Source organism: Phyllobates terribilis, unplaced genomic scaffold, assembly GCF_046119375.1.
Source record: "Phyllobates terribilis strain yellow unplaced genomic scaffold, ASM4611937v1 Scaffold_171__1_contigs__length_4068163, whole genome shotgun sequence".
Lineage (NCBI taxonomy): Eukaryota > Metazoa > Chordata > Amphibia > Anura > Dendrobatidae > Phyllobates > Phyllobates terribilis.
Window position 1 is genome coordinate 317,661 of NW_027362931.1, and position 144,179 is coordinate 461,839.

At 48.3% G+C, this 144,179-nt stretch overlaps 1 protein-coding gene across 1 annotated transcript; it reads right to left on the reverse strand.

The window, feature by feature from the left end:
• Positions 1-17,070: 17,070 nt before the first annotated feature.
• Positions 17,071-93,179, reverse strand: LOC141212379 (uncharacterized). The gene is made up of 3 exons (XM_073664929.1): positions 93,074-93,179; positions 82,736-84,357; positions 17,071-18,672 (listed from the first exon to the last, which is right to left on the reverse strand). Exons 1-3 carry the CDS (start codon positions 93,138-93,140, stop codon positions 17,071-17,073), a joined length of 3,291 nt encoding a protein of 1,096 aa, XP_073521030.1. The 5' UTR covers positions 93,141-93,179.
• Positions 93,180-144,179: the final 51,000 nt, after the last annotated feature.

Here is a 144,179-nt window from a genome sequence, read left to right on the forward strand (position 1 = left end):
TACTTTTCTCACTCAAATTGACATGAACAAATACCTCAAAAAAACAACAAGCTAAATCTACTACATCTAAACCTAAGTCCTAGCAACCTTCAGATTTGCATTCTCAATAGGACTCTGATTCTGAACTGGAAAGTGACGCAGATGACTGCGGATCTACAAATGATCATCCAGTATCTCGCTCCTTCATTAAAAGTATACTTGGTAAATCATTAGAACCTATTGTGAAGGACCTCACCGACATAAAACAAGAAATCACACAAATAGGTCAGAGAGTAGATTCTCTAGAAACTACCCATTCTACTGTAATACAACAATCTAATGCTTCATTAACCTGCATTCAAAATCAAGAAGGCCAAATTAATCAAATATATTCCATCCTAGAAGATCACGAAAATAGAGAAAGACGAAACAATCTTCGCATAAAGGTCCTCCCTGAATCGGTAGCAACTGAAGCAATAAATCCAACACTCATAGAAAAATTTCTCAAGATTTTGAATTCTGACAATCCTCCTAACATTGAAATAGTGAGAGCGCATAGAGCCCTGAGGCCCAGACCCAAGCCAGGAGATCCACCACGTGACGTCATTTGTCGATTCTTGGACTTTCGCATCAAAGATCTATTATTAAGGACAAGCGAATCCCAGCTAGGACCTCGACTGAGATCCAAGATGCTTGTAAAGAACTCGGAATCACTCTTGAAAAATACCCGGATCTGGAAGCATCCAATTCTGCATCTTCCTTGAATCCCCTATTTCTACCCACACCTTGGAGTGTCTTCTCGCCTACCAAGTCGCAACGATCCAAACGTAAACTAACAAAGCACTCTTCTATCTCTAAGGACAGCGAAGCCGGCTGAACCAAAGTTCTTCTTGCCAGACTTAATTAGTCCTAAGTCATTATAACTTCTGTTTTTGATTACTATAATTTGATGACTGTTCAAACTTATGAACCTTTTACTTATTTAGCCATTAATCTAATGCTGAATAGGGTGCAATTTGTTGATGTTTCCCTGCACCCTGGCATTACGAGTCAAAAGACTGTTATACTAATTCTCAGTAATGAACTGTTTGTTTAAGTCCAAGGACTATTCTTTTTTATTTTCTCTATTTTTCTGCTTCCCTGTTGAGTGAGGAGCAATTGGTGAGGTTTTCTTTGCCAACTGACATCTTAGGCTAAAAGAACCGCCTTACTTGTTCCTTAAGCTCTGTGTGTTAGCTCCAACTGGAGTCCTCTGCAACAGGTCTGTCCCTGCATCTTTAATGTTACCCTTAACTTTAGTTGCAGCGACGGGTTCGCCTTTACAAGATCACGTGTAAATGATCATACCCAGAGCTTATTGCACTGACACCATCACACCCCCCTTCCTACTGTTTGTAATACAATGCTATATTTTATAGTACTGTTATTTGTATTTACAAATACTTTTTGTACCTCTCTTGATACTGTTCCTACGGTTCTAATGACACTATATCTCTACAATTTTCCATCTCTCCTATCCCTTCTCTTCCCTCTAATACTTCTAAGGATAAACTTCCACGTTCCAACACCGCCCCCCCCCATGGATTCCAGACAAGGTAATATCAAACTAGCAAACTTTAATTCCCATGGCCTCAATTCACCTATACCAAGATCCCAAACATTAGACAGATTTAGAAAGTAAAACTTCAATATTCTTTTCATACAAGAAACACATTTTCAATCAGAGAAACTCCCCACCTTTGAAAAAGCTTATTATAACCAATGGTATCACGCCACTACACCTCAAAAGAGATCTCGAGGAGTGTCAATAGCGTTTGCCAAGGACACACCTTTCTTCTGAACGATTCTCTAATCGATTCAGAGGGGCGATTTATTTTTGTGAAAGGCCTTTTGGCAGGCACCCTGGTAACAATCGGTAACTTATACGCTCCAAATTAAAAACAAATCAAATGGATTATTTCCAAACTGAATAAATTCTGCTCTTTTATGGAGGGTATTCCAATCATCGGAGGAGACCTTAATATACCCATGGATCCCTCTTTAGATTCTTCCTCAAAACAATGCCAAGTTTCCTACCGAGCTCTAGCCAGAATAAAAAAATCACTCCATACCTCATCACTTATAGATATTTGGCGATACCTCCACCCTTCTGATTTAGACTATACATACTTTTCTCATTCTCACAATTCCTACCATAGGATTGACTATGTCTTCCTTCCAAGGCCCTTACTACCAAGAGCTTTAAAGGCAGAAATACTTCCATCGGTTCACTCGGACCACTCAATAGTCTCAGTTTGTTTTTCAATCTCCAAACCCCATTCTATTTATCGCACATGGAGATTAAATGAATCAATCCTGTCTTCAGATTCCAATAAACAACGTATTCACACTACACTAACCAACTTCTTTGAAACTAATGCCACACCAGAAATAAGTTATCCAATCCTTTGGGAAACCCATAAATCCGTGGTCAGAGGTGAGCTGATTTCCATATCTTCCTTTCTAAATAAACAGAGAAAAAAAAATTCACAAGACCTTTATGAAGAATTAGCCAAACTAGAGCATAAAAGAACTCTTCTACATCAAAGTTTGGAGGCTTTAACAGCCAAACGCCCACAATTAAAAGACCTGCTAAACAAGCAGTCTGCAAAAATATACCTTAACTGGAAAAATCGCGTGTTTGTGCATGGCGATAAGACTTGTAAACTTATGATGTCGTTAATCAAATCAAGACAAGCTAAAACCTATATCCACTCTTTAAAAACCCCTAATGGCCAAAGTACAACAGACTACAATAAGATTTCCTCAGAAATCTTAAAATATTACTCTAACCTGTACAATCTCCACCCAGACGAACCTCTTCCAAACATAGAGAAAAAACGCTCAGACATTCAATCCTTTTTAGCTACAATTAATTTGCCTAAACTATCCCCAGAACAACAGGCATTTCTATCCAAACCATTCGACATTAAAGAAGTCCGCTCCGTTCTGTCAAATAGCTCTAAGGGAAAAGCTCCTGGCCCAGATGGTCTTCCTATCTTGTACTACAAAACCTTCTCCAAGATCTTAGAACCTCATTTCACGAAAATGTGTAACAAGGTACTCCAGGCCGAACCTTTCCCTCCCCAATCTTTGGAAGCTCATATATCCCTTCTTCATAAGGAAGGCAAGGATCCAGAACTCTAGCAATTACAGACCGATTTCTCTACTAAACGTAGATCTTAAAACTTATGCAACCATGCTTGCAAAACGCATTGCAGAATTCCTACCTAACTTAATCTCATCTCGGATCAGGCAGGCTTCATTAAAGGTAGGGAGGGTAAGGACAATGCTTGGCGGATCCTTCACCTGACACAATACTCTATTTACCACAAGCTTCCCTTGGTACTTTTAGGTACTGATGCAGAGAAAGCTTTTGACAGAGTGGATTGGAACTTCCTACAAGAAACTCTTAATTGCTTTAATTTCCCTCCATTAGTAACATCAGCCATTCTCCAAATGTATTCTCACCCCTCGGCCAAAATTAAACTAAATAACTCCCTGACTAAACCATTTACTATACATAATGGAACAAGGCAAGGCTGCCCTCTTTCACCATTGTTATTCATTATGGTAATGGAACCCTTGATCAAATCCATTAATCTCTGTGATGACATAATTGGTGTTAAACTTCAGGGATTACATCACAAAACCATGGCCTTTACAGACGATCTTCTAATCACCATGACGCAGCCACACAAAGGCATACCAGCCCTTATGCAGATCCTAGAGAGATATGGCTCCCTGTCTAATTTTAAAATAAATGTAACCAAATCTGAGGCCTTAGGAATAAACATACCCATATACTCTAACTCACCTGAAATCACGATACCCCTTCCGCTGGCCAGACAAATACATTTCCTATTTGGGCATTAAGATAAGTGCATCCCAAAAAAAACTCTACAATCTAAATTATAAACCACTTCTCTCATTAATAACAGAACATACCAAAAAATGGAAAGCCCCCTACCTCTCCTGGATGGGCAGAAAAAAAATAATAAAAAACATCCTCTTACCCACATTCATCTACCTTTTCCAAATGCTACCCATTACGCTTTCAATAACACTTCTAACTGAAACTAACTCTTCCTTCTTTAACTACATTTGGAATAAACACCGTTCGAGACTTAACTCACATACTCTTTCAATGCCTAAAACTTTAGGTGGCATGGGAGCCCCCAACATCCATAACTACTACTTAGCGGCCGTGCTTTCTAGAACTATTGAGTGGATCAGGAACCCAAAAGAGAAACCCTGGCTCTCTGTAGAGGAACACATGTCCCCCATACCTCTATGCTCAGTTATTTTTTCACCCTCTACTTTAATACATGAAAACACTTTTCACAACCTCCTCACTCGTACGGTGGTTAAATGTTGGAAATCAGTAGTAGACTTCTACTTTATTCCTTATACATTATGACACTAGTTTATGAATCTAAGAAAAAATTCTTCTTTTTGGAATCATATATTTTATTCTTAAAGTTTATATCTGACACTTCCCCTCTTCTTGTGATGTAACAAGAATAATTCACTTGAATGTATAAATATCTATATTTTATGTTTCCTTGTTATACACCTGCAAAGATTCTTCATGAAATCATCTGTTTGTCCCTACTTTATATTAGATTCTCAAGAAATAAAACATTGAAAATAAAATAAATATTGTTTCTTCTCTTTTCTCCTTTTCTGTCTGATGTTTCCTCACAGACTGTAATGATTCTATAAACTATAAAGTTATTATAATGGTGAAGGAGCTGTGATGAGGCTGTGGTCATGTGACAGTGATGACGTCACCGCAGCTCCTCCCCCTCAGGGGTCATTGCCCCGCCCAGATCTGCAGATGATCCCGGCGCAGTCGCTCCTCCGGCTCCTCCTCCCTCTGACGTCACATAGTGGCCGCTTTCTCCAGTGATGAGGATTTCTCCGCTCCCGCAGGTTCTGTAAGTCCAGTAGTCTCATCAGGTCCACATCTATAGTAAGTTCATCTGTTTCCCCAGTCAGGGCTCGCTCACACTTCAATCCGATAAAACACCAGACTGCGTCCGGACCCAGTAATCCTCGGATTCTCTGCTCAGCGGCGTTTTATTTTCCAGCTCCGATTGGATCGCACGCACCCATATAATCTACAGGTGCGTGTGAAACATCGCGCTGCACTCAGATACCACCCGAGTGCAGTGTGATTCCCGCCAATGCCAGCACCAGAGGAGATGGAGATAGTGCTTTCCCCGTCCCCTCCGCAGCCGTGCGAGAGGATCAGAGCATGGAGCACTGACATTCGGCTCCCGCTCACAGCAGAGCAGCAGCGAGTGTCATTAGCATATCGCATCGGGGGGTCTCGCATCGCACACCGTACGCTAGTGGGACCCCGGCCTAAGAGATACGTCTGTGTCTTGTATAGCAGAGCGGAGTTGTACAGATACCTGTCTTTACGTAGGCTCAGGTTCTCCCGGGGACGACTCAGCTTCAGCATCCTCCCGCGCCATCTCCTCCTCTCCATGTTGTTGTGCAGAGTTCTCGGCGCCATCTTGTGATCAGGGTCTGGAGAATTTTTAATATTTTAATTATTCTTTTTTTCTCCTATTTTTTTTATTAAAATGTTCTAATGCTGATAATTTAGTCGTCCGTTCAGATATTAAAATATTCACCCAATGATGAATGAAAGCAATTCTAAATCCATAACCCTTCTATGACCTGATCACTGTCTACATACTGAAAAACAATGAGTATACCGACATTATCACAACATAAGAGCCGAAGCCACAAATAGTAATGTGAAAGCTTCTTCCCCGGAATCCAATGTTGCTCTATCCATAAAAAACCTTCATCCAATCTCAACTTCATTCCTGACCCCGATCATTTCTATAACCATAGATGTGTTAGTGCACAATGCGGTATCTGCGCTCCAGCGAGACCACCGTGTCTGTACTGTCTGCAAGAAGAAAGAAGAGAAAGGGGACATTTGTCCCCCAGCTCTACTGACGGACTCACATTATACTCTAGATTCAGGCCTTTAGGAGACAGACGATTTACAGTCAATATCCAGAAGGCTTCCCTCCTTAATAACCTTCTCTTAATACCGCCTCCTCTCCTAGGAGCACTCACTTGTTCTATCACTTGGTATTTTGTCTCAGACAACGATATCTTCGGACTTTCTCAAAATATCCACAAGTGAATTCAGGAGACGTGACTGGGAAAAGAATCCAAAAGGTGAGTCTCCTATGAACTTCATGCTGCAACTGTAATGGAATACTGTGGAGAAAAACGCCTATCGCGAGGACTGCGAGTCCATCTGCGCCCCACTCTGTTTTCAGAGGATGGGACTTTCTGCGATCAATTCGAGCAGATTAATAAGTGTTCCCTGGATTTAATCTTGTTGACTGCTGATAGACTGCAGGCGGCAGATACAGATTTAAAAGTGGAGATTGCGAAAAATGTAAAATAAATAATATATAAATTAGGTCAATAATTTTTCCTTCCCATTTATGATATACAGAGGAGAATTAGAATGTGTTGTGGGTGAATTATGATATATGTTTTTTAGACTTTGGTGCGTATAGTTAAATGGTACGATGATTATTATCTTACTTGTTTTAACTTCTGCTTTCTCACATCTCGTCCGCCCTTTAACACATTCCCCCAACCCTGGGCCTCCCTCCACTAGCATACACCACTCTCCTCCAGCTCCATATAGAAACCCAGCTAATCTTATTAACATTCACTGCATGCCCTCTCTTATTGCTTTCTATTGTGCCCTCTGGAACGCACGGTCTGTGTGTAACAAACTAACTTACACTCACGATTTTTTCCTCTCTAATTCCCTTAACCTTCTGGCTATTACAGAAACCTGGATCCAGCATTCAGACACCACCGCAGCTGCTGCTCTCTCATTTGGTGGGCTGAAATTTTCACATACAACCAGACCTGAGAATACACAAGGTGGAGGTGTTGGTTTGCTCCTTTCACCACAATGTGCTTTCCAGGTCATCCTCCCGGTTCCCTAACTTATGTTTCCTTCCTTTGAAGTCCACATCGTCAGACTCTTCAAACCCTTCTCCCTGTGAGTGGCAGTTGTGTATCGCCCTCCAGGCTCCTGCCGCCAGTTCCTGGATCACATTGCCAACTGGCTTCCTCACTTTCTATCCTGTGACATCCCCACCCTCATCATGGCAGACTTTAACATCCCCATCAATGATCTCCTCTCCCAATCTGCCTCTCATCTACTTTCTCTAACCCCCTCATTCGGCCTCTCACAGGTTACTAATAGTGTTGAGCGAGTATGTTCTGTTAACCCTTTCGGCGAGTATGCTCGGGCCGAGCTCCGAGTATTTACAGCTGCTCGGTGATATGTTTGAATCGCTCCCGTGTGCATGATTTGCAACTGTTTGACAGCTTTATTATATGTAAGGAATGTCTATTTCTAACACATTCCTCACATGTAATAAAGCTGTCAAACAGTTGCAAATCATGCATACTCGGAAGAGAACATATTCGCTCAACACTAGATAATGTATGTAAAGCGCTGCGGAATATGTTAGCGCTATATAAAAATAAAGATTATTATTATATTATAGTTACTAATTCTCCTACACATGAAGACGGGAATACTCTGGACCTGGTTTTCTCCCGTCTATGCTCGCTGCATGACTTTACTAACTCCCCTCTCCTGCTCTCGGACCACAACCTTCTTTCCTTCTCTGTCAAGAATTGTCTCCTCACCCGGGACACCCCCACTTACCACACTTCTAGGAATACACATGCCATTAATACCCAGCAGCTTATGGACAATCTCCACACATCTTTAGCCCTCATCTCCTCCCTCTCCTGTCCAGACTTGGCATTGTCACACTACAATAATACACTGAAGAGCGCCCTAGATGAAGCGGCTACTTCTACTCGCAGAAAGATCCGACACAGACAACGGCAGCCCTGGCACACGATGCAAACACGTTTTCTTCAGCGTTGCTCTAGGTGCGCTGAGTGTCAGTGGAGAAAATCTCTTTTAGCAGAGGATTTCATCCACTATAAATTCATGCTCAAAACCTAGAACTCTGCCCTTCATCTGGCCAAACAATCCTACTTCACCCCCCTCATCACTTCACTGCCCAACAATCCAAAACGACTTTTTGAAACCTTAAACTCCCTCCTGAAACCTAATGCACAGGCCCCCATCACCAACCTCAGCGGTGAGGATCTGGCCACTTATTTCCTAGAAAAAATCAACCACATCCATCAGGACATCTCAGCCCAATCTCCTCAGTGCCTGGATCCCCTTCCCTGCCGCACTTCAAGCTCACTAGCCATCTTTGAGCCTGTTACAGAAGAAGAAGTTACCCAGCTCCTCACTTCTTCTCGACCTACAACCTTCACATCTCCGGCAGTCTCTCTCACCGGTGGTCACCACTCACCTGACTAAAATATTTAACCTCTCTCTTTCTTCGGGTATCTTTCCCTCCTCATTTAAACATGCCATCATAACCCCTTTACTTAAAAAGCCATCCCTGGACCAGAACTGCACTGCTAACTACAGACCTGTCTCTAATCTTCCTTTCATCTCTAAACTCCTGGAACGCTTGGTCGACTCCCGTCTAATCCGCTATCTCCCAGATAACTCTCTCCTCGACCCTCTACAATCTGGTTTCCGCTCCTTACACTCCACTGAAACTGCCCTCACTAAAGTCTCTAATGATCTACTAACAGCTAAATCCAAAGGTCACTGCTCCCTGCTGATCTGCTGGATCTCTCTGCTGCATTTGACACTGTGGATCACCAGCTCCTCCTCACTATGCTCCTCTCTATCGCCTTCAATTACACTGTTCTCTCCTGGTTCTCCTCCTACCTCTCTGACCACTCCTTCACTGTATCTTTTTCCGGCTCCTCTTCCTCTTCTCGTCCCCTACTATCGGGGTCCCGCAGGGCTCAGTCCTAGGCCCCCTCCTCTTCTCTCTATACACGGCCCCTATTGGACAAACAATCAGCAGATTTGGGTTCCAGCATCATCTCTATGCTGAAGACACCCAACTATACACTTCTTCACCTGACATCACCCCTACCCTAATACAAAATACCAAGGACTGTCTGTCTGCTGTCTCTAACATCATGTCCTCCCTCTATCTTAAACTGAATCTCTCCAAAACTGAACTTCTCGTGTTTCTCCCCTCTACTAACCTAACTCTACCTAACATCGAAATTACCTTGGAGGGTTCAACCATAACCCCCAAGCAGCACGGCCGCAGCCTTGGGGTCATATTCGACACTAACCTTTCCTTTACTCCCTATATCCGATCACTCACCCGCTCTTGTCACCTGCATCTTAAAAACATCTCCAGAATCCGACCTTTTCTCACCTTTGAAACTGCTAAAACTCTGACTGTCGCTCTTATTCACTCTCGTCCGGACTACTGCAACTCTCTTCTGATCGGTCTCCCTCTTACCAAACTTTCTCCTCTCCAATCCGTCCTGAATGCGGCAGCCAGGGTCGTATTTCTGTCCAGCCGCTTCACGGATGCCTCCATCTTGTGCCAGTCATTGCACTGGTTGCCCATTTGCTACAGGGTCCAATATAAACTCATCGCACTCACCCACAAAGCTCTCCACAGTTCTGCACCGCCTTATATCTCCTCTCTCTTCTCTATCGCCCTACACGTGCCCTCCGTTCTACAAATGACCTAAGACTAACATCCCTCATAATCTGAACCTTGCACCTCCGTCTCCAAGACTTCTCTAGTGCTGCGCCAGTTCTCTGGAATGCTCTACCCCAGGCGATCTGACTGATGCCTAGCCCCCATGTCTTCAAACGCGCTTTAAAAACCCATCTCTTTAAACAAGCCGACCACCTCAACTACTCAGTAAATTAACTTTCCCCTGTTCCCTCCTTCTAAATATTATTCAGAATCTGTTCCCTACTCTTCATCTGTCTCCACACCCTCCATGCACAAGATAACTGCACTCGATACTTGATTATTGCACTTATACATACAGGCTGATGACCGGATCATACAGCTTTATATGAAAATCCCTATTTATTATAATTGTCAGACCTGAAATAACAAGCACTTTGCACCTACTGTGTCCCCCCATTCCCTTATAGATTGTAAGCGTGCGGGCGGCCGGACCCTCGCTCCTAATGTAACTGTTAAACTGTCTTACCTTGTATTGAATTTATTGTCTGTACATGTCCCCGCTTAATTGTAAAGTGCTGCGGAATATGTTTATATAGCGCAAATAAAACTTATTATGTTTTTTTTGCATTTCCTATATACGCCTATATATATATTTGTGGCGATGTGTATTGGTGTAAAATTACATATTTTATTTGATAGTTATTATACTTTGTTATGGACGTTTTTTCATCTTTGTGTATATACACTGCTCAAAAAAATAAAGGGAACACTGAAATAACCCATCCTAGATCTGAATGGATGAAATCTTCTCATTGAATACTTTGTTCTGTAGAAAGTTGAATGTGCTGACAACAAAATCACACAAAAATCATCAATGGAAATCACATTTATTAACCAATGGAGGCCTGGATTTGGAGTCACCTACAAAATTAAAGTGGAAAAACACACTACAGGCTGATCCAACTTTGATGTAATGTCCTTAAAACAAGTCACAATGGGGGTCAGTATTATGCGTGGCCTCCACGTGCCTGTATGACCTCCCTACAACACCTGGGCATGCTCCTGATGAGGCTGAGTATTGTATGTGGCCTCCACGTGCCTGTATGACCTCCCTACAACGCCTGGGCATGCTCCTGATGAGGCTGAGTATTGTGTGTGGCCTCCATGTGCCTGTATGACCTCCCTACAACGCCTGGGCATGCTCCTGATGAGGCTGAGTATTGTGTGTGGCCTTCACGTGCCTGTATGACCTCCCTACAACGCCTGGGCATGCTCCTGATGAGGCTGAGTATTGTGTGTGGCCTCCACGTGCCTGTATGACCTCCCTACAACGCCTGGGCATGCTCCTGATGAGGTTGCGGATGGTCTCCTGTGGGATCTCCTCCCAGACCTGGACTAAAGCATCCGCCAACTCCTGGACAGTCTGTTGTGTAACGTGACGTTGGTGGATGGCGCGAGTTATGATGTCCCAGATGTGCTCAATCGGATTCAGGTCTGGGGAACGGGCGGCCAGTCCATAGCTTCAATGCCTTCATCTTGCAGGAACTGCTGACACACTCCAGCCACATGAGGTCTGGCATTGGCCTGCATTAGGAGGAACCCAGGGCCAAACACACCAGCATATGGTCTCACACGGGGTCTGAGGATCTCATCTCTGTACCTAATGGCAGTCAGGCTACCTCTGGCGAGCACATGGAGGATTGTGCGGCCCTCCAAAGAAATGCCACCCCACCCCATTACTGACCCACTGCCAAACCGGTCATGCTGAAGGATGTTGCAGGCAGCAGATCGCTCTCCACGGCGTCTCCAGACTCTGTCACATGTGCTCAGTGTTAACCTGCTTTCATCTGTGAAGAGCACAGGGCGCCAGTGGCGACTTTGCCAATCCTGGTGTTCTGTGGCAAATGCCAAGCGTCCTGCACGGTGTTGGGCTGTGAGCACAACCCCCATCTGTGGACGTCGGGCCCTCATGGAGTCGGTTTCTAACCTTTTGTGCAGACACATGCACATTTGTGTCCTGCTGGAGGTCATTTTGCAGGGCTCTGGCAGTGCTCCTCCTGTTCCTACTTGCACAAACGAGGAGATAGCGGTCCTGCTGCTGGGTTGTTGCCCTCCTATGGCCCCCTCCACGTCTCCTGGTGTACTGGCCTGTCTCCTGGTAGCGCCTCCAGCCTCTGGACACTAAGCTGACAGACACAGCAAACCTTCTTGCCACAGCTCGCATTGATGTGCCATCCTGGATGAGCTGCATTACCTGAGCAACTTCTGTGGGTTGTAGAGTCCGTCTCATGCTACCACGAGTGTGAAAGCACAACCAACATTCAAAAGTGACCAAAACATCAGCCAGAAAGCATTGGTACTGAGATATGGTTTGTGGTCCCCAACTGCAGAACCACTCCTTTATTGAGGGTGTCTTGATAATTGCCAATAATTTCCATCTATTGTCTATTCCATTTGCACAACAGCATGTGAAATTGATTGTCAATCAGTGTTGCTTCCTAAGTGGACAGTTTGATTTCACAGAAGTTTGATTGACTTGGAGTTATATTCTGTTGTTTAAGTGCTCTCTTTATTTTTTTGAGCAGTGTATACTGTATTTTTCAGACCATAAGACGCACCCAGGTTTTAGAGGAGGAAAATAAAAAAAATAAAAATTTAAGCAAAAAATGTGGTCATGATGCACTTTAAAGGGGGAGGGGGTCTTCTGCTGACACTGGTATAGGGGTAATGTCCCCCAATTCTGCCAATATCCCCCATCCTGGTATATATGCCATCCCGCTTCCTTTTATATGTGGTCTCCATCCCCATCCTGGTATGCATGGCACCCTTCATACCTATCCTGATATGCATGGCTCCCTCATCCTTATCCTGATATGCATGGCACCACTCATCCCCAATCATAGTATGCATGGCACCCCTAATCCCTATCCTGGTATGCATGGCACCCCTAGTCCCTGTCCTGGTATGCATGGCACCCCTCATCCCTATCCTGGTATGCATGGCACCCCTCATCCCTGTCCTGGTATGCATGGCACCTCTCATCCCTGTCCTGGTATACATGGCACCCCTCATCCCTGTCCTGGTATGCATGGCACCCCTCATCCCTGTCCTGGTATGCATGGCACCCCTCATCCCTGTCCTGGTATGCATGGCACCCCTAATCCCTATCCTGGTATGCATGGCACCCCTAATCCCTGTCCTGGTATGCATGGCACCCCTCATCCCTGTCCTGGTATGCAAGGCACCCCTCATCCCTGTCCTGGTATGCAACGCACCCCTCATCCCTGTCCTGGTATGCATGGCACCCCTCATCCCTGTCCTGGTATGCAGGCACCCCTAATCCCTATCCTGGTACGCATGGCACCCCTCATCCCTGTCCTGGTACGCATGGCACCCCTCATCCCTGTCCTGGTATGCATGGCACCCCTCATCCCTGTCCTGGTATGCATGGCACCCCTAATCCCTATCCTGGTATGCATGGCACCCCTAATCCCTGTCCTGGTATGCATGGCACCCCTCATCCCTGTCCTGGTATGCATGGCACCCCTAATTCTTGTCCTGGTATGCATGGCACCCCTCATCCCTGTTCTGGTATGATTGGCACCCCTAATCTCTGTCCTAGTATGCATGGTCCCCCTAATCCCCATCAGGCTGCACATAAAAAATAAACACTCCTACTCACCTCTCTTCTCTCTCTTCCAGCGCTGCGTCCTGTCTGCCTGCACTGATCTCTCCATGTGAGCCGAGCATGACGTCACTGCCATGCGCGGCTCACAAGGAGAGATCAGCTACCGGAAGTCACTGCTCCCCATGCCGGGTTTGTGTGCGCGAGGAGCAGTGACTTCACTCTCCTTCATAGCCGGCACACAGCGGAGCCGTGATGCTCATTAAAGGGCATGAATATTCACCCCCTCCCCACGCCCATGGGCATGGAGAGAGGTTGAATATTCATGCCCTTTAACAGCGGGCACAGGAGATAGCCGGCAGCAGCCGCAGCGCGGCTACACTGTATACCGCTATTAAGGAGCATGAATATTCAGTGCTCCCCACGCCTCATGGTCGTGGGGAGCAGTGAATATTCATTTTCTTTAGCAGCGGGGACAGTGTAGGCTGCAGCGGGCGGCCGCTGCCTCCTGTGCCCACTCCTCCACCGATACCGCTCCCCCACACCCCACATAAATATACACACACCCCAACATTCGGACTATAAGACGCACCCCCCATTTTCCTCCAAAATTTTGGAGGAAAAAAGTGCGTCTTATGGTCCGAAAAATACGGTATTTTATATAATGAGACTAATATGATTATATGAATGTTTGTGGTTTTCTTCATTTTTTATTTCATTGTGATGTCATTTCCTTGTTTTTTTTTCTATATAAATGTTGTATTTCTATGTGATTGGCCACAATTGAGAAAAGCTCTGGAGGAGCTGAAACGTTTTGCAGATTTGTGGATGTGGAATAAATGATTGACTACAGGTGAGTGCCGGGATCTCTTTCCTTTCCCTCTCCATTACTAACCTGAGGGCTTGAAGACAGCTGTGTTTTTTGACAAATCACAGCTGTCATCAACCCTAACCACCATTACCCCGATCGCCACCGCACCAGGGCAATCGTGAAGAGCTGTGCAAAGCACCTGAATTGGTGCGCCATTTCTGAGGCGGCTGAGGGCTGGTATTTTTAGGCTGGGAAGGGCCCAATAACCGAGGACCTTCCCACCCTGATAATATCCGCTCACAGCTGTCTGCTTTACCTTTGCTGGTTATCAAAAATAGGGAGGATTCCACATCGCTTTTTTCATTTATTAGCTAAACACAAGTACAGTAAACTCCACACACAGGGCAGTAATTATATATCTCACGGATATCTATCATCTATCTCGATCTTTGCACATCTAACACCTAAATATCTGTCATTTCTATTCTGCACTCTCTTCCGGCACGTGTCACACAGACGTGTGTGCGGATGTCACACTTTATATCATCTGTGTGCAGGACGTACTGACGTCCGAGCTGCCGGCAAAAAACGGACATGTCCGGTCCGTGTGACCATGTACGCAGCCTATAGATTATAATTGGTGTACGTGTGTGTCTCCGGTACGTGTGAAAGGGGCCTAAAGGGTATGAACACTTCTAGTATGAATTACCAGTAGGGGGCGTGATCACTTAAAGTGCCTAGGGCAGCATGAATGCCAGATACGGCCCTGAGCACAGCCCTAATAAAGTCATTAGAGCTGCAGATAAAGGGGGCTCGATCACAGCTCTGGATAGTGGGTTGTATGAGCCGGAGGTTATGAACATGGGTGACGATACTAATATATGCCGCACTCTAGATGGAGATCCTACTAATTCATACAATACCCCCTTACATTGTCTTTTGGAGGAGGGTTTGGTATCGGCTGTACTTAATGCCAAACAGAACGATTAAAGGAAAATCACCCAAAATGTCCAATATTTCATACATTACCGAAAACTCACAAAGAAGGAAACATCCATCAGTCTAGAGATACATTCAATACTGGCTGCAGAGAAGATTCCTATAATATAGTGAATATTACCAGAAAACATTTACCTATGTTATACACTGACAAGGATCCAGCAACAAGAAACCCAACTGACACGTGGAGGACAAACACCAAAGGTTTCATTGAATGTGGGAGAAATAAATGTGGTTTGTGCAAGTCTGTGCACAAAGCAAAAATGTCTGCATCTACTAACCATAATAAACCCTATAATATCCGACATCTCATTAGTTGTAGCTCCACACGTCATTGACACCATACAATGTGAAGCTTGTCTGCTGCAATATGTGGGGGGCACGGTCAGACCCTTACGTCACCGCATTGGGGGACACGTTAGGGACGTTCTTGGCCCCACAACACGTAATACATCTGCAGCATCACAACATCTCATACAACACAATAGGGATTAATCACTTTACAGTTGTGGGTATTGAATATGTCACCAGACCAGCTAAGGGGGGAGATTGGTATAAAAAGTACACCCCAGAGAAGCCTTGTGGATTCTGGAATTGGACTCCAGATTCCCCAGTGATATGAAGCTTCCTTCAGACCTTGTATCCATTTACTGAATTGTGTTTTTTCCTCTTTTATAGTAATTATACATAATATACACATTATAGATGCAGACACTTCATTCTTCTATTGCACGGATGCTTTTTGTTGTGGACATATGATCGTCCATAGGGGTAATGTAGACATACTTGCACATGTCCATTTGGGGCTGGGGGTCTCCGCTGTGCATTAGACCCTATGATGTGTAGAAGAAGCCGGTTACTGGTTATTTATTATGTCATGAAGAAGAACTGAACACAAATACCAGGTAGAAACGCAGAGATGTTTTGCTCCTATCTGTTTTTTTAATGTTTCTATGATTTTAATTTGGATTTTTCAATAAAAGTTTTTGGTTTTATTCACACTGGAAAACAAGTGCTGGATTATCAGTAACTTTCTTTGTCCCGTCCATTCCTTCCCAACTGTGATTTTTCATCCAAGCATTGAGAGATGAGCTGAAAGCAGACAATGTTTTCTATAGAGGAATGGCAGACATGGGTGTTGTCCACATAGAAAGCCTCTCCTAAATCCCATGCACAAAAAAGCCGCCCTACAATCTGCCAGGACACATGCGGAAACATATGAAGCCTCCTGGGACTTTATACTCTGGAGTGATGAGACCAAGATAAATGTTTTTTTTTGGAACTGATGGCTTCAAAACTGTATGACATTGAAGAGGTGAGGAATACAATGAGAATGCATGGTGTCTACAGTGAGACCTGGTGGTGGCCGTGTCCTGCATGAGGAGCTACATTTCATTGATGGTATCTTGAATTCACAGATGTTCTGCTCTATAGTGACAGAAAAGATGCTGCTATCACTCTGTTCCCTTGGTAGGCCACTGTTACATTTCTGAAGAACAGGGTGACAGTGATTCAGTGGCCAAGTGTCTCCTGATCTGAACCCAACCAAACACCTATGGGGAATTCTGAAGAGACAAGTTGTCATCGCTACATCCAGCATCCAGGCTCTAAGAGCTCGTTATCGAAAGATAGAAAACAGATAGATGTAGTATTGTCACTAATTAGTTCATTCCAGGCCTAGAAAATTTAGTGCCGTCCTTTAAAATTATGGAGGCCATACAAAATAATAGATGTAGTAGCTTTTGATGTGGGGTGTACTCATTTTTGCATCAACTATTTTGAGTAAAACTGAAGATTTTGTAATGATAGTTATATTATTACCCTTACTTTCATGTTTTGATTACAAAAAAATGTTCTATGAAACTTAGTGTTGGCAAAATTGTAGAAATTGATCTTGTGTTCAGTGAGCTATTAAATAAAATCTTACTCATCAAAGGGGGTGTACTCATTTATGCTGAACAATGTTTATTAAACTTTATAAAACACAGTGAACATAATTACACTTTCTTTCCCATATGACTTCTCTCATGTTTTACAAGGTGTGATTTTTGTATAAAAGATTTCCCACATTCTGAACATGAATACGGCTTCTCTCCTGTATGAATTCTTTGATGTATAACAAGCTGTGATTTATTTGCAAAGCATCTTCCACATGCTAAACACAAAAAAAGTTTTTCTCCTGTGTGAATTCTTTGATGTTTAACAAGATCTGATTTATATATAAAACATTTCCCACATTCTGAACAAGAAAATGGCTTTTCTCCTGTATGAATTCTGTTATGAGCAGAAAGAATTGATTTACACATAAAAGATTTCCCACATTCTGAACATGAATACGGCTTCTCTCCTGTGTGAGTTCTCTGATGTCTAACAAGCTGTGATTTACCTGTAAAGCATTTTCCACATTGTAAACATGAAAACGGTTTCTCCCCGGTGTGAATTCTTTGATGTAAAACCAGCCCTGATTTACTTTTAAAACATTTCCCACATTCTGAACAAGAAAATGGTGTTTCTCCTGTATGAATTCTCTTATGAGCAGAAAGATTAGATTTACGCATAAAAGATTTCCCACATTCTGAACATGAATACGGCTTCTCTCCTGTGTGAATTTTCTCGTGTATCACAAGTTTTGATTTCTCTGTAAAGCATTTCCCACATTCTGGACATGAATACGGCTTTTCTCCTGTGTGAATTCTGTGATGTTTAACAAGATCTGATTTATAACTAAAACACTTCCCACATTCTGAACATGAATATGGCGACTTTCCAGTATGAATGTTTTGATGTCTACTAAGATGCCCTTTAACTGTGAAGGTCTTCCCACATAGTGAACACAAAAATGGTTTTTCTCCTGTGTGAATTCTCTGATGTGTTATAAGACTCCCTTTATTTGTGAAGGACTTCTCACATTCCGAACATGAAAATGTTTTTTCTCCTGTATGATTTCTCTGATGTGTAAAAAGATTCCCTTTATTTGTAAAGCACTTACCACATTCTGAACATGAATATGGCTTCTCTCCTGTGTGAATTCGCTGATGTGGAATAAGACTGCTTTTAAATGTAAAGCATTTCCCACATTCTAAACATGAATATGGCTTCTCTCCTGTGTGAATTCTCTGATGTATAATAAGACTTCCTTTACCTGTGAAGGACTTTCCACATTTTGAACATGAATACGGCTTTTCTCCTGTGTGAATTCTGTTATGAGCAGAAAGAATTGATTTACACATAAAAGATTTCCCACATTCTGAACATGAATACGGCTTCTCTCCTGTGTGAGTTCTCTGATGTATAACAAGCTGTGATTTATCTGTAAAGCACCTTCTACATTGTAAACATGAAAAAGGTTTTTCCCCTGTGTGAATTCTTTGATGTTTAACAAAGTCTGATTTACTTCTACAACATTTCCCACATTCTGAACATGAATATGGCTTCTCTCCTGTATGAATTCTCTGATGTGTAATAAGATCCCCTTTATGTTTAAAGGACTTCCCACATTCCGAACATGAAAATGTTTTTTCTCCTGTGTGAATTCTCTCATGTATAACAAATTGTGATTTATATGTAAAACATTTCTCACATTCTGAACAGGAGTATGGCTTTTTACCTTTGTGTTTTCTGTGTGTTAAAAAATCTGAGCTTTTTGTAAATTGCTTGTCACACTGAAATCTTGAATCCACTTTGCCACTTCGACTTTTGGTAATAATGTGAGATTGCTCAGGAGATGATTCCTTATGATTAGGAGGATTATAAGAAAGTGAAGTGCTGTGAAGTCCAGGAGGTGCAGGAAGAGTGATGAGGTTTTCTCCATTAGAGTGCTCCCAGATATCTTCTTTTTTACAATTTAGTGATGAACCGTTATTCTCACAAGGATTTCCTATTAGGATGAAAGATAAATTAGATGTGAGGTTTTTCTTCAACACAAAAGAGATTTCTGAATGTATTTTCTGGATCTCACAATGAAGACCCTCGTCAGTGAAAGTACCGGTAATAAGGAGGACAACTACATGCCATAACATTAACACAATGACGGGTAAAGTGAATGACACTTATAAACTGGTGACATTGGCACAAGTCAGGGGTGGCAGAGACTAGACAGCAAATAGTTCTTTAAGTGGTAATTACTGATGACAGGTTCCCTTAATGTACCTCCAGTGCCATTTCACTCTCTCAAGCTTCGTATCTTGCCCTTAGTATAGAAAAGTGTCCACGCAATTGAAGAAGATGTCAACTACTATTGAAAATTCCCCCAATGTAATTAACCCATTGAGAGATTTCTTTTAATTACCTTGCTTTGTCTTTATTGCCTGTGAGCGGCGCTATCGCTGGCCACTCACAGGCATCACGCGACCCCCGGCCTCAGCCGGCTCTTGCTTCCCCTGATGTCACGTCAAGTGAGGCGTGACTCGGTGATGCGATCCCCGCGGTGGACACCGGGCTGTGGGTGGGGTTTCACCGAGCGTCACACCCAGCATCCACCGCGCACTTTCCCAATGAATGCAAGGTAATTGTGATTCACAAAATGTTATACAATTGAACGGTGAAGAAAAAAAAAATTACATTTTTACCACTATAATATTATTTTAGCCCCAGATTTTACATTTTCACAAGGGAAAATGGGTAAAAATGACCACATAATTTTATACAATTTCTGCTGAACGGGGCAATACCCCATATGTGTCTGTACTTTACTGCTTAGCCATATGGCGAGACTCGGGAGGGAAGGAGCGCTATTTGACTCTTGGAGAACAAACTTTAGTAGAACAGTTTGCAGACTCCATATACAGAGCCCCAAAGTGGCAAAAGAGCAGAATCCCCCCTCAAGTGACACCAGTTTGGAAATTACACCCCTATGGAAATGTATCTACAGGTGTAGTGATGAATTTGACCCCATGGGTGCTTTCCAGAAACGAGCAGTAATGGATGTTGCGAAGTGAAAATGCAAATATTCCCTTATAGTGGCCAGTACATTGTAGTGTCCGGTACATTGTAGTGCCCTTACGTTGTAGCGCCGAGTACATGATTCCCAGCTAGTGCTTTCTGGAGAAATAAATTGGCTCTCCCCGCTACAGTAATGCCAAACATGTGGATGCTAACTGCATACGGTGGGGCCCAGGAGGAGGGGGCATTTGGATTTAGGAGCGCAGATGTCACTGGATTTCTTTAAGTGGGAGCCAAGTCACTTTTCCAGAGCCTTTGTGCTACTAGTAATATGGACACCCCCTATATTACTGTTTACAGATGATGAACCTGAGTGGGGACTTGTTTTTTGTGGGTTGAGTAGAAGCTCTTAATGGTGGCATTTTGGGGTACAGAACATTTTGGATCATATTTATCCTGTGCTGTACGCTGAACACTTACAGTGGGTACGGGAAGTATTCAGACCCCTTTAAATTTTTCACTCTTTGTTTCATTGCAGCCATTTGGTAAATTCTAAAAAGTTCATTTATTTTTCTCATTAAAGTACACTCTGCACCCCATCTTCACTGAAAAAAAGGAGAAATGCAGACAATTTTGCAGATTTATTAAAAAAGAAAAACTGAAATATCACATGGGCATAAGTATTCAAATCCTTCGCTCAGACACTGATATTTAATTCACATGCTGTCCATTTCCTTGTGATCCTCCTTGAGATGGTTCTACTCCTTCATTGGAGTCCAGCTGTGTTTAATTAAACTGATAGGACTTGATTTGGAAAGGCACACACCTGTCTATATAAGACCTCATGGCTCACAGTGCATGTCAGACCAAATGAGAATCATGAGCTCTAAGGAACTGCCCAAGGAGCTCAGAGACAGAATTGTGGCAAGGCACAGATCTGGCCAAGATTACAAAAGAATTTCTGCATTACTCAAGGTTCCTAAGAGCACAGTGGCCTTCATAATCCTTAAATGGAAGAAGTTTGGGACCACCAGAAGTCTTCCTAGACCTGGCCGTCCAGCCAAACTGAGCAATCGTGGGAGAAGAGCCTTGGTGAGAGAGGTAAAGAAGAGCCCCAAGATCACTGTGGCTCAGCTCCAGAGATGAAGTAGGGAGATTGGAGAAAGCTCCACAAAGTCAACGATCACTGGAGCTCTCCAACAGTTGGGCCTTTATGGCAGAGTGGCCAGATGGAAGCCTCTCCTCAATGCAAGACACATGAAAGCCTGCATAGAGTTTGCTCAAAAACACATGAAGGACTCACAGACTGTGAGAAATAAGATTCTCTGGTCTGATGAGACGAAGATAGAACTTTTTGGTGATAATTCTAAGCGGTATGTGTGGAGAAAACCTGGCACTGCTCATGACCTGCCCAATACAATCCCTACAGTGAAACATGGTGGTGGCAGCATCATGCTATGGGGGTATTTTTCAGCTGCAGGGACAGGATGTCTAGTTGCAATTGAAGGAAACATGAATACAGCCAAGTACAGAGATATCCTGGATGAAAACCTCTTCCAGAGTGCTCTGGACCTCAGACTTGGCCGAAGGTTCATCTTCCAACAAGACAACGACCCTAACCACACAGCTAAAATGACAAAGGAGTGGCTTCAGAACAACTCTGTGACCATTCTTGACTGGCCCAACCAGAGCCCTGACCTAAACCCAATTGAGCATCTCTGGAGAGACCTGAAAATGGCTGTCCACCAACGTTCACCATCCAACCTGACGGAACTGGAGAGGATCTGCAAGAATGGCCGAGGATCCCCAAATCCAGGTGTGAAAAACTTGTTGCATCATTCCCAAGAAGACTCATGGCTCTACTAGCTCAAAAGGTGCATCTACTCAATACTGAGCAAAGGGTCTGAAGACTTATGACCATGTGAGATTTCAGTTTTTCTTTTTTAATAAATTTGCATATTTTTTATTAAAAAACACAATTAGGAAAATTAAAAATGTGCTTATTAAATCATTAAGAAGAGGTGTGAAGGCGGCCCAGCTATTCATCGGTGCGCAACCGGACTCTGTACAAGAGCAGCCGCTCCATCACCGGACGCTTCTGCTGTGATGTGAACAGCGGATAAAGCTTCACTGCACCGGAGACTTCATACAATATCACATGCCGGTCATCGTCAGGCGCTGCTAATCATAGTCACATGCCAATCATCATCGTCATACGCCGGTCATCATCATCACACACCGCTAATCATAGTCACATGCCAATTGCCAATCATCATCATCATACGCCAGTCATCATCATCACACGCCGCTAATCATAGTCACATGCCAATCATCATAGTAACATGCCAATCATCATCATCACACGCTGGTCATCATCATAACCATCACACGCCAGTCATTATTACACACCTGTGGAAACATCTACAGGAATCTCCTCCTTCCCGTCACTCACACACGGCTGATCCCCCCTCGTCATCGCTTCTTCTTCTGTCTCGTCCTTCACTTTATTCTTAGTCGGATCTTCCTCCTGATATATCAGATGTAACAATCAGCACAATACAAGAAACCACCAAAATCTGTGACATCTATGACCTCGATCAGAAATGTCCCCCCATACACAGATCCGGTACAGGGCTCAGCGCCGTCTACCTGATGATCCTCCGGGATGTTGGGATTCTCCTCTGGACAGTCCTGGGAATACAGAGGACGGGGACATCTCTCTGGTGGATTTCTTTCCATGAGTCCATCTGTAGGAGACACATAGTGACAGAATACAGTGACATGTAAAAGTTTGGGCACCAATGGTCAAAATTACTGTTATTGTGAACAGTTAAGTTGAAGATGAAATAATCTCTAAACGGCCTAAAGTTAAAGATGACATTTCCTTTGTATTTTAGGCAAAACAATAAATAATAAATTATATATATTTTCCAAAATGCATCAGACCTTCTTAGATGTACTTTTGCATACTTCTGACGCTGAATTTCATGGTGAGGTCGCAGGAGAGGTTTTCTTCTGATGACTCTTCCATGAAGGCCATATTTGTGCAGGTGTCTCTGAAGAGTATAATAATGTACCACAACTCCAGAGTCTGCTAAATCTTTCTGAAGGTCTTTTGCAGTCAGGCGGGGGTTCTGATTTTCCTCCCTAGCAATCCTACTGAAAATTTGCTTGGTCTTCCAGACCTTATCTTGACCTCCTCTGTTTCTGTTAACTGCCATTTCTTTATTACATTTTGAACCGAGGAAAGGGCAACTTGAAAACGCTTTGCTCATAGCCTTCTCCTGCTTTGTGGGCCTCCACCATTTTCACAGTGCTAGACAGCGGATACCTTGGTTGATGAAATCCGTCTTTTGGTTCTTGTGTAATCTTCACTTTCAGTTTGGAGATAATGATATGCTCGTGCTCCGGGGCAGCCTATGGGGGGCGCTCTATCTGGGTTTCTGCTGACATATTCATCTGTATGCTCTTATGACAGCTCACTTATCGTTCACTGACCTGCCTCCTATTTTACATAATGCATCTAGTAGTGCGTGGCTAGGTAAAATAGGAGGCAGGTCAGTGAAGGCACAGTGAGCTGCCATAAGAGCATACAGGTGAATATGCAATCAGAGCACCAGATAGAGCGCCCCCCACAGGTCGCCCTGGAGCACGGGCATATCATTATCTCCAAACTGAAAGTAAAGATTACACAAGAACTACAGGACAGATTTCATCAAAAAAGGTATCATTTTAATCAGTGTAATGTCGCCTACCTGACAAGTCTATGTAGTTTACTAAGCACAATCCTGCTGACAGGTGCGCTTTAAGTACATAATGTGGAATATCTCCTGAAAAAAATTAATAAAGTGAAACAGTTTTTTTGTATAGAGACTCATGTTAAATACAAAAGAGCAAATGATAATTTAAAACAAAAAACAATGGGAGGGAAAAATAGAAAAATCTAAAGCTTTCTGTGTCACTGGTATTTCCACCTTTACCTTAATTTAGTATGGAAACACATTTTGACTCGCCTGTGGTAAATCACAAAAGAGATTCACCTGTGATTGTCAGTGCCCATGTGACAAGAATTAGCCAATGAATGATGATTTCAGTGTTTTAAAAAGCCACATGGTAGGCCCCGTTCCTTTGTCACAATGGATTAGACAAAGGAGCTGCCTGAGGACATCAGAACTGCTATTAGCAAACACAAGACTTCCAAAGGGTAGAAGGCCATCTCCAAAAACCTTGGTATCCCAGTTTCAACAGTGCGCAATGTCATTAATAAGTTTGCCAAGCATGGAACCATCAAGAACCTCCCTGGAAAGAGGAAAATTGGCAAAAGAGGTCTTCGAAGATTGGTGGAAATAGTGGAAAAAAAACATCACGTCAAACATCCAAAGACCTGAAGGCCAACCTGGAATAGTCTGGGATCATGGTTTCAACAAGTACCATACGCCGCACACTAAACCAAGCAGAGCTTTATTGGCGAAGGCCAAGGAAGAAACCATTGCTGAATAAAAGACATAAAAAGGAACGACTGATCTTTGCCAAAGAGTACCTTGACAAGCCTCAATCCTTCTGGGAAAATGTTCTGTGGACAGATGAAACAAAAATAGAGCTTTTTGGCAATGCAAAGCAACAGTTTGTTTACAGACGACGCAATGAAGGTTATATAAGGAAAGAAAACCTTACCAACACTTAAGCATGGTCGAGTATCCACAACGCGAAATGTCCTACCCAGTGAAAGAAAATGTAGTTTGAGTCCAAGATCATGGGTCCTCCAGCAAGACAATGACCCAAAGCACACATCCAAAAGTACACAGGAATGGTTGAAAAAGAAAAACATGGACTGTTTTATAATGGCCAGCAATGAGTCCAGACCTCAATCCCACTGAAAATCTTTGGGGTGAGCTGAAATCTGCCGTTGGGAAAAAGAACCTGCAAACATTCAAGAGCTCGAACAAACTGCAAAGGAAGAGTGGGAGAAAATCCCAGCTGAGAAGAGCAAGAAGCTTATAGATGGCTACAAGAAATGTTTGGAGGCCGTCAGCAATGCCAAAGGGTGGGCAACCAAGTATTAATTACTTGAAGAACAGAGGGGAATGGGGTAAAGGAATAGTCCGCTCACCCAACGTTGATTAGCAGTCTTCATCTGTAAGGCAGCGTGCGGAGCCGTCCCAGTCTCAGACGTGGAGACAAACAGCAGAAAATAGAATAGAATATCTATGGATCTCTTTTGGTGACTTGCTACTACAGTTTCTAATGTGATCAATAAACTTTGCTTTTTATATTTTTGGCTACCGCTGGAGGAGGTTCTTGTTTTTCTGCCAAGTATTAATTAGGGGTTTAGGGGAGCCTTTATTGCTGCACATGCTGTTTATTCGGTTTCTTCTTTGAAATTGCCACAAGGAGGTTAAACAATGTTCTATTGTTGTATTACTTTGGACCACCAATTAAAAAAATCCTAAGGATATACTGTAACTTTCATTATTTCTGAAGATATTGTACAGGCCATGAAAAAAATGAAGGGATGCCAATAATGGTGATCAGCAGTGCACAGAAGCCCAGTCACTGAGCAGCGGGAGAAACAGGTCCTCCGAGCCGTCACCACATGGATTATAGGAGGACTCCCAACACAGATTTATGTCATAGTCACAGGATAATGAATAAGGGACACATGCCGATTCCCCATGGGGGGTCGTCTGAGGAGTTTTTTTCCTTCTGAGAACTAGAAATAAGTAAACCTCCGGCTATTTAACCTCTTTATTGTTGAAAATAATAGCACTCGAGGAGTCTATGTGAGGGGGTCCCAGTATGAGCCCATCGGGGTCTTCACTTTATAGTTATTTTCAGATGGGATGACTGAAAAACATCTGTTCTAATAAAATATACATTTTCCTATAAAGTATTTAGTCCCTTCCCAATATCCAGCATCTACCTGTACCTGCAGCGATCGGTGCTTAAACTCTGACCTTTACGATTAACCCCATGAATACATAGTTATATGGGTTTAAATAAGACTCAGGTCCATCAAGTCCAACCGGTCTCCACAAGTTCTACATTCTTTTTCAATTATTTTAACCTACAATGACATTCACTGTGAGACAATCATCCGGCCCTTCTATAAATGCCATTTCTCTTGATTTAACAAATCTAATCGTCTGGAATAACTAAGAAGAAAAGCTGTATTGTCACAGGTGATACATTGGGATCACAGGTTTTTATCTCTGTATTACAGTCGTGAGGCAGTGAGGGGAATTATATGCGGGGGACGGTATGTATCCCCCAGGATGCTCATAGAGACACATTGAACCCGCTGGAGTGCACTGGAGTCACAGAAACACCTGTGGCTGCAGAGCAAAATAAAAGGAAAGTTTGGACTTGGTGAAACTATTTGACCAAGTTGGATTCAAGAAAACCCAGCGTGGGCTTTTATTTTGGGAGTGATCTGCAGGTGGCAGTGGGGCGGTCCACTCCCTCCTGCCGAGTCTTACAAGTGGCTCATGGCCAAAGAATCCATTAGAAAACCTTCAGCAAAGGTTTGGGTGTGTCAGTGGTTTGTTTGCTAAGCTGCAGAGCAGGAGGCTCTGTACAATGCAAGCCTGGGTGAAGGCGCAACAAAGGTTTGTGAAGGCAACATAACTGGCGCTCCCGAGTGAAACGGCGGCAGGTTTACACGTTCAAAAGTGACCAAAACATCAGCCAGAAAGCATTGGTACTGAGATGTGGTCTGTGGTCCCCACCTGCAGAACCACTCCTTTATTGAGGGTGTCTTGATAATTGACAATAATTTCCATCTATTGTCTATTCCATTTGCACAACAGCATGTGAAATTGATTGTCAATCAGTGTTGCTTCCTAAGTGGACAGTTTGATTTCACAGAAGTTTGATTCACTTGGAGTTATATTCTGTTGTGTAAGTGTTCCCTTTATTTTTTTGAGCAGTGTATATACCAGTGATTAGCTGCAGAGCATTGCAAGTAACATGGAGATACAATGCAGATTTCAGAAGAGATAACACGTAGCAGGAGTGAGATATTAATATCACGGGGGGGAGGAAATGTGTAAGAGGGTGACCAGGACGGTCATGCGCCTCTTCCCTCTTTCTGCACATATTGTTGTACCCTGTGTTTATATATGAGTATGTATGTGACCTAATGTCTGATGTGTTAGTTATAGGGTGAGTATATATAGATAGAGTATTAGATTAGGTGCAGCATGTTAGCAGACATTTCAATTCATATACATTCAGCTCTGGCTCAGGATAGCACGCATGTTGGGTCACGCGTGCAACAGACTAAGTGCAATAGCTTAAAGTGCTTTTAATAAGCAGTTATACAATGGCAGTTGGACAGGGCAGGAGACAGGTAAGGTGCATAAGATATTCATACAAACATCCTGCTTCTTAGTCAGTTGTATTGCATTATGCATTAGTAATAGCAATCTGCCTCTTACTTGTTTTAACTTCTGCTTTCTCACATCTCGCCCGCCCTTTAACACAATCTATGCACTCTCTCCATATCCACCACTCCCTTCTCCCCTCTCTCATGTATAACTCTGAGGCTCTACTGACATTTCTCACCGACTCCAAACCATCCACTACCTCCATACAGCACTCAAAACATTCATACAAATCATTGCACCACCTGCACTTTCTCTTTTTTCTCCTTCTCCTAGTCGCTGGCGACAGCTCCCCCAACCCTGGGCCTCCCTGCACTAGCATATACTCTCCTCCAGCTGCATATAGAAACCCTGCTAATCTTAGTAACATTCAGTGCTTGCCCTCTCCTATTGCTTTCATTGTGCTCTCTGGAACGGATGGTCTGTGTGTAACAAACTAACTTACATTCATAATTTTTTCCTCAGCAATTCCTTTCATTTTCTGGCTATTACAAAAATCTGGACCCAGCATTCAGACACCACCGCAGCTGCTGCTCTCTTATTTGGTGGGCTGAAATTTTCACATACGGCCAGACCTGAGAATAGACAGGGTGAAGGTGTTGGTTTGCTCCTTTCACCAAAATGTGCTTTTCAGGTCACCCCCCACCCCGGTTCTCTCACTTATGTTTCCTTCCTTTGAAGTCCACACCATCAGACTCTTCAAACCCTTCTCCCTGTGAGTGGTGGTTGTGTATCGCCCTCCAGGCCCCTCCCGCCAGTTCCTGGATCACTTTGCCACCTGGCTTCCTCACTTTCTATCCTGTGACATCCCCACCCTCATCATGGGAGACTTTAACATCCCCATCAATGATCTCCTCTCCCAATCTGCCTCTCATCTACTTTCTCTAACCTCCTCATTCCGTCTCTCACAGGTTGCTAACTCTCCTACACAAAAAGACGGGAATACTCTGGACCTGGTTTTCTCCCGTCTATGCTTGCTGCATGACTTTACTAACTCCCCTCTCCTGCTCTCGGACCACAACCTTCTTTCCTTCTCTGTCAAGAACTGTCTCCTCACCCGGGACACCCCCACTTACCACACTTCTAGGAATACACATGCCATTAATACCCAGCAGCTTATGGACAATCTCCACACATCTTTAGCCCTCATCTCCTCCCTCTCCTGTCCAAACTTGGCATTGTCACACTACAATAATACACTGAAGAGCGCCCTAGATGAAGCAGCACCTTCTACACGCAGAAAGACCCGACGCAAACAACGGCAGCCCTGGCACACAATGCAAACACGTTTTCTTCAGCGTTGCTCAAGGTGTGCTGAGCGTCAGTGGAGAAAATCTCTTTTAGCAGAAGACTTCATCCACTATAAATTCATGCTCAAAACCTAGAACTCTGCCCTTCATCTGGCCAAACAATCCTACTTCACCCCCCTCATCACTTCAGTGTCCAACAATCCAAAACGACTTTTTGAAACCTTAAACTCCCTCCTGAAACCTAAAGCACAGGCCCCCACCACCAACCTCAGCGGGGAGGATCTGGCCACATATTTCCTACAAAAAATCAACCACATCCATCAGGACATCTCAGCCCAATCTCCTCAGTGCCTGGATCCCCTTCCCTGCCGCACTTCAAGCTCACTAGCCATCTTTGAGCCTGTTACAGAAGAAGAAGTTACCCAGCTCCTCACTACTTCTCAACCTACAACCTGTAACAGTGACCCCATTCCTTCACATCTCCTGCAGTCTCTCTCACCGGTGGTCACCACTCACCTGACTAAAATATTTAACCTCTCTCTTTCTTCAGGTATCTTTCCCTCCTCATTTAAAAATGCCATTATAACCCCTTTACTTAAAAAGCCATCCCTGGTCCAGAACTGCACTGCTAACTACAGACCTGTCTCTAATCTTCCTTTCATCTCTAAACTCCTGGAACGCTTGGTCCACTCTCGTCTACTCTGCTATCTCTCAGATAACTCTCTTCTTGACCCTCCACAATCTGGTTTCCGCTCCTTACACTCCACTGAAACTGCCCTCACTAAAGTCTCTAATGATCTATGAACAGCTAAATCCAAAGGTCACTGCTCCCTGCTGATTCTCCTGGATCTCTCTGCTGCATTTGACACTGTGGATCACCAGCTCCTCCTCACTATGCTCCGCTCTATCGGCTTCAAGGACACTGTTCTCTCCTGGTTATCCTACATCTCTGACCGCTCCTTCACTGTATCTTTTGCCGGCTCCTCTTCCTCTCCTCGTCCCCTTATAGTCGGGGTTCCGCAGGGCTCAGTCCTAGGCCCCCTCCTCTTCTCTCTATACATTGCCCCTATTGGACAAACAATCAGCAGATTTGGGTTTCAGTATCATCTCTATGCTGAAGACACCCAATTATACAGTTCTTACCCTTACATGACCCCTACCCTAATACAAAATACCAAGGACTGTCTGTCCGCTGTCTCTAACATCATGTCCTCCCTCTGTCTTAAACTGAATCTCTCCAAAACTGAACTTCTTGTGTTTCTCCCCTCTACTAACCCAACTCTACCTAACATCGAAATTACCTTGAATGGTTCAACCATAACTCCCAGCAGCACGGCCGCTGCCTTGGGGTCATATTCGACATCCTTTACTCCCTATATCCGATCACTCGCTCACTCTTGTCACCTGCATCTTAAAAACACTTTTCTCACCTTTGAAACTGCTAAAACTCTTACTGTTGCTTTTATTCACTCTCGTCTGGACTACTGCAACTCTCTTCTGATTGGTCTCCCTCTTACCAAACTTTCTCCTCTCCAATCCATCCTGAATGCGGCAGCCAGGGTCGTATTTCTGTCCAGCCGCTTCACCGATGCCTCCATCGTGTGCCAGTCATTACACTGGTTGCCCATTCGCTACAGGGTCCAATATAAACTCATTGCTTTCACCCACAAAGCTCTCCACAGTTCTGTACCGCCTTATATCTCCTCTCTCATCTCTGTCTATCGCCCTACACGTGCCCTCCGTTCTACAAATGACCCAAGACTAACATCCCTCATAATCTGAACCTCGCACCTCCATCTCCAAGACTTCTCTCGTGCTGCGCCAGTTCTCTGGAATGCTCTACCCCAGACGATCTGACTGATGCCTAGCCCCCATGTCTTCAAGCGCGCTTTAAAAACCAATCTCTTTAAACAAGCCGACCACCTCAACTACTCAGTAAACCAACTTTCCCCTGTTCCCTCCTTCTAAATATTATTCAGAATCTGCTCCCTACTCTTCATCTGTCTCCACACCCTCCATGTACAAGATAACTGCACTCGATACTTGATTATTGCACTTATACATATGGGCTGATGACCGGATCATGCAGCTTTATGTGAAAATCTCTATTTATTATAATTGTCAGACCTGAAATAACAAGCACTTTTCACCTACTGTGTCCCCCCCATTCCCTTGTAGATTATAAGCGGCCGGACCCTCGCTCCTAATGTAACTGTTTAAACTGTCTTACCTTGTATTGAATTTATTGTCTGTACATGTCCCCGCTTAATTGTAAACTGCTGCGGAATATGTTGGCGCTAAATAATTAAAAAATATTATTATTACTAGGAATTGGGTACAGTGTAGTGGTGAACGCAATAGTTTAGGATAGAAACCATTAATGTGTTTAGCAATAGCTGCAGAGCAGGAGGAGCCGGGGTAGTTACCAGGAGGTTTAGTGACTGCAGCAGGGGAGTAACGGGGAAGTCTGCCCAGCAACCGAAGGAGGATTGGTGATTGGCCCAGTCAAAAGGGGAGGAGATTAGGCCAGGGCGGAGTAACGTTTTTTCCTGTCAGTTAGTTCTGAGGGAGGGATGTGACAGAGCAGTAGCTGGAGGTCCAGGGGGCACAGAAACCCGGTCCGACCAGCAGCAGAGGGACGTTAGTCAGGAACTCTAAAACGACTTTCCCTTAATGTTCGGGGCCTACGGTCCACAGGAGTCAGCAGAGTAACTTGTCTCAAAATCTTCCCAGAAGGGGAAGTCGGACGGGAAATAGTACAGAGGAAATGGAAGGGGACTTTAAAAACTGTGAGGGTCTCAGTGGCCAAAGAGGTCGACTATGGAAGGGACATCTCAGGAGAAACAGACGGTGAATATTAACATATGCTGTGCAATGAACTGTGAACCTGGAAAAGGATGTGTCCAATACTGCGTGTTCCCTCATGGTGAAGTTGGACTGTTAAGTAAAGTTCTTTTTTATAAAGCGGAGTGGAAGTCCCCTATCGTGTGTGCGGCGGTTACTGAAGAGGAAAACCCGAAGACGGCAGAGATCTGCGACCAAAACGTGAGTGTTCTGCACCACACGCACAGCACAGGAGAATGGGGACATTTGTCTTTGTCAGGGAGCCAGGGTGTAGGAACACAACAGTCCCTCGCCACTACTACCACCCTCACAAAAAATGCATAGGCCTGATGTAATCCCAAGGAATCAAGAAGGTGTAGCTACAGTCACCACTGGCAGCACTGTGAGCGACAGCTGTAACTGCACCCCGACACTGAGTGACGGTCGCTCTGTACTGATGCACTGCTGAGCCGGCTGCCAGTCTCAGTCCCGGGCGCAGTTACAGACGCCGCTCAGTGCTGCGTACGGTGACAGTAGCTGCGTTGGTGCCTGCATGACAGAAAGCCGGCGGCTTCCGGGTGCCGCACACTCAGTACAGCGGCCGGGCACCTCCCTAATGCTATTAACCAGCAGATTAACCCCATATGTGCATGTTACTGGCGATATCCAACCAGACAGGTTCCCTGTAAGGAACAATACACAATAAATGTAAATCACTACAAATCTGAGACCTCAGAGACGTGTAACATCTTATTCTGGTCGTGTCCGATACGAAACTCCTTCTATTCCCCTCTAACATGTAGACTGTGAGCAGGGCCGTCCCTTATATTGTACCATACTGATACCGGGGGGGACATCACCGGAGTAATCGCCTAGTGTGGGACGTCGGATCAGGGGACAGAGGACCCCATCAGTCACCAGAACAAGTCCTGAGACCCCAAAAAGCTCAGGAGGAACGACCCTTCATAGCCCTCATTACTGATTACTGATGTCATGAAGCGATGAATCTTCCTAATATTTCTTCTGCTGTCGCCTTATGAGGCTTCATTGTCCTCCAAACACAATCGGAAATCTGCTGATTTATCCACAGAATCTAAAATCAAAAGCTGCTGACAATCACTTTCCTGTGTGAGCGATGGGGGAGGGGAGCGGAGAAGACGAGACAGGGAGGGAGCGAGAACAGCAGCACAAGAGTCACATGTACAAGGCAAAAAAAGAGGAGAAAAGCCGAAAATGGGAGATTCATCATTACACGTCATCTACAGCGAACCTGGTGTAAGAGGCCGGAGCTCCTCCATCATCACCTCCTGGTACCGATCCTGGTGTCCTTCTAGATACTCCCACTCCTCCATGGAGAGATAGACAGCGACGTCCTGACACCTTATAGGAACCTGACAACAACGACACCGTCATCAACCAGAATCCTACAGTGCTGTCCTGTATAATGTCCCAGCAGTCACCTCTCCGGTCATCACCCAGAATCCTCCAGTGCCGTCCTGTATAATGTACCAGCAGTCACCTCTCCAGTCATCACCCAGAATCCTCCAGTGCCGTCCTGTATAATGTCCCAGCAGTCACCTCTCCGGTCATCACCCAGAATCCTCCAGTGCCGTCCTGTATAATGTCCCTGTAGTCACCTCTCCAGTCATCACCCAGAATCCTCCAGTGCTGTACTGTATAATGTCCCAGCAGTCACCTCTCCGGTCATCACCCAGAATCCTCCAGTGCCGTCCTGTATAATGTCCCAGCAGTCACCTCTCCGGTCATCACCCAAAATCCTCCAGTGCTGTCCTGTATAATGTCCCAGCAGTCACCTCTCCAGTCATCACCCAGAATTCTCCAGTGCCGTCCTGTATAATGTCCCAGAAGTCACCTCTCCGCTCATCACCCAGAATCCTCCAGTGCCGTCCTGTATAATGTCCCAGCATTCACCTCTGCGCTCATCACCCAGAATCCTCCAGTGCTGTCCTGCATAATGTCCCAGCAGTCACCTCTCCGGTCATCACCCAGAATCCTCCAGTGCCGTTCTGTATAATGTCCCAGCAGTCACCTCTCCGGTCATCACCCAGAATCCTCCAGTGCCGACCTGTATAATGTCCCAGCAGTCACCTCTGCGCTCATAACCCAGAATCCAACAGTGCCGTCCTGTATAATGTCCCAGAAGTCACCTCTCCAGTCATCACCCAGAATCCTCCAGTGCCGTCCTGTATAATGTCCCAGCAGTCACCTCTGCGCTCATCACCCAGAATCCTCCAGTGCTGCTCTGTATAATGTCCCAGCAGTCATCTCTGCGCTCATCACCCAGAATCCTCCAGTGCCGTCCTGTATAATGTCCCAGCAGTCACCTCTCCGGTCATTACCCAGAATCCTCCAGTGCCGTCCTGTATAATGTCCCAGCAGTCACCTCTGCGCTCATCACCCAGAATCCTCCAGTGCCGTCCTGTATAATGTCCCAGCAGTCAACTCTGCGCTCATCACCCAGAATCCTCCAGTGCTGTCCAGTATAATCTCCCAGCAGTCACCTCTCCGGTCATCACCCAGAATCCTCCAGTGCCGTCCTGTATAATGTCCCAGCAGTCACCTCTCCGGTCATCACCTAGAATCCTCCAGTGCCGTCCTGTATAATGTCCCAGCAGTCACCTCTCCGGTCATCACCCAGAATCATCCAGTGCTGTCCTGTATAATGTCCCAGCAGTCACCTCTCCGGTCATCACCCAGAATCCTCCAGTGCCGTCCTGTATAATGTCCCAGCAGTCACCTCTCCGGTCATCACCTAGAATCCTCCAGTGCCGTTCTGTATAATGTCCCAGCAGTCACCTCTCCGGTCATCACCCAGAATCCTCCAGTGCTGTCCTGTATAATGTCCCAGCAGTCACCTCTCCACTCATCACCCAGAATCCTCCAGTGCTGTCCTGTATAATGTCACAGCAGTCATCTCTGCGGTCATCACCCAGAATCCTCCAGTGGCGTCCTGGATAATGTCCCAGCAGTCACCTCTGCGGTCATCACCCAGAATCCTCCAGTGCTGTCCTGTATAATGTCCCAGCAGTCAACTCTCCGGTCATCATCCAGAATCCTCCAGTGCCGTTCTGTATAATGTCCCAGCAGTCACCTCTCCGGTCATCACACAGAATCCTCCAGTGCCGTCCTGTATAATGTCCCAGCAGTCACCTCTCCGCTCATCACCCAGAATCCTCCAGTGCCGTCCTGTATAATGTCCCAGCAGTCACCTCTCCGGTCATCACCCAGAATCCTCCAGTGCTGTCCTGTATAATGTCCCAGCAGTCACCTCTCCGGTCATCACCCAGAATCCTCCAGTGCTGTCCTGTATAATCTCCCAGCAGTCACCTCTCCGGTCATCACCCAGAATCCTCCAGTGCTGTCCTGTATAATGTCCCAGCAGTCACCTCTCCGGTCATCACCCAGAATCCTCCAAAGCTGTCCTGTATAATGTCCCAGCAGTCACCTCTCCGGTCATCACCCAGAATCCTCCAGTGCTGTCCTGTATAAAGTCCCAGCAGTCACCTCTCCGGTCATCAACCAGAATCCTCCAGTGCCGTCCTGTATAATGTCTCAGCAGTCACCTATCCGCTCATCACCCAGAATCCTCCAGTGCTGTCCTGTATAATGTCCCAGCAGTCACCTCTCCGCTCATCACCCAGAATCCTCCAGTGCTGTCCTGTATAATGTCCCAGCAGTCACCTCTCCGGTCATCACCCAGAATCCTCCAGTGCTGTCCTGTATAATGTCCCAGCAGTCACCTCTCCGGTCATCACCCAGAATCCTCCAGTGCTGTCCTGTATAATGTCCCAGCAGTCACCTCTCCGGTCATCACCCAGAATCCTCCAGTGCAGTCCTGTATAATGTCCCAGCAGTCACCTCTCCGGTCACCACCCAGAATCCTCCAGTGCTGTCCTGTATAATGTCCCAGCAGTCACCTCTGCGGTCATCACCCAGAATCCTCCAGTGCCGTCCTGTATAATGTCCCAGTAGTCACCTCTGCGGTCATCACCCAGAATCCTCCAGTGCCGTCCTGTATAATGTCCCAGCAGTCACCTCTCCGGTCATCACCCAGAAACCTCCAGTGCCGTCCTGTATAATGTCCCAGCAGTCACCTCTCCGGTCATCACCCAGAATCCTCCAGTGCCGTCCTGTATAATGTCACAGCAGTCATCTCTGCGGTCATCACCCAGAATCCTCCAGTGGCGTCCTGGATAATGTCCCAGCAGTCACCTCTGCGGTCATCACCCAGAATCCTCCAGTGCTGTCCTGTATAATGTCCCAGCAGTCAACTCTCCGGTCATCACCCAGAATCCTCCAGTGCCGTTCTGTATAATGTCCCAGCAGTCACCTCTCCGGTCATCACCCAGAATCCTCCAGTGCCGTTCTGTATAATGTCCCAGCAGTCACCTCTCCGCTCATCACCCAGAATCCTCCAGTGCTGTCCTGTATAATGTCCGAGCAGTCACCTCTGCGCTCATCACCCAGAATCCTCCAGTGCTGTCCTGTATAATGTCCCAGCAGTCACCTCTTCGGTCATCACCAGAATCCTCCAGTGCTGTCCTGTATAATCTCCCAGCAGTCACCTCTCGGGTCATCACCCAGAATCCTCCAGTGCTGTCCTGTATAATGTCCCAGCAGTCACCTCTCCGGTCATCACCCAGAATCCTCCAGTGCCGTCCTGTATAAAGTCCCAGCAGTCACCTCTCCGGTCATCACCCAGAATCCTCCAGTGCCGTCCTGTATAATGTCTCAGCAGTCACCTCTCCGCTCATCACCCAGAATCCTCCAGTGCTGTCCTGTATAATGTCCCAGCAGTCACCTCTCCGGTCATCACCCAGAATCCTCCAGTGCTGTCCTGTATAATGTCCCAGCAGTCACCTCTCCGGTCATCACCCAGAATCCTCCAGTGCTGTCCTGTATAATGTCCCAGCAGTAATCTCTCCGGTCATCACCCAGAATCCTCCAGTGCGGTACTGTATAATGTCCCAGCAGTCACCTCTCCGCTCATCACCCAGAATCCTCCAGTGCTGTCCTGTATAATGTCCCAGCAGTCACCTCTCCGGTCATCACCCAGAATCCTCCAGTGCTGTCCTGTATAATGTCCTAGCAGTCACCTCTCCGGTCATCACCCAGAATCCTCCAGTGCCGTCCTGTATAATGTCCCAGCAGTCACCTCTCCGGTCATCACCCAGAATCCTCCAGTGCCGTCCTGTATAATATCCCTGTAGTCACCTCTCCAGTCATCACCCAGAATCCTCCAGTGCCGTCCTGTATAATGTCCCAGCAGTCACCTCTCCGGTCATCACCCAGAATCCTCCAGTGCCGTCCTGTATAATGTCCCAGCAGTCACCTCTCCGGTCATCACCCAGAATCCTCCAGTGCTGTCCTGTATAATGTCACAGCAGTCATCTCTGCGGTCATCACCCAGAATCCTCCAGTGGCGTCCTGGATAATGTCCCAGCAGTCACCTCTGCGGTCATCACCCAGAATCCTCCAGTGCTGTCCTGTATAATGTCCCAGCAGTCAACTCTCCGGTCATCACCCAGAATCCTCCAGTGCCGTTCTGTATAATGTCCCAGCAGTCACCTCTCCGGTCATCACACAGAATCCTCCAGTGCCGTCCTGTATAATGTCCCAGCAGTCACCTCTCCGCTCATCACCCAGAATCCTCCAGTGCTGTCCTGTATAATGTCCCAGCAGTCACCTCTCCGGTCATCACCCAGAATCCTCCAGTGCTGTCCTGTATAATGTCCCAGCAGTCACCTCTCCGGTCATCACCCAGAATCCTCCAGTGCTGTCCTGTATAATCTCCCAGCAGTCACTTCTCCGGTCATCACCCAGAATCCTCCAGTGCTGTCCTGTATAATGTCCCAGCAGTCACCTCTCCGGTCATCACCCAGAATCCTCCAGTGCTGTCCTGTATAATGTCCCAGCAGTCACCTCTCCGGTCATCACCCAGAATCCTCCAGTGCTGTCCTGTATAATGTCCCAGCAGTCACCTCTCCGGTCATCACCCAGAATCCTCCAGTGCTGTCCTGTATAAAGTCCCAGCAGTCACCTCTCCGGTCATCACCCAGAATCCTCCAGTGCCGTCCTGTATAATGTCTCAGCAGTCACCTTTCCGCTCATCACCCAGAATCCTCCAGTGCTGTCCTGTATAATGTCCCAGCAGTCACCTCTCCGCTCATCACCCAGAATCCTCCAGTGCTGTCCTGTATAATGTCCCAGCAGTCACCTCTCCGGTCATCACCCAGAATACTCCAGTGCTGTCCTGTATAATGTCCCAGCAGTCACCTCTCCGGTCATCACCCAGAATCCTCCAGTGCTGTCCTGTATAATGTCCCAGCAGTCACCTCTCCGGTCATCACCCAGAATCCTCCAGTGCAGTCCTGTATAATGTCCCAGCAGTCACCTGTCCGGTCACCACCCAGAATCCTCCAGTACAGTCCTGTATAATGTCCCAGCAGTCACCTCTGCGGTCATCACCCAGAATCCTCCAGTGCTGTCCTGTATAATGTCCCAGTAGTCACCTCTGCGGTCATCACCCAGAATCCTCCAGTGCCGTCCTGTATAATGTCCCAGCAGTCACCTCTCCGGTCATCACCCAGAAACCTCCAGTGCCGTCCTGTATAATGTCCCAACAGTCACCTCTCCGGTCATCACCCAGAATCCGCCAATGCCGTCCTGTATGATGTCCCAGCAGTCACCTCTCCGGTCATCACCCAGAATCCTCCAGTGCCGTCCTGTATAATGTCCCAGCAGTCACCTCTCCGGTCATCACCCAGAATCCGCCAATGCCGTCCTGTATAATGTCCCAGCAGTCACCTCTCCGGTCATCACCCAGAAACCTCCAGTGCCGTCCTGTATAATGTCCCAGCAGTCACCTCTCCGGTCATCACCCAGAATCCGCCAATGCCGTCCTGTATAATGTCCCAGCAGTCACCTCTCCGGTCATCACCCAGAATCCGCCAATGCCGTCCTGTATAATGTCCCAGCAGTCATCTCTCCGGTCATCACCCAGAATCCTCCAGTGCAGTCCTGTATAATGTCACAGCAGTCATCTCTGCGGTCATCACCCAGAATCCTCCAGTGGCGTCCTGGATAATGTCCCAGCAGTCACCTCTGCGGTCATCACCCAGAATCCTCCAGTGCTGTCCTGTATAATGTCCCAGCAGTAAACTTTCCGGTCATCACCCAGAATCCTGCAGTGCCGTTCTGTATAATGTCCCAGCAGTCACCTCTCCGGTCATCACTCAGAATCCTCCAGTGCCGTTCTGTATAATGTCCCAGCAGTCACCTCTCCGCTCATCACCCAGAATCCTCCAGTGCTGTCCTGTATAATGTCCGAGCAGTCACCTCTGCGCTCATCACCCAGAATCCTCCAGTGCTGTCCTGTATAATGTCCCAGCAGTCACCTCTTCGGTCATCACCAGAATCCTCCAGTGCTGTCCTGTATAATCTCCCAGCAGTCACCTCTCCGGTCATCACCCAGAATCCTCCAGTGCTGTCCTGTATAATGTCCCAGCAGTCACCTCTCCGGTCATCACCCAGAATCCTCCAGTGCTGTCCTGTATAATGTCCCAGCAGTCACCTCTCCGGTCATCACCCAGAATCCTCCAGTGCTGTCCTGTATAAAGTCCCAGCAGTCACCTCTCCGGTCATCACCCAGAATCCTCCAGTGCCGTCCTGTATAATGTCTCAGCAGTCACCTCTCCGTACACCACCCAGAATCCTCTAGTGCTGTCCTGTATAATGTCCCAGCAGTCACCTCTCCGGTCATCACCCAGAATCCTCCAGTGCTGTCCTGTATAATGTCCCAGCAGTCACCTCTCCGGTCATCACCCAGAATCCTCCAGTGCTGTCCTGTATAATGTCCCAGCAGTCACCTCTCCGGTCATCACCCAGAATCCTCCAGTGCGGTACTGTATAATGTCCCAGCAGTCACCTCTCCGCTCATCACCCAGAATCCTCCAGTGCTGTCCTGTATAATGTCCCAGCAGTCACCTCTCCGGTCATCACCCAGAATCCTCCAGTGCTGTCCTGTATAATGTCCTAGCAGTCACCTCTCCGGTCATCACCCAGAATCCTCCAGTGCCGTCCTGTATAATGTCCCAGCAGTCACCTCTCTGGTCATCACCCAGAATCCTCCAGTGCCGTCCTGTATAATGTCCCAGCAGTCACCTCTCCGGTCATCACCCAGAATCCTCCAGTGCCGTCCTGTATAATGTCCCTGTAGTCACCTCTCCAGTCATCACCCAGAATCCTCCAGTGCCGTCCTGTATAATGTCCCAGCAGTCACCTCTCCGCTCATCACCCAGAATCCTCCAGTGCCGTCCTGTATAATGTCCCAGCAGTCACCTATCCGGTCATCACCCAGAATCCTCCAGTGCCGTCCTGTATAATGTCCCAGCAGTCACCTCTCCGGTCATCACCCAGAATCCTCCAGTGCCGTCCTGTATAATGTCCCAGCAGTCACCTCTGCGCTCATCACCCAGAATCCTCCAGTGCTGTCCTGCATAATGTCCCAGCAGTCACCTCTCCGGTCATCACCCAGAATCCTCCAGTGCCGTCCTGTATAATGTCCCAGCAGTCACCTCTCTGGTCATCACCCAGAACCCTCCAGTGCCGTCCTGTATAATGTCCCAGCAGTCACCTCTGCGCTCATAACCCAGAATCCAACAGTGCCGCCCTGCATAATGTCCCAGCAGTCACCTCTCCGGTCATCACCCAGAATCCTCCAGTGCCGTCCTGTATAATGTCCCAGCAGTCACCTCTCTGGTCATCACCCAGAATCCTCCAGTGCCGTCCTGTATAATGTCCCAGCAGTCACCTCTGCGCTCATAACCCAGAATCCAACAGTGCCGTCCTGTATAATGTCCCAGAAGTCACCTCTCCAGTCATCACCCAGAATCCTCCAGTGCCGTCCTGTATAATGTCCCAGCAGTCACCTCTGCGCTCATCACCCAGAATTCTCCAGTGCTGCTCTGTATAATGTCCCAGCAGTCATCTCTGCGCTCATCACCCAGAATCCTCCAGTGCCGTCCTGTATAATGTCCCAGCAGTCACCTCTCCGGTCATTACCCAGAATCCTCCAGTGCCGTCCTGTATAATGTCCCAGCAGTCACCTCTGCGCTCATCACCCAGAATCCTCCAGTGCCGTCCTGTATAATGTCCCAGCAGTCACCTCTGCGCTCATCACCCAGAATCCTCCAGTGCTGTCCAGTATAATCTCCCAGCAGTCACCTCTCCGGTCATCACCCAGAATCCTCCAGTGCCGTCCTGTATAATGTCCCAGCAGTCACCTCTCCGGTCATCACCTAGAATCCTCCAGTGCCGTCCTGTATAATGTCCCAGCAGTCACCTCTCCGGTCATCACCCAGAATCCTCCAGTGCTGTCCGGTATAATGTCCCAGCAGTCACCTCTCCACTCATCACCCAGAATCCTCCAGTGCCGTCCTGTATAATGTCACAGCAGTCACCTCTGCGGTCATCACCCAGAATCCTCCAGTGCCGTCCTGTATAATGTCACAGCAGTCATCTCTGCGGTCATCACCCAGAATCCTCCAGTGGCGTCCTGGATAATGTCCCAGCAGTCACCTCTGCGGTCATCACCCAGAATCCTCCAGTGCTGTCCTGTATAATGTCCCAGCAGTCAACTCTCCGGTCATCACCCAGAATCCTCCAGTGCTGTCCTGTATAATGTCCCAGCAGTCACCTCTCCGGTCATCACCCAGAATCCTCCAGTGCCGTCGTGTATAATGTCCCAGCAGTCACCTCTCCGGTCATCACCCAGAATCCTCCAGTGCTGTCCTGTATAATGTCCCAGCAGTCACCTCTCCGGTCATCACCCAGAATCCTCCAGTGCCGTCGTGTATAATGTCCCAGCAGTCACCTCTCCGGTCAACACCCAGAATCCTCCATTGCCGTCCTGTATAATGTCCGAGCAGTCACCTCTGCGCTCATCACCCAGAATCCTCCAGTGCTGTCCTGTATAATGTCCCAGCAGTCACCTCTCCGGTCATCACCCAGAATCCTCCAGTGCTGTCCTGTATAATGTCCCAGCAGTCAACTCTCCGCTCATCACCCAGAATCCTCCAGTGCCGTCCTGTATAATGTCCGAGCAGTCACCTCTGCGCTCATCACCCAGAATCCTCCAGTGCTGTCCTGTATAATGTCCCAGCAGTCACCTCTCGGGTCATCACCCAGAATCCTCCAGTGCTGTCCTGTATAATGTCCCAGCAGTCACCTCTCAGGTCATCACCCAGAATCCTCCAGTGCTGTCCTGTATAATCTCCCAGCAGTCACCTCTCCGGTCATCACCCAGAATCCTCCAGTACTGTCCTGTATAATGTCCCAGCAGTCACCTCTCCGGTCATCACTCAGAATCCTCCAGTGCTGTCCTGTATAATGTCCCAGCAGTCACCTCTCCGGTCATCACCCAGAATCCTCCAGTGCTGTCCTGTATAAAGTCCCAGCAGTCACCTCTCCGGTCATCACCCAGAATCCTCCAGTGCCGTCCTGTATAATGTCTCAGCAGTCACCTCTCCACTCATCACCCAGAATCCTCCAGTGCTGTCCTGTATAATGTCCCAGCAGTCACCTCTCCGGTCATCACCCAGAATCCTCCAGTGCTGTCCTGTATAATGTCCCAGCAGTCACCTCTCCGGTCATCACCCAGAATCCTCCAGTGCTGTCCTGTATAATCTCCCAGCAGTCACCTCTCCGGTCATCACCCAGAATCCTCCAGTGCTGTCCTGTATAAAGTCCCAGCAGTCACCTCTCCGGTCATCACCCAGAATCCTCCAGTGCCGTCCTGTATAATGTCTCAGCAGTCACCTCTCCGCTCATCACCCAGAATCCTCTAGTGCTGTCCTGTATAATGTCCCAGCAGTCACCTCTCCGGTCATCACCCAGAATCCTCCAGTGCTGTCCTGTATAATGTCCCAGCAGTCACCTCTCCGGTCATCACCCAGAATCCTCCAGTGCTGTCCTGTATAATGTCCCAGCAGTCACCTCTCCGGTCATCACCCAGAATCCTCCAGTGCGGTACTGTATAATGTCCCAGCAGTCACCTCTAAGCTCATCACCCAGAATCCTCCAGTGCTGTCCTGTATAATGTCCCAGCAGTCACCTCTCCAGTCATCACCCAGAATCCTCCAGTGCTGTCCTGTATAATGTCCTAGCAGTCACCTCTCCGGTCATCACCCAGAATCCTCCAGTGCCGTCCTGTATAATGTCCCAGCAGTCACCTCTCCGGTCATCACCCAGAATCCTCCAGTGCCGTCCTGTATAATGTCCCAGCAGTCACCTCTCCGGTCATCACCCAGAATCCTCCAGTGCCGTCCTGTATAATGTCCCTGTAGTCACCTCTCCAGTCATCACCCAGAATCCTCCAGTGCCGTCCTGTATAATGTCCCAGCAGTCACCTCTCCGCTCATCACCCAGAATCCTCCAGTGCCGTCCTGTATAATGTCCCAGCAGTCACCTATCCGGTCATCACCCAGAATCCTCCAGTGCCGTCCTGTATAATGTCCCAGCAGTCACCTCTCCGGTCATCACCCAGAATCCTCCAGTGCCGTCCTGTATAATGTCCCAGCAGTCACCTCTGCGCTCATCACCCAGAATCCTCCAGTGCTGTCCTGCATAATGTCCCAGCAGTCACCTCTCCGGTCATCACCCAGAATCCTCCAGTGCCGTCCTGTATAATGTCCCAGCAGTCACCTCTCTGGTCATCACCCAGAACCCTCCAGTGCCGTCCTGTATAATGTCCCAGCAGTCACCTCTGCGCTCATAACCCAGAATCCAACAGTGCCGCCCTGCATAATGTCCCAGCAGTCACCTCTCCGGTCATCACCCAGAATCCTCCAGTGCCGTCCTGTATAATGTCCCAGCAGTCACCTCTCTGGTCATCACCCAGAATCCTCCAGTGCCGTCCTGTATAATGTCCCAGCAGTCACCTCTGCGCTCATAACCCAAAATCCAACAGTGCCGTCCTGTATAATGTCCCAGAAGTCACCTCTGCGCTCATCACCCAGAATCCTCCAGTGCCGTCCTGTATAATGTCCCAGCAGTCACCTCTCCGGTCATTACCCAGAATCCTCCAGTGCCGTCCTGTATAATGTCCCAGCAGTCACCTCTGCGCTCATCACCCAGAATCCTCCAGTGCCGTCCTGTATAATGTCCCAGCAGTCACCTCTGCGCTCATCACCCAGAATCCTCCAGTGCTGTCCAGTATAATCTCCCAGCAGTCACCTCTCCGGTCATCACCCAGAATCCTCCAGTGCCGTCCTGTATAATGTCCCAGCAGTCACCTCTCCGGTCATCACCTAGAATCCTCCAGTGCCGTCCTGTATAATGTCCCAGCAGTCACCTCTCCGGTCATCACCCAGAATCCTCCAGTGCTGTCCGGTATAATGTCCCAGCAGTCACCTCTCCACTCATCACCCAGAATCCTCCAGTGCCGTCCTGTATAATGTCACAGCAGTCATCTCTGCGCTCATAACCCAAAATCCAACAGTGCCGTTCTGTATAATGTCCCAGAAGTCACCTCTGCGCTCATCACCCAGAATCCTCCAGTGCCGTCCTGTATAATGTCACAGCAGTCATCTCTGCGCTCATCACCCAGAATCCTCCAGTGCCGTCCTGTATAATGTCCCAGCAGTCACCTATCCGGTCATCACCCAGAATCCTCCAGTGCCGTCCTGTATAATGTCCCAGCAGTCACCTCTCCGGTCATCACCCAGAATCCTCCAGTGCCGTCCTGTATAATGTCCCAGCAGTCACCTCTGCGTTCATCACCCAGAATCCTCCAGTGCTGTCCTGCATAATGTCCCAGCAGTCACCTCTCCGGTCATCACCCAGAATCCTCCAGTGCCGTCCTGTATAATGTCCCAGCAGTCACCTCTCTGGTCATCACCCAGAACCCTCCAGTGCCGTCCTGTATAATGTCCCAGCAGTCACCTCTGCGCTCATAACCCAGAATCCAACAGTGCCGCCCTGCATAATGTCCCAGCAGTCACCTCTCCGGTCATCACCCAGAATCCTCCAGTGCCGTCCTGTATAATGTCCCAGCAGTCACCTCTCTGGTCATCACCCAGAATCCTCCAGTGCCGTCCTGTATAATGTCCCAGCAGTCACCTCTGCGCTCATAACCCAAAATCCAACAGTGCCGTCCTGTATAATGTCCCAGAAGTAACCTCTGCGCTCATCACCCAGAATCCTCCAGTGCCGTCCTGTATAATGTCCCAGCAGTCACCTCTCCGGTCATTACCCAGAATCCTCCAGTGCCGTCCTGTATAATGTCCCAGCAGTCACCTCTGCGCTCATCACCCAGAATCCTCCAGTGCCGTCCTGTATAATGTCCCAGCAGTCACCTCTGCGCTCATCACCCAGAATCCTCCAGTGCTGTCCAGTATAATCTCCCAGCAGTCACCTCTCCGGTCATCACCCAGAATCCTCCAGTGCCGTCCTGTATAATGTCCCAGCAGTCACCTCTCCGGTCATCACCTAGAATCCTCCAGTGCCGTCCTGTATAATGTCCCAGCAGTCACCTCTCCGGTCATCACCCAGAATCCTCCAGTGCTGTCCGGTATAATGTCCCAGCAGTCACCTCTCCACTCATCACCCAGAATCCTCCAGTGCCGTCCTGTATAATGTCACAGCAGTCATCTCTGCGGTCATCACCCAGAATCCTCCAGTGCCGTCCTGTATAATGTCACAGCAGTCATCTCTGCGGTCATCACCCAGAATCCTCCAGTGGCGTCCTGGATAATGTCCCAGCAGTCACCTCTGCGGTCATCACCCAGAATCCTCCAGTGCTGTCCTGTATAATGTCCCAGCAGTCAACTCTCCGGTCATCACCCAGAATCCTCCAGTGCTGTCCTGTATAATGTCCCAGCAGTCACCTCTCCGGTCATCACCCAGAATCCTCCAGTGCAGTCCTGTATAATGTCCCTGCAGTCACCTCTCCGGTCAACACCCAGAATCCTCCAGTGCCGTCCTGTATAATGTCCCAGCAGTCACCTCTCCGGTCATCACCCAGAATCCTCCAGTGCCGTCCTGTATAATGTCCCAGCAGTCAACTCTCCGGTCATCACCCAGAATCCTCCAGTGCTGTCCTGTATAATGTCCCAGCAGTCACCTCTCCGGTCATCACCCAGAATCCTCCAGTGCAGTCCTGTATAATGTCCCAGCAGTCACCTCTCCGGTCATCACCCAGAATCCTCCAGTGCAGTCCTGTATAATGTCCCAGCAGTCACCTCTCCGGTCATCACCCAGAATCCTCCAGTGCCGTCCTGTATAATGTCCCTGCAGTCACCTCTCCGGTCAACACCCAGAATCCTCCATTGCCGTCCTGTATAATGTCCGAGCAGTCACCTCTGCGCTCATCACCCAGAATCCTCCAGTGCTGTCCTGTATAATGTCCCAGCAGTCACCTCTCCGGTCATCACCCAGAATCCTCCAGTGCTGTCCTGTATAATGTCCCAGCAGTCAACTCTCCGCTCATCACCCAGAATCCTCCAGTGCTGTCCTGTATAATGTCCGAGCAGTCACCTCTGCGCTCATCACCCAGAATCCTCCAGTGCTGTCCTGTATAATGTCCCAGCAGTCACCTCTCGGGTCATCACCCAGAATCCTCCAGTGCTGTCCTGTATAATGTCCCAGCAGTCACCTCTCAGGTCATCACCCAGAATCCTCCAGTGCTGTCCTGTATAATCTCCCAGCAGTCACCTCTCCGGTCATCACCCAGAATCCTCCAGTGCTGTCCTGTATAATGTCCCAGCAGTCACCTCTCCGGTCATCACTCAGAATCCTCCAGTGCTGTCCTGTATAATGTCCCAGCAGTCACCTCTCCGGTCATCACCCAGAATCCTCCAGTGCTGTCCTGTATAAAGTCCCAGCAGTCACCTCTCCGGTCATCACCCAGAATCCTCCAGTGCCGTCCTGTATAATGTCTCAGCAGTCACCTCTCCACTCATCACCCAGAATCCTCCAGTGCTGTCCTGTATAATGTCCCAGCAGTCACCTCTCCGGTCATCACCCAGAATCCTCCAGTGCTGTCCTGTATAATGTCCCAGCAGTCACCTCTCCGGTCATCACCCAGAATCCTCCAGTGCTGTCCTGTATAATGTCCCAGCAGTCACCTCTGCGGTCATCACCCAGAATCCTCCAGTGCTGTCCTGTATAATGTCCCAGCTGTCACCTCTGCGGTCATCACCCAGAATCCTCCAGTGCTGTCCTGTATAATGTCCCAGCAGTCACCTCTCCGGTCATCACCCAGAATCCTCCAGTGCCGTCCTGTATAATGTCCCAGCAGTCACCTCTCCGCTCATCACCCAGAATCCGCCAATGCCGTCCTGTATAATGTCCCAGCAGTCATCTCTCCGGTCATCACCCAGAATCCTCCAGTGCCGTCCTGTATAATGTCCCAGCAGTCACCTCTCCGGTCATCACCCAGAATCCTCCAGTGCTTTCCTGTATAATGTCCCAGCAGTCACCTCTCCGGTCATCACCCAGAATCCTCCAGTGCCGTCCTGTATAATGTCCCTGCAGTCACCTCTCCGGTCAACACCCAGAATCCTCCATTGCCGTCCTGTATAATGTCCGAGCAGTCACCTCTGCGCTCATCACCCAGAATCCTCCAGTGCTGTCCTGTATAATGTCCCAGCAGTCACCTCTCCGGTCATCACCCAGAATCCTCCAGTGCTGTCCTGTATAATGTCCCAGCAGTCAACTCTCCGCTCATCACCCAGAATCCTCCAGTGCCGTCCTGTATAATGTCCGAGCAGTCACCTCTGCGCTCATCACCCAGAATCCTCCAGTGCTGTCCTGTATAATGTCCCAGCAGTCACCTCTCGGGTCATCACCCAGAATCCTCCAGTGCTGTCCTGTATAATGTCCCAGCAGTCACCTCTCAGGTCATCACCCAGAATCCTCCAGTGCTGTCCTGTATAATCTCCCAGCAGTCACCTCTCCGGTCATCACCCAGAATCCTCCAGTGCTGTCCTGTATAATGTCCCAGCAGTCACCTCTCCGGTCATCACTCAGAATCCTCCAGTGCTGTCCTGTATAATGTCCCAGCAGTCACCTCTCCGGTCATCACCCAGAATCCTCCAGTGCTGTCCTGTATAAAGTCCCAGCAGTCACCTCTCCGGTCATCACCCAGAATCCTCCAGTGCCGTCCTGAATAATGTCTCAGCAGTCACCTCTCCACTCATCACCCAGAATCCTCCAGTGCTGTCCTGTATAATGTCCCAGCAGTCACCTCTCCGGTCATCACCCAGAATCCTCCAGTGCTGTCCTGTATAATGTCCCAGCAGTCACCTCTCCGGTCATCACCCAGAATCCTCCAGTGCTGTCCTGTATAATCTCCCAGCAGTCACCTCTCCGGTCATCACCCAGAATCCTCCAGTGCTGTCCTGTATAAAGTCCCAGCAGTCACCTCTCCGGTCATCACCCAGAATCCTCCAGTGCCGTCCTGTATAATGTCTCAGCAGTCACCTCTCCGCTCATCACCCAGAATCCTCTAGTGCTGTCCTGTATAATGTCCCAGCAGTCACCTCTCCGGTCATCACCCAGAATCCTCCAGTGCTGTCCTGTATAATGTCCCAGCAGTCACCTCTCCGGTCATCACCCAGAATCCTCCAGTGCTGTCCTGTATAATGTCCCAGCAGTCACCTCTCCGGTCATCACCCAGAATCCTCCAGTGCGGTACTGTATAATGTCCCAGCAGTCACCTCTAAGCTCATCACCCAGAATCCTCCAGTGCTGTCCTGTATAATGTCCCAGCAGTCACCTCTCCAGTCATCACCCAGAATCCTCCAGTGCTGTCCTGTATAATGTCCTAGCAGTCACCTCTCCGGTCATCACCCAGAATCCTCCAGTGCCGTCCTGTATAATGTCCCAGCAGTCACCTCTCCGGTCATCACCCAGAATCCTCCAGTGCCGTCCTGTATAATGTCCCAGCAGTCACCTCTCCGGTCATCACCCAGAATCCTCCAGTGCCGTCCTGTATAATGTCCCTGTAGTCACCTCTCCAGTCATCACCCAGAATCCTCCAGTGCCGTCCTGTATAATGTCCCAGCAGTCACCTCTCCGCTCATCACCCAGAATCCTCCAGTGCCGTCCTGTATAATGTCCCAGCAGTCACCTATCCGGTCATCACCCAGAATCCTCCAGTGCCGTCCTGTATAATGTCCCAGCAGTCACCTCTCCGGTCATCACCCAGAATCCTCCAGTGCCGTCCTGTATAATGTCCCAGCAGTCACCTCTGCGCTCATCACCCAGAATCCTCCAGTGCTGTCCTGCATAATGTCCCAGCAGTCACCTCTCCGGTCATCACCCAGAATCCTCCAGTGCCGTCCTGTATAATGTCCCAGCAGTCACCTCTCTGGTCATCACCCAGAACCCTCCAGTGCCGTCCTGTATAATGTCCCAGCAGTCACCTCTGCGCTCATAACCCAGAATCCAACAGTGCCGCCCTGCATAATGTCCCAGCAGTCACCTCTCCGGTCATCACCCAGAATCCTCCAGTGCCGTCCTGTATAATGTCCCAGCAGTCACCTCTCTGGTCATCACCCAGAATCCTCCAGTGCCGTCCTGTATAATGTCCCAGCAGTCACCTCTGCGCTCATAACCCAAAATCCAACAGTGCCGTCCTGTATAATGTCCCAGAAGTCACCTCTGCGCTCATCACCCAGAATCCTCCAGTGCCGTCCTGTATAATGTCCCAGCAGTCACCTCTCCGGTCATTACCCAGAATCCTCCAGTGCCGTCCTGTATAATGTCCCAGCAGTCACCTCTGCGCTCATCACCCAGAATCCTCCAGTGCCGTCCTGTATAATGTCCCAGCAGTCACCTCTGCGCTCATCACCCAGAATCCTCCAGTGCTGTCCAGTATAATCTCCCAGCAGTCACCTCTCCGGTCATCACCCAGAATCCTCCAGTGCCGTCCTGTATAATGTCCCAGCAGTCACCTCTCCGGTCATCACCTAGAATCCTCCAGTGCCGTCCTGTATAATGTCCCAGCAGTCACCTCTCCGGTCATCACCCAGAATCCTCCAGTGCTGTCCGGTATAATGTCCCAGCAGTCACCTCTCCACTCATCACCCAGAATCCTCCAGTGCCGTCCTGTATAATGTCACAGCAGTCATCTCTGCGCTCATAACCCAAAATCCAACAGTGCCGTTCTGTATAATGTCCCAGAAGTCACCTCTGCGCTCATCACCCAGAATCCTCCAGTGCCGTCCTGTATAATGTCACAGCAGTCATCTCTGCGCTCATCACCCAGAATCCTCCAGTGCCGTCCTGTATAATGTCCCAGCAGTCACCTATCCGGTCATCACCCAGAATCCTCCAGTGCCGTCCTGTATAATGTCCCAGCAGTCACCTCTCCGGTCATCACCCAGAATCCTCCAGTGCCGTCCTGTATAATGTCCCAGCAGTCACCTCTGCGCTCATCACCCAGAATCCTCCAGTGCTGTCCTGCATAATGTCCCAGCAGTCACCTCTCCGGTCATCACCCAGAATCCTCCAGTGCCGTCCTGTATAATGTCCCAGCAGTCACCTCTCTGGTCATCACCCAGAACCCTCCAGTGCCGTCCTGTATAATGTCCCAGCAGTCACCTCTGCGCTCATAACCCAGAATCCAACAGTGCCGCCCTGCATAATGTCCCAGCAGTCACCTCTCCGGTCATCACCCAGAATCCTCCAGTGCCGTCCTATATAATGTCCCAGCAGTCACCTCTCTGGTCATCACCCAGAATCCTCCAGTGCCGTCCTGTATAATGTCCCAGCAGTCACCTCTGCGCTCATAACCCAAAATCCAACAGTGCCGTCCTGTATAATGTCCCAGAAGTAACCTCTGCGCTCATCACCCAGAATCCTCCAGTGCCGTCCTGTATAATGTCCCAGCAGTCACCTCTCCGGTCATTACCCAGAATCCTCCAGTGCCGTCCTGTATAATGTCCCAGCAGTCACCTCTGCGCTCATCACCCAGAATCCTCCAGTGCCGTCCTGTATAATGTCCCAGCAGTCACCTCTGCGCTCATCACCCAGAATCCTCCAGTGCTGTCCAGTATAATCTCCCAGCAGTCACCTCTCCGGTCATCACCCAGAATCCTCCAGTGCCGTCCTGTATAATGTCCCAGCAGTCACCTCTCCGGTCATCACCTAGAATCCTCCAGTGCCGTCCTGCATAATGTCCCAGCAGTCACCTCTCCGGTCATCACCCAGAATCCTCCAGTGCTGTCCGGTATAATGTCCCAGCAGTCACCTCTCCACTCATCACCCAGAATCCTCCAGTGCCGTCCTGTATAATGTCACAGCAGTCATCTCTGCGGTCATCACCCAGAATCCTCCAGTGCCGTCCTGTATAATGTCACAGCAGTCATCTCTGCGGTCATCACCCAGAATCCTCCAGTGGCGTCCTGGATAATGTCCCAGCAGTCACCTCTGCGGTCATCACCCAGAATCCTCCAGTGCTGTCCTGTATAATGTCCCAGCAGTCAACTCTCCGGTCATCACCCAGAATCCTCCAGTGCTGTCCTGTATAATGTCCCAGCAGTCACCTCTCCGGTCATCACCCAGAATCCTCCAGTGCAGTCCTGTATAATGTCCCTGCAGTCACCTCTCCGGTCAACACCCAGAATCCTCCAGTGCCGTCCTGTATAATGTCCCAGCAGTCACCTCTCCGGTCATCACCCAGAATCCTCCAGTGCCGTCCTGTATAATGTCCCAGCAGTCAACTCTCCGGTCATCACCCAGAATCCTCCAGTGCTGTCCTGTATAATGTCCCAGCAGTCACCTCTCCGGTCATCACCCAGAATCCTCCAGTGCAGTCCTGTATAATGTCCCAGCAGTCACCTCTCCGGTCATCACCCAGAATCCTCCAGTGCAGTCCTGTATAATGTCCCAGCAGTCACCTCTCCGGTCATCACCCAGAATCCTCCAGTGCCGTCCTGTATAATGTCCCTGCAGTCACCTCTCCGGTCAACACCCAGAATCCTCCATTGCCGTCCTGTATAATGTCCGAGCAGTCACCTCTGCGCTCATCACCCAGAATCCTCCAGTGCTGTCCTGTATAATGTCCCAGCAGTCACCTCTCCGGTCATCACCCAGAATCCTCCAGTGCTGTCCTGTATAATGTCCCAGCAGTCAACTCTCCGCTCATCACCCAGAATCCTCCAGTGCTGTCCTGTATAATGTCCGAGCAGTCACCTCTGCGCTCATCACCCAGAATCCTCCAGTGCAGTCCTGTATAATGTCCCAGCAGTCACCTCTCGGGTCATCACCCAGAATCCTCCAGTGCTGTCCTGTATAATGTCCCAGCAGTCACCTCTCAGGTCATCACCCAGAATCCTCCAGTGCTGTCCTGTATAATCTCCCAGCAGTCACCTCTCCGGTCATCACCCAGAATCCTCCAGTGCTGTCCTGTATAATGTCCCAGCAGTCACCTCTCCGGTCATCACTCAGAATCCTCCAGTGCTGTCCTGTATAATGTCCCAGCAGTCACCTCTCCGGTCATCACCCAGAATCCTCCAGTGCTGTCCTGTATAAAGTCCCAGCAGTCACCTCTCCGGTCATCACCCAGAATCCTCCAGTGCCGTCCTGTATAATGTCTCAGCAGTCACCTCTCCACTCATCACCCAGAATCCTCCAGTGCTGTCCTGTATAATGTCCCAGCAGTCACCTCTCCGGTCATCACCCAGAATCCTCCAGTGCTGTCCTGTATAATGTCCCAGCAGTCACCTCTCCGGTCATCACCCAGAATCCTCCAGTGCTGTCCTGTATAATGTCCCAGCAGTCACCTCTGCGGTCATCACCCAGAATCCTCCAGTGCTGTCCTGTATAATGTCCCAGCTGTCACCTCTGCGGTCATCACCCAGAATCCTCCAGTGCTGTCCTGTATAATGTCCCAGCAGTCACCTCTCCGGTCATCACCCAGAATCCTCCAGTGCCGTCCTGTATAATGTCCCAGCAGTCACCTCTCCGCTCATCACCCAGAATCCGCCAATGCCGTCCTGTATAATGTCCCAGCAGTCATCTCTCCGGTCATCACCCAGAATCCTCCAGTGCCGTCCTGTATAATGTCCCAGCAGTCACCTCTCCGGTCATCACCCAGAATCCTCCAGTGCTTTCCTGTATAATGTCCCAGCAGTCACCTCTGCGGTCATCACCCAGAATCCTCCAGTGCCGTCCTGTATAATGTCCCAGCAGTCACCTCTCCGGTCATCACCCAGAATCCTCCAGTCCCGTCCTGTATAATGTCCCAGCAGTCACCTCTCCGGTCATCACCTAGAATCCTCCAGTGCCGTCCTGTATAATGTCCCAGCAGTCACCTCTCCGGTCATCACCCAGAATCCTCCAGTGCTGTCCTGTATAATGTCCCAGCAGTCACCTCTCCACTCATCACCCAGAATCCTCCAGTGCCGTCCTGTATAATGTCACAGCAGTCAACTCTGCGGTCATCACCCAGAATCCTCCAGTGGCGTCCTGTATAATGTCCCAGCAGTCAACTCTCCGGTCATCACCCAGAATCCTCCAGTGCTGTCCTGTATAATGTCCCAGCAGTCACCTCTCCGGTCATCACCCAGAATCCTCCAGTGCCGTCTTGTATAATGTCCCAGCAGTCACCTCTCCGGTCATCACCCAGAATCCTCCAGTGCCGTCCTGTATAATGTCCGAGCAGTCAACTCTCCGCTCATCACCCAGAATCCTCCAGTGCAGTCCTGTATAATGTCCGAGCAGTCACGTCTGCGGTCATCACCCAGAATCCCTCAGTGTTGTCCTGTATAATGTCCCAGCAGTCACCTCTGCGGTCATCACCCAGAATCCTCCAGTGCTGTCCTGTATAATGTCCCAGCAGTGACCTCTGCGGTCATCACCCAGAATCCTCCAGTGGTGTCCTGTATAATGTCCCAGCAGTCACCTCTCCGGTCATCACCCAGAATCCTCCAGTGCCGTCCTGTATAATGTCCCAGCAGTCACCTCTCCGGTCATCACCCAGAATCCGCCAATGCCGTCCTGTATAATGTCCCAGCAGTCACCTCTCCGGTCATCACCTAGAATCCTCCAGTGCCGTCCTGTATAATGTCCCAGCAGTCACCTCTCTGGTCATCACCCAGAATCCTCCAGTGCTGTCCTGTATAATGTCCCAGCAGTCACCTCTCCACTCATCACCCAGAATCCTCCAGTGCCGTCCTGTATAATGTCACAGCAGTCAACTCTGCGGTCATCACCCAGAATCCTCCAGTGGCGTCCTGTATAATGTCCCAGCAGTCAACTCTCCGGTCATCACCCAGAATCCTCCAGTGCTGTCCTGTATAATGTCCCAGCAGTCACCTCTCCGGTCATCACCCAGAATCCTGCAGTGCCGTCTTGTATAATGTCCCAGCAGTCACCTCTCCGGTCATCACCCAGAATCCTCCAGTGCCGTCCTGTATAATGTCCGAGCAGTCACCTCTGCGCTCATCACCCAGAATCCTCCAGTGCTGTCCTGTATAATGTCCCAGCAGTCAACTCTCCGCTCATCACCCAGAATCCTCCAGTGCAGTCCTGTATAATGTCCGAGCAGTCACGTCTGCGGTCATCACCCAGAATCCCTCAGTGTTGTCCTGTATAATGTCCCAGCAGTCACCTCTGCGGTCATCACCCAGAATCCTCCAGTGCTGTCCTGTATAATGTCCCAGCAGTGACCTCTGCGGTCATCACCCAGAATCCTCCAGTGCTGTCCTGTATAATGTCCCAGCAGTCACCTCTCCGGTCATCACCCAGAATCCTCCAGTGCCGTCCTGTATAATGTCCCAGCAGTCACCTCTCCGGTCATCACCCAGAATCCGCCAATGCCGTCCTGTATAATGTCCCAGCAGTCATCTCTCCGGTCATCACCCAGAATCCTCCAGTGCCGTCCTGTATAATGTCCCAGCAGTCACCTCTCCGGTCATCACCCAGAATCCTCCAGTGCCGTCCTGTATAATGTCCCAGCAGTCACCTCTCCGGTCATCACCCAGAATCCGCCAATGCCGTCCTGTATAATGTCCCAGCAGTCATCTCTCCGGTCATCACCCAGAATCCTCCAGTGCCGTCCTGTATAATGTCCCAGCAGTCACCTCTCCGGTCATCACCCAGAATCCTCCAGTGCTGTCCTGTATAATCTCCCAGCAGTCACCTCTCCGGTCATCACCCAGAATCCTCCAGTGCGGTCCTGTATAATGTCTCAGCAGTCACCTCTCCGCTCATCACCCAGAATCCTCCAGTGCTGTCCTGTATAATGTCCCAGCAGTCACCTCTCCGGTCATCACCCAGAATCCCTCAGTGTTGTCCTGTATAATGTCCCAGCAGTCACCTCTGCGGTCATCACCCAGAATCCTCCAGTGCTGTCCTGTATAATGTCCCAGCAGTGACCTCTGCGGTCATCACCCAGAATCCTCCAGTGCTGTCCTGTATAATGTCCCAGCAGTCACCTCTCCGGTCATCACCCAGAATCCTCCAGTGCCGTCCTGTATAATGTCCCAGCAGTCACCTCTCCGGTCTTCACCCAGAATCCGCCAATGCCGTCCTGTATAATGTCCCAGCAGTCATCTCTCCGGTCATCACCCAGAATCCTCCAGTGCCGTCCTGTATAATGTCCCAGCAGTCACCTCTCCGGTCATCACCCAGAATCCTCCAGTGCTGTCCTGTATAATGTCCCAGCAGTCACCTCTGTGGTCATCACCCAGAATCCTCCAGTGCCGTCCTGTATAATGTCCCAGCAGTCAACTCTCCGGTCATCACCCAGAATCCTCCAGTGCCGGTCTGTATAATGTCCCAGCAGTCACCTCTCCAGTCATCACCCAGAATCCTCCAGTGCCGTCCTGTATAATGTCCGAGCAGTCACCTCTGCGCTCATCACCCAGAATCCTCCAGTGCTGTCCTGTATAATGTCCCAGCAGTCACCTCTCCGGTCATCACCGGAATCCTCCAGTGCTGTCCTGTATAATCTCCCAGCAGTCACCTCTCCGGTCATCACCCAGAATCCTCCAGTGCTGTCCTGTATAATGTCCCATCAGTCACCTCTCCGGTCATCACCCAGAATCCTCCAGTGCCGTCCTGTATAATGTCCCAGCAGTCACCTCTCCGCTCATCACCCAGAATCCTCCAGTGCTGTCCTGTATAATGTCCCAGCAGTCACCTCTCCGGTCATCACCCAGAATCCTCCAGTGCTGTCCTGTATAAAGTCCCAGCAGTCACCTCTCAAGTCATCACCCAGAATCCTCCAGTGCTGTCCTGTATAATGTCCCAGCAGTCATCTCTCCGGTCATCACCCAGAATCCTCCAGTGCCGTCCTGTATAATGTCCGAGCAGTCACCTCTCCGGTCATCACCCAAAATCCTCCAGTGCTGTCCTGTATAATGTCCCAGCAGTCACCTCTCCGGTCATCACCCAGAATCCTCCAGTGCCGTCCTGTATAATGTCCCAGCAGTCACCTCTCCGGTCATCACCCAGAATCCGCCAATGCCGTCCTGTATAATGTCCCAGCAGTCATCTCTCCGGTCATCACCCAGAATCCTCCAGTGCCGTCCTGTATAATGTCCCAGCAGTCACCTCTCCGGTCATCACCCAGAATCCTCCAGTGCTGTCCTGCATAATGTCACAGCAGTCATCTCTGCGGTCATCACCCAGAATCCTCCAGTGCTGTCCTGTATAATGTCCCAGCAGTCATCTCTGCGGTCATCACCCAGAATCCTCCAGTGCTGTCCTGTATAATGTCCCAGCAGTCAACTCTCCGGTCATCACCCAGAATCCTCCAGTGCCGTCCTGTATAATGTCCCAGCAGTCACCTCTCCAGTCATCACCCAGAATCATCCAGTGCTGTCCTGTATAATGTCCCAGCAGTCACCTCTGCGCTCATCACCCAGAATCCTCCAGTGCTGTCCTGTATAATGTCCCAGCAGTCACCTCTCCGGTCATCACCCAGAATCCCCCAGTGTTGTCCTGTATAATGTCCCAGCAGTCACCTCTCCGGTCATCACCCAGAATCCTCCAGTGCTGTCCTGTATAATGATCCAGCAGTCACCTCTCCGGTCATCACCCAGAATCCTCCAGTGCTGTCCTGTATAATGTCCCAGCAGTCACCTCTCCGGACATCACCCAGAATCCTCCAGTGCTGTCCTGTATAATGTCCCAGCAGTCACCTCTCCGGTCATCACCCAGAATCCTCTAGTGCTGTCCTGTACAATGTCCCAGCAGTCACCTCTCCGGTCATCACCCAGAATCCTCCAGTGCTGTCCTGTATAATGTCCCAGCAGTCACCTCTCCGCTCATCACCCAGAATCCTCCAGTGCTGTCCTGCATAATGTCCCAGCAGTCACCTCTCCGCTCATCACCCAGAATCCTCCAGTGCCGTCCTGTATAATGTCCCAGCAGTCACCTCTCCGCTCATCACCCAGAATCCTCCAGTGCTGTCCTGTAGAATGTCAAAGCAGTCACCTCTCCGGTCATCACCCAGAATCCTCCAGTGCTGTCCTGTATAATGTCCCAGCAGTCACCTCTCCGCTCATCACCCAGAATCCTCCAGTGCGGTACTGTATAATGTCCCAGCAGTCACCTCTCTGCTCATCACCCAGAATCCTCCAGTGCTGTCCTGCATAATGTCCCAGCAGTCACCTCTCCGCTCATCACCCAGAATCCTCCAGTGCTGTCCTGCATAATGTCCCAGCAGTCACCTCTCCGCTCATCACCCAGAATCCTCCAGTGCTGTCCTGTATAATGTCCCAGCAGTCACCTCTCCGGTCATCACCCAGAATCCTCCAGTGCTGTCCTGTATAATGTCCCAGCAGTCACCTCTCCGCTCATCACCCAGTATCCTCCAGTGCCGTCCTGTATAATGTCCCAGCAGTCACCTCTCCGGTCATCACCCAGAATCCTCCAGTGCCGTCCTGTATAATGTCCCAGCAGTCACCTCTCCGCTCATCACCCAGAATCCTCCAGTGCTGTCCTGTATAATGTCCCAGCAGTCACCTCTCCGCTCAGCAGCTCAATCATCTTGTTGCTGAGCTCTATAATGTCCCAGCAGTCACCTCTCCAGTCATCACCCAGAATCCTCCAGTGCTGTCCTGTATAATGTCCCAGCAGCCACCTCTGCGCTCATCACCCAGAATCCTCCAGTGCTGTCCTGTATAATGTCCCAGCAGTCACCTCTCCGGTCATCACCCAGAATCCCCCAGTGTTGTCCTGTATAATGTCCCAGCAGTCACCTCTCCGGTCATCACCCAGAATCCTCCAGTGCTGTCCTGTATAATGTCCCAGCAGTCACCTCTCCGGACATCACCCAGAATCCTCCAGTGCTGTTCTGTATAATGTCCCAGCAGTCACCTCTCCGCTCATCACCCAGAATCCTCCAGTGCTGTCCTGTATAATGTCCCAGCAGTCACCTCTCCGGTCATCACCCAGAATCCCTCAGTGTTGTCCTGTATAATGTCCCAGCAGTCACCTCTGCGGTCATCACCCAGAATCCTCCAGTGCTGTCCTGTATAATGTCCCAGCAGTCACCTCTGCGGTCATCACCCAGAATCCTCCAGTGCTGTCCTGTATAATGTCCCAGCAGTGACCTCTGCGGTCATCACCCAGAATCCTCCAGTGCTGTCCTGTATAATGTCCCAGCAGTCACCTCTCCAGTCATCACCCAGAATCCTCCAGTGCCGTCCTGTATAATGTCCCAGCAGTCACCTCTCCGGTCATCACCCAGAATCCGCCAATGCCGTCCTGTATAATGTCCCAGCAGTCACCTCTCCGGTCATCACCCAGAATCCTCCAGTGCCGTCCTGTATAATGTCCCAGCAGTCACCTCTCCGGTCATCACCCAGAATCCTCCAGTGCCGTCCTGTATAATGTCCCAGCAGTCACCTCTCCTCTCATCACCCAGAATCCTCCAGTGCCGTCCTGTATAATGTCCCAGCAGTCAACTCTCCGGTCATCACCCAGAATCCTCCAGTGCCGTTCTGTATAATGTCCCAGCAGTCACCTCTCCGGTCATCACCCAGAATCCTCCAGTGCCGTCCTGTATAATGTCCGAGCAGTCACCTCTGCGCTCATCACCCAGAATCCTCCAGTGCTGTCCTGTATAATGTCCCAGCAGTCACCTCTCCGGTCATCACCAGAATCCTCCAGTGCTGTCCAGTATAATCTCCCAGCAGTCACCTCTCCGGTCATCACCCAGAATCCTCCAGTGCTGTCCTGTATAATGTCCCATCAGTCACCTCTCCGGTCATCACCCAGAATCCTCCAGTGCTGTCCTGTATAATGTCCCAGCAGTCACCTCTCCGCTCATCACCCAGAATCCTCCAGTGCTGTCCTGTATAATGTCCCAGCAGTCACCTCTCCGGTCATCACCCAGAATCCCCCAGAGTTGTCCTGTATAATGTCCCAGTAGTCACCTCTCCGGTCATCACCCAGAATCCTCCAGTGCGGTACTGTATAATGTCCCAGCAGTCACCTCTCCGCTCATCACCCAGAATCCTCCAGTGCTGTCCTGTATAATGTCCCAGCAGTCACCTCTCCGGTCATCACCCAGAATCCCTCAGTGTTGTCCTGTATAATGTCCCAGCAGTCACCTCTGCGGTCATCACCCAGAATCCTCCAGTGCTGTCCTGTATAATGTCCCAGCAGTCACCTCTGCGGTCATCACCCAGAATCCTCCAGTGCTGTCCTGTATAATGTCCCAACAGTGACCTCTGCGGTCATCACCCAGAATCCTCCAGTGCTGTCCTGTATAATGTCCCAGCAGTCACCTCTCCGGTCATCACCCAGAATCCTCCAGTGCCGTCCTGTATAATGTCCCAGCAGTCACCTCGCCGGTCATCACCCAGAATCCTCCAGTGCCGTCCTGTATAATGTCCCAGCAGTCACCTCTCCGGTCATCACCCAGAATCTGCCAATGCCGTCCTGTATAATGTCCCAGCAGTCATCTCTCCGGTCATCACCCAGAATCCTCCAGTGCCGTCCTGTATAATGTCCCAGCAGTCACCTCTCCGGTCATCACCCAGAATCCTCCAGTGCTGTCCTGTATAATGTCCCAGCAGTCACCTCTGCGGTCATCACCCAGAATCCTCCAGTGCCGTCCTGTATAATGTCCCAGCAGTCAACTCTCCGGTCATCACCCAGAATCCTCCAGTGCCGCTCTGTATAATGTCCCAGCAGTCACCTCTCCGGTCATCACCCAGAATCCTCCAGTGCCGTCCTGTATAATGTCCGAGCAGTCACCTCTGCGCTCATCACCCAGAATCCTCCAGTGCTGTCCTGTATAATGTCCCAGCAGTCACCTCTCCGGTCATCACCAGAATCCTCCAGTGCTGTCCTGCATAATCTCCCAGCAGTCACCTCTCCGGTCATCACCCAGAATCCTCCAGTGCTGTCCTGTATAATGTCCCATCAGTCACCTCTCCGGTCATCACCCAGAATCCTCCAGTGCTGTCCTGTATAATGTCCCAGCAGTCACCTCTCCGCTCATCACCCAGAATCCTCCAGTGCTGTCCTGTATAATGTCCCAGCAGTCACCTCTCCGCTCATCACCCAGAATCCTCCAGTGCTGTCCTGTATAATGTCCCAGCAGTCACCTCTCCGGTCATCACCCAGAATCCTCCAGTGCTGTCCTGTATAAAGTCCCAGCAGTCACCTCTCCGGTCATCACCCAGAATCCCTCAGTGTTGTCCTGTATAATGTCCCAGCAGTCACCTCTGCGGTCATCACCCAGAATCCTCCAGTGCTGTCCTGTATAATGTCCCAGCAGTCACCTCTGCGGTCATCACCCAGAATCCTCCAGTGCTGTCCTGTATAATGTCCCAGCAGTGACCTCTGCGGTCATCACCCAGAATCCTCCAGTGCTGTCCTGTATAATGTCCCAGCAGTCACCTCTCCAGTCATCACCCAGAATCCTCCAGTGCCGTCCTGTATAATGTCCCAGCAGTCACCTCTCCGGTCATCACCCAGAATCCGCCAATGCCGTCCTGTATAATGTCCCAGCAGTCACCTCTCCGGTCATCACCCAGAATCCTCCAGTGCCGTCCTGTATAATGTCCCAGCAGTCACCTCTCCGGTCATCACCCAGAATCCTCCAGTGCCGTCCTGTATAATGTCCCAGCAGTCACCTCTCCTCTCATCACCCAGAATCCTCCAGTGCCGTCCTGTATAATGTCCCAGCAGTCAACTCTCCGGTCATCACCCAGAATCCTCCAGTGCCGTTCTGTATAATGTCCCAGCAGTCACCTCTCCGGTCATCACCCAGAATCCTCCAGTGCCGTCCTGTATAATGTCCGAGCAGTCACCTCTGCGCTCATCACCCAGAATCCTCCAGTGCTGTCCTGTATAATGTCCCAGCAGTCACCTCTCCGGTCATCACCAGAATCCTCCAGTGCTGTCCAGTATAATCTCCCAGCAGTCACCTCTCCGGTCATCACCCAGAATCCTCCAGTGCTGTCCTGTATAATGTCCCATCAGTCACCTCTCCGGTCATCACCCAGAATCCTCCAGTGCTGTCCTGTATAATGTCCCAGCAGTCACCTCTCCGCTCATCACCCAGAATCCTCCAGTGCTGTCCTGTATAATGTCCCAGCAGTCACCTCTCCGGTCATCACCCAGAATCCCCCAGAGTTGTCCTGTATAATGTCCCAGTAGTCACCTCTCCGGTCATCACCCAGAATCCTCCAGTGCGGTACTGTATAATGTCCCAGCAGTCACCTCTCCGCTCATCACCCAGAATCCTCCAGTGCTGTCCTGTATAATGTCCCAGCAGTCACCTCTCCGGTCATCACCCAGAATCCCTCAGTGTTGTCCTGTATAATGTCCCAGCAGTCACCTCTGCGGTCATCACCCAGAATCCTCCAGTGCTGTCCTGTATAATGTCCCAGCAGTCACCTCTGTGGTCATCACCCAGAATCCTCCAGTGCTGTCCTGTATAATGTCCCAACAGTGACCTCTGCGGTCATCACCCAGAATCCTCCAGTGCTGTCCTGTATAATGTCCCAGCAGTCACCTCTCCGGTCATCACCCAGAATCCTCCAGTGCCGTCCTGTATAATGTCCCAGCAGTCACCTCTCCGGTCATCACCCAGAATCCTCCAGTGCCGTCCTGTATAATGTCCCAGCAGTCACCTCTCCGGTCATCACCCAGAATCTGCCAATGCCGTCCTGTATAATGTCCCAGCAGTCATCTCTCCGGTCATCACCCAGAATCCTCCAGTGCCGTCCTGTATAATGTCCCAGCAGTCACCTCTCCGGTCATCACCCAGAATCCTCCAGTGCTGTCCTGTATAATGTCCCAGCAGTCACCTCTGCGGTCATCACCCAGAATCCTCCAGTGCCGTCCTGTATAATGTCCCAGCAGTCAACTCTCCGGTCATCACCCAGAATCCTCCAGTGCCGCTCTGTATAATGTCCCAGCAGTCACCTCTCCGGTCATCACCCAGAATCCTCCAGTGCCGTCCTGTATAATGTCCGAGCAGTCACCTCTGCGCTCATCACCCAGAATCCTCCAGTGCTGTCCTGTATAATGTCCCAGCAGTCACCTCTCCGGTCATCACCCAGAATCCTCCAGTGCTGTCCTGTATAAAGTCCCAGCAGTCACCTCTCCGGTCATCACCAGAATCCTCCAGTGCTGTCCTGCATAATCTCCCAGCAGTCACCTCTCCGGTCATCACCCAGAATCCGCCAGTGCTGTCCTGTATAATGTCCCATCAGTCACCTCTCCGGTCATCACCCAGAATCCTCCAGTGCTGTCCTGTATAATGTCCCAGCAGTCACCTCTCCGCTCATCACCCAGAATCCTCCAGTGCTGTCCTGTATAATGTCCCAGCAGTCACCTCTCCGGTCATCACCCAGAATCCTCCAGTGCTGTCCTGTATAAAGTCCCAGCAGTCACCTCTCCGGTCATCACCCAGAATCCTCCAGTGCTGTCCTGTATAATGTCCCAGCAGTCACCTCTCCGGTCATCACCCAGAATCCTCCAGTGCCGTCCTGTATAATGTCCCAGCAGTCACCTCTCCGGTCATCACCCAAAATCCTCCAGTGCCGTCCTGTATAATGTCCCAGCAGTCACCTCTCCGGTCATCACCCAGAATCCTCCAGTGCCGTCCTGTATAATGTCCCAGCAGTAACCTCTCCGGTCATCACCCAAAATCCTCCAGTGCCGTCCTGTATAATGTCCCAGCAGTCACCTCTCCGGTCATCACCCAGAATCCTCCAGTGCCGTCCTGTATAATGTCCCAGCAGTAACCTCTCCGGTCATCACCCAAAATCCTCCAGTGCTGTCCTGTATAATGTCCCAGCAGTCATCTCTCCGGTCATCACCCAGAATCCTGCAGTGCCGTCCTGTATAATTTCCCAGCAGTCACCTCTCCGGTCATCACCCAGAATCCCTCCAGTGCTGTCCTGTATAATGTCACAGCAGTCACCTCTCCGGACATCACCCAGAATCCTCCAGTGCTGTCCTGTATAATGTCCCAGCAGTCAACTCTCCGGTCATCACCTAGAATCCTCCAGTGCGGTCCTGTATAATGTCCCAGCAGTCAACTCTCCGGTCATCACCCAGAATCCTCCAGTGCCGTCCTGTATAATGTCCCAGCAGTCACCTCTCCAGTCATCACCCAGAATCCTCCAGTGCTGTCCTGTATAATATCCCAGCAGTCACCTCTGCGCTCATCACCCAGAATCCTCCAGTGCTGTCCTGTATAATGTCCCAGCAGTCACCTCTCCGGTCATCACCCAGAATCCCCCAGTGCTGTCCTGTATAATGTCCCAGCAGTCACCTCTCCGGTCATCACCCAGAATCCTCCAGTGCTGTCCTGTATAATGTTCCAGCAGTCACCTCTCCGGTCATCACCCAGAATCCTCCAGTGCTGTCCTGTATAATGTCCCAGCAGTCACCTCTCCGGACATCACCCAGAATCCTCCAGTGCTGTCCTGTATAATGTCCCAGCAGTCACCTCTCCGGTCATCACGCAGAATCCTCTAGTGCTGTCCTGTATAATGTCCCAGCAGTCACCTCTCCGGTCATCACCCAGAATCCTCCAGTGCTGTCCTGTATAATGTCCCAGCAGTCACCTCTCCGCTCATCACCCAGAATCCTCAAGTGCTGTCCTGCATAATGTCCCAGCAGTCACCTCTCCGCTCATCACCCAGAATCCTCCAGTGCCGTCCTGTATAATGTCCCAGCAGTCACCTCTCCGCTCATCACCCAGAATCCTCCAGTGCTGTCCTGTATAATGTCCCAGCAGTCACCTCTACGGTCATCACCCAGAATCCTCCAGTGCTGTCCTGTATAAAGTCCCAGCAGTCACCTCTCCGCTCATCACCCAGAATCCTCCAGTACTGTCCTGTATAATGTCCCAGCAGTCACCTCTCCTCTCATCACCCAGAATCCTCCAGTGCTGTCCTGTATAATGTCCCAGCAGTCACCTCTCCGCTCATCACCCAGAATCCTCCAGTGCTGTCCTGTATAATGTCCCAGCAGTCACCTCTCCGCTCAGCAGCTCAATCATCTTGTTGCTGAGCTCTATAATGTCCCAGCAGTCACCTCTCCGCTCATCACCCAGAATCCTCCAGTGCTGTCCTGTATAATGTCCCAGCAGTCACCTCTCCGGTCATCACCCAGAATCCTCCAGTACTGTCCTGTATAATGTCCCAGCAGTCACCTCTCCAGTCATCACTCAGAATCCTCCAGTGCCGTCCTGTATAATGTCCCAGCAGTCACCTCTCCGGTCATCACCCAGAATCCTCCAGTGCCGTCCTGTATAATGTCCCAGCAGTCACCTCTCCGGTCATCACCCAGAATCCTCCAGTGCTGTCCTGTATAATGTCCCAGCAGTCACCTCTCCGGTCATCACCCAGATTCCTCAAGTGCTGTCCTGTATAATGTCCCAGCAGTCACCTCTCCGGTCATCACCCAGATTCCTCCAGTGCTGTCCTGTATAATGTCCCAGCAGTCACCTCTCCGCTCAGCAGCTCAATCATGTTGTTGCTGAGCTCTAGGATCTTCTTCCTCTTCCTCTCATGTATTGGGGGGTGCGGGGGAGGCTCTATGATGGGGTCCGGGCTCCGCCCTCCTGACTCCTGGAGATGGATGATGGGAGTCACACCCTCCCCCGGTGTCTTCCTCACTATTGTGTAATCCTGTGTATGGAGAGAGACACTTAGGGAGAAGAATTCCTTCCCGACTCCAGATCTGACAATCAGTAGAAATCCCGGGATCAATAACCGTCTCCAGTAATCTGGGGCCATAACCTGGAATATTATTACACTCAGGACAGACATCCAGGCCCCTCTACAGCTCTTATAGGGAATCCCCATGACAACTCCTCCTGGCAGAGAGCTGCACACAATCACTGCTCTTACAGTAAAGAATCTTTCTCTTCCTCCTCTGGATTTCTTCTTCCCGATGTCGGACTTGTTACATAACACAATAAAGCTGATAGAAATGTAGAGGAGTTACCTCTCCGCTCAGCAGGGAGATGATCTCCAGGGTGAAGTGTAATAATCTTCTGGTGGTCTCGCCCTCGTCCATCCTCGGGGTCATTCAGGAGAAGGAGGGATGAACACTGGATCAGCTGGAGGGATCTCGTCCTGCCGGCGTCTTCATGATAAAGGAGAAGATGGAGATCACAGGGGACGATATAACGACAATCACTGAATTCTGCCCCAAATATCCGACATTTATCAGGAAGAATCTGGAGGAAAAGCCACAAACTCCACCGCGGCCTCCTCCACCGATCTGACCACCCATTATCAGCCTCGTAGGAGGTCGGTCACCGTGGTAACTACACCTCCAGCAGGGGACTGGCACCGTGGTAACTACACCACCAGCGGGGGACGGTGACCGTGGTAACCACACCGCCAGCGGGGGACGGTCACCGTGGTAACCACACCGCCAGCGGGGGACGGTCACCGTGGTAACTACAGCGCCAGCGGAGGTCGGTCACCGTAGTAACTACAGCGCCAGCGGAGGTCGGTCACTGTGGTAACTACAGCGCCAGCGGGGGGCGGTCACCGTGGTAACTACAGCGCCAGCGGGGGGCGGTCACTGTGGTAACTACAGCGCCGGGGGGGATGGTCACCGTGGTAACTACATCTCTAGTGGAGGATGGTTACCGTGGTAACTACATCTCTAGTGGACGACGGTCACCGTGGTAACTAAACCTCCAGCGGAGGACGGTCACTGTGGTAACTACACCGCCAGCGAGGGTTGGTCACTGTGTTAACTACATCTCTAGTGGACGACGGTCACCGTGGTAACTACACCTCCAGAGGAGGACGGTCACCGTAGTAACTACACTGCCGGGGAGGGGATGGTCACTGTGGTAACTATACCGCCAGCGGGGGATGGTCACCGTGGTAACTATATCTCTAGCGGACGACGGTCACCGTGGTAACTACACCTCCAGCGGAGGACGGTCACCGTGGTAACTATACTGCCGGGGGGGGGGGGGGGGGGGTGGTCACCGTGGTAACTACATCTCTAGTGGACGACGGTCCCAGTGGTAACTACACTGCCGGGGGTGGGATGGTCATTGTGGTGACTACACCGCCAGCGGGGGATGGTCACCGTGGTAACCACATCTATAATGAACGACGATCAACGTGGTAACTACATCTCTAATGGACGACGGTCACCGTGGTAACTACACCGCCAGAGGGGGACGGTCACCGTGGTAACTACACCGCCAGCGGGGGACGGTCACCGTGGTAACTACACCGCCAGCGGGGGACGGTCACCGTGGTAACTCCACCTCCAGCGGGGGACGGTCACCGTGGCAACTACACCTCCAGCGAAGGACGGTCACCGTGGTAACTCCACCTCCAGCGGGGGACGGTCACCATGGGAACTCCACCTCCAGCGGGGGACGGTCACCGTGGGAACTCCACCTCCAGCGAAGGACGGGCACCGTGGGAACTACACCTCCAGCGGGGGACGGTCAATGTGGCAACTACACCTCCAGCGAAGGACGGTCACCGTGGTAACTACACCGCCAGCGGAGGTCGGTCACCATGGGAACTCCACCTCCAGCGGGGGACGGTCACCATGGTAACTCCACCTACAGCGGGGGACAGTCAACGTGGTAACTACACCTCCAGCGAAGGACGGTCACCGTGGTAACTACACCTCCAGCGGGGGACGGTCACCGTGGTATGGTAACTACACCTCCAGCGGGGGACGGTCATCGTGGTAACTACACCTCCAGCGGGGGACGGTCACCGTGGTAACTACACCTCCAGCGGGGGGCGGTCACCATGGTAACTACACCTCCAGCAGAGGACGGTCACCGCGGTAACTCCACCGCCAGCGGAGGTCGGTCACCGTGGTAACTACACCTCCAGCGGAAGACGGTCACCGTGGTAACTACACCTCCAGCGGAGGACGGTCACAGTGGTAACTACACCTCCAGCGGAGGACGGTCACCGTGGTAACTACACCTCCAGCGAAGGACGGTCACCGTGGTAACTGCACCTCCAGCGGGGGACGGTCACCGTGGCAACTACACCTCCAGCGAAGGACGGTCACCGTGGTAACTACACCGCCCGCGGAGGTCGGTCACCATGGGAACTCCACCTCCAGCGGGGGACAGTCACCATGGTAACTCCACCTCCAGCGGGGGACGGTCACCGTGGTAACTCCACCTCCAGCGGGGGACGGTCACCGTGGTAACTCCACCTCCAGCGGGAGACGGTCACCGTGGTAACTACACCTTTAGCGGGGGACGGTCACCGTAGTAACTACACTGCCGGGGAGGGGATGGTCACTGTGGTAACTATACCGCCAGCGGGGGATGGTCACCGTGGTAAGTATATCTCTAGTAGACGACGGTCCCCGTGGTAACTACACTGCCGGGGGTGGGATGGTCATCGTGGTAACTACACTGCCGGGGTTGGGATGGTCATCGTGGTAACTACACCGCCAGCGGGGGATGGTCACCGTGGTAACATCTATAATGAACGACGGTCACCGTGGTAACTACATCTCTAATGGACGACGGTCACCGTGGTAACTACACCGCAAGCAGGGGGCGGTCACCGTGGTAACTACACCGCCAGCGGGGGACGGTGACCGTGGTAACTACACCGCCAGCGAGGGACGGTCACCGTGGTAACTACACCGCCAGCGGGGGACGGTCACCGTGGCAACTACACCGCCAGCGAAGGACGGTCACCGTGGTAACTCCACCTCCAGCGGGGGACGGTCACCGTGGGAACTCCACCTCCAGCGGGGGACGGTCACCGTGGGAACTCCACCTCCAGCGGGGGACGGTCACCGTGGGAACTCCACCTCCAGCGGGGGACGGTCACCGTGGGAACTACACCTCCAGCGGGGGACGGTCACCATGGCAACTACACCTCCAGCGAAGGACGGTCACTGTGGTAACTACACCGCCAGTGGAGGTCGGTCACCATGGGAACTCCACCTCCAGCAGGGGACGGTCACCATGGTAACGACACCTAAAGCGGGGGACGGTCACCGTGGTAATTACACCTCCAGCGGGGGGCGGTCACCGTGGTAACTACACCTCCAGCGGGGGGCGGTCACTGTGGTAACTCCACCTCCAGCAGAGGACGGTCACCGCGGTAACTACACCTCCAGCTGAGGACGGTCACCGTGGTAACTACACCTCCAGCGGAGGACGGTCACAGTGGTAACTCCACCTCCAGCGGAGGACGGTCACCGTGGTAACTACACCTCCAGCGAAGGACGGTCACCGTGGTAACTACACCTCCAGCGGGGGACGGTCACCGTGGCAACTACACCTCCAGCGAAGGACGGTCACCGTGGTAACTACACCGCCAGCGGAGGTCGGTCACCATGGGAACTCCACCTCCAGCGGGGGACCTTCACCATGGTAACTCCACCTCCAGCGGGGGACGGTCACCGTGGTAACTACACCTCCAGCGAAGGACGGTCACCGTGGTAACTACACCGCCAGTGGAGGATGGTCACCGTGGTAACTACACCTCCAGGGAAGGACGGTCACCGTGGTAACTACACCTCCAGCGGGGGACGGTCACCGTGGCAACTACACCTCCAGCGAAGGACGGTCACCGTGGTAACTACACCACCAGCGGAGGTCGGTCACCATGGGAACTCCAGCTCCAGCGGGGGACGTTCACCATGGTAACTCCACCTCCAGCGGGGGACGGTCACCGTGGTAACTACACCTCCAGCGAAGGATGGTGATCGTGGTAACTCCACCTCCAGCGGGGGCGGTCACCGTGGTAACTCCACCTCCAGCGGGGGACGGTCACTGTGGTAACTCCACCTCCAGCGGGGTCGGTCACTGTGGTAACTCCACCTCCAGCGGGGGCGGTCATCGTGGTAACTCCACCTCCAGTGGAGGACGGTCACCGTGGTAACTACACCTCCAGCGGGGGACGGTCACCGTGGTAACTCCACCTCCAGCGGGGGACGGTCACCGTGGTAACTCCACCTCCAGCGGGGGTCGGTCACCGTGGTAACTCCACCTCCAGCGGGGGACGGTCACCGTGGTAACTCCACCTCCAGCGGGGACGGTCACCGTGGTAACTACACCTCCAGCGGGGGACGGTCACCGTGGTAACTCCACCTCCAGCAGAGGACGGTCACCGTGGTAACTCCACCTCCAGCGGGGGACGGTCACCGTGGTAACTCCACCTCCAGCGGGGGGGGGCAGTCACCGTGGTAACTACACCTCCAGCGGGGACGGTCACCGTGGTAACTACACCTCCAGCGGGGGACGGTCACCGTGGTAACTCCACCTCCAGCAGAGGATGGTCACCGTGGTAACTCCACCTCCAGCGGAGGACGGTCACCGTGGTAACTCCACCTCCAGCGGGGGGGCGGTCACCGTGGTAACTCCACCTCCAGCGGAGGACGGTCACCGTGGTAACTACACCTCCAGCGGTGGACGGTCACCGTGGTAACTCCACCTCCAGCGGGGGCGGTGAGGTGAGGAGGAGCCGCTGCACATCCCCCATACAACACTGAGGAGCCGCAGTCACATGGAGCAGGAGCCTCCACAGGAACAGCTCTGATCTCACCCCACACTCTCCTCTCACAGATTCACCACAAACCCTCCCTGTAATCTCACCGGAATGGCGGGAAGCGGAAACCTGCTGCTGGCTGATACCAGAGAGCAAGAGCTGCGCACAACCAGGACGGAGCTGCTGCACTGAGAGCGGGAGGACCTGTGGTGACGTCACCGCCATGTGCTCAGGGGGCGGAGCTCAGGAGAGAAGTGGTGAAGGACCTGTGGTGACGTCACCGCCATGTGATCAGGGGTCGGAGCTCAGGAGGTGTGAAGGACCTGTGGTGACGTCACCGCCATGTGATCAGGGGGCGGAGCTCAGGAGAGAGGTGGCGAAGGACCTGTGGTGACGTCATCGCCATGTGATTAGGGGGCGTGGGCTCAGAAGAGAAGTGGTGAAGGACCTGTGGTGACGTCACGGCCATGTGCTCTGGAGAGGTAGTGAAGGACCTGTGGTGACGTCACCGCCATGTGATCAGGGGGCGGAGCTCAGGAGAGAAGTGGTGAAGGACCTGTGGTGACGTCACCGCCATGTGATCAGGGGGCGGGGCTTCGGGTGGTGATTGGCTCCGCAGTGTTTCCTCACAGACTGTAATGATTCTATAAACTATAAAGTTATTATAATGGTGAAGGAGCTGTGAGGAGGCTGCGGTCATGTGACAGTGATGACGTCACCGCAGCTCCTCCCCCTCAGGGGTCATTGCCCCGCCCAGATCTGCAGATGATCCCGGCGCAGTCGCTCCTCCGGCTCCTCCTCCCTCTGACGTCACATAGTGGCCGCTTTCTCCAGTGATGAGGATTTCTCTGCTCCCGGAGGTTCTGTAAGTCCAGTAGTCTCATCAGGTCCACATCTATAGTAAGTTCACCTGTTTCCCCAGTCAGGGCTCGCTCTCACTTCAATCTGATAAAACACCAGACTGCGTCCGTACCCAGTAATCCTCGGATTCTCTGCTCAGCGGCGTTTTGTTTTCCAGCTCCAATCGGATCGCACGCACCCATATAATCTACCATCGCAGAGGCAGGAACCCCCCGTTCCAGTGGGGTAAGGAGCAAGCTGAGTCCTTTAAGGTGATGAAAGAGATCCTGTCCGGTGAAGAGATCCTGTCCGGTGAAGAGATCCTGACTGGTGAAGAGATCCTGTCCGGTGAAGAGATCCTGTCCGGTGAAGAGATCCTGACTGGTGAAGAGATCCTGACTGGTGAAGAGATCCTGGCCTACCCTGACTACAGCCAACCGTTCCTTTGTACATTGATGCCAGCAACGAGGGATTAGGAGCTGTGTTGAGTCAGAAGCAGAATGGCCGGGAGAAGGTGATCGCCTATGCCAGCAGGAAGCTCCGCCCGACCGAGAGGAACCCTGAGAACTATAGCTCCTTCAGGTTGGAGCTCCTGGCCTTGGTCTGGGCCATCACTGAACTATTCAAGCACTACCTGGCCTCCAGTAAGTCAGTACACTGACAACAACCCCCTGACACATCTAGAGACAGCCAAGTTGGGAGCCATGGAGCAACGTTGGATGGCCCGGCTGTCAAACTATCAGTTCACCATCAAGTACCGGGCAGGCCACAAGAACGCCAACGCCGATGCCCTATCCAGAATGCCTCACCAGTCGGACACTGAAGAAGTGGATGACCTGGAGGAGATTGAGCTACCTGCTTTCCACAGAAATGGGATGGTCCACGAGCAGCGCACCTCCAGGAGGTATGGTGGTAAGACACTAAACCCTTTACCTCATCACAATTGGAAGGAGACCCAGGACAGCGACCCGGTTGTCAGCCGTATCAAAGAACTGATAACCCAGGAAGGTTCCTCCCTGGAGAAGGACACTTCTACACAAGCCAAGCAACTGTGGAATGAGAGAAGCCGGCTGTTCATCTATAGAGAGAAGCTGTGCCGAAGGTATGTTAACCCTAGGACCAATGAGATAGTATGGCAGATTGTAGTACCCAGGACAGACATCCAGATGGTATTGGAGGCCTACCACGATCAAGCAGGGCACTTTGGCTGGAAGAAGCTGGAAACCCTCCTGAAGAGTCGGTTTTATTGGGTTGGAATACGGAGATCCATAGAGAGGTGGTGCCGGGATTGTGGACCCTGTAGCCTCAGAAGAAAAGACTACAGCAGGCAGAAAGCACCCCTGCAGTCCATCAAGACAACCCAGCCCCTGGAGATTGTCGCTCTGGACCATGTCAAGCTGTCACCTAGCAGGTCAGGCTACTCGTATGCCCTGACCATGGTAGATCACTACTCCCGGTTCCTGGCGGTTGCCCCGTCAAGGATCTGACGGCAGAAACTGCAGCAAGGACATTTCAAGAATACTTCTACAGGCCCCATGGATACCCGGAAAAGGTGCTGACGGATCAAGGCCCTGCCTTTGAAGCCGAGCTGTTCAAAGAGTTTTGCCATCTGTATGGGTGTAAGAAGATCCGGACTACACCGTACCACTCCCAAACCAATGGGTTATGTGAAAAGATGAATAACATAGTCATCGACCTGTTGAAGACCTTACCTCTAGAAGAAAGAAACCAGTGGCCAGACAAAACTACCTGACCTGGTAGATCTGTACAATCATATACCTATGAGTTCCAGCGTACCTCATGAGAGCAAGACCCGGAAAGTTGCCCATGGACCTGGAGCTTGGAGTGGTCGAGCCAGAAGCAGATATGTCCACTGAAGAATGGGATACGACCCGACAGGAGCAGTACAAGAGAGTACAGGCCTGTGTCGAAGACAGTCTAAGTAGAGTGAGAGATAAGCAGGAAGCACCGTACAACAATAGTGCACCAGCCGAACCCTTGACACCTGGAGAAGTTGTGCTGAAACGCAAGAGAAGAAGCCACAAGCTTGATGACCAGTGGGAAAGGGAACCTTACACTGTGTTGAACTCCAGATTTGACAATAGGCAAACCTGTCTAATTAGCAAAGATGGAGGAAGAACAACTGCAACGGTATCAAGAGACCATCTGAAGTTGTGTCCAAGTCCGCTGAAGCCCCAGGAGGAAGTGCCTCTCACCGTATCGGAGGAGCCTAAAGAAGAAGTACTCTATACTGACTTAGGAGATTTCCCCGGCAGATTGGCCTCAACTGGATGAAGCGGTAATAATACCTGTGCTACACTTCTACCAACAGCCATAAGACTCTCCACTGCAAGTAAGACCTGTAAGTGCCCCAGAAGAGCCTGCTCAGGAAGGATCACCGGCAGAAGCAGAGCCAGTAGGCCCAGTAAACAGTGTACTTGCCAGTCCCATAGAGAGGTTAAGACTGTCTTGTAGTCCACCAACACATAGAGCGGAAAATAGTACAAGCATCCACACTACACGCATCCCCGTACTACTTAGGTCATCGCGTAGCACAAAAGGCCAAACCCCTGTCAGGTATAAGGAGTAAATAGAAAAACACCTGCAGTATAAATAGTTACCCGTAAGGGTATATATATATATATATATATATATATAAAGGACTCGGTGGCTGAGGACTGTGAGCAGCCCAAAAACTGTACATGTACATAGTTGCACTCCCTGGAGTGCCTCTTAGGTGACCACTGAACAAAAACCCGTTTGGCGTGGCAGAAGACGTAGTCTGACCCTGGATCACTTATGCCCTGTAGCCACGCCCAGGGCCTACGTTGAGGGTTTTCAGGCGGTTCCCTCATGCTGCTCACCTTCACCAGTGAGATGGACACCAGTTAATGGATCTCACTGAGACTTTAAGAAGAGTGTGTTGTATATAAGAAAATGTATTAATGTTATTATTGTATTATAATGTTACCTGTAATGTTCAAGAAAAGTGCCTCCCATAAAGGGAAGAAATGTTATTGTTTAACCTGTTTTTGCAAAAATGCTTCAGTCCAGGAGTACTGAGTTTTATTAGGGGGGGATGTGGCGCCCTGCTGCGCATTGGTGCCACAGAACCCAGAAGGGTGCATGGAAGGACTTCTCCACAAGAGGCCCTCACACATTCACACACCTCCACTTTACCACCTTAGACAAGCAGAGGGAGCCCGTTAGGGACATATATATAGAGAGGATGGAGCCAGGCAGCTCAGTTAGTTCAGAGTTGTTTAGAGATCAGTCAGACTGAGAGCGTGCTGACTCTCAGAGAGCAGTGAAGAGGCAGCAAGCTGGCTGCTGTGCTTAGGCGAGCCAAGGTCTACAGCACGTGTGAAGGCCTAGTGAGGCCGAAGGTAAGAGGAGAAGGAAGAAGTAGTGAGGGGGCAGAGGAGCATACCAGGCTCACCCCGAGATATATACCGTACACCTGGTCCGCGCCTACAGGGACTCTTAATACCGAGCAGGAACCACCGGAAGCCCTGGAGGACTACAGGTCCCAGGTTCACCAAATGCTGATTGCAGTACCAGGGCTAGGAGTCACGGAGGCCCCAGCGTCCAGGGAGAGTGATCTCCAAAGAGAATGCCCTACCACCAGGTCAGCAAGTGCAAGAAGAGACAGTAACCAAGCTAGGTCTAGTTCCAGGCCGGCCAGAAGCTTAGAGAGTGAAGCCACGGATCAGGAGGCCCTATACCCGCTCACTGGAGAGAGTCCAAAAGTGCGCCTTTCGTCCGGAGTACCCTGGATCGTGCCTGCAATATCACCAGTAAAGGTACTGAAGCTTATCCCCGTGTTAGTGTCCGTCTTTGCTCCGGGACCGCCCTGCCGTCTCTCCCCTGCACCACCATCCATTACACCCCACGCTGCCCTGGAGCTAGCTCTACCTGTGGAGAGCCACACCATCCCTTTTGCTCTATCACCAGCTTCAGAAGACTGCTCCGCAGCGACGGCTCCCCTTAGCCGCATTTCACAGGTGACATCACGGACTTTCCAAATCCCCTATAAATCTATTCCCCTTTTTACTGACCGCCCAGGGTCACGGACCGGGCCAGCTACCGTGATATCCCCCAAGCAACCAGAGGCCCGACTGCCGAGTACCCCACGGCCCAGGGGGCGCGTCACATGCGACAGGATCAGAGCATGGAGCACTGATATTCAGCTCCCACTCACAGCAGAGCAGCAGCCGAGTGTCATTAGCATATCGCATCGGGTGCTCTCGCATCGCATACCGTACGCTAGTGGGACCCTGGCCTAAGAGATATTTTTGTGTCTTGCATAGCAGAGTTGTACAGATACCTGTCTTTACGTAGGCTCAGGTTCTCCCGGGTGCGACTCACCCTCAGCATCCTCCTGCGCCATCTCCTCCTCTCCATGTTGTTGTGTAGAGTTCTCGGCGCCATTTTGTGATGAGGGTCTGGCGAATTTTTAATTTTTTTTTTCTCCTTTTTTTTAATATTAAAATTTTTTCTTTAAATTTTCTATTGCTCATAATTTGGTCATCCATTCAAATATTAAAGTATTCACCCAATGACAAATGAAAGCAATTCTAAACCCATAACCCTTCTATGACCTGATCACTGTTAAATGGTACGATGATTATTATCTTACTTGTTTTAACTTCTGCTTTCTCACATCTCGCCTGCCCTTTAGCACATTCTGTGCACTCTCTCCATATCCACCCCTCCCTTCACGCCTCTCTCATGTATAACTCTGAGGCTCTACTGATATTTCTCACCCACTCCAAACCATCCACTACCTCCATACAGCACTCAAAATGTTCATACAAATTATTGCACCACCTGCTCTCTCTTTTTTTCTCCTTCTCCTAGTCGCTGGCGACATCTCCCCCAACCCTGGGCCTCCCTCCACTAGCATACCCCACTCTCCTCCAGCTGCATATAGAAACCCTGCTAATCTTATTAACATTCAGTGCATGCCCTCTCCTATTGCTTTCCACTATGCTCTCTGGAACGCACGGTCTGTGTGTAACAAACTATCTTACATTCACGATTTTTTCCTCTCTAATTCCCTTAACTTTTTGGCTATTACAGCATTCAGACACCACTGCAGCTGCTGCTCTCTCGTTTAGTGGGCTCAAATTTTTGCATACCGCCAGACCTGAGAACAGACAAGGTGGAGATGTTGGTTTTCTCCTTTCACCACAATGTGCTTTCCAGGTCATCCCCCCCAGTTCCCTCACTTATCTTTTCTTCCTTTGAAGTCCACACCATCAGACTCTTCAAACCCTTCTCCCTGTGAGTGGCGGTTGTGTATCGCCCTCCAGGCTCCTCCCACCAGTTCCTGGATCACTTTGCCAACTGGCTTCTTCACTTTCTATCCTGTGACATCCCCACGCTCATCACAGGAGACTTTAACATCCCCATCGATGATCCCCTCTTCCAATCTGCCTCTCATCTACTTTCTCTAACCTCCTCATTCAGCCTCTCACAGGTTACTAATTCTCCTACACATGAAGACGGGAATACTCTGGACCTGGTCTTCTCCCGTCTCTGCTCGCTGCATGACTTTACTAACTCCCCTCTCCTGCTCTCAGACCACAACCTTCTTTCCTTCTCTGTCAAGAACTGTCTCCTCACCCGGGACACCCCCAATTACCTCACTTCTAGGAATACACGTACCATTAATACCCAGCAGCTTATGGACAATCTCCACACATCTTTATCCCTCATCTCCTCCCTCTCTTGTCCAGACTTGGCATTGTCACACTACAATAATACACTGAAGAGCGCCCTAGATGAAGCAGCACCGTCTACACGCAGAAAGACCCGACACAGACAACGGCAGCCCTGGCACACAAAGCAAATATGTTTTCTTCAGCGTTGCTCAAGGTGTGCTGAGCATCAGTGGAGAAAATCTGTTTTAGCAGAGGACTTCATCCACTATGAATTCATGCTCAAAACCTATAACTCTGCCCTTCATCTGGCCAAACAATCCTACTTCACCACCCTCATCACTTCACTGTCCAACAATCCAAAATGACTTTTTGAAACCTTAAACTCCCTCCTGAAACCTAATGCACAGGCCCCCACCACCAACCTTAGCGGTGAGGATTTGGCCACTTATTTCCTAGAAAAAAATCAACCACATCCATCAGGACATCTCAGCCCAATCTCCTCAGTGCCTGGATACCCTTCCCTGCCGCACTTCAAGCTCACTAGCCATCTTTGAGCCTGTTACAGAAGAAGAAGTTACCCAGCTCCTCACTTCTCGACCTATAACCTGCAACAGTGACCCCATTCCTTCACATCTCCTGCAGTCTCTTTCACCGGTGGTCACCACTCACCTGACTAATATTTAACCTCTCTCTTTCTTCAGGTACCTTTCCTTCCTCATTTAAACATGCCATCATAACCCTTTTACTTAAAAAGCCATCCCTGGACCAGAACAGACCTGTCTCTAACCTTCCTTTCATCTCTAAACTCCTGGAACACCTGGTCCACTCCCGTCGAATCCGCTATCTCTCAGATAATTCTCTTCTTGACCCTCTACAATCTGGTTTCCGCTCCTTACACTCCACTGAAACTGCCCTCACTAAAGTCTCTAATGATCTTCTAACAGCTAAATCCAAAGGTCACTACTCCCTGCTGATTCTCCTGGATCTCTCTGCCGCATTTGACACTGTGGATCACCAGCTCCTCCTCACTATGCTCCGCTCTTTCGGGTTCAAGGAAACCGTTCTCTCCTGGTTCTCCTACCTCTCTGACCGCTCCTTCATTGTATCTTTTGCCGGCTCCTCTTCCTCTCCATTTCCCCTTACTATCGCGGTCCCGCAGGGCTCAGTCCTAGGCCCCCTCCTCTTCTCTCTATACACTGCCCCTATTGGACAATCAGCAGATTTGGGTTTCAGTATCATGTCTATGCTGACGACACCCAACTATACACCTGTTCACCTGACATCACCCCTAACCTAATAGAAAATACCAAGGATTGTCTGTCCACTGTCTCTAACATCATGTCCTCCCTCTATCTTAAACTGAATCTCTCCAAAACTGAACTTCTTGTGTTTCTCCCCTCTACTAACCCAACTCTACCTAACATCGAAATTACCTTGGAGGGTTCAACCATAACTCCCAGCAGCACGGCCGCTGCCTTGGGGTCATATTCGACACTAACCTTTCCTTTACTGCCTATATCCGATCACTCACCCTCTCTTGTCACCTGCATCTTAAAAACTTCTCCAGAATCCGACCTTTTCTTACCTTTGAAACTGCGAAAGCTCTTACTGTCGCTCTTATGCACTCTCGTCTGGACTACTGCAACTCTCTTCTGATCGGTCTCCTTCTTACCAAACTTTCTCCTCTTCAATCCGTCCTGAATGCTGCAGCCAGGGTCGTATTTCTGTCCAACCTCTTCACCGATGCCTCCATCTTGTGCCAGTCTTTACACTGGTTGCCGGTCTGCCTCAGGATCCATTATAAACTCATCGCACTCACCCACAAAGCTCTCCACAGTTCTGCGCCGCCTTATATCTCCTCTCTCTTCTCTATTGCCCTACACGTGCCCTCAGTTCTACAAATGACCTAAGACTAACATCCCTCATAATCCGAACCTCGCACCTCCTTCTCCAAAACTTCTCTCGTGCGGCACCAGTTCTCTGGAATGCTTTACCCCAGACAATCCGACTGATGCCTAGCCCCCATGTCTTCAAGCGCGCTTTGAAAACCCATCTCTTTAAACAAGCCGACCACCTCAACTACTCAGTAAATTAACTTTCCCCTGTCCCTTCATTCTAAATATTATTCAGAATCTGCTCCCTACTATTCATCTGTCTCCACACCCTCCATGCACACGATGACTGCACTCGATACTTGATTATTGCACTTATACATACGGGCTTATGATCGGATCATACAGCTTTATATGAAAATCCCTATTTATTATAATTGTCAGACCTGAAATAACAAGCACTTTGCACCTACTGTGTCCCCCCATTCCCTTGCAGAATGTAAGCGTGCGAGAGGCCGGACCCTCGCTCCTAATGTAACTGTTTAAACTGTCTTACCTTGTATTGAATTTATCGTCTGTACATGTCCCCGCTTAATTGTAAAGTGCTGCGGAATATGTTGGCACTATATAAATAAAACAATATGGGGTTTTTTTGCATTTCCTATATACGCCTATATATATTTGTGGCAATGTGCATTGGTGTAAAATGAAGTATTTTATTTGATAGTCAATATATTTTTTTATGGATGTTTTTTAATTTTTGTGTATATACACTGCTCAAAAAAATAAAGGGAACACTGAAATAACCCATCCAAGATCTGAATGAATGAAATATTCTCGTTGAATACTTTGTTCTGTTCAAAGTTGAATGTGCTGACAACAAAATCACACAAAAATCATCAATGGAAATCACATTTACTAACCAATGGAGGCCTGGATTTGGAGTCACCTCCAAAATTAAAGTGGAAAACACACGACAGGCTGATCCAACTTTGATGTAATGTCCTTAAAACAAGTCAAAATGAGGTTCAGTATTGTGAGTGGCCTGCACATGCCTGTATGACCTCCCTACAACACCTGGGCATGCTCCTGATGAGGCTGAGTATTGTATGTGGCCTCCACGTGCCTGTATGACCTCCCTACAATGCCTGGGCATGCTCCTGATGAGGCTCAGTATTGTGTGTGGCCTCCACATGCCTGTATGACCTCCCTACAACACCTGGGCATGCTCCTGATGAGGTTGGGGATGGTCTCCTGTGGGATCTCCTCCCAGACCTGGACTAAAGCATCCGCCAACTCGTGGACAGTCTGTGGTGCAACGTGACGTTGGTGGATGGAGCGAGACATGATGTCCCAGATGTGCTCAATCGGATTCAGGTCTGGGGAACGGGCGGGCCAGTCCATAGCTTTAATGCTTTCATCTTGCAGGAACTGCTGCCACACTCCAGCCACATGAGGTCTTGCATTGTCCTGCATTAGGAGGAACCCAGGGCCAACCACACCAGCATATGGTCTCTCAAGGGGTTTGAGGATCTCATCTCGGTACCTAATGGCAGTCAGGCTACCTCTGGCGAGCACATGGAGGGCTGTGTGGCCCTCCAAAGGAATGCCACCCCACACCATTACTGACCCAATGCTAAACTGGTCATGCTGAAGGATGTTGCAGGCAGCAGATCGCTCCACAGCGTCTCCAGACTCTGTCACGTCTGTCACATGTGCTCAGTGTGAACCTGCTTTCATCTGTGAAGAGCACAGGGCGCCAGTGTCGACTTTGCCAATCCTGGTGTTCTGTGGCAAATGCCAAGCGTCCTGCACGGTGTTGGGCTGTGAGCACAACCCCCATCTGTGGATGTCGGGCCCTCATACCACCCTCATGGGAGTCGGATTCTAACCGTTTGTGCAGACACATGCACATTTGTGGCCTGCTGGAGGTCATTTTGCAGGCCACCGGCAGTGCTCCTCCTGTTCCTCCTTGCACAAAGGCGGAGGTAGCGGTCTTGCTGCTGGGTTGCTGCCCTCCTACGGCCCACTCCACGTCTCCTGGTGTACTGGCATGTCTCCTGGTCGCGCCTCCAGCCTCTGGACACTACGCTGACAGACACAGCAAACCTTCTTGCCACAGCTCGCATTGATGTGCCATCCTGGATGAGCTGCACTACCTGAGCAACTTCTGTGGGTTGTAGAGTCCATCTCATGCTACCATGAGTGTGAAAGCACAACCAACATTCAAAAGTGACCTGAACAGCCAGAAAGCATTGGTACTGAGATGTGGTCTGTGGTCCCCACCTGCAGAACCACTCCTTTATTGAGGGTGTCTTGATAATTGCCAATAATTTCCATCTATTGTCTATTCCATTTGCATAACAGCATGTGGAATTGATTGTCAATCAGTGTTGCTTCCTAAGTGGACAGTTTGATTTCACAGAAGTTTGATTCACTTGGAGTTATATTCTGTTGTTTAAGTGTTCCCTTTATTTTTTTGAGCAGTGTATATTTTATATAATGAGACTAATATGATTATATGAATGTTTGTAGTTTTCTTCATTTTTTATTTCATTGTGATGTCATTTCTTTGTTTTTGCTGGTTATCAAAAATAGGGAGGACTCCACATCTCTTTTTTCATTTATTAGCTAAACACAAGTACAGTAAACTCCACACACAGGGCAGTAATTATATATCTCACGGATATCTATCATCTATCTCGATCTTTGCACATCTAACACCTAAATATCTGTCATTTCTATTCTGCACTCTCTTCTGGCACGTGTCACACAGACGTGTGTGCGGATGTCACACTTTATGTCATCTGTGTACAGGACGTACTGACGTCCGAGCTGCAGGCAAAAAACGGACATGTCTGGTCCGTGTGAACATGTGCGCAGCCTATAGATTATAATGGGTGTACGTGTGTGTCTCCGGTACGTGTGAAGGGGGCCTAAAGGGTATGAGCACTTCTAGTATGAATTACCAGTAGGGGGCGTGACCACTTAAAGTGCCTAGGGCATCATGAATGCCAGATACGGCCCTGAGCACAGCCCTAATAAAGTCATTAGAGCTGCAGATAAAGGGGGCTCGATCACAGCTCTGGATAGTGGGTTGTATGAGCCGGAGGTTATGAACATGGATGACGATACTAATATATGCCGCACTCTAGATGGAGATCCTACTAATTCATACAATACCCCCTTACATTGTCTTTTGGAGGAGGGTTTGGTATCGGCTGTACTTAATGCCAAACAAATAGAACGATTAAAGGAAAATCACCCACAATGTCCAATATTTCATACATTACCGAAAACGCACAAAGAAGGAAACATCCATCAGTCTAGAGTTACATTCAATACTGGCTGCAGAGAAGATTCCTATAATATAGTGAATATTACCAGAAAACATTTACCTATGTTATACACCGACAAGGATCCAGCAACAAGAAACCCAACTGACACGTGGAGGACAAACACCAAAGGTTTCATTGAATGTGGGAGAAATAAATGTGGTTTGTGCAAGTCTGTGCACAAAGCAAAAATGTCTGCATCTACTAACCATAATAAACCCTATAATATCCGACATCTCATTAGTTGTAGCTCCACACGCCATTGACACCATACAATGTGAAGCTTGTCTGCTGCAATATGTGGGGGGCACGGTCAGACCCTTACGTCACCGCATTGGGGGACACGTTAGGGACGTTCTTGGCCCCACAACACGTAATACATCTGCAGCATCACAACATCTCATACAACACAATAGGGATTAATCACTTTGTGGGTATTGAATGTCACCAGACCAGCTAAGAGGAGAGATTGGTATAAAAAGTACACCCCCGAGAAGCCTTGTGGATTCTGGAATTGGACCCCAGATTCCCCAGTGATATGAAGCTTCGTTCAGACCTTGTATCCATTTACTGAATTGTGTTTTTCCTCTTTTATAGTAATTATACATAATATACACATTATAGATGCAGACACTTCATTCTTCTATTGCACGGATGCTTTTTGTTGTGGACATATGATCGTCCATAGGGGTAATGTAGACATACTTGCACATGTCCATTTGGGGCTGGGGGTCTCCGCTGTGCATTAGACCCTATGATGTGTATAAGAAGCCGGTTACTGGTTATTTATTATGCCATGAATAAGGACCGAACACAATTGCCGGTTCAAAACGCGTAGATTTTTTGCTACTATTCCAGGATGTCCTGTTTTTTAATGTTTCTATGATTTTAATTTGGATGTTTCAATAAAAAAAAATATTCACACTGGAAAACAAGTGCCGGATTATCAGTAACTTTCTTTGTCCCGTCCATTCCTTCCCAACTGTGATTTTTCATCCAAGCATTGAGAGATGAGCTGAAAGCAGACAATTTCTTCTATAGAGGAATGGCAGACATCGGTGTTGTCCACATAGAAAGCCTCTCCTAAATCCCATGCACAAAAAAGCCGCCCTACAATCTGGGACTTTATACTCTGGAGTGATGAGACCAAGATAAATGTTTTTTTTTGGAACTGATGGCTTCAAAACTGTATGACATTGAAGAGGTGAGGAATACAATGAGAATGCATGGTGTCTACAGTGAGACCTGGTGGTGGCCGTGTCCTTATGTGGGGCTGCATGAGGAGCTACATTTCATTGATGGTATCGTGAATTCACAGATGTTCTGCTCTATAGTGACAGAAAAGATGCTGCCATCACTCTGTTCCCTTGGTAGGCCACTGTTGCATTTCTGAAGAACAGGGTGACAGTGATTCTAGAAAACTTGGTGCTGTCCTTTAAAATTATGGAGGCCATACAAAATAATAGATGTAGTAGCTTTTGAGATTTTGTAATGAGAGTTATATTATTACTTTCATGTTTTGATTACAAAAAAATGTTCTATGAAACTTAGTGTTGGCAAAATTGATCTTGTGTTCAGTGAGCTATTAAATAAAATCTTACTCATCAAAGGGGGTGTACTCATTTATGCTGAACAATGTTTATTAAACTTTATAAAACATAGTGAACATAATTACACTTTCTTTCCCGTATGTCTTCTCTCATGTTTTACAAGGTATGATTTATGTATAAAAGATTTCCCACATTCTGAACATGAATACGGCTTCTCTCCTGTGTGACTTCTCTCATGCTGCACAAGATAATTTTGTTTTGTAAAGCATTTCCCACAGAATGAACATGAATACGGCTTCTCTCCTGTGTGAATTCTTTGATGTATAACGAGCTCTGATTTATTTGCAAAGCATTTTCCACATGCTAAACATGAAAAAAGTTTTTCTCTTGTGTGAATTCTTTGATGTTTAACAAGATGCGATTTATATCTAAAACATTTCCCACATTCTGAACAAGAAAATGGCTTTTCTCCTGTATGAATTCTGTTATGTGCAGCAAGAATTGATTTATGAATAAAAGATTTCCCGCATTCTGAACATGAATACGGCTTTTCTCCTGTATGACTTCTTTCATGTTTTACAAGGTATGATTTATGTATAAAAGATTTCCCACATTCTGAACATGAATACGGCTTCTCTCCTGTGTGACTTCTCTCATGCTGCACAAGATAATTTTGTTTTGTAAAGCATTTCTCACAGAATGAACATGAATACGGCTTCTCTGCTGTGTGAATTCTTTGATGTATAACAAGCTCTGATTTATTTGCAAAGCATCTTCCACATGCTAAACATGAAAAAAGTTTTTCTCTTGTGTGAATTCTTTGATGTTTAACAAGATGCGATTTATATCTAAAACATTTCCCACATTCTGAACAAGAAAACGGCTTTTCTCCTGTATGAATTCTGTTATGTGCAGCAAGAATTGATTTACGAATAAAAGATTTCCCACATTCTGAACATGAATACGGCTTTTCTCCTGTATGAATTCTGTTATGTGCAGCAAGAATTGATTTATGTATAAAAGATTTACCACATTCTGAACATGAATACGGTTTTTCTCCCATGTGAATTCTGTGATGTTTAACAAGATCTGATTTATAACTAAAACATTTCCCACATTCTGAGCATGAATATGGCGACTTTCCAGTATGAATGCTCTGATGTCTACTAAGATGCCATTTAGCTGTGAAGGTCTTCCCACATAGTGAACATGAAAATGGTTTTTCTCCTGTGTGATTTCTCTGATGTGTAATAAGATTCCCTTTATTTGTGAAGGACTTCCCACATTCTGAACATGAATATGGCTTCTCTCCTGTGTGAATTCTCTGATGTATAATAAGACTTCCTTTACCGGTGAAGGACTTTCCACATTTTGAACATGAATACGGCTTTTCTCCTGTGTGAATTCTCTCATGTCTAACAAATTGTGATTTATATGTAAAGAATTTCCCACATTCTGAACAGGAGTATGGCTTTTTTCCTTTGTTTTTTCTGTGTGTTAAAAAATCTGAGCTTTTTGTAAATTGCTTGTCACACTGAAATCTTGAATCCACTTTGCCACCTGGACTTTTGGTAATAATGTGAGATTGCTCAGGAGATGATTCCTCATGATTAGGAGGATTATAAGAAAGTGAAGCGCTGTGAAGTCCAGGAGGTGCAGGAAGGGTGATGAGGTTTTCTCCATTAGAGTGCTTCCTGATATCTTCCTTTTTACAGTTTAGTGATGAACCGTTATTCTCACAAGGATTTCCTATAAGGATGAAAGATAAATTAGATGTGAGTTTTTTCTTCAACACAAAAGAGATTTCTGAATGTATTTTCTGGATCTCACAATGAAGACCCTCGTCAGTGAAAGTACAGGTAATAAGGAGGACAACTACATGCCATAACATTAACACAATGACGGGTAAAGTGAATGACACTTATAAACTGGTGACATTGGCACAAGTCAGGGGTGGCAGAGATTAGACAGCAAATAGTTCTTTAAGTGGTAATTACTGATGACAGGTTCCCTTAATGTACCTCCAGTGCCATTTCACTCTCTCAAGCTTCGTATCTTGGCCTTAGTATAGAAAAGTGTCCACGTAATTAAAGAAGTTGTCCACTATTATTAACCACTTCGCACCAGAGCCTGTTTTTGCCTTCGTGACCGGGCCAATTTTTTCAACTCTGACCACTGTCACTTTATGAAGTAATTACTCTGGAACGCTTCAACGGATCCCCCTGATTCTGAGATTGTTTTTTCGTGACATATTGTACTTCATGATAGTGGTAAAATTTCTTCGATATCACTTGCGTTTATTTGTGAAAAAATTGGAAATTTGGCAAAAATTTAGCAATTTTCAAACTTTGAATTTTCATGCCCTTAAATCAGAGCGATATGTCACACAAAATAGTTAATAAATAACATTTCCCACATGTCTACTTTACATCAGCACACTTTTGGAACCAAATTTTTTTTTGTTAGGGAGCTATAAGGGTTAAAAGTTGACCAGTGATTTCTCATTTTTCCAACAAAATTTACAAAAACATTTTATTAGGGACCACATCATATTTAAAGTCACTTTGAGGGGTCTGTATGACAGAAAATGCCCAAAAGTGACACCATTCTAAAAACTGCACCCCTCAAGGTGCTCAAAACCACATTCAAGAACTTTATTAACCCTTCAGGTGCTTCACAGGAATTTTTGGAATGTGGAAGAAAAAAATGAACATTTAACTTTTTTCACAAAAATGTTACTTTAGACCCAATTTTTTTTATTTTCACAGGGGTAACAGGAAAAATGGACCCCAAAATTTTTTGTGCAATTTCTCTTGAGCGCGCTGATAACCCATATGTGAGGGAAAACCACTGTTTGGGCGCTCGGCAGGGTTCAGAAGGGAAGGAGCGTCATTTGACTTTTTGAATGTAAAATTTGTTTGAATAATTAGCGGACGCCATGTTGCATTTGGGGAGCCCCTGATGTGCCTAAACAGTGGAAACCCCCCACAAGTGACACCATTTTGGAAACTAGACCCCTTAGGGAACTTATCTAGATGTGTGGTGAGCACCTTGCACCCCCAGGTGCTTCACAGAAGTTTATAATATTGAGTTGTAAAAATAAAATTTTCACATTTTTCCCACAAAAACGTTTTTCATCCCTTAATTTTGCATTATCATAAGGGTAACAGGAGAAATTACACTATGAAATTTGTTGTGCAATTTCTCCTGAGTACGCCGATACCCCATATGTAGGGGAAAACCACTGCTTTGGTGTACGGCAGGGTTCGGAAGAGAAAGGAGCGCTATGTTGGCTCGGATAGGTTGCAGACACCATGTCACATTTGAAGAGTCGCTGACATGCCGAAACAGCAGAAACCCCCACAAGTGACCCCATTTTGTAAACTACACCTCTCAAGGAATTCATCTAGGGAAGTAGTGAGTATTTTTTAATTTTTAAATTTATACCATTGGGCAGTGAAAAAAGCATAATTATGTTTTTACCACAAAAAAAATGTTTTACCCTCAGATTTTACATTTTCACACATGGCAATGGGTAAAAATGGTGCCGAAATGTGTCACACAATTTCTTCTAAAAGTGGCAATACCCCATATGTGGCTGTATCGTACCGCTCAGCCATACGGCGAGATCTCGGGGGGACGGAGTGCTATTTGACAATTGGAGAACAAATTATTGTAGAATAGGCATTTGGATTTGGGAGCACAAAATTTTCTGAATTTCTTTTGGGGGGCAAGGGCCATTTCGCTTTTCCAGAGCCTTTCTGCTACCAGTAACTTGGAATATTTTTAACAGATGACGGACCTGAGTGGGGACTAGCTTTTTTTGAGGACTGAGTTGAAGCTTTTATTGGGAACATTTTACGTAACATTTATCCGGCGCTCGAGGCTGAGCACTTACATCGGGGTTTCCATCTAAATTTCCAAGTGATGTAATTCAGATGAAACCCCTGCGGGATCCATTCACTGTAATGAGGCAGCAGAGTTACTCTGGACTCCGTCTGGCCTCTGTTTAGCAGTGTCCTTTTTTTCTGAAGTGCACAAAACTGTGGCCAACCGCACTTTTATGCACGCCTAAAACAAATGACACCGTGGGATCACAGGCCAGACGGCGTCCACAGTGGCCTATATCTGCCTCATTACAGGGAATCTTCCGTCATGGATTCCGTCTGAATCACGTATTTCAGAGATTTACACGGAAACTCTGGTGTGAGCGCTCAGCGCAGAGCGCAGGATAAATGTGAGCAGAGCCTTACTGCGATCTTTGGGAGACATAATAAACAAATCAGTAGCAGGTGAAGAATTGGTTTTATTTTTTACGCCGTTCCTCGTGTGATATAACTGATTAGATTACTTTATTCTTCGGGTCGGTGCGATTACAGAGATACCAGATTTATATCGGGTTTTTATGACTGACAGCTGTCACACACTAAGAGACGCTTTTTTTTTGCAAAATCTAGTTTTTGCATCGCCATATTTTGAGAGCTATAGTTTTTCCATATTTCGGCCGACAGAGTCATGTGACGGCTTGTTTTTTGCAGGACGAGTTGACATTTTTATTGGTACCATTTTTGTGTACATGACATTTTTTGATCGCTTTCTATTCCGTTTTATGGGAGGTAAAATTAACAAAAACCAACAATTCAGGAATTGTTTTTTGAGGGTTTTTTTTATGCCGTTCTGCGTGTGGTAAAAGTGATCAGGCAGTGTTATTCTTTGGGTCAGTACGTTTACAGCGATACTACACTTACTGTATTTTTTTTTTGTTTTGGCGCTTTTACACAATAAAACAATTTTATAGAAAAAATATTTTTTTTGGATCGCTTTATTCTGAGCGCTATAACTTTTTTATTTTTCGGCTGATGGAGCTGTATTGGCGGATTTTTTTTTGCGGAACAAGATGACGTTTTCAGCGGTACCATTTTTATTTCCATTTTGCTTTTTTATCGCATTTTTTTCCACTTTTTGTTTGGCAATATGATGAAAAAGCATAGTTTTTTGCTCCGTTTTTTATTTATTTTTATTACGGTGTGCACAGAAGGAGTTAATTAGTGTGACAGTTTTATAGATCGGGTTGTTTTGGACGCGGCGATACCAAATATGTGTACTTTTTTGGTTTTGCATAAATATACGGATTTATTGGTGTAATATTTTATTTATTTATTTTTATTTATTTAGTGATTTTTTTTTTTTAACAGTTTAAAAACATTTTTTTTTTTACATTTTTACTTAGTCCCTGTTTGGGACATTAATTTTTATTTTTCTGATCACTGATGTCATGCAATGTAATAGACATATATTACATTACATGAGATCTTTGCTGACTGTTTCACAGTCAGTGTGTCCTGCCAGGCTTCAGCTGCAGGCTGAGCCTGGCAGGACACCATATATGGCAGATCTGGAGGCGGTCATGTGACCTCCAGCTGCCATAGCAACGCCAGGTCCTGGAAGGTATCAGCGGTCTGTCGGAGAGGTAAGTAAGACGACTCCCTCTCCTCTGTCTATCTTCTATATGCCGCGATCACTATAGAAAGCGGCATATAGAACATGGCAAAGGGTTAACATCATTGGGACCTGATTCAATCAGGTCCCGATGATGTCCCCTGTCACAGCTAACGCTCTGCACCGGAATCGCAGCACTTGCAGGACCCTGGGGGTCCTGAGCGCTGCGAGACCACCCACCGTTTTTAAACGTTGGCGCTGCACAGAGCCCAGCAAGCGCCGACGTTTATCTACAGTGGGCCGTCGCGAAGCGGTTAAAAATGCCCCCAATGTAATTAACCCGTTGAGAGAAGATTTTTTTTAATTATCTTGCTTTGTCTTTATTACCTGTGAGCGGCGCTGTCGCTGGCCACTTATAGGCATCACGCGACCCCCGGCTGCAGCCGGCTCTTGTTTCCCCTGATGTCGCGTCAAGTGAGGCGTGACTCGGTGATGCGATCCCCGCGGTGGACGCCGGGCTGTGGGTGGGGTTTCCCCGAGCGTCACACCCAGCATCCACCGCGCACTTTCCCAATGAATACAAGGTAATTGTGATTCACAAAATGTTATACAATTGAACGGTGAAGAAAAACAAAATTACATTTTTACCGCTATAATGTTATTTTAGCCCCAGATTTTACATTTTCACAAGGGAAAATGGGTAAAGATGACCACATAATTTGTTACACAATTTCTGCTGAACGGGGCAATACCCCATATGTGTCTGTACAGTACTGCTTAGCCACATGGTGAGACTCGGGAGGGAAGGAGCGCTATTTGACTCTTGGAGAACAAACTTTAGTAGAACAGTTTGCAGACTCCATATACAGAGCCCCGAAGTGGCAAAAGAGCAGAATCCCCCCTCAAGTGACACCAGTTTGGAAATTACACCCCTATGGAAATTTATATACAGGTGTAGTGATGAATTTGACTCCATGGGTGCTTTCCAGAAACGAGCAGTAATGGATGTTGCGAAGTGAAAATGCAAATATTTCATTATAGTGGCCAGTACATTGTAGTGTCTGGTACATTGCGGTGTCCTTACGTTGTAGCGCCCAGTACATGATTCCCAGCTAGTGCTTTCTGGAGAAATAAATTGGCTCTCCCTGCTACAGTAATGCCAAACATGTGGATGCTAACTGCCCACGGTGGGGCCCAGGAGGAGGGGGCATTTGGATTTGGGAGCTCAGATGTCACTGGATTTCTTTAAGTGGGAGCCAAGTCACTTTTCCAGAACCTTTGTGCTACCAGTAATATGGACACCCCCTATATTACTGTTTACAGATGATGAACCTGAGTGGGGACTTGTTTTTTGTGGGTTGAGTAGAAGCTCTTAATGGTGGCATTTTGGGGTACAGAACATTTTGGATCATATTTATCCTGTGCTGTACGCTGAACACTTACAGTGGGTACGGGAAGTATTCAGACCCCTTTAAATTTTTCACTCTGTTTCATTGCAGCCATTTGGTAAATTCTAAAAAGTTCATTTATTTTTCTCATTAAAGTACACTCTGCACCCCATCTTGACTGAAAAAAAGCAGAAATGCAGACAATTTTGCAAATTTATTAAAAAAGAAAAACTGAAATATCACATGGTCATAAGTATTCAGACCCTTCGCTCAGGCACTTATATTTTAGTCACATGCTGTCCATTTCCTTGTGATCCTCCTTGAGATGGTTCTACTCCTTCATTGGAGTCCAGCTGTGTTTAATGAAACTCATAGGACTTGATTTGGAAAGACACACACCTGTCTATATAAGACCTTACAGCTCACAGTGCATGTCAGACCAAATGAGAATCATCAGCTCAAAGGAACTGCCCAAGGAGCTCAGAGACAGAATTGTGGTAAGGCACAGATCTGGCCAAGGTTACAAAAGTATTTCTGCATTATTCAAGGTTCCTAAGAGCACAGTGGCCTCCATAATCCTTAAATGGAAGAAGTTTGGGACCACCAGAAGTCTTCCTAGACCTGGCCGTCCAGCCAAACTGAGCAATCGTGGGAGAAGAGCCTTGGTAGGAGAGGTAAAGAAAAACCCCAAGATCACTGTGGCTGAGCTCCAGAGATGCAGTAGGGAGATGGGAGAAAGTTCCACAAAGTCAACGATCACTGCAGCCCTCCACCAGTCGGGCCTTTATGGCAGAGTGGCTAGATGGAAGCCTCTCCTCAGTGCAAGACATATGAAAGCCCGCATAGAGTTTTCTCAAAACACATGAAGGACTCACAGACTATGAGAAATAAGATTCTCTGGTCTGATGAGACGAAGATAGAACTTTTTGGTGATAATTCTAAGCGGTATGTGTGGAGAAAACCTGGCACTGCTCATCACCTGCCCAATACAATCCCAACAGTGAAACATGGTGGAGGCAGCATCATGCTATGGGGGTATTTTTCAGCTGCAGGGACATGATGACTGATTGCAACTGAAGGAAACATGAATGCAGCCAAGTACAGAGATATTCTGGATGAAAACCTCTTCCAGAGTGCTCTGGACCTCAGACTTGGAAGAAGGTTCACCTTCCAACAAGACAATAACCCTAAGCACACAGCTAAAATGACAGAGGAGTGGCTTCAGAACAACTCTGTGGCCATTCTTGACTGGCCCAGCCAGAGCCCTGACCTAAACCCACTTGAGCATCTCTGGAGAGACCTGAAAATGGCTGTCCACTAACGTTCACAATCCAACCTGATGGAACTGGAGAGGATCTGCAAGGAAGAATGGAAGAGGATCCCCAAATCCAGGTGTAAAAAACTTGTTGCATCATTCCCAAGAAGACTCATGGCTGTACTAGCTCCAAAGGAGGCTTCTTCTCAATACTAAGCAAAGGGTCTGAATACTTATGACCATGTGATATTTCAGTTCTTCTTTTTTAATAGATTTTCAAAAATGTCTACAGTATTTTTTTTCAGTCAAGATGGGGTGCAGAGTGTACTTTAATGAGAAAAAAAAATAACTTTTTAGAACTTACCGAATAGCTGCAATAAAACAAATAGTGAAAAATGTAAAGGGGTCTGAATACTTTCCGTACCCACTGTACATCGGGGTTTCCATCTAAATCTACAAAATACATGATTCAGATGACACCCCCGAGGGATCCATTCAGAATAATGAGGCAGCAGAGTTACACCGGACTCCGTCTAGCCTCTGGTCGACTGCGCTTTTATGCACGCTGAAAAAGATGGACATCACTGGATCATAGGCCAGACGGCGTCCACAGCGCCTCATTATACGGAATCTTCCCCCGGGGTTCTGTCCGAATCGCAAGCTCAGTCATTTATATGGCAGCATGAGACTTGTTTAAGAATAATATGAAAGTAAAAGATGGAAGTAATATTAAAAAACACAATTAGGAAAATTAAAAATGTGCTTCTTAAATCATTAAGAAGAGGTGTGAATGCGGCCCAGTTATTCATCGGTGCGCAACCGGACTCTGTACAAGAGCAGCCGCGCCATCACCGGACGCTTCTGCTGTGATGTGGACGGCGGATAAAGCTTCACTGCACCGGAGACTTCATACAATATCACACACCGGTCATTATCAGGCGCCGCTAATCATAGTCACATGCCAATCATCATCGTCATACGCCAGTCATCATCATCACACGCCGCTAATCATAGTCACATGCTAATCATCATCATCATACGCCAGTCATCATCATCACACGGCACTAATCATAGTCACATGCCAATCATCATCATCATACGCCAATCATCATCGTCACACGTCACTAATCATAGTCACATGCCAATCATCATAGTCATACGCCAGTCATCATCATCGTCACACGCCACTAATCATAGTCACATGCCAATCATCATCATCATACGCCAGTCATCATCATCACACGCCACTAATCATAGTCACATGCCAATCATCATCGTCATACGCCAGTCATCATCATCACACGTCACTAATCATAGTCACATGTCAATCATCATAGTCATACGCCGGTCATCATCATCGTCACACGTCACTAATCATAGTCACATGCCAATCATCATCGTCATACGCCAATCATCATCGTCATACGTCACTAATCATAGTCACATGCCAATCATCATAGTCATACGCCGGTCATCATCATCGTCACACGTCACTAATCATAGTCACATGCCAATCATCATCGTCATACGCCAGTCATCATCATCACACGCCGCTAATCATAGTCACATGCCAATCATCATCATCATACGCCAGTCATCACCATCACACGCCGGTAATCATCATCACACGCCACTAATCATAGTCACATGCCAATCATCATCGTCATACGCCAGTCATCATCATCACACGTCACTAATCATAGTCACATGCCAATCATCATCATCACACGCCGCTAATCATAGTCACATGCCAATCATCATCATCATACGCCAGTCATCATCATCACACGCCGGTAATCATCATCACACGCCACTAATCATAGTCACATGCCAATCATCATCGTCATACGCCAGTCATCATCATCACACGCCGGTCATCATCGTCATACGCCGCTAATCATAGTCACATGCCAATCATCATCGTCATACGCCAGTCATCATCACACGCCGCTAATCATAGTCACATGCCAGTCATCATCGTCATAAGCCAGTCATCATCATCACACGCCACTAATCATAGTCACATGCCAATCATCATCGTCATACGCCAGTCATCATCATCACACGCCGCTAATCATAGTCACATGCCAATCATCATCATCATCATACGCCGGTCATCATCATCACACGCCGCTAATCATAGTCACATGCCAATCATCATCATCATCATACGCCACTAATCATAGTCACATGCCAATCATCATCGTCATACGCCAGTCATCATCATCACACGCCGCTAATCATAGTCACATGCCAGTCATCATCGTCATAAGCCAGTCATCATCATCACACGCCACTAATCATAGTCACATGCCAATCATCATCATCATCATACGCCGGTCATCATCATCATCATCATCACACGCCGGTCATTATTACACACCTGTGGAAACATCTACAGGAATCTCCTCCTTCCCGTCACTCACACACGGCTGATCCCTCATCGTCATCGCTTCTTCTTCTGTCTCGTCCTTCACTTTATTCTTAGTCGGATCTTCCTCCTGATATATCAGATGTAACAATCAGCGCAATACAAGAAGCCACCAAAATCTGTGACATCTATGACCTCGATCAGAAATGTCCCCCATATACAGATCCGGTACAGGGCTCAGCACCGTCTACCTGATGATCCTCCGGGATGTTGTGATTCTGCTCTGGACAGTCCTGGGGATACAGAGGACGGGGACATCTCTCTGGTGGATTTCTTTCCATGAGTCCATCTGTAGGAGACACACAGTGACAGAATACAGTGACATGTAAAAGTTTGGGCACCAATGGTCAAAATTACTGTTATTGTGAACAGTTAAGTTGAAGATGAAATAATCTCTAAACGGCCTAAAGTTACAGATGACATTTCCTTTGTATTTTAAGCAAAACAATAAATAATAAATTATATATATTTTCATCTTTTACATTTAAAAAAAAATTCAATAAGGGAAAATGGGCAAATGCAAAAGTTTTGGCACCCAGCAAGGTTAGTAGCTAGTAGCGCCCCCTTTTGAAAGTATCACAGCTTGTAAATGCTTTTTGTAGCCAGACAATAGTCTTTAAATTTTTTTTTGAGGGATTTTCATTCATTCTTCTTTGGAGAATTCTTCCAGTTCTGTGAGATTCTTGGGTCGTCTTGCATCCTCTGCTATTTTGAGGTCTAGCCACAGATTTTCAATGAAGTTCAAATCAGGGGACTATGAGGGCCATTGTAAAACCTTCAGCTTGCGCCTTTTGACGTGTGTTTAGTACCATTATCATTTGTCATCCTCTTTTCACCTTCAGCTTTTTTGCAGATGATGTTATGTTTGCATCAAGAATTTGCTGAAATTTCATGGAATCCATTCTTCCCTCTACCCGTTCCCTGTGCCATTGGCTGCAACACAACCCCAAAACAGGATTGATCCACCACCATGCTTAATGGTTGGCGAGATGTTCTTTTCCTAAAATTCTGTGCCCTTTTTTCTCCACATAACTTTGATCATTGCTCTATTTTAACCTCATCGGTCCACAAGACTTGTTTCCAAAATGCATCAGACCTTCTTAGATGTACTTTTGCATACTTCTGACGCTGAATTTCATGGTGAGGTCGCAGGAGAGGTTTTCTTCTGATGACTCTTCCATGAAGTCCATATTTTTGCAGGTGTCTCTGAAGAGTACAACAATGTACCACAACTCCAGAGTCTGCTAAATCTTTCTGAAGGTCTTTTGCAGTCAGGCGGGGGTTCTGATTTGCCTCTCTAGCAATCCTACTGAAAATTTGCTTGGTCTTCCAAACCTTATCTTGACCTCCACTGTTTCTGTTAACTGCCATTTCTTTATTACATTTTGAACCGAGCAAAAGGCAACTTGAAAACGCTTTGCTCATAGCCTTCTCCTGCTTTGTGGGCCTCCATCATTTTCAGAGTGCTAGACAGCGGATTAGAAGAAGCCATGGCTGCTGTTTATTTGGCACATTGTTAGAGTAGGCTGGGTTTTTATAACACTGGCCTTTCCTAACGATGATAGTGAACGAGCCCTTACCCTAACAGGCTAAGTAAGGTCTGAATCATTGGTCAAAGTTATCTGAGCACACAAATGTCCAAGCGTAATACAAAGGAAATGTGTCATCTTTAACTTTAGGTCTTTTAGAGATCATTTCATCTTCAACTTGCTTAACTGGTCACAATAACAGGAATTTTGACCAGGGGTGCCCAAACTTTTACATGCCACTGTAGATTGTGTCATGTGATCATGAGATGATGGGAGTAGTAGTAGATGGCCACAGAACAGACATGACAGTCTGCCCTCCTCACCCTGCTGATCGGCCCATATTGCGGTCGCCTCTTGTGCTCCATGTATAACCTCAACCTTAATATCAATCAGATCTTCACCCTAAAAAAGAAAAAATGTAAGATGAGCTCAGGTCCAATCACTTCATGGTCAGATATTGTGGGGACTTCAGTGTCGTCTACCTGATGATCCTCCGGGATGTTGCGATTCTCCTCTGGACAGTCCTGGGGATACAGAGGACGGGGACATCTCTCTGGTGGATTTCTCCTCCTGGATCCATCTGTGGAGACACACAGACTGAATACATGACCTGCCGTGTATCTGTCTATATATGAGACTCGTCTCTCAGAACCAGTAATTCTATGTTTATGTATCAGGGAATAAATTACATTGTTGTGGTCCTCACCCCCGATACCAAGGACCCAGCACATTGTGGCCTCAAGTATGAAGTGATAATCAGCGAGGCCAAAGCCTAATGCTCTGCACTCGGAGGATGAAGACCCCGAGGAGAGGGACAGAGAAGACCCTCGTCAGTCAGTGAAGGAGCCGTACTAAAAACACAACTTCTCCAAGTTTCGTCTCCACCAGGGATGGAACCACAGAGGAGCTGGAGAAAGCTCCACATTTCCATCCATTGGTTTCTTCTCTCCTAATTCACTGTATGGAGATTGGGGGAAGGACGGTGGCCATTTACCAGTGATTGTTTTTTGAGAGCTCATGATGTCACCATGTGGACACGGCCTCCCTCCTGGACAGGATCCTCTGGGATCACTAAGAGGAGAGAACCTTCCGTTCTATTAAAAGACGAGTTACCGTGTTTTTCTTCTTCTTTAAATAGAGATAAATCTCAACATCTGCCTCGGTATAAACACTAAAATAAGCAGCAAGTTCTGCGTTTGTCTCTAAAGGAGGAAAAAAGGGCACATGTACGACTAACGTACGAAGTCACAGAACCCGGAAGGACGGTGTTGTGGGGAGCACCCGGTACGCAGCGGTTAGTACCCATCAATGTGTAGAAAGGACAACTAGAGAGCAGGCACCGGGGTCATGGGCGCTTACTGATGCACACGGGGAGCCAAGGAGAGATTGTCTGGTAAGACTCCACAGAAAAGCTCCATAATACATATTCTTCTGAACAAACATCCCTTTAAGGGAGACTTACAATTATTATTACCACCAGACCAGGATCTCAGATTGAAGTCCCCATCATTTTTGCTTTGTCTTCCAAAATTAGAACAAATATATATATATATACAGGGTGGTCCAAAAGTAGGTGGACAGAAAGTGTTATAAGGTTATGAAGGGGAGATTTATCAGACATGGTGTAAATTGAAACTGGCTCAGTTGCCCTTAGCAACCAATCAGATTCCACTTTTCATTCCTCACACACTCTTTGGAAAATGAAAGGTTGAATCTGATTGGTTGCTAAGGGCAACTGAGCCAGTTTCACAGATCTAGTTTTCACAGATAGATCTCCCCCAAATCTGTTTTCTTTTCAGATAATTCAGAAAATTCACATAACACATAATGGCAAATAATTTAAATACAGATCAAAGAAAATGGATTTTAACAGAGTATTGGAAATCTCAAAATGCTGAAACCGTTAGAGCAAATTGGGTTGAAACATTTGGTACTCAAGACCCAAAGAGACAAACCATTTACCGCATTCAATGCCACTGGCTCAATCCTTAATGCTCCAAAAACTGGTCGACCCAAAACAGTCTGTACATAAGATAATAAACAACTTGCTGCTGAAACATTTGTTCAGAGTCCAAAAAAGTCCACCAGAAGAGCCTCTTTGGAATTGGGAATTTCAGGAGCTTCTATCATGCGAATCCTGAAATCTATTGGGTGGAAAGGTTATCGTCCACGTCTAATTCATGAGTTATTGGAGGATGATCCAGACAGGCGGCTGCAATTTAGTGTTTGATAAATCTCCCCCTTCATAACCTTATTACACTTTCTGTCAACCTACTTTTGGACTTTTTTATGTATGTATGTATATATATATATATATATATATATATATATATATATAGATATATACATATATATAGATAGATAGATAGATAGATAGATAGATAGATATGGTTAGGTCCATATATATTTGGACAGAGACAACATTTCTCTAATTTTGGTTCTAGACATTACCACAATGACTTTTAAACAAAAATTCAGATGCAGTTGAAGTTCAGACTTTCAGCTTTCATTTGAGGGGATCCACATTAAAATTGGATGAAGGGTTTAGGAGTTTCAGCTCCTTAACATGTGCCACCCTGTTTTTAAAGGGACCAAAAGTAATTGGACAATTGACTCCAAGGCTATTTCATGGACAGGTGTGGGCAATCCCTTCGTTATGTCATTCTCAATTAAGCAGATAAAAGGCCTGGAGTTGATTTGAGTTGTGTTGCTTGCATTTGGAAGGTTTTGGTGTGAAGTAAACATGCGGTCAAAGGAGATCTCCATGCAGGTGAAACAAGCCATTCTTAAGCTGCAAAAACAGAAAAAACCCATCCGAGAAATTGCTACAATATTAGGAGTGGCAAAATCTACAGTTTAGTGCATCCTGAGAAAGAAAGAAAGCACTGGTGAACTCATCAATGCAAAAAGACCTGGGCGCCCACGGAAGACAACAGTGGTAGATGATCGCAGAATAATCTCCATGGTGAAGAGAAACCCCCTCACAACAGCCAACCAAGTGAACAACACTCTCCAGGAGGTAGGCGTATCAATATCCAAATCTACCATAAAGAGAAGACTGCATGAAAGTAAATACAGAGGGTTCACTGCACGGTGCAAGCCACTCATAAGCATCAAGAATAAAAAGGCTAGACTGGACTTTGCTAAAAAAACATCTAAAAAAGCCAGCACAGTTCTGGAAGAACATTCTTTGGACAGATGAAACAAAGATCAACCTCTACCAGAATGATGGAAAGAGAAAAGTATGGCGAAGGCGTGGTACATCTCATGATCCAAAGCATACCACATCATCTGTAAAACACGGCGGAGGCAGTGTGATGGCTTGGGCATGCATGGCTGCCAGCGGCACTGGGTCACTAGTGTTTATTGATGATGTGACACAGGACAGAAGCAGACGAATTAATTCTGATGTATTCAGAGCCATACTGTCTGCTCAGATCCAGCCAAACTGATTGGCCATCGTTTCATACTACAGATGGACAATGACCCAAAACATAAAGCCAAAGCAACCCAGGAGTTTATTAAAGCAAAGAAGTGGAATATTCTTGAATGGCCAAGTCAGTCACCTGATCTCAACCCAATTGAGCATGCATTTCACTTGTTAAAGACTAAACTTCAGACAGAAAGGCCAACAAACAAACAGCAACTGAAAACCACCGCAGTGAAGGCCTGGCAGAGCATCAAAAAGGAGGAAACCCAGCGTCTGGTGATGTCCATGAGTTCAAGACTTCAGGCAGTCATTACCAACAAAGGGTTTTCAACCAAGTACTAGAAATGAACATTTTATTTACAATTATTTCATCTGTCCAATTACTTTTGGTCCCTTTAAAAACAGGGTGGCACATGTTAAGGAGCTGAAACTCCTAAACCCTTCATCCAATTTTAATGTGGATACCCTCAAATGAAAGCTGAAAGTCTGAACTTCAACTGCATCTGAATTGTTTTGTTTAAAATTCATTGTGGTAATGTCTAGAACCAAAATTAGAAAAATGTTGTCTCTGTCCAAATACATATGGACCTAACTGTGTGTATATGTATATATATATATATATATATATATATATATATATACACATATACATATACACATATATACACACAGTACAGACCAAAAGTGGACACACCTTCTCATTTAAAGATTTTTCTGTATTTTCTTGACTATGAAAATTGTACATTCACACTGAAGGCATCAAAACTATGAATTAACACATGTGGAATTATATACTTAACAAAAAAGTGTGAAACAACTGAAAATATGTCTTATATTCTAGGTTCTTCAAAGTAGCCACCTTTTGCTTTGATGACTGCTTTGCACACTCTTGGCATTCTCTTGATGAGCTTCAAGAGGTAGCCACCGGAAATGGTCTTCACTTCACAGGTGTGCCCTATCAGGTTTAATAAGTGGGATTTCTTGCCTTATAAATGGGGTTGGGACCATCAGTTGTGTTGTGCAGAAGTCAGGTGGACACACAGCTGATAGTCCTACTGAATAGACTGTTAGAATTTGTATTATGGCAAGAAAAAAGCAGCTAAGTAAAGAAAAATGAGTGGCCATCATTACTTTAAGAAATGAAGGTCAGTCTGTCCGAAAAATTGGGAAAACTTTGAAAGTGCTACAAAGAAACTGGCTCACATGAGGACCGCCCCAGGAAAGGAAGACCAAGAGTCACCTCTGCTTCTGAGGATAAGTTTATCCGAGTCACCAGCCTCAGAAATCGCAGGTTATCAGCAGCTCAGATTAGCGACCAGGTCAATGCCACACAGAGTTCAGAGGTATGGACAAGCGACAGCAGATTAGGTGGAAAATCATTAGTAAATTAACCCCGACTCTGCTGAGTAACGATCAGACTCCGGTACCGAAAGAAATCATAGGAGAGAACGGACAGAAGAGTTGGGACATCTGCAGACAAAATGTGACCGATGCTCTAAGGAAGGTGAAAGTTTCTGAAAGAAGCCGCCGAGGACGAAGACTCAAGACTGATGAAGACGACAGCGGAGAAACCACGACTCACAGATCAGAAGAGAATAATCAGGGAATGAAAGCTGTGAGAAAATGTAGAGAAAACCAGAGCAAGTCTGGAGAAAAATCATCTATTATAGGACGAGGCCGAGAGACGTCATCACATCCACCGGAGCCAGCAAGAGTCTCCTCTCACCTGGTGATGTCAGAGGCCGGAGCTCCTCCATCATCACCTCCTGGTACCGATCCTGGTGTCCTTCTAGATACTCCCACTCCTCCATGGAGAGATAGACAGCGACGTCCTGACACCTTATAGGAACCTGACAACAACGACACCGTCATCACCCAGAATCCTCCAGTGCTGTCCTGTATAATGTCCCAGCAGTCACCTCTCCAGTCATCACCCAGAATCCTCCAGTGCTGTATTGCATAATGTACCAGCAGTCACCTCCAGTCATCACCCAGAATCCTCCAGTGCTGTATTGCATAATGTCCCAGCAGTCACCTCTCTAGTCATCACCCAGAATCCTCCAGTGCTGTCCTGTATAATGTCCCAGCAGTCACCTCTCCGGTCATCACCCAGAATCCTCCAGTGCCGTCCTGTATAATGTCCCAGCAGTCACCTCTCCGGTCATCACCCAGAATCCTCCAGTGCCGTCCTGTATAATGTCCCAGCAGTCACCTCTCCGGTCATCACCCAGAATCCTCCAGTGCCGTCCTGTATAATGTCCCAGCAGTCACCTCTCCGGTCATCACCCAGAATCCTCCAGTGCTGTCCTGTATAATGTCACAGCAGTCACCTCTCCGGTCATCACCCAGAATCCTCCAGTGCTGTCCTGTATAATGTCCGAACCGTCACCTCTCCGCTGATCACCCAGAATCCTCCAGTGCTGTCTTGTATAATGTCCCAGCAGTCACCTCTCCGCTCATCACCCAGAATCCTCCAGTGCTGCCCTGTATAATGTCCCAGCAGTCACCTCTCCGCTCAGCAGCTCAATCATCTTGTTGCTGAGCTCTAGGATCTTCTTCTTCCTCCTCTCATGTATCGGGGGGTGCGGGGGAGGCTCTGTGATGGGGTCAGGGCTCCGCCCTCCTGACTCCTGGAGATGGATGATGGGAGTCACACCCTCCCCCGGTGTCTTCCTCACTATTGTGTAATCCTGTGTATGGAGAGAGACAGTTAGGGAGAAGAATTCCTTCCTGACTCCAGATCTGACAATCAGTAGAAATCCCGGGATCAATAACCGTCTCCAGTAATCTGGGGCCATAACCTGGAATATTATTACACTCAGGACAGACATTCAGGCCCCTCTACAGCTCTTATAGGGAATCCCCATGACAACTCCTCCTGGCAGAGAGCTGCACACAATCACTGCTCTTACAGTAAAGAATCCTTCTCTTCCTCTTCTGGATTTCCTCTTCCCGATGTCGGACTTGTTACATAACACAATAAAGCTGATAGAAATGTAGAGGAGTTACCTCTCCGCTCAGCAGGGAGATGATCTCCAGGGTGAAGTGTAATAATCTTCTGGTGGTCTCGTCCTCGTCCATCCTCAGAAGGTCATTCAGTAGAAGGAGGGATGAACACTGGATCAGCTGGAGGGCGTCTGTACAATAAAAGGAGAAGATGAAAAGAGAGGACAACATCAGAATCCATTAAAAAACCTTCAGCAAAGGTTTGGGTGTGTCAGTGGTTTGTTTGCTAAGCTTCAGAGCAGGAGGCGCTGTACAATGCAAGCCTGGGTGAAGGTACAACAAAGGCTGGTGAAGGCAACGTAACTGGCGCACCCGAGTGAAAAGGCGGCAGGTTTACACGGACTGTTTGGATCACCCGGCTGCGATCCGGAGGACATTGTGCAAATAAAGATATTTAAAGTTGAACTTTCCTTGGGTCACTGCCCCATTACAATATGGTGGAGAATGCGGGCAGTGTGAACTGAGGCATACCCCAAAAGCTGCATGTCTGTGATCAAGTCTGCAAAGCTACAGCTCAAGCCTGCTGATATGGAGGGGCTACTAAAGCAGTTAGTACTCACCCAGCAGCACCAACATCTCCAGAGGCAACAGCAGGAGCAGCACCAGCAGAGCACTAATGACTTGATTGTGGAACAGATTGCGGCTCTGCGAGAGAAGCCACCCGCACCGACCCCAGAAACTCCTGAGGCCCGGGACAAGGTCCGTTCAGTCTTGAGGAAGCCTAGTCCGGAGGATGATGTAGAAGCCTTCCTCACCATCTACATGCACACCACGGAGTGGGAGAACCTGCCAACTTCCCAGTGGGCTGACGTGGTGGCTCAGTTTCTGATGGGCGACGTGCAGAAGGCCTACTTTGGCCTCAGTTGAGATGATGACCAGGACTATGGGAAGCTGAAAGGTGAGATCCTTGCCCTACTGGGAGCTAATACATATTTGAGAACCCAAAGGGTGTTTTCATGGACCTTTGTGGAGGCCGGGACCGCCAGGTCTCAGGCATATGACTTGCTGCAGCTAGTTAAAAGGTGGCTCCAGCCTGAGACTTTGACTCTGGCCCAGATGGTGGAGAGGGTGGTGGTCGATCGGCTAGAGAGAACTCTGCCAGCAGCTATACAGAGTTGGGTGCGGCAAGGGGACCCAGGCACTTTAGACCAGGTGGTTAGCCTGATCGGGCGGTACACGGCCACTCAGGACTTCATACGGGACTCTGCCCCACTGCGACTATCACGCCGGACCCTGCAAGCCCAGGAGCCGGTGAAAGGGTCACGTCCCTCTGCTGGGGTCAGTACCGAGCCCATAATGAGGGGGTACCCTGGAGTGAGGGAGGCAGACCAGTGTCCCCTAAAAAGGTCTCAAAGACTAATGGTGCCTCCACTATCAGGTGCTGGCAGCGCCAAGGGCCAGGACATGTGGCTGACAACTGCCCTCTGACTGTTGAACCCATGGACTGTGGGTTCACACGCAGAGTCTCGATGTATGCCCAGACAGTCTGCACCGTGACTGCAGACGGTGCGGGCAGCGAACCCCAATTGTGCCAGGTACTCGTCAACCAGAAGGAGGCTCTCTTGGACTCAGGGAGCCTAGTGACTCTGGTCCATGGGTCACTGGTTGCCAAGGAGAACCCCAGTGGATGGAAAGTCGGGGTTGTTTGCATACATGGGGACCTCCGAGAGTACCCGACAGCAGAGGTTACTTTTTCCATCCCGTGTGGGTAGATGAAACATGTGGTGGGAGTGGTGAAGACCCTACCTGATGGGACTGTTTTGGGAAGATACTTGCCCCTATACTGGTCCCTATGGGAGAACAAAATTAACCCTCCCAGGGTAAATGTCCCGGCATGGAACCCAAAGATTCCGAGTCATGGATACCTGCCGTAGGGGTCGCCGACCTAGTGTAACCCAGATAGGTTAACCTAGAGGTATTGGCAGGAGAGGTTGAGGAGACCCCATCGATCCCAGAGCTGGAAGTGTCCCCTGGTACTTTTGGGACAACTCAGCTGCAGGATCCAACTCTAGCCTGCGCATGAGAAAGGGTGGTAGAAATAAATGGGGTGCCTCAGCAACCGGGTGCAGAGGCGGTTTTCCCATACATGGCTGTCAACCAGGATCTATTATATAGAGTTGATAAAATCCGGGATGAAGTGGTGGAACAGCTGGCAGTCGTACCGCCGGGCGCTGCTAGAGATGGCTCACGCTCTCACACACACACACACGCTGGGTGGACACCTAGGGATGAAAAAAACCCCACAAGAACGTATTTTGCAGTGATGCTTTTGGCCCGGGATTTATGCCGAGGTACAGAGGTATTGTGAGTCGTGTCCCAAGTGTCAACTTACCACACCCACTGCAAATTTCCAGACTCCATTGGTACCTCTACCCATTATAGGAGGTACCTTTTCAGCGGATTGCAATGAATATGGTGGGGCCTATAGTAAAATCTGCCCGTGGCCACCAACATATTTTGGTGGTAGTAGATTATGCCACCCGTTACCCGGAGGCAATACGTATCCCTTGCGAGCTGTTTGCCATGTTCTGCCGCCTTGGGCTACCCAAGGAGATCAAGTGGCAAGGGCCAAATGAAGTCCGGGAAAAGGTGGGGGAGGTGAATTACCGAGTGTACCAGCTCGGAAAGAGAAAACCGGAACAACTGTATCATGTGAACCTGCTAAAAGCCTGGAAAGTCCGGGAATGTTTGATTATGGATGAGACGCCTGTCGTACCGTCTGGGAACCCTCTGACACCAGCCAGGGATGAGGTCGGGTGTGAGGTTAAAATAAGTGATGCTCTCACTAAACAGCAGCGATGGGAGGCTCGGAATTTGATGCAGCAGAATACAGACGTATTCTCACTACTTTCTGGCCATGCATCTGTGATCCGACATGACACTGTCACCGAGCCTCGGGTAAGGGTACAAGTGAAACCGTACTGTGTACCACCCTCCAGGCTCCTCCAGCCAGTTCCTGGATCACTTTGCCACCTGGCTTCCTCACTTTCTATCCTGTGACATCCCCACCCTCATCATGGGAGACTTTAATATCCCCATCAATGATCCCCTCTCCCAATCTGCCTCTCATCTACTTTCTCTAACCCCCTCATTCGGCCTCTCACAGGTCACTAATTCTCCTACACATGAAGATGGGAATACTCTGGACCTGGTTTTCTCCCGTCTATGCTCGCTGCATGACTTTACTAACTCCCCTCTCCCTCTCTCGGACCACAACCTTGTTTTCTTCTCTGTCAAGAACTGTCTCCTCCCCCGGGACACCCCCCTGACCACACTTATAGGAATACATGTACCATTAATACCCAGCAGCTTATGGACAATCTCCACACGTCTTCAGCCCCCATCTCCTCCCTCTCCTGTCCAGACTTCGCATTGTCACACTACAATAATACACTGAAGAGTGCCCTAGATGAAGTAGCACCTTCTACATGCAGAAAGACCCGACACAGACAACGGCAGCCCTGGCACTCAATGGAAATACGTTTTTTTCAGCGTTGCTCAAGATGTGCTGAGCGTCAGTGGAGAAAATCTCTTTTAGCAGAGGACTTCATCCACTATGAATTCATGCTCAAAACATATAACTCTGCCCTTCATCTGGCCAAACAATCCTACTTCACCACCCTCATCACTTCACTGTCCAACAATCCAAAATGACTGTTTGAAACCTTAAACTCCCTCCTGAAACCTAACGCACAGGCCCCCATCACCAACCTCAGCGGTGAGGATCTGGCCACTTATTTCCTAGAAAAAATCAACCACATCCATCAGGACATCTCAGCCCAATCTCCTCAGTGCCTGGATCCCCTTCCCTGCCGCATTTCAAGCTCTTTAGCCATCTTTGAGCCTGTTACAGAAGAAGTTACCCAGCTTCTCATTTCTTCTCGACCTACAACCTGCAACAGTGACTCCATTCCTTCACATCTGCAGTCTCTCTCACCGGTGGTCACCACTCACCTGACTAAAATATTTAACCTCTCTCTTTCTTCGGGTATCTTTCCGTCATTTAAACATGCCATCATAACCCCTTTACTTAAAAAGCCATCCCTGGTCCAGAACTGCACTGCTAACTACAGACCTGTCTCTAACCTTCCTTACATCTCTAAACTCCTGGAACGCTTGGTCCACTCCCGTCTAATCCGCTATCTCTCAACCCTCTACAATCTGGTTTCCGCTCCTTACACTCCACTGAAACTGCCCTCACTAAAGTCTCTAATGATCTACGAACAGCTAAATCCAAAGGTCACTGCTCCCTGCTGATTCTCCTGGATCTCTCGGCTGCATTTGACACTGTGGATCACCAGCAAATCCTTACTATGCTCCGCTCTATAGGCCTCAAGGAAACCGTTCTCTCCTGGTTCTCCTACATCTCTGACTGCTCCTTCACTGTATCTTTTGCCGGCTCCTCTTCCTCTCCTCGTTCCCTTACTATCGGGGTCCCGCAGGGTTCAGTTCTAGGCCCCCTCCTCTTCTCTCTATACACTGCCCCTATTGGACAAACAATCAGCAGATTTGGGTTTCAGTATCATCTCTATGTTGACGACAAATAATACACCTCTTCACCTGACATCACCCCTACCCTAATAGAAAATACCAAGGATTGTCTGTCTGCTGTCTCTAACATCATGTCCTCCCTCTATCTTAAACTGAATCTCTCCAAAACTGAACTTCTTGTGTTTCTCCCCTCTACTAACTCAACTCTACCTAACATCGAAATTACCTTGGAGGGTTCAACCATAACTCTCAAGCAGCATGGCCGCTGCGTTGGGGTCATATTCGACACTAACCTTTCTTTTACTCCCTATATCCGATCACTCACCCGCTCTTGTCACCTGCATCTTAAAAACCATCTCCAGAATCCGACCTTTTCTCACCTTTGAAACTGCTAAAACTCTTACTGTCGCTCTTATTCACTCTCGTCTGGACTACTGCAACTCTCTTCTGATCAGTTTCCCTCTTACCAAACTTTCTCCTCTCCAATCCATCCTGAATACGGCAGCCAGGGATGTATTTCTGTCCAGCCGCTTCACCGATGCCTCCATCTTGTGCCAGTCATTACACTGGTTACCCATTCGCTACAGGGTCCAATATAAACTCATTGCTCTCACCCACAAAGCTCTCCACAGTTCTGCACCGCCTTATATCTCCTCTCTCATCTCTGCCCATCGCCCTACACGTGCCCTCCGTTCTACAAATGACCTAAGCCTAACATCCCTCATAATCCGAACCTCGCACCTCCGTCTCCAAGACTTCTCTCATGCTGCCCAAGTTCTCTGGAATGCTCTACCCCAGACGATCTGACTGATGCCTAGCCCCCATGTCTTCAAGCGCGTTTTAAAAACCCATCTCTTTAAACAAGCCGACCACCTTAACTACTCAGTAAACCAACTTTCCCCTGTCCCCTCCTAAATATTATTCAGAATCTGTTCCCTACTCTTCATCTGTCTCCACACCCTCCATGCACAAGATAACTGCACTCGATACTTGATTATTGCACTTATACATACGGGCTGATGACCGGATCATGCAGCTTTATATGAAAATCCCTATTTATTATAATTGTCAGACCTGAAATAACAAGCACTTTGCACCTACTGTGTCCCCCCATTCCCTTGTAGATTGTAAGCATGCGAGCGGCCGGACCCTCGCTCCTAATGTAACTGTTTAAACTGTCTTACCTTGTATTGAATTTATTGTCTGTACATGTCCCCGCTTAATTGTAAAGTGCTGCGGAATATGTTGGCGCTATATAAATAAAAATTATTATTATTAGGAATTGGGTACAGTGTAGTGGTGAACGCAATAGTTTAGGATAGAAACAGTTAATGTGTTTAGCAATAGCTGCAGAGCAGGAGGAGCCGGGGTAGTTACCAGGAGGTTTAGTGACTGCAGCAGGGGAGTAACGGGGAAGTCTGCCCAGCAACCAAAGGAGGATTGGTGATTGGCCTAGTCAAAAGGGGAGGAGATTAGGCCAGGGCGGAGTAATGGTTTTTCCTGTCAGTTAGTTCTGAGGGAGGGATGTGACAGAGCAGTAGCTGGAGGTCCAGGGGGCACAGAAACCCGGTCTGACCAGCAGCAGAGCAGCGTTAGTCAGGAACTCTAAAACGACTTTCCCTTAATGTTCGGGGCCTACGGTCCACAGGAGTCAGCAGAGTAGCTTGTCTTAAAATCTTCCCAGAAGGGGAAGTCGGACGGGGAATAGTACAGAGGAAAGCCTTAGTTACTTACCGGTACCGGGAATTTTCGGAGCCCACGACAGCACCACGAGAGAGAGGATCCGCCCATCAAGGACAGGAAACCTACAGGTTAAAAAGGGCAGCACCTCTCTCCCGCTTCAGTTTAGTTAACAGAGCATGAGAGGACCGCCAAGGTTAATTACAACAAAACAAATTCATTTTAAGCCAATTACTTTAACTAACTTCCCCTGAAGGTGCAAAAAAGGAAAATAACTCTATGGGAGTGCAAAAAAAACACCAGTGTAGGGAGGGAATATAAGGGTGCTGTCATGGGCTCCGAAAAATCCTGTTAACGGTAAGTAACTAAGGCTTTATTCGTACTTCCATAACAGCACCACGAGAGAATTACAGAGACGAAAGGAGATTAGGGAGGGACCACAGCTTGAAGCACCCTTCTCCCGAAGGTGAGATCAGAAGAGTCACCTAAATCCAATCTATAATGCCTATAGAAGGTGGAGGGAGAAGACCAGGTGGCAGCCTTACATATGTCTTCAATGGAAACCCCCGTCTTCTCGGCCCAGGAAGTTGCTACTGCTCTGGTGGAATGTGCCCTCAACCCTTCCGGTACTTCCTTATCCCCCGAGGAGTAGGCGAGGGTGATGGCCTCTCTAATCCACCTCAAAATTGTAGATTTTGAAGCTTTACAACCCTTCCTAGCCCCCTGATGGCATATAAATAGGGAACTATCTTTCCTAAAACTCTGTGAAACCTCCAGATATTTAAGCACGTACCTTCTAACATCTAATGTATGTAGTTTCTCCTCTTTCTGACTTTTAGGGGGAAAACAAAAAGTTGGAAGATTTACCTCTTGAGCTCTATGAAAACGTGAGACTACTTTTGGAAGAAAATCTGGGTCAGGCTTTAGTACAATTCTATCATCCATAATTTGAGTAAATGGTGGGGATATAGAAAAGGCCTGTATGTCACTTACTCTTCTGGCCGAAGTTAGGGCCACTAACAGGGCTGTTTTAAGAAGAATAATCTTATGGGTGGCTGAATCTAGAGGTTTGAAGGGGGGGTTAGTCAAGGCATTTAAGACCAGGTTTAAATCCCAGGGAGAGGGTCTGGATTTAATAATAGGTCTACATCTGAAAGAGGCTTTTATAAACCGTGCTACCCAATAATTAGCTGCTATATCAAAAGCAAATAAGGCTCCTAAAGCCGAAACTTGTACCTTCAAAGTACTAGTGGTTAGGCCCTGTTCTAAACCCCGCTGTAGAAACTCTATTATCTTCCCAATAGGGATCCCATCCTCTAGTTTGAATTCTGCAAAGGACAGGAACTTTCAAGAAGTTCTAGCATAGATGCGGGCTTTCTGCTAGATAGGAGAGTGTTTACTAAATTCGTGGAAAACCCTTTGCTGGTTAACAGTGCCCTTTCAAATTCCATGCCGTTAAATGGAGATTTGAGGCTGGAGGATAGGAAACCGGACCCTGAGTAAGAAGGTCCGGAAATTCCGGAAGGACCCAAGGGTCTGATACTGACATTCTGCGGAGACAAGAGAACCATGGCTTCTTGGGCCAAAAGAGGATCATTCTGGCTCTGTCTGCCCTGATCTTCCTTAGGACTGACGGAAGCAGGACCATAGGATGGAATATACACGCCAAAGGAAACGCCCAGGGAATCATAAAGGCATCCACTGCCAGGGGCTTTTCTCTGGGGTTTAGAGAACAAAACGTTGCCAACTTCCGATTGGATTTCGTCGCGAAAAAGTCCACTGCTGGAAGACCCCACATTGCCACAATCTTGGAGAATATTTGAGGGTTCAAGGACCATTCTCCTTCTTTTAGGGAATTGCGGCTGAGAAAATCTGCTCTGATGTTTTCTTTTCCTTTTAGATGAACCACAGAAAGGGAGAGAAAATGATCTTCTGCCTTCTGAAGAAGTCTGTCTGCTACTCTCATTAAGTCTTTTGAACGGGTTCCCCCTTGATGATTTATATATGCTACTGAGACTTGATTGTCCGAGAGTATACGGACATCCTGGCCCTGTAAATATACAAGGAACCCATTGAGCGCATAATCAACCGCCAAAAGCTCCTTAACATTCGAGGAAAACTGTACCTCATTTTCTGACCAGGTTCCCTGAATTAAGTTATTTCCAAAATGAGCTCCCCAACCTGTAGCACTTGCATCTGTAGTCAAAACTGCAGTAGGTTTACTTTCCCAAGGGACTCCCCTAGAAAGATTAGTGTATACCAACCACCAACGAAGGGATTGTAAGGAATGAGGGGCCAAAGTAAACTCCTGGTCTAGATATCCATCTAGAATTGAGTCATTATATAATACATCCCATTGAAGAGCCCTTGAGTGAAATTGGGACCAAAGCACCATAGTAAAACTTGAGGCCAGGGTACTTAATAATGACATGGCTTTACGAAGTGTCATAGAGGGTCTATCCATACAATGTCTCACTAGTCACTGGATTTTTGCAATCTTCTCATCTGATAAATGGCATAACTGTCTTTCTGAATCTAAAATGACCCCCAGGAACTGTTGGGCTTTTTGAGGGGTCAACCTAGATTTTTCCAGATTTAGAAACCAACCTAGGCCTTGTAGGACAGAAATTGTTACCTGAAGATGGGCCTCGCATTGTACAAAGGAATTCCCCACTATCAGGAAATCATCGAGGTAAGGGATTATTAAAATATCCTTTTCTCTTATATGGGCCATAACTTCTGCCACCAGTTTGGTAAAAACTCTCGGGGCTATAGCCAACCCAAAGGGAAGAGCGGTATACTGGAAGTGTTTTACTACCCCTTTTATTTTGATGGCCAATCTTAAATACTTTTGATAATCCTTATAAATGGGAACATAGTAATAAGCGTCTTTAAGGTCTAGGACTACCATATAGCAGTGGGGAAAAAGCAATTTTATTATTGTTTTTAATGATTCCATCTTAAAGGTGTCTATTTTAAGAAACCTATTTAAGCATTTTGAATTTATAATGGTCCTGAAACACCCATTTGGTTTGGGGACCAAGAAGAGCGTGGAGTAGAATCCGTGTCCCTCTTCTGTTTTCGGAACCTCAATCAGGACGTTTTTCTTGATTAGGTCTTGAATTTCCGATATGAGGGCAGTTTGCCGCTCTGGGGAGGAACTAGAGGGAATAATTACGAATCTTCTGTAAGGAATGGCTTGAAATTGGAATTTAAGACCAAATCTAATCAGGCTCAAAATCCAATTGCTATGTGAAATACGTTCCCAAGCCGGAAAAAAGAACAACAATCTCACTCCCACCTGGGCCGATTGTGATTCCCCTGGTTTCTGCTCATCTCTGGAGGAAGAACCAAAGAGTAGGCCTCTACCTTTGCGACTTCTTTCCTCGAATTTCTCTTGTTCTCTAAAGAATCTTCTTCGGACAAACTTCTTTTTCCGAAAAGATTTCTTAAAAGAGGGTAGAGGTACAGACGGAAAGCCCTCTTAGGATCTCCAGCTTTCTCCAACAGATCATCCATGGTTTGGCCGAAAAGATATTCACCCTCACAAGGAATTGTACAAAGTCTAGATTTCGTTTGTACATCTCCAGGCCAGCACTTAAGCCAAAGGGCTCGCCGAGCAGCATTTGAAAGAGCTGACGATTTCACTGCTAGTCTAACTGAGTCCGCAGATGCATCAGCAAGAAAGGCCGCTGCACCCTGGACTAGGGGGAGAGAAGAAATAATCTCCTTCCTGGAGACACCCTCCTTTAGTTGGTTGTCTAGCTGTTCCAGCCAGACCATCAGGGCTCTGGAAGTGCAGGTGGCAGTACTACTGGTTTCAGGGCTCCTGTAGCTGTCTCCCAAGCACCTTTAAAAAAGGTATCTGCTCGTCTGTCCAGGTAGTCTCTTAAAGCTCCCATGTCGTCGAAGGGGAGAGAAGGCTTTTTTGATGCCTTAGCAATGGCAAAATCAAGCCTTGGTGCCTTTGACCAGGAGGAGCATGCGGTATCATCAAATGGATACCTCCTTTTGAAAGAGGGAGGGATGCTGCCCTTCCTGTCTGGCTTTTGCCACTCTCTATCAATGAGATCCTTAATTTTTGTATTGATGGAGAAGCATCTTTTCTTTTTTTGACCTAATCCTCCAAACATTACATCCTCTAAAGACTTCTCTGGTCTAGTGTCCACAATGCCCATGGTAGAACGGACAGCTTTCACCAAGGCATCCACCTCATTTAGAGGAAAACATTGTCTCTCAGATTCGTTATCTGAGGAATAGAGGGAAGAGGAAGAAATATCTGAGATATAGGAGTTTGAGCCTGGTCGAGGGTCCTGAGGAGAATGTCTGGCCTCAGAATTCCCTCGCAAAGCCTTGCCTACTTCTTTTTTAATTAGAGTTTTTAGACCCAAAGAAAACCCTAGGGTTTCTTCCGTCATCACCTTGTCATTACAAGGCTGGCACAACTTCGTAATATATGCATCAGGGAGCGGGCTGCTGCATAGGGCACATTCCTTATGCTTTTATTTAAATGGACATTTCTGGCTCTGAAAACATTTTATAGACAGAGAAGTAGAAGAAAAAATTAGTAGAACTTTCACGAAGATTCCACTTACACCCTGGCATATGCAGTACCGTAGAAGCAGAGGAATCCTTCTTAACCGGCGGAGGATCTCTCTGAACGACAGGACCTTCCTTCCTGCTTTTTGTGGTGAATTTCGTAGTTGAACGACTGGACCCGGATCGGGAACGACGTTGCACCGCCTGTTGTGAGGGCTCCCCAGAGGGCTGCTCCTGCTGCAGTTGTTCTTGCTGAGGTGATAGCTCCTGTGTATCTCCAATTGCCAACGAAAAAACAAGGGGCTGGGAAGCACCTCCGTATGTAACCAGGTCTATTTCTATACTGGCCATACAGGTACCTGTGTGGAAAGGGGGGGCCTCCCCCCCCCACCCGGGGTGGGCAGAACACTACTCCCAGCAGTACCGGTGGGACGCCCATCCTGTTGCGGTGAACAATATTCCGGCGTCCACACTCTGCTCGCATGCGGCCCATACTTCCTGGCCGCGTGCGAGCTGCGCCCACTTCCGGTGGAGGTCAGCGCACCGGAAATACGTCACAGAGCAGCCGTCACAGGGCCTCGGCGGCGGGGAACGTGCAGATCTCTTGAATAGTGTAGCGGGGGGTGGGTTGCCTGCATGCGGTCCCACACATCACAGACCATCCAGCTTCACCCAGGGGATATCGCGCTGACCGCAACGCACACGGAGACGCCCCAATGAGCCCTGCCATGGCGTCTCCAGAAAGAACAGGACCGACTAGGGCAGGAACTTAACCGCTCTGGGCACCCTGTCTATCCATCTGGGGAAGAGACCGATCTTAATCCTGCATGTACCTGATAGGTCTCCCATCAAGGACAGGAAACCTAAACTGAAGCGGGAGAGAGGTGCCGCCCTTTTTAACCTGTAGGTTTCCTGTCCTTGATGGGTGGATCCTCTCTCTCGTGGTGATGTCATGGGAGTAAGAATAAATGGAACGGGACTCTTAAAACTGCGAGCGTCTCAGAGGCCAAAGAGGTCGACTATGGAAGGGACATCTCAGGACAAACAGACGGTGAATATTAACATATGCTGTGCAATGAACTGTGAACCTGGAAAAGGATGCGCCCAATACTGCGTGTTCCCTCATGGTGAAGTTGGACGGTTAAGTAAAGTTCTTTTTTATAAAACGGAGTGGAAGTCCCCTATCGTGTGTGCGGCGGTTACTAAAGTGGAAAAACCGAAGACAGCAGAGATCTGTGACCAAAACGTGAGTGTTCTGCACCACACGCACAGCACAGGAGAATTGGGACATTTGTCTTTGTCAGGGAGCCAGGGTGTAGGAACACAACAGTCCCTCACCACTACTACCACCCTCACAAAAAATGCATAGGCCAGACTGTAATCTCAAGGAATCAAGGTGTAGCTACAGTCACCACTGGCAGCACTGTGAGGGACAGCTGTAACTGCGCCCCGACACTGAGTGATGGTCGCTCTGTACTGATGCACTGCTGAGCCGGCTGTCAGTCTCAGTCCCAGGCGCAGTTACAGACGCCGCTCAGTGCTGCGTACGGTGACTGTATCTGCGTTGGCGCCTGCATGACTGAAAGCCGGCGGCTGGAGATCACAAGGGACGATATAACGACAATCACTGAATTCTGCCCCAAATATCCGACATTTATCAGGAAGAATCTGGAGGAAAAGCCACAAACTCCACCGCGGCCTCCTCCGCCGACATGACCGCTCATTATCAGCCTCGTAGGAGGTCGGTCACCGTGGTAACTACACCGCCAGTGGAGGATGGTCACCGTGGTAACTACACCTTCAGCGGGGGACGGTCACCGTGGTAACTACAGCGCCAGCGGGGGACGGTCACGGGGGTGACTCCACGCAAGTAACAGGACCCCCTCCTCACCCACGCAGTCCCACACCTACAGAATCCCCCTGCTCCCTGTGCAGCCCTCATACAGGAACATCCACTTATCTGCGCCCGCAAATCACCTCAGCTCCTCAGAGTAATCACCACAGCCTCAGCAGCAGAGAGCAATGGAGAGCGAGGCCCCGCCCCTTTCCAATGACATCATCAAGTCACATGGGTATGACGTCAGGTCCTTTAGCCCACATGGATTTAGTCTCTACCTTTCCTGAGCTCCGCCCCCTGATCACATGACGGTGATGTCACCACAGGTCCTCCGCTCTCAGTGCAGCAGCCTCTTCCTGTGTTGTTGTGATGCTCTGTCGTCTCTCCCCCTCTGTCGTCTCTCTCCCCCCTCCGTCGTCTTCCCCCCTCTCTGTCGTCTCTCTCCCCCTCCGTCGTCCCCCCCCCTGTCGTCTCTCTCCCCCTCTGTCGTCTCCCCCCCTCTGTCGTCTCTCTCTCCCCCCCTCTCCGTCGTCTCTCTCCCCCCCTCCGCCGTCTCTCTCCCCCCTCTGTCGTCTCTCTCCCCCTCCGTTGTCTCCCCCCCTGTCGTCTCTCTCTCTCCCCTCCCGTCTCTCTCTCTCCCCTCCGTCGTCTCTCTCTCCCCCCTCCGTCGTCTCTCTCTCTCCCCCCTCCGTCGTCTCTCTCTCTCCCCCTCCGTCGTCTCTCTCTCTCCCCCCTCCGTCGTCTCTCTCTCCCCCCTCCGTCGTCTCTCTCTCCCCCCTCCGTTGTCTCTCTCTCCCCCCTCCATCTCTCTCTCTCCCCCCCTCCGTCTCTCTCTCCCCCCCCTCCCGTCTCTCTCTCCTCCCCCTCCGTCGTCTCTCTCTCCCCCTCCGTCGTCTCTCTCTCCCCCCTCCGTCGTCTCTCTCCCCCCTCCGTCGTCTCTCTCTCCCCCCCTCCGTCGTCTCTCTCTCCCCCCCTCCGTCGTCTCTCTCTCTCCCCCCTCTGTCGTCTCTCTCTCCCCCTTCTGTCGTCTCTCTCCCCCCTTCCGTCGTCTCTCTCTCCCCTTCCATCGTCTCTCTCCCCCTTCCGTTTCCTCTCTCTCCCCTTCCTTGTCTCTCTCCCCCCTTCTTTGTCTCTCTCTCCCCCCTTCGTTCTCCTCTCTCTCTCTCCCCCCTTCGTCATCTCTCTCTCTCTCCCCCCTTCCGTCGTCTCTCTCTCCCCCTCCGTCGTCTCTCTCCTCCCCCCTCCGTCGTCTCTCTCTCTCCCCCTCCGTCGTCTCTCTCTCTCCCCCTCCGTCGTCTCTCTCTCTCCCCCTCCGTCGTCTCTCTCTCCCCCTCCGTCGTCTCTCTCTCTCCCCCCTCCGTCGCCTCTCTCTCTCTCCCCCTCCGTCGTCTCTCTCCCCCTCCGTCGTCTCTCTCTCTCCCCCCTCCGTCGTCTCTCTCTCCCCCCTCCGTCGTCTCTCTCTCTCCCCCTCCGTCGTCTCTCTCTCTCCCCCTCCGTCGTCTCTCTCTCCCCCCCTCCGTCGTCTCTCTCCCCCTCCGTCGTCTCTCTCTCCCCCTCCGTCGTCTCTCTCTCCCCCTCCGTCGTCTCTCTCTCCCCCCCCTCCGTCTCTCTCTCTCCCCCCGTCTCTCTCTCCCTCTCCCCCCTCCGTCTCTCTCTCTCCCCCTCTGTCGTCTCTCTCCCCCCCTTCCGTCGTCTCTCTCTCCCCCCTCCGTCGTCTCTCTCTCCCCCTTCCATCGTCTCTCTCCCCTTCCGTTGTCTCTTTCCCCCTTCCGTCGTCTCTCTCTCCCCCCTTCCGTCATATCTCTCTCTCTCTCCCCCCTTCCGTCTTCTCTCTCTCCCCCCTCCGTCGTCTCTCTCTCCCCCCTCCGCGTCTCTCTCTCTCCCCCTCCGGCGTCTCTCTCTCTCCCCCTCCATCGTCTCTCTCTCTCCCCCCTCCGTCGTCTCTCTCTCTCCCCCTCCGTCGTCTCTCTCTCCCCCTCCATCGTCTCTCTCTCTCCCCCCTCCGTCGTCTCTCTCTCCCCCCTCCGGCGTCTCTCTCTCTCCCCCTCCGGCGTCTCTCTCTCTCCCCCTCCATCGTCTCTCTCTCTCCCCCCTCCGTCGTCTCTCTCTCTCCCCCTCCGTCGTCTCTCTCTCCCCCTCCGTCGTCTCTCTCTCCCCCCTCCGTCGTCTCTCTCCCCCCCTCCGCCCGTCTCTCTCCCCCTCCGTCGTCTCTCTCCCCCCCTCCGTTGTCTCCCCCCCCTCTGTCGTCTCTCTCTCTCCCCTCCGTCGTCTCTCTCTCTCCCCTCCGTCGTCTCTCTCTCCCCCCTCCGTCGTCTCTCTCTCTCCCCCCTCCGTCGTCTCTCTCTCTCCCCCTCCGTCGTCTCTCTCTCCCCCTCCGTCGTCTCTCTCTCCCCCCTCCGTTGTCTCTCTCTCCCCCTCCATCGTCTCTCTCTCCCCCTCCCCCTCCGTCGTCTCTCTCTCCCCCCCTCCGTCGTCTCTCTCTCCTCCCCTCCGTCGTCTCTCTCTCCCCCCTCCGTCGTCTCTCTCTCCCCCCTCCGTCGTCTCTCTCCCCCCTCCGTCGTCTCTCTCTCTCCCCTCCGTCGTCTCTCTCCTCCCGTCGTCTCTCTCTCTCCCCCCTCCGTCGTCTCTCTCTCTCTCCCCCTCCGTCGTCTCTCTCCCCCTCCGTCGTCTCTCTCTCTCCCCCTCCGTCGTCTCTCTCTCCCCCCTCCGTCGTCTCTCTCTCCCCCCGTCGTCTCTCTCTCCCCCCTCCGTCGTCTCTCTCTCTCCCCCCTCTGTCGTCTCTCTCCCCCCCTTCCGTCGTCTCTCTCTCCCCCCTCCGTCGTCTCTCTCTCCCCCTTCCATCGTCTCTCTCCCCTTCCGTTGTCTCTCTCCCCCCCTTCCGTCGTCTCTCTCTCCCCCCCTTCCGTCATATCTCTCTCTCCCCCCTTCCGTCGTCTCTCTCTCCCCCCTCCGTCTCTCTCTCCCCCTCCGGCTCTCTCTCTCCTCCCCTCCGGCTCTCTCTCTCTCCCCCTCCATCGTCTCTCTCTCTCCCCCCTCCGTCGTCTCTCTCTCCCCCCTCCGTTGTCTCTCTCTCCCCCTCCATCGTCTCTCTCTCCCCCCTCCGTCGTCTCTCTCTCCCCCCTCCGTCGTCTCTCTCTCCTCCCCTCCGTCGTCTCTCTCTCCCCCCTCCGTCGTCTCTCTCTCCCCCCTCCGTCGTCTCTCTCCTCCCCCTCTCTCCCCCCCCTCCGTCGTCTCTCTCTCCCCCTCCGTCGTCTCTCTCTCTCCCCCTCCGTCGTCTCTCTCTCTCCCCCCTCCGTCGTCTCTCTCTCTCTCTCCCCCTCCGTCGTCTCTCTCCCCCTCCGTCGTCTCTCTCTCTCCCCCCTCCGTCGTCTCTCTCTCCCCCCTCTGTCGTCTCTCTCTCCCCCCCGTCGTCTCTCTCTCTCCCCCCTCCGTCGTCTCTCTCTCTCCCCCTCTGTCGTCTCTCTCCCCCCCTTCCGTCGTCTCTCTCTCCCCCCTCCGTCGTCTCTCTCTCCCCCTTCCATCGTCTCTCTCCCCTTCCGTTGTCTCTCTCCCCCCTTCCGTCGTCTCTCTCTCCCCCTTCCGTCATATCTCTCTCTCTCCCCCCTTCCGTCGTCTCTCTCTCCCCCCTCCGTCGTCTCTCTCTCCCCCCTCCGGCGTCTCTCTCTCTCCCCCTCCGGCGTCTCTCTCTCTCCCCCTCCATCGTCTCTCTCTCTCCCCCCTCCGTCGTCTCTCTCTCTCTCCCCCCTCCGTCGTCTCTCTCTCCCCCTCCGTCGTCTCTCTCTCCCCCCTCCGTCGTCTCTCTCTCCCCCTCCGTCGTCTCTCTCTCTCCCCCTCCGTCGTCTCTCTCTCCCCCTCTGTCGTCTCTCTCCCCCTTTCCGTCGTCTCTCTCTCCCCCCTTCCGTCGTCTCTCTCTCCCCCCTCCGTCGTCTCTCTCTCCCCCCTCCGTCATCTCTCTCTCCCCCCTTCCGTCGTCTCTCTCCCCCTCCGTCATCTCTCTCTCCCCCTTCCGTCGTCTCTCTCTCCCCTTCCGTCATCTCTCTCTCTCTCCCCCTTCCGTCGTCTCTCTCTCCCCCCTCCGTTGTCTCTCTCTCTCTCCCCCTCCGTCGTCTCTCTCTCTCCCCCTCCGTCGTCTCTCTCTCCCCCCTCCGTCGTCTCTCTCTCCCCCCTCCGTCGTCTCTCTCTCTCTCCCCCCCTCCGTCGTCTCTCTCTCCCCCTCCGTCGTCTCTCTCTCTACCCCCTCTGTCATCTCTCTCTCCCCCTCCGTCGTCTCTCTCTCCCCCTCCGTCGTCTCTCTCTCTCCCCCCTCCGTCGTCTCTCTCTCTCCCCCCTCCGTCGTCTCTCTCTCTCCCCCCTCCGTCATCTCTCTCTCTCTCCCCCCTCCCCCCTCCGTCGTCTCTCTCTCTCCCCCCTCCGTCGTCTCTCTCTCTCCCCCCTTCCGTCGTCTCTCTCTCCCCCCTTCCGTCGTCTCTCTCTCCCCCTTCCGTCGTCTCTCTCTCCCCCTTCCGTCGTCTCTCTTTCCCCCTTCCGTCGTCTCTCTCCCCCCTTCCGTCGTCTCTCTCTCCCCCTTCCGTCGTCTCTCTCTCCCCCCTTCCGTCGTCTCTCTCTCCCCCCTTCCGTCGTCTCTCTCTCCCCCCTTCCGTCGTCTGTGTCTCTCTCCCCTCCCGTCGTCTGTGTCTCTCTACCCCCTCCGTCGTCTGTGTCTCTCTCCCCCCTCCGTCGTCTGTGTCTCTCTCCCCCCTCCGTCGTCTGTGTCTCTCTCCCCCCTCCGTCGTCTGTGTCTCTCTCCCCCCTCCGTCGTCTGTGTCTCTCTCCCCCTCCGTCGTCTGTGTCTCTCCCCCACCCTCCGTCGTCTGTCTCTCTTTCTCCCCCACCCTCCGTCGTCTGTCTCTCTCTCTCTTTCTCCCCACCCTCCGTCGTCTGTCTCTCTCTCTCTCTCTCCCCCTCCGTCATCTGTCTCTCTCTCTCCCCCCTCCGTCGTCTGTCTCTCTCTCTCCCCCTCCGTCGTCTGTCTCTCCTGCTGTCTCTTTGTGTTTCTCTGTCTCATAGTCAAGATCAAACGATGTCTCTGTGTTGCTGCCCTCTGCTGGTTGTTGTAGGCTCTTCGTGCAGCCTTAGATCCCCCGATAAGGGCAGACAGGGACGGGCCGGGCCGGGTGGCAGAGGGCAAATGCCCCCAGGCCCGTCCTCCAGCAGAGGTTTTGGGCCGCCTGGGCGTCAGCCATCGTCTTAATACTGCCGCGGCGACTGTCCTCTGCACGCGCCCTCCCATCGGATCGCGTGGACTGACGGGAGGGCACGCACAGAGGAGAGTGGCCACGGCGCAAGTGAAAGGGAGATGGCCTGTGGGCCCACAGATAGGTAGGGATCAGCGTTGGAATGGCAGAGGTGATTTTTTTTTTAAATCTGGGGCCATTATACTGGGAGGAGCACCATGCGGGGCCGTGTATACAGTACGAAACACCATGCGGGGCCGTGTTTACAGTACGAGCACCATGCGGGGCCGTGTATACGGTACGGAGCACCATGCGGGGCCGTGTATACGGTACGGAGCACCATGCGGGGCCGTGTATACGATACGCGGAGCACCTTGCGGGGCCGTGTATACAGTACGGAGCACCTTGCGGGCTGTGTATACAGTACTGTATGGAGGGCTATGTGGGGCCCATTATACTGTATGGAGGGCTCTGTGGGGCCCGTTATACTGTATGGAGGGCTGTGTGGGGATTACAGTTGGAGAATCATACTGTGATGGGGTCACCATTCTTTGTTGGGGGGATTGAGGGAGAGGGGTACAGTAGGGTCATCATACTGTGAGTGTGGGGGTATCATACTGTGTTTGGGGGCACTTTTGTTTGCATCCTACATATCTATTTCATTCAAGGATTTTTATCCTCTATTAAATTACATATTTAAATTAGGCCATTGGGCCATATGCTTTTTATTGCTTTTACATAACATATAATATTCCCACTATAATTTTTAAATGAATCGTTTTATTTAATAAAGAAAAATTTCCTCATTTGTAGACATATATTTTTTAATAAATATCCAGGTTGATCTGCGACTTTGTCCAAGCTTTGAACTTTGGCCTCTGTGTATTTGAATTGACATCCCTGACTTTAAAGGGAACCTGTCACGTCCTAGTTGTCACAGTATTTACATATGATCCACAATGGGTTAACCTCAAATGGTCTATTGTAATCTTACAATGACAACTAGTCTAGTGCTGCTGTCAGGTTACCTCTGGGCCAGGGGCTCCTTCCCTGTCTTAACTCTAGGGGCACCCTAGCCATCCCTGATCCCCATGTTACTTCTGATGGTGAAGATGCTGGGGCCACCGACCTTGCTGTACTCCTGAATAAACCCTTTTCTGTCCCCTCCCCAACCAGGGAAGTGGGGGAGAATAATGTATATAAATACACAGGGATAATAAAAATACCAATCATACAGATATGTACTGACAGACAACAGAGAGGAACACCGGGGAGGAAAGGAAGGAAAAACCAAATAGGAGAGGATAGGACAATGCACACAACTGAAACACCAAGCAACAGTCAAAGATCAACACTCCATATGCCTCTACCGAACACCGAATCCTGCGCTCCTCACCAGGCAGTACAAAACTTACACTGGCAATGCAGATAGCCAGAGCAAAGACTATATAGGAGATGGGAGTGGCTGATGCTGCACAGCTGAGAACCTCCAAGAAGGAAGCTACAGAGACTCAAAGCTGAGCAGTTTAACTCCTGCACTGCTGACAGAAAACCTGAACTGTTTAATATGAAGAAGTGCTTCTTTTCGATGCAGGAGTACTTGAACTCTGACGCTGCTGTCTTCTGACCCCGCTCTGTCGCGGTAAACCTGTGACAGCTGGGTTTTCTGTTCCATGTCTGTTCTCACTTGTTTTCAATGAGTAACTTTGCTATTTAATTAAGATACCTGTGTGTTATCTGGAACTCTGTATATAAGCAGCTGCTCACCGTTGTCGATCATCATGATTAAGGGTAGATATCGCCTGTCATGTGAGCTGTATCGCTGATGGCTTGTTTTATCCTCCACTGAGCACTTTGTGAATAAAGACATTTCACAGTCCGTTGAGCTGGATTCCCCTCTCTTCTTTGGGTAACAGATATTCCCTGGACCCACTTCTTGAAGTTGCTTCTGAGAACGTCCACCACATCACTGTAGCTGTCTTGAGGTCCACGTTAGAGGGTCCAGAACTTTTTGCGGTGCACCTCAGGAGTCAGCTGTTAATTCCCTATCAGGGCCTATTTGGTGGCCTCATAGTCTCCGTCTTGATCTCGAGGGAGAGAGGCGAACACATCCAGAGCTTTGCTTCATAGCAGTTACATATCGGGCTCACTGGTAATCAGGTAGTTCGTATTGTCTGGAGAATTTCACAAACCTTCTCAAAAATGGATCCCGATCAGCGTCTTTCTCCATGACAGGAAAATGCTCAGGACTGGGTTTAACCCTTATTGACATTGTAAGTAATAGTACGTCAATGTGCCCTTGGCCTTATGGACCAAGTACGTACTATTACGCACAATGTCATCGTGCCCGCACAGAAGCTGTGCGCGGTGATCACCGCCGCTTGTCGGCTGAATCTCACAGCTGACACACTGTGCTATATGCCAGGAGCAATCCCGTACCGCTCCCGACACAATAACCCCCGAAATGCTGCACTTGAAGTCAAGCGTAGCATTCTGGGAGCAAGCAACGCCCCTCTTACCTTGAATGGGGACTCCGTGATGTGTGCTCAGGGTCCTGATCGATGCCATGGTGACCCAGGTAGATTGTGCTCAGTGCACGTTCTACTTACCTTGTGTCTGCAGGGCTGACAGCCTGAAAAGCATAGAGATGCTACTGCTGCATCTGTATGCTACGCAAGCGATGGGCCTGCAAAAAGTGAAAGTCCTATAGTGGGACAAAGTGTAAAAGAAAGTATCGGAAAGTGAAAAAAAATATTAAAAAAGAAAAAATAATCCCAAAAAAAACTATATATACTGTACTAATAAATATTATGAAAAATAAATAAAAGTACACATATTTGGTATCGCCTCATCCAGAACGACCTGAGCTATAAAACTGTCCCACTGGTTAACCCCTTTAGTGAACATTGTAAAAAAAAAAAAAAACATGAAGCAAAAAACGATGGTTTATCACCATACCGCCAAACAGAAAATGTAATAACACACGATCAAAAAGACAAATGTAAATAAAAATGGTACCGCTGAAAACGTCATCTTGTCCCGCAAAAAAACAAGCCGCCATACAGCTCCATCAGCCGAAAAATAAAAAAGTTATAGCTCTCAGAATAAAGCGATGCAAAAAAAATTATTTTTTCTATAAAATAGTTTTTATTGTATAAGTGCCAAAACATAAAAAATCTATAAATGTTGTACCGCTGTAAAAGTACTGACCTGAAAGATAAAGCCGCCTTATCAATTTTACCACATGCGGAATAGCATAAAAAAATTTTAAAAAATCCTGAATTGTTGCTTTTTGTTTATTCTGCCTCCCAAAAATCAGAAAGCGATCAAAAAATGTGTGCCCGAAAATGGTAGCGATAAAAACGTCAACTCGTCCCTCAAAAAACAAGCTGTCACATGACTGTTGGCCAAAATATGGAAAATGTATGGCCGAAATATGGAAAAATGATTGGAAAAACTAGTCTTTGCAAAAAATAGCATCTTTTAGTGTGTGACCGCTGCCAAACATAAAAACCCGAAATGAATCCAGTATCGTTGTAATCACACCGACCCGAAGAATAAAGTCGTCTAATTACTTATACTGCACGAGGAACAGCGTAAAAAATAAACTCTAGGTTTAGGGTTGTGCTAGGGTTAGGGTTATGCTAGGGTTAGGGTTGTGTTGGGGTTGGGATATTTTAAAAAGTAAAGAAAAAAAATAATGACGATATGGCGACTAGTGTTGAGCGCAAGTGCTCGCTTCTTGAGTTTGCATCGCGTGCTCCGGGTATGCACCGCGTATTGCGGGTGCTCGAGTGTCATGCTCGAGTCTCCACCCCATATGTTTTGCGGCTGTTATACAGCCAAAAAAGCCTTCCGAGGATTGCCTGCCATGCACGAGCGATTCCCGGATTCCAGCCAATTTTCCGTTCAAAAAGTCACACAGTGTTCTTTCCCTTCTGAACCCTGCTGTGCGCCCAGTGTATTTTTCCCACATATGTGGTATTGGCGTACTCAGGAGAAATTGCTCAACAGTTATTGGGGTCCTTTTTCTCCTGTTACCCTTATGAAAATAAAAAAATTGGGGCTAAAAAGTAGTTTTTGTGGAAAAAGTTTATTCTACCTTAAGAAAATTAATTATGGTGAGTCCCAAGAATAATTAAAATCCTCAATTTATTGAAAAAAGAGTAAAAGATCATACAGGTTGGGGATACATCTCAACGCGTTTCTGGCAAAAGCCCTTATTCACTGAGATACAGATTCCTTATGATACATGGTATAAAAACAAATAGTGACCAACCGCTGATCAATAAACACATATGATCACATTTGAGAATAATCAGCATAATCACAAGGCTAAATCACAAGAAAGCCAGAGAGAGAAAAAAAAAACCCTAGACATTCAATTCTCTGAGATTTAATATAAATAAAGAGAATCATTCCTATAGTTCATGCCATTAGGGTATTTTGTATCCAGTTTGATAATCAAAAATAGCTCTCTTAGGAGGAGTTTTCTCCTCCAATCCCCTCCTCTAATAGGAATATCCACTTTTTCTAGCCCATAAAATGGAAAATTATTTAATTCCCCTTTATGTCTCTCTACAAAATGTTTGCAAGCTCCTGGATAGGATGCGTTTTTATTTTTGATGTTGGTGACATGTTCTGCCATCCTTTTCTTTAATTTACGTATCGTGCAGCCAATGTGTTTTAATTTACATTCTTTGCAAAATATGCAACACACAACATAATTAGTATTGCAATTAATACATCTTTTTATATCATTGGCTGCATCAGTTTCTGAGTTTGCAGTGTATACTGGCACTTCGTACATTTGGAACTTGCACATTTAAAAAAACCTTTACAACTGAGCCAGATGTTTTGATCACTTTTTTGTGGCCTGTATAGACTCGGGGAAAGAGCAGCACCTATCGATCTCCCTTTTCTCGGCACACATACTAATCCATTTTCCAGGATTTTGTTTAAGTCTTGGTCTTGGAATAATATAGGGACATATCTGTTTACAATATTTTTTATTTCCTGAAATTGGCAGCTATATGGGGTACTGAAGATGGTTTTTTTATCCATATTATTTGATTTTTTTATTATTAATTTCTGGCTGTTATTAATACCATCATCTCTGTTATTTAAATGAGTATTTCTTACAAGAACTTTTTTTAACGCTGAATCAATGTTTTTCCGTATACCCCCTTTCCATTAGTCTAGATGTTGGTACCTTTGCTTGTTCATTGAATAGTGTGATATCAGAGCTGTTTCTGTAGATTCTATTTAGTTCCCCATAGGGGATTGAGTTCACAGTATGGGCGGGTGGCAGCTGTCTGCTCTAAGTGTAGTGTTCCCACTGGCAGGTTTTCTATAGTTGCGATATTTAACTCTTTGTTGTTTTACATCCCCCATGAGATACAAATCCAAAAAACTAATTTTATCCTGCGGCTCAGTATAAGTGAATTTTAAATTTACATCATTGGCGTTGATATAAGATAAAAAGTATGGGATATTTTCCACTTCTCCTCCCCATATTAACAAAACATCGTCCAAATATCTAACATATAGTTCAATGTCATTTTTGAAAGGATTTTTGGCTGTAAAAATAATGCTTTCTTCCCACCATGATACAAAAAGTATGGCTAAGGATGGGGAGAAACATGAGCCCATTGGGCAACCTTTGATTTGGAAATAATATTCTTCATTGAACATAAAAAAATTATACATAAATATACTCCGGATAATCATTTCTTTTGTTTCATCCGTATAGCCACTGTGTTTTTGTAAATGGTGGGACACAGCAGTTAATGCCAGATTATGTGGAATAGATGAGAACAGATTTACCGCATCACAAGACAGAAATGTCGATTTTTCAGACCATTTTACATTTTTCACATAATCACGGATGACGTGTCTTTTAGAAAACCCGGTGCTCTGGGAATTAATGGCTGTAGATAAAATTCTACCCATCGACTTAAATTTTCATTCAAAGAAGAAATACTCGATATAATAGGGCGTAAAGCTGTAGGAAATTCTAGTTTGTGGGTTTTAGGTAGCCCATGAAAAATTGGTGTCATCGGACTATCAGGTATTATATTATAACTCATTTTTTCAGTAAAAAACCCCATTTGTTTTCCATCTTCAACCAATTTACTCAAGATTTTCCTGCATGATTCTGTAGGGTTAAATTGTATCCTTTTATATGTCTCATTATCATCCAGGATATCATAAACACATTTTTCATAGAGTTTTTTATCCATAACAACAATACAGCCTGCTTTGTCGGATTTCTTAATCACCAGGTCATCTCTCTTAGATAAGCTGCTGATTGCTTTTTTCTCCTCTATAGTTAGATAATTTTTTTTATTATTTGATACATTCTGTTTAATTTTTTGAGAAAGTTCTATCAAGTCTCTTTCAATTAAAGACTGAAAAGTAGAAATGCATTCAGCCTTAGAATCTTTTGGATAGAAAGATGGATTCAAAATACGAAAATCCTTAGTATCAACATGTATTAGATCAATACGAGGGGCAAGAGAAAGTAGACAACCTATGGTCTAGTGTCATTGTGCTTACCCCTACAATTCTCTCTGAACATGAGATCACTATCTTAAGTAAAGGAACTAATTTTGTTCCGAATCAGGATTTTGATCTATTCCAAACGATTCTAGATGTAAATAAACTAACCAGATTATTGACAGTAAAAAGCATTTTTACAATGATCTCAATGTCCCTGGGGAATTGTATAAGGTGGAGGATAATTGTGAAACTCTGACACAATTGATGTTTGATGAACAATGTGCACGGCTTGCTTTGGAGGATTTACAAGGTGAATCAGGTGAAGTCGATCTAATACATGTTGATACTAAGGATTTTCGTATTTTGAATCCATCTTTCTATCCAAAAGATTCTAAGGCTGAATGCATTTCTACTTTTCAGTCTTTAATTGAAAGAGACTTGATAGAACTTTCTCAAAAAATTAAACAGAATGTATCAAAGGGTGAGACTGTGTCATGTTCCACCATCTTGGGTATTTGCCGGGACTGTTCTGTGTGTTTATTGTCACTTTGTGGTTCAATAAAGTATTGCCACGCTGTTTTACCCTCACCCTGTGTTGTCTGAGTAGCATTACGCCCACGGAAGACCCCGGGTCTTCACAATTCGTATGAGATTATAAGCCCTGCTTAGATCGAGTTTGGTAAAAATCTTGGCAGAACGTAGTCTCTATAGCAACTCAGGAATTAAGGGGAGTGGGTAGTGATTTTTGATGGTAATCTTATTTAATTCTCTGTAATCAATAAAGGGCCGGAAGGTTGAGTCCTTTTTTCTACAAAAAACAAAGGTGGCAAAAAAGAAGGTTGAATGAAGCCTTTCTCTAAGTTTTCATCTATGTACTCTTTTAGTACCTTCAATTCTGGTTCAGAGAGATTGTAAATTTGCCCAAATGGAATAGATGCTCCAGGAAGCAATTCAATGGGGCAGTAGTAAGAACAATGAAGAGGCAGTTGATCGGCTTTCTTCTTACTGCAGACCTCACTGAACTGCTGGTACTGAGGTGGTAGTTTTATCATAATTCTGATGAGAAATCTTAGATACAAGAATTTGTTTGAGAACAGGTAAATTAGCATGGCAATTGTTCTTACAGTACTTAGAGGGAAAGGTAATGGTCTTCAATGCCCAGTAGATAGAAGGGTTATGGGTTGAGAACCAGGGAATTCCTAGAACTGGAAATTTGGAGAGGAAATAAGATGAAAACTAACGGCTTCATGATGATTTGGTACAGATTTCAAGTTAAATTGTGTCATGAGTAACAGGTCCAGAAGATAAAGGTGATCCATCCACAGTTTCCATATTGATTGGCATGGATTTAGTCCAACTTGCAATGTTATTATCAAGTGTGAATTGTAATACCATGAAATTCCCTCCTGCTTCAGAGTCTAACATAGCAGAACATTGTATTTTTTGGCTCCCAATTATGACCTGTGTGGGAAAGACAAAGTGAGAAGATGGTGATTGCCTTTTGCCTTTATTCTGCATTACGGATGGGATGGTCTGCATAACCGGATCTAGCTGTTCTGAAAGGTCTGAATTGCTTACAGTTCTGGCATTGGTGATGGCTACAGTCCTTTTATTAGTTCCCACAATAAAGGCATACATTTTCAGTACGTCGCCTCTCCTTCTCTACTGCAGAGAGAGGTTTTCGGACTACATCAATTTGAATAGGTCCAGGGACACTTTCCATGTCCTGTTGATTTTTTAATGTTGATTGAGTAAAGGAATAGTTAGGGTTATTTCCAAATACTCACAGTCTTTCCTTTCTTCGTTCAGTGAGTCTCTGATCAATTCAGAAGCACAATTCAATAAAGTACTCTAAATTGTCCTGGGTCTCGACCCTTTCAAGTTCATCCTTTATTAATTCTGATAATCCTCGTCGAAATTGACTCCTTTGGGCAGCTAAATTCCATGTGGTGTCTGCCACCCAGCGGCGGAGTTCTGAGGGATACTCAGCTACAGAGCACCGCCCTTGACATAAATTATGTAACTTAGTTTCCACTGTAGCACAGCGATTCGGGTCATCGAACACTTGATCCATAGCTGTGATGAAGGAACCTAAGTCATTTAGGAGGTCAAAATTCTTTTCCATGTAAGGTGAGGCTCATGCAAGAGAGTAATGAGTTAGGAGATTAATGATGAACAACACCTTTTTCCTGTCACTGGTAAACGGAGAGGGTTGCATCTGGATATCGATGCGACATTGATTAAAAAATCCACAGTAATGATGACGAGTCCTAGTGAACTTTGCGGGTAGTGGCATGCGTGCGTTTGATTCTGAGCCTAAGTAGCGCAAATCCAGAAGTTGCCTCTCCAACTCAATAATTTCTTTTTGCTGACCAAACACATGTGTTTGCAACTTAGAAAATTTTTCTTGGTATGTAGCACCAAAATTCTGAGGTTCAGCAATTTGTTGTCTCAGGGTGGCTGCAACAGACTCCATATTGTGTGTGAGATTATTGTTAGGAACTGACCTGGTTTGGAGTAGTGATATATCAGGGAAGCCAGGAATCGGTACACAGGTAAGCAGTATAACTTGAAGGGTTCAGCAAGTAGCATTGTCAGGGAAGCCAGTCACAGGTAAGCAGTATAATTTGTATGAAGCTGCAGAAAGGTAAAGCGCTGCAGAATATGTTGGCGCTATATAAATAAAAATTATTGTAAGGGAGAGTTTGACTAGAGGCTAGGAGCTCAATAATTTCGCAAGGGAAGGAGGTGCCAGGCCAGGTTTAAATACGGTGTTCAATCAGGATGAAGCCAATCAGAAACAACATAGGGTAGAGCTTCTCATAATCAATACAGATACAAGAATCTAAGTTAGCCGCGAACTATCCAGCAAGCTGAATAGCGCAATGAGAAGAGCTGCCGTCTAGTGCACCAGAGCTGCTGGGTTCGAGTCCTGACACCAACGGCGACTGATAGACCCTGAAAGTAAGGCTCTGATCACATCTACAAGACGACACCAACCACGACCGATGGATCCTGTAACTAAGGCTCTGATCACATCTACAAGACGATACCAACCACGATCGATGGATCCTGTAACTAAGGCTCTGATCACATCTATAAGACGACACCAACCACGATCGATGGATCCTGTAACTAAGGCTCTGATCACATCTACAAGACGACACCAACCACGACCGATGGATCCTGTAACTAAGGCTCCGATCACATCTACAAGACGTCACCAACCACGACCGATGGATCCTGTAACTAAGGCTTCGATCACATCTACAAGACGTCACCGACCACGATCGATGGATCCTGTAACTAAGGCTCTGATCACATCTACAAGACGACACCAACCACGATCGATGGATCCTGTAACTAAGGCTCTGATCACATCTACAAGATGATACCAACCACGACCAATGGATCCTGTAACTAAGGCTCCAATCTCATCTACAAGACGTCACCGATCACGACTGATGGATCCTGTAACTTTGGCTCCGATCACATCTACAAGACGACACCAACCACGACCGATGGATCCTGTAACTTTGGCTCCGATCACATCTACAAGACGACACCAACCACGAGCGATGGATCCTGTAACTAAGGCTCTGCTCACATCCACAAGGTGACATCAACTGCAACCACTGGATCCTCTAACTAAGGCTCCAAACACATCTACAAGATGGAGACCAATCATGATCCTGTACTTAACCTCTACTGACATTTGCAGTATATATACGTCATTGTTGGGGGGGACTTCCCGTCCAATGCAGTATATATATGTTATGGCGATCACCCGCGCATAGCCCTCTGTGCATAGGCAATCACCGCCAGGTGTCAGCTGATTCTGACAGCTAACACTCGGGACTCATTGCCAGGAGCAGTGCCCGCATAGTTCCTGGCAGTTTAACCTGCTAAATTCTGTGATCGCAGCATTCAGCATGCAGGCAGAGGGAAGAAAGCCCCTCTGCCCTTGGATCGGAGACCATGCAACGCCATTACGGGGCTCCGATCATTGCCATGGTGAATGACATCCGGGTCACCAGAGCTAGCAAAGTTGCTAGACCATGAGCAGTGCATGATCTAGCAACTTTGTGTGTCAGTGCAGCACTGACAGTTTATAAGGTATAGGACTGCTGCTGCATGCCTATGCTTTATAAGCGATCAGGTAGAAAAAAGTGAAAGTGCCATAATGGGACAAAATAAAATTGTAGAAACAATTTTTTTAAAAATAATAAATATATATATATATATATATATATATATATATATATACAGTATATTGTTCCCATAAATAAATATTTTTATGAAAAAAAAAAACAAAGAAACATAAAAAAGTACACATATTTGGTATTGCCGTGTCTGGAACGAACTGGCTTATAAAACTGTTCCACTAGTTAACCCCTTCTTTGAATGATGCAAAAACTAGTTTTTGTAATAAAAAGAGTCTTTTAGTGTGCGACAGCAGCCAAACATAAAAACCTGCTATAAATCAGATATCACTGTAATCACACTGGCCCGAAGAATAAAGTCGTCTAATCACTTATACTACATGAGGAATGATGTAAAAAATAAATAAAACCAATTCTTGACCTGCTGTTGATTTATTCATTCTGCCTCCCAAAGATCACAGTAAAGCTCAGCTCACATTTATCCTGCGCTCTGCGCTGAGCACTTACACCGGGGTTTCCGTGTAAATTTCTGAAATACGTGATTCAGGCGGAACCCCCGGCAGAAGATTCGCTATAATAAGGCAGATGGAGGCACAGTGGACGCCGTCTGACCTGTGATCCGGCAGTGTACATCTTTGTAGGTGTGCATAGAAGTGCCATCGGTCACAGTTTTGTGCACTTCTGAAAAGGACAACGCTGATCAGAAGCCAGACGGAGTCCAGAGTAACTCTGCTGCCTCATTATAGTGAATGGATCCCTCGAGGGTTTCATCTGAATTACATCACTTGGAGATTTAGATGGATACCCCGATATAAGTCCTCAGCGTAGAGCACAGGATAAATGTGATCCAAAATGTTATGTAAAATGTCCCTAACAAAAGTTTCAAATCAATCCACAAAAAAAGCAAGCCCCCCCCTCAGGTCCATAAGCTGTCAATCAAATATCGGGGCTTTTACGTTACTGGTAGCACAAAGGCTCTGGAAAAGCACTATGGCTCCTCGTCCCTCAAAAGAAATTCAGCAAATTCTGTGCTAACAAATCCAAATTCCCCCTCCCTTCAGAGCCCCACAGTGTGTCTAAATCACATTCAGGCGTCCACATGTTTGGCATTTCTGTAACGATGAGAAGAATTCTGTGAAGCACCTGTGGATTCAAGGTGCTCACCACACATCTAAATAAATTCTTTGAGGGTTCTAGTTTCCAAAATGGGATCACTTGTAGGGGTTTTTCACTGTTTAGGCACATCAGGGGCTCTCTAATCGCTATATAACATCCGCAGACCATTCCATTAAAGTCTGCGTTCCAAAATGTCACTCTGTGGCACCCCGAGGGCTCGGCTTCTACAGGGGTATTGCACCTCAGACCAGAGGTGTGGTATTCCACTCCCGGGTAAGGATGGGGTGTGGACCGAGACTCAGTAGGCTGCATGCATCACATACACCCCATTTCCGAGGGACAGCTCAACGGTGCTCCCACTAGACAGAAGTGCAGGCACGACAGCATCTGTCCCTGGCTGGAGTGGGGAGGGGGAGGAAAACCCTGTGGTGTAGGAGCAGATAGGGGTGGGTCTCTGGGCATAGGTAGGAGCCCATTGGTTGCAAGTCACCTGGGCTCATACACAGAGAGGGAGGTATATAAGGTGGGCACCATCTTAGAACAGTGTTCAGTCCGGAGAGTTCAGTCGGAGAGAGGAGAGCTGACAGGGAGCAGCAGCTCAGGCTGAGTGCTGCTCCAGAGGCAGGCCTAGAGAAGAGGCTGGAGCCTGAGAGGAGAAGGAGAAGTGGGCCTAGAGAAGAGGCCGAGGAAGGAGGAGAAGTAAGAACAGGAACAGAAAGGAACAGAGAGGAAAGGAAGAAAGGGAACAGAACATCAAGAGAGGCCCAGAGACACGAGAGAAGAAGGAACCCCAAAGGCCCAGGAAATTGCGGGTGACGGTTTGCAGAACAGGGTACCGGATCCCAGGTTGGTGGAGGCGACTAATCCTCAGCCAAAGACCGGCGGTCGTGACTATATCTCGGTGCGACCCCTCACTACACCTACCAGAAAGGCACACCACATAGGGTCAGGGAAGTGGAAATCCAGCATCCCAAGAGAAGGCCCGAGGCAGCTGGACAAACGTAGAGTCACTGGTGGGGCATGGCCAGAGAAAGGAACAGAGGGGAGTCCTGTGCCACACTCTAGAACTGCCTGGGAGTTGGTCAAGTCCCTTGCCTGGTGGACGCAGCACGGCTTGGGCAGTCACTACCGGTACCGAGGTGACTTGGACTAATGAAGAACCGTGAGTAAAGCATTTGAACTGCAACCCCACATCTCTGTGCTCCATCGCCGCACCAGCACCATTAGTACTGGGACGCTCGCACCATCACTCCCACCATCCACTACACTGCCCTGGGGCCGCACTCTTCCCGTGGGGAGTCACACCATCCCAGCTGCCTACATCACCAGCCCCAGCGGTCTGCCCTGCAGCGGCGGTCCCTAGTGACCGCAAATCCACGGGTGGCGTAGTCGGACATTAAACCACAAAAACCCCATAAATAGACAGCCATTGGTTTGACCGCCCTGAGCCACGGACCGGGTCACCGCCACACGGAGACTACAACCCCCAGCATCTTACAAAAGGCCTGGTTCCGGGTTCCCCACACGGCCCAGGGGGCGCGTCAACTCCTTCCTTTCTGAGTCCTGCCGTGCACCCAAATAATAGTTTCCCCCCACGTATGTGGTATCTGCGTGCTAAGGAGAAATTGCATAACAAATTTTGGGGTCCATTTTCTCCTGTTACCCTTGTGAAAATGCAAAATGTGAGGATAAAAACATTTTTGTGGTAAAAATATGATTTCTTTTTATTTTCATGGCTCTACGTTATAAACTTCTGTGAAGCACCTGGGAGTTCAAGGTGCTCACCACACATCTAGATAAGTTACCTGAGGGGTCTAGTTTCCAAAATGGTGTCACTTGTAGGGTTTTTCCACTGTTTAGGCACATCAGGAGCTCTCCAAACACTATATGGCGTCCGCTAATCCAGCAAATTTTGCATTCAAAAAGTCAAATGGAGCTCCTTCCCTTCCAAGCCCTGCTGTGCGTTCAAACACAATTTTCCTTCACATTCTGGGTATCAACGTACACAGGAGAAATTGCATAACAAATTTTATGGTGCAATTTCTCCTGTTACCTTTGTGAAAATGCTAAATTTGAGGATAAAAAAAACATTTTTGTGGGAAAATTTTTTTTTTTTTTCATGGCTCTACGCTATAAACTTCTGTGAAGCACCTGGGGGTTGAAGGTGCTCACCACATGTCTTATAAGTTCATTGAGTGGTCTAGTTTCAAAAATGGTGTCACTTGTTGGGGATTTCCACTGTTTAGGCACACCAAGGGCTCTCCAAACACGACATGTCGTCCGCTAATTATTCCAGAAAATTTTGCATTTGTTATGGTAAATATTTATATTTTGCTTTATTATGTAGACAATTCATATATCTTTGATAATTTTGTTTTTTAGTATTCACTTTACAAGCGTTATTCATATGCAATAACATAGGGCTGATATAGAGGTGTCTTTGTGTTAAGTTTCTTTATTATAGAAGGCATAGGAAAGCTGGGTAGAACCAGCTTTCAAGGAATTTAAGTTTACATGATTTATGACCTTGTTATTCCCAACTTGCATAGTTTCTATGTTAGGTAATGTAAAGCCTGTAAAGCCATTCCCCTTTTCCTTATCTCTGTGGTTGTAATAAAGATCTGTGACTGGGCATCTGAGAGCAGACAAGCCTGGGACACTGACAGAAACTAGCTGTGAGCTGTTGTCTCTGATCAATCGACTCCCTGATTTGATCAAAACTGGCAAACATGTGAAACCTTTTGAGTTTCTTCTAAAATTTTCCATATACAGTACAGACCAAAAGTTTGGAAACACCTCATTTAAAGATTTTTCTGTATTTTCATGACTTTGAAAATTGTACATTCACACTGAAGGCATCAAAACTATGAATTAACACATGTGGAATTATATACTTAACAAAAAAGTGTGAAACAACTGAAAATATGTCTTATATTCTAGGTTCTTCAAAGTAGACGCCTTTTGCATTGATGACTCTTGGCATTCTCTTGATAAGCTTCAAGAGGTAGTCACCGGAAATGGTTTTCACTTCACAGGTGTGCCCTGTCAGGTTTAATGAGTGGGATTTCTTGCCTTATAAATGGGGTTGGGACCATCAGTTGTGTTGTGCAGAAGTCAGGTGGATACACAGCTGATAGTCCTACTGAATAGACTGTTAGAATTTTTATTATGGCAAGAAAAAAGCAGCCAAGTAAAGAAAAACGAGTGGTCATCATTACTTTAAGAAATGAAGGTCAGTCAGTCCGAAAAATTGGGCAAACTTTGAAAGTGTCCCCAAGTGCAGTTGCAAAAACCATCAAGCGCTACAAAGAAACTGGCTCACATGAGGACCGCCCCAGGAAAGGAAGACCAAGAGTCACCTCTGCTTCTGAGGATAAGTTTATCCGAGTCACCAGCCTCAGAAATTTCAGGTTAACAGCAGCTCAGATTAGAGACCAGGTCAATGCCACACAGAGTTCTAGCAGCAGACACATCTCTTCAACAACTGTTAAGAGGAGACTTTGTGCAGCAGACCTTCATGGTAAAATAGCTGGACAGGCAACAAGCAGAAGAGACTTGTTTGGGCTAAAGAACACAAGGAATGGACATTAGACCAGTGGAAATCTGTGCTTTGGTCTGATGAGTCCAAATTTAAGATCTTTGGCTCCAACCACCGTGTCTTTGTGCGACGCAGAAAAGGTGAACGGATGGACTCTACATGCCTGGTTCCCACCGTGAAGCATGGAGGAGGAGGTGTGATGGTGTGGGGGTGCTTTGGTGGTGACACTGTTGGGGATTTATTCAAAATTGAAGGCATACTGAACCAGCATGGCTACCACGGCATCTTGCAGCGGCATGCTATTCCATCCGGTTTGCGTTTAGTTGGACCATCATTTATTTTTCAACAGGACAATGACCCCAAACACACCTACAGGCTGTGTAAGGGCTATCTGACCAAGAAGGAGAGTGATGGGGTGCTACGCCAGATGACCTGGCCTCCACAGTCACCAGACCTGAACCCAATCAAGATGGTTTGGGGTAACTGGACCGCAGGGTGAAGGCAAAAGGGCCAACAAGTGCTAAGCATCTCAGGGAACTCCTTCAAGATTGTTGGAAGACCATTTCCGGTGACTACCTCTTGAAGCTCATCAAGAGAATGCCAAGAGTGTGCAAAGCAGTCATCAAAGCAAAAGGTGGCTACTTTGAAGAACCTAGAATATAAGACATATATTCAGCTGTTTCACACTTTTTTGTTAAGTATATAATTCCACATGTGTTAGTTCATAGTTTTGATGCCTTCAGTGTGAATGTACAATTTTCATAGTCATGAAAATACAGAAAAATCTTTAAATGATAAGGTGTGTCCAAACTTTTGGTCTGTACTGTATGTTAGGGGGTCCCTTTGCCGCCTCCAAAAAACCTCCACAATGACGCCAGGCCACAAGTTGGAGGGAGATTTTCTCATTTTGTTCAGGCCTCGGAAAACATTTCCTCCAGTCCCTGGGTCCTCAACCTAGTGAGAGATGGACTAAGGATTCAACTCCATCAGCGGCCATGCCGCTCGTTTGTGATAACTACTGTAAGAAAATCCCCAGACGAACAGCTGGCCCTAGAATCAGAGATCTTGAGCCTGATGAACAAACGAGTGCTATGCGAAGTTCCGGTCAGTCAAAAAGGAAGGGTATTTTATTCCCCTCTCTAATAAAAAAAACGGACGGTTCATTCAGAACTATTATAAATCTAAAAGGCCTCAACCGATTTGTAGACAACCATACATTCAAAATGGAATCGATAAATTCAACAATGAAGCTTCTTTTTCACAATTGCTTTATGGCAGTGATAGATCTCAAAGACGCGTATTATCACGTTCCAATTCACCCAGATCATCAAAAGTATCTAAGGGTTGCTCTTTACATCCAAGGAAGTTGCAGACACTTCCAGTTCCAAGCTCTTCCCTTCGGGTTGTCGATTGCGCCAAAGGTATTCACCAAGCTGATAGCCGAGGTGACAGCTTTTCTTCGCATTGAAAATTCAGTTATAATACCATATCTGGTCGACTTCCTTATAGTGGGAAATTCAGAGAACCACTGTATTTCACAACTGAATCAAGTCATGGCTCTCTTGCAGAACTTAGGCTGGATGTTTAAAACCCCAAAATCAAGGCTAGAACCCGCAAGGGTCAAGGCCTTTCTGGAGTTTACTCTAAACTCCGAGTGTCAGACTTGTCTTCTACCCAACAGCAAAATAGACAAAGTCACAAATTTGGTCTCAGCAGCCATACACACCCCAGACATGTCCTTAAGGAAGGCTATGTCCCTGCTAGGTACTAACATCATGCATTCCGGCGCTCAAGTGGGCCCAATTTCACACAAGAAACCTTCAGTGGGAAATCTTGTCAGCACAAAGATTGATAAAAGGGTATTTAGAAGGAAAGGTACATCTCTCCTTGCAAACCAGGAACGCCCTCTTGTGGTGGACAGACAGGTCAAATTTATCTTTGGGGGTCCAGTGGGACACACCAGTACAAAACATCATCACGACCGATGCAAGCAACTCCGGGTGGGGCGCACACCTAGAAAATCACATAATTCAAGGCTCTTGATCATTCCTAGAGAAAAATGGGTCGTCAAATCTAAAAGAGCTATGGGCAGTGAGGAATGCTTTAGAAGGCTTCCTCCCTTTACTCCAGGGTCCTTATGTTCGGGTTATGTCGGACAACAGAACCACTGTGGCCTACATAAACCACCAGGGGGAACAAGATCTCATTTTCTTCTGGAAGCAGTAGGCAAGCTTTTTCAAATAGCAGAGCAAAATCTTCTATCACTTATGGCGCTACATATACGAGGCATAGAAAACACGAGAGCAGACTTCCTAAGCCGCAGCAAGTTGAGACAAGGGGAATGGGCCCTGAATCCCAGAATATTCCATCAGATAGTACAGCTGTAGAGTCTACCAGAGATAGATTTGTTCGCCAACAAAAACAGGAAAGTGGAGAAGTTCTGCTCACTAGACCCAAGGGGAAACTCATTGGCAATAGATGCTCTCCACATTTCTTGGAGCTTCAATATGGCCTATGCCTTCCCTTCAATAGCTATGATACCTCTGGTAGTGAGGAAGATCAGGAAGGATCAAGTGAGAGTGATTCTCATAGCCCCCTTCTGGCCAAAGAGACCATGGTTCTCCCTTTTGAGGATGATGTCACGATCAGACCCATGGATCCTACCAGAGACTCCGGACCTTCTAGCTCGGGGACCAATACTCCACTCTCAAGCGAAGGGTTTCCACCTAGCAGCGTAGAATTTGAGAGTGCAATATTGAGGGGCAAAGGTTTTTCATCAGGTTTAGTGTCTATTCTATTAAAAAGTAGAAAGCCCATAACCACCAAAATCTATGGTAGAACATGGAGAAAAATTTCAGATGGTTTCCTGTCCTCGAAGGGCGGATCCTCTCTCTCAGGTGTGCTGTAATGGGTTCTGGAAAAACCGGCTACCGGTAAGTAACCTTGGTGTTTTTCCATTGTGGAGTAGTTCTTTTCACACGTGGACAGTTTCTGACTGAGGTACATTATCAGGTGTTCCATTATCCTGTTACAAGACTGCTCCCAGCCCTACATCGGGTGCGCCCGTCTGGACCACGAACTCTTTGGAGAAGTTGGGCACCACCAAGACTGGCTGTTTACAGAGGGACAGTTTTTGTTCCTGGAAAGCCACCTCAGCTTCTAGGGACCACTTAGCCATAGCTGACATCGTCCTTTTCAGAAAATCCATCAGCGGGGCTGCTATCAGGGAAAAGTTAGGGACAAATCTTCGATAGTGGCCCACGATGCCTAGAAATGCCCTGACCTGCTTCTTCGAGAGGGGCTGTGGCCAATTCTGGTTTGCCTCAACCTTATTTATTTGTGGTTTTATTTCACCTCTACCAACCAAGTAGTCCAGATACTTGGTTTCCTCCATTCCCATAGCACATTTCTTTGTGTTGATGGTAAAGCCTGCCTTCCTTAGGGTGTCCAGTATGGCTTGAACTTTGCCAAGATGACTTTCCCAGTCATGGCTGAATATGATGATGTCATCTAGGTAGGCCGCCGCATACTTTTTGTGGGGTGCTAAGATCTGGTCCATGGCTCTCTGGAAAGTGGCCGGAGCTCCCTGCAACTAAAACGGCATCCTGACGTACTGATAACATCCGTCTGGCGTCGAAAAGGACGTCTTCTCCTTGGCCTCTTTAGTCAGGGGAATTTGCCAGTAGCCTTTGGTGAGGTCCAGGGTGTTAATGTACCGAGCGGGTCCTAGCCTTTCAATAAGCTCATCTACCCTAGGCATTGCGTAGGTGTCGAACTTCGAGACCTCGTTCAGCTTCCTATAGTCGTTGCAAAACCGCTATTCTCCATCTGGTTTCGGCACTAAGACTATGGGACTGGATCAGCCACTCTTGGACTCTTCAATGACCCCCAGGCTAAGCATCCGCTTCACCTCTTTCGAGATCACCTCTCGGCGGGCCTCGGGAATCCGATACGGCTTCAAGTTTACCCGGACATGAGGCTCCGTAAGAACCTCATGCTCTATGACCTGAGTACAGCCGGGGAGTACTGAGAATAGGTCTCTATTCTGATGTAGCAACTCTTTGCACTGTTGCTTTTGGGCACGTGACAGTGACTCTGCCACTTTGACCTCTTTCACGTCGACGTCAGCATCAGCCACCAAACACGGAGCTTCCACGGGCTCCCTTGGCTTAATCAAGTTGACGTGGTACACCTGGTAGGGCTTCCTTCTACCTGGCTGGTGGACTTTATAGTTTACCTCGCCAACCTTTTCAACTATTTCATAGGTGCCCTGCCACTTGGCCAGGAATTTGCTCTCCATTGTAGGTACCAGTACCCGATCCCCAGGGTTGAAGTGTCTCACTCTTGCCAATCTATTGTACACCCTAGATTGTGCCTCTTGTGTTTTGAGGAGATGGGCATCACCCTGGCAATTCTCACTTGCATCTGGGCCACGTGTTTGATTACACTCCTGTAGGGTGTAGACTCCGCCTCCCAGGTCTCCTTTGCCACATCCAGGAGTTCATTGGGGTGTCGGCCATACAACAGTTCAAAAGGGAAGAATCCATTAGAGGACTGTGGTACCTCTCTGATGGAGAAAAGAAGGTACGGCAGTAGTGCAGTCCCAGTCTCGGCCGTCCTTCTCTACAACCTTCTTTAACATGGCCTTCAAGGTTTCGTTGAACCTTTCTGTGGCGCCCCTGAGGGTTCGACCGCCACAGGAATGCTGCACTTCTTTAATGGAGTGTAGTGTTCCTCCTCTGAGGTAAGGCCAGTGCGATGGTTGTGACCCAGCCTTGCATCCAACACCACACTTCTCCACCAGAGGGAGCTAGTATGCACTAGGTGCTGCTCCCCTGGTTACAGGGAGACTGGGGAACACAAAGTGGTAGGAACCAGTTAGTGGGTGAGGGTTGAGGACTTACTAGTTAGTTACACTTCAAATTTCATATTTAATAGTATGCCATCTTTGATCTTGGTCCTTCTTGTTCAGAGTGCTGCTCTGGTCCTTTTTGCTAGTCCTAAGACATAGGTTCTAGTGGTCGTACTGTGCTGTCTAACTACTGTGTGTAATGTGACTTCCCTCCGGGAGCGCAGATCCTGTGTGGGCCTGCACCGAGAAGGGACACAGCCCTCGTACCCTGGCCATGGGACGAGAGGTAGGTTGTAGACAAGGAATGTCTCAACCCGGCCAAGGACCAGGCTCAAGAAGGCCCGGGAGCTTTAGAGTGTGGCTCCCTAGCAAATGGGTCCCGGGGAGGATGCAGACGGAGCGGAGCACGCCACCTGTCCTCGCCTACCTGATCTATTCAGAGGGATCCCGGCTGCAAGAGGGGTACCGGCCCCCGACACCCGACCTTGTACTCTACGTGCTGGACGGGAAAGCCCGGTTAGGCCCTGAGGATCCCACCGGGCATCGAATGGAGAGGAATTGCCACCCGTGCCCTAGTCCTGAGAGGAGCTCAGAGGGAGACCCGGCCTATCCACACACGCACAGGCGGGAATGGGTGAAGTCTGTAGTGCAGGAACACTGGTGTAGGGTCGCTCCCGAACACTGGACTTTCTCGGAGGTAGTCGGACCCCCGTCCCTGGTGACCGCAGGACTCCGCGGGGAGCAGGGAGTCGCCTTCCCGCTGTCATCTCTAAGTGAGTAAAGCCTTGGAAGTTCACCCCTATGGCCTCTGGACTGTTCTGTTACGGGCCCGGGTGGTGGAACCTCTGTGCCGAGGTGCAAGGAGGGACCCAGAGGGGCGTGACTAAGTATCAACCCGAACCGACCCTGGTCGTACGGCGGCTAACGACTCCGTGACCAGGGAGGATCCGGGCTGAGGGACCAGGTGCTACTCTGGGGACGACCTTGTAAGAGAGCAGGTGGCTCCCACGGGTCAGATGGCTGTGACTGACCAGTATGGCGGATGGACACGGCAAGCAGGCAGAAGTCTCTGGTGGCAGACAGGTGGTCACGGTACGTGACGGCAGAGCAGGAAGTAGTCTCTGGTTTTACCAGGCAGGTGGTCGCAGCAAGTGACGGCAGTCTCCAGGCAGGCTGGCAGGAAACAGGCGGGCGCTCCCAGGTGAGCGGGCAGACCGACTAGGCAGGAAACAGGCAGGTAACAGGTGAGCGCTCCCAGGTGAGCGGGCTGACGGACTCTGCAGGTAATAGACGGATGCTCCCAGGTGAGCGGACTGGCAGACAGGGCAGGTAACAGGCGAATGCTCCCAGGTGAGTGGACTGGTAGACAGGGCAGGTAACAGGCAGGTAACAGGTGAGCGCTCCAGGTGAGCAGGCTGGCAGGCTCGGCAGGTAACGGGCAGAAAACAGGCTGGCAGGCAGGACGAGGAGTCAGGCTAGCAGCGGGACCTGAGGGCTGAAGCAGAGATCAGACACTGAGCAACAACTTTGCTCGGGCACCTCCTTTTTGGAGGAGGTGCCTTATATATAGGAGGTCCTCCGGCAATTGGTCAAGGACTCCTTAGGACGATGCGCGCGGTCCCTTTAAGAGAGGGGGAGCGCGCGCGCGCCCTAAGCACATTACCGGGGAAGGAGCGCGCGCCGGCAGCAGCGGGGGGGGGGGGGGGGAGCGCTGGAGAACGCCACGCCAGGAGCGGGAAGGTGAGAGGGACGGCATCTCTGCCTAGCAAGGGGCAGAGACCCCGATGCTACATGTTCATTATGCGCCATACCATGCGACGCGGTGCCCGTACTCCCCACACTACTACTACCCCCCTCCATCCTGTCTTGCCTGCCCTGAGGCCTTGCTCCGCCTGTGGGCAGCAGTGAGAACTTTGGCCGCCATGACACCAGGCCTCAGTGGACTGTAGCGGCGCTGGTGACCCTTCACCAGGCACCACAGGTGGCGTAGTCGTTAATCAGCCACTCAACCTGGTCAAGCCCACACCATCTCTAATGTGACGGCCCTGAGCACGGGTCGGGCCCGGGCCACGGCTGCATCCCATCTCTCCATCACAGGGCCCGACACCGAGTCCCCCATCACCCAGGGTAAAACACGGGCTTCTCTGAGTAGAGGCGTCAAATTTCCACCAAGCCGTCCGTCTGTGGATGGTAGACTGAGGTCCGTAGTTGTGTGATTTGCAGAGTTTTGCACAACTCTCTCATCACCTTTGAGATAAATGGGGTCCCTTGATCCATTAGGATCTCCTTAGGCAACCCCATTCTAGAAAAAATATGAACCAACTCCGGGGCTATACACTTGGAGGAGTTTCGTAGGGGGACAGGACCTACAATAATTTACAATTTCTCGGTGACAACCGGGCCAATAGAACCTCTGGAGGATTCTTTCCTGTGTTTTTTCTACCCCAAGATGACCACCTAACACATGTACATGGCCCATGTCTAACACCTTCCACATGTATGTCCTCGGCACCAGCAACTGCTCGACGAGCTCCCCTCTCACCCTGGTGACTCGGTATAGCAAGTTAAATGCCTGAGTTGGGCAGTTTCAAAGTTTCCCTCGGACACCTCCAGCTCAGAGATGTTGGCCTCAGGGGATGCTGCTTCATCCTCATCGCCCACAAACACCCACATGGGAAACTCATCCGTTACAGTCTGCGGCAAGGTTTCTTCAGGGGTGTTCTGGCTGTCGTCCGAGCAACTAGCTGTCCCCACTTTCCCACACATGTCCCAGAACAATACAAATTCTCGTCCAATTATTATGGGGTTCAATAAGTCCTGGACGACCCCCACAGTCTGTGCTTACTTCCCCTTGGGCCACAGAATAGTTCTTAGCATCCACATGGATACACCGGACACCTACCACCTTCCCAGGAACGAGCCGATGAGGGAGTGTGGCCCTTATCAGGGTCACCAGACTTCCTGAGTCCAACAGTCCAGTCACTCGTACCCCATTTACAGACACTAAACATGCCTGAGGGGCCTAGCCAGGTTGAGGAACTGTTCTGCAAGTGGGGTAGGCCAAATAAAAGCAGTCCATTGGCTCAAAGTTCATGGGACACCAGGTGGCTATATGGCAGGGGCATGACACCTCCAACAGAGGATGGAAAGGGACTGATTACCCAGCTATGATTCAGTGGCCTCCTGGGACTTTTGACTTTTGTGCAGCCCCGCACACTAACAAGCGGTGGATACCGCGTTAGGACACCACACATCTTGTGAAGCCTGACACATGATTTATGAATTACATTTCTCTTGTGAGACACTGAATCCCACACTTATCCCTCCCAACACACAGCCTTACAGAGTGTACTGATGAAGGTCCATGCGACCGAAACGTTGCTGTTTAACACTCTTAATTTACTGGCTAATTAAATTTTGACATTTATCTTGAGTGCCAAGTTTTTGCATCAAAACAAACAACAGGCCTTTCTTGGCAAAAAGGGTAAACAAAAGAAAACAGCACAGTCCAGAGGCCTGTGGGAATCCGTCTGCACAGAGTTAACAAAACACACGGTTCAGGTTAGCACAACAAGCAGCTCTTTCCTCTGATGTTAGCCTCTCCAGATACACTGAACACCCAATGCCTCAGCAGGCCGTGTATTTAAACCCCAGACCACACGGTTCAGGTTAGCCCAACAAGCAGCTCTTTCCTCTGATGATGCAGGCCGTGTATTTAAACCCCAAACACACACGGTACCTCTGGTTAGCACAACAAGCAGCTCTTTCCTCTGATGTTAGCCTCTCCAGATACACTGAACACCCAATGCCTCAGCAGGCTATGCATTTAAACCCCAGACCACACCCTGAGGAGGAGATATGGTGAATGACCTCCTACCCTTCACATTGGTCATTCACAAAAAACACTCCCTTTTAAAATGGTGGTTTAACACCTCTCAGCAAAAAACATGCTGGAGCAAACTTCATGGTTTCAATTCACGGAAGCTAATAGTCTCCGTGAAACATATCTTCCCTCCATCACCTTATCAGTAGCTTTGTCACAAGGAACAAACTTTTAAATTCATGATCCCTCTGCTAAGTATTTTGTAGATGGGTCCAGAGCTCGGGACAGTGATCATAGACTGTTCATCACCGGGTATGCAGTAGTCCACAATGGTAAGGCAGTGATACAAGAACCACTCCCCTCCAGCTGCTCTACACCAGAGGCTGAGCTGAAGGCGCTCGCGGCAGCATGCAATCTTGGGAAAGGTAAAGAGCTTAATGTATTTTCTGACTCACAATATGCTTTTGGGGTGGCCCATTTGGCAGAGCTGTAATTTTCTGGCCTCTGCTTTCAAATCTATAAGGCAGTAGAGCAGCTACTCACAGCACCCACCCTTCCCCGAAGGGCAGCTATCGGCACACACGGGAACAAGCTCCCCTTGCAGTAGGGAATGCCTTGGCCGACCAAGCGGCTAAGGAAGCAGCATGACTACCTCTGACTAGAATACTGGCCATAGCAGACACGGCCCTGCTGTGGGACTCAGTGAGCGAAAGTGCGGGAAGCCCCCTTCTGACAGAGGAGACTGTCACCGCACCGGCCCCAATAGCCGTTGATCGTGAACGACTGCTGCTTTTTCAGACCCATGCTCCCCCACACGGACAGAGCACATGGATCAAAATGGGTGCTGTAAGGTTAGAGTCAGGGGTATGGCAGGTAAATACCAGGATTTGACTACCACGCTGCCTGTTTCCCATGATGGCTGCCCGTGCACATTGACCTGGTGCACAACTCAAAGGGTGTTATGTGTGCAGTGGTGCTACAAAACTGGTGCGCCCCAGGGTTCCCGAATGTGGCTGCAAAGTATTTCTCATTTGTGTGAAACATAACCCCGGTAGACCTATTCGAGTCCCACAAAATGCACACCAAAACTAGATTACCCGTTTCAGAGACTGCAGGTGGACTACATACAGCTACCTAAGTTGGGTACTTAATGATACGTCCTGGTATGCATTGATCTCTTCTCTTGGTTGCCTGAAGCTTGGGCCATGACCAAAGTTAACACACAAAAAAAATTGATAAGTGAGGTGGTTTGTAGATATGGGGTAACCGAAACCATAGAGAGTGACAGAGGCACACACTTCACTGGAGAACTGATGAAACAGATCATGTCCACTCTGGGG

Bases quoted from the DNA above. Each gene is read 5' to 3' on its own strand.
- LOC141212379 (XM_073664929.1), bottom strand. From the start codon at position 93,140: ATGACGATGAGGGATCAGCCGTGTGTGAGTGACGGGAAGGAGGAGATT. The intron at 84,358-93,073 runs GTGTGTAATAAT...TCATCCTTATAG, and splicing joins TCCTGTAGATGTTTCCACAG to GAAATCCTTGTGAGAATAAC. The intron at 18,673-82,735 runs GTGTAATTATGT...AAAGGTAAAAAG, and splicing joins GAAGACATACGGGAAAGAAA to CCATACTCCTGTTCAGAATG.